The sequence below is a fragment of the Musa acuminata genome, chromosome BXJ2-1 (assembly GCF_036884655.1).
Source record: "Musa acuminata AAA Group cultivar baxijiao chromosome BXJ2-1, Cavendish_Baxijiao_AAA, whole genome shotgun sequence".
NCBI lineage: Eukaryota > Viridiplantae > Streptophyta > Magnoliopsida > Zingiberales > Musaceae > Musa > Musa acuminata.
The window spans coordinates 6,379,862-6,506,391 of NC_088338.1; the positions used below are offsets into that span (position 1 = coordinate 6,379,862).

The 126,530-nt window shown below is 38.1% G+C and overlaps 11 protein-coding genes, 1 long non-coding RNA gene and 1 pseudogene across 51 annotated transcripts; 7 read left to right on the forward strand and 6 right to left on the reverse strand.

Moving 5' to 3' along the window:
• Positions 1 to 727: 727 nt before the first annotated feature.
• Positions 728 to 4,832, reverse strand: LOC103994153 (uncharacterized). Of its 3 annotated transcripts, XR_010481642.1 has the most exons (5): positions 4,521 to 4,832; positions 4,170 to 4,445; positions 3,934 to 4,093; positions 1,174 to 1,787; positions 958 to 1,097 (listed from the first exon to the last, which is right to left on the reverse strand). XR_010481642.1 is itself a non-coding variant. In XM_009414475.3 (4 exons), exons 1-4 carry the CDS (start codon positions 4,752 to 4,754, stop codon positions 919 to 921), a joined length of 849 nt encoding a protein of 282 aa, XP_009412750.1. In that variant the 5' UTR covers positions 4,755 to 4,828; the 3' UTR covers positions 728 to 918. The 3 variants fall into 3 exon arrangements, 2 of the variants coding, with proteins under 2 accessions (XP_009412750.1, XP_018681929.1); XM_009414475.3 differs by lacking the exon at positions 1,174 to 1,787 and having other exon boundaries at positions 728 to 1,097; positions 4,521 to 4,828; XM_018826384.2 differs by lacking the exons at positions 958 to 1,097; positions 1,174 to 1,787 and adding an exon at positions 1,794 to 2,885 and having other exon boundaries at positions 4,521 to 4,831.
• Positions 4,833 to 4,972: 140 nt separating this feature from the next.
• Positions 4,973 to 9,552, forward strand: LOC103994142 (uncharacterized). Of its 8 annotated transcripts, XR_010481645.1 has the most exons (6): positions 4,973 to 5,350; positions 5,602 to 6,228; positions 6,934 to 7,591; positions 7,863 to 8,322; positions 8,442 to 8,494; positions 9,046 to 9,552. It is a non-coding gene; the product is annotated as an uncharacterized LOC103994142 (long non-coding RNA). The 8 variants fall into 8 exon arrangements; XR_010481646.1 differs by having other exon boundaries at positions 5,533 to 7,591; XR_010481643.1 differs by having other exon boundaries at positions 5,542 to 7,591.
• On the reverse strand, positions 5,393 to 10,856 carry LOC135598648 (oligopeptide transporter 7-like). Its single transcript, XM_065092763.1, has 7 exons — positions 10,615 to 10,856; positions 10,020 to 10,537; positions 9,837 to 9,934; positions 7,876 to 8,445; positions 7,393 to 7,648; positions 7,125 to 7,307; positions 5,393 to 6,167 (listed from the first exon to the last, which is right to left on the reverse strand). Exons 1-7 carry the CDS (start codon positions 10,652 to 10,654, stop codon positions 5,553 to 5,555), a joined length of 2,280 nt encoding a protein of 759 aa, XP_064948835.1. The 5' UTR covers positions 10,655 to 10,856; the 3' UTR covers positions 5,393 to 5,552.
• An 898-nt stretch (positions 10,857 to 11,754) lies between these two features.
• LOC135584325 (pentatricopeptide repeat-containing protein At5g08510-like) lies at positions 11,755 to 18,896 on the forward strand. 6 transcript variants are annotated; one of them, XM_065092768.1, is made up of 5 exons: positions 11,755 to 12,743; positions 13,493 to 14,646; positions 14,891 to 15,215; positions 15,306 to 15,331; positions 18,366 to 18,896. In XM_065092768.1, the coding sequence occupies exons 1-2, from the start codon at positions 11,817 to 11,819 to the stop codon at positions 14,087 to 14,089; spliced, it is 1,524 nt and encodes a 507-aa protein (XP_064948840.1). In that variant the 5' UTR covers positions 11,755 to 11,816; the 3' UTR covers positions 14,090 to 14,646; positions 14,891 to 15,215; positions 15,306 to 15,331; positions 18,366 to 18,896. The 6 variants fall into 6 exon arrangements, with proteins under 6 accessions (XP_064948840.1, XP_064948838.1, XP_064948837.1 ...); XM_065092766.1 differs by having other exon boundaries at positions 14,891 to 15,208; XM_065092765.1 differs by having other exon boundaries at positions 14,891 to 17,915.
• A 620-nt stretch (positions 18,897 to 19,516) lies between these two features.
• Positions 19,517 to 27,889, reverse strand: LOC135584336 (RNA-binding protein 1-like). Of its 7 annotated transcripts, none has more exons than XM_065092770.1 (8): positions 27,654 to 27,889; positions 25,655 to 25,776; positions 25,373 to 25,577; positions 25,236 to 25,297; positions 25,062 to 25,143; positions 24,880 to 24,939; positions 23,326 to 23,453; positions 22,894 to 23,211 (listed from the first exon to the last, which is right to left on the reverse strand). In XM_065092770.1, exons 1-7 carry the CDS (start codon positions 27,757 to 27,759, stop codon positions 23,347 to 23,349), a joined length of 744 nt encoding a protein of 247 aa, XP_064948842.1. In that variant the 5' UTR covers positions 27,760 to 27,889; the 3' UTR covers positions 22,894 to 23,211; positions 23,326 to 23,346. The 7 variants fall into 7 exon arrangements, with proteins under 7 accessions (XP_064948849.1, XP_064948848.1, XP_064948847.1 ...); XM_065092771.1 differs by having other exon boundaries at positions 22,894 to 23,207; positions 23,324 to 23,453; XM_065092777.1 differs by lacking the exons at positions 22,894 to 23,211; positions 23,326 to 23,453; positions 24,880 to 24,939 and adding exons at positions 19,517 to 19,846; positions 22,598 to 22,644.
• Positions 27,890 to 34,112: 6,223 nt separating this feature from the next.
• LOC135598044 (bifunctional UDP-glucose 4-epimerase and UDP-xylose 4-epimerase 1-like) lies at positions 34,113 to 37,865 on the forward strand. The gene is made up of 8 exons (XM_065091566.1): positions 34,113 to 34,337; positions 34,435 to 34,484; positions 35,108 to 35,243; positions 35,560 to 35,661; positions 35,801 to 36,028; positions 37,115 to 37,279; positions 37,358 to 37,449; positions 37,573 to 37,865. The coding sequence occupies exons 1-8, from the start codon at positions 34,134 to 34,136 to the stop codon at positions 37,658 to 37,660; spliced, it is 1,065 nt and encodes a 354-aa protein (XP_064947638.1). The 5' UTR covers positions 34,113 to 34,133; the 3' UTR covers positions 37,661 to 37,865.
• A 1,784-nt stretch (positions 37,866 to 39,649) lies between these two features.
• On the reverse strand, positions 39,650 to 44,463 carry LOC135584339 (homeobox-leucine zipper protein ROC5-like). 6 transcript variants are annotated; one of them, XM_065092781.1, is made up of 11 exons: positions 44,343 to 44,463; positions 44,132 to 44,248; positions 43,142 to 43,417; positions 42,846 to 43,045; positions 42,638 to 42,755; positions 41,883 to 42,551; positions 41,702 to 41,803; positions 41,407 to 41,610; positions 40,852 to 41,026; positions 40,388 to 40,758; positions 39,650 to 40,307 (listed from the first exon to the last, which is right to left on the reverse strand). In XM_065092781.1, exons 3-11 carry the CDS (start codon positions 43,361 to 43,363, stop codon positions 39,954 to 39,956), a joined length of 2,415 nt encoding a protein of 804 aa, XP_064948853.1. In that variant the 5' UTR covers positions 43,364 to 43,417; positions 44,132 to 44,248; positions 44,343 to 44,463; the 3' UTR covers positions 39,650 to 39,953. The 6 variants fall into 6 exon arrangements, with proteins under 6 accessions (XP_064948853.1, XP_064948854.1, XP_064948850.1 ...); XM_065092782.1 differs by lacking the exons at positions 44,132 to 44,248; positions 44,343 to 44,463 and adding an exon at positions 43,808 to 43,954; XM_065092778.1 differs by lacking the exons at positions 44,132 to 44,248; positions 44,343 to 44,463 and adding an exon at positions 43,505 to 43,926.
• Positions 44,464 to 49,424: 4,961 nt separating this feature from the next.
• LOC135597943 (uncharacterized) lies at positions 49,425 to 52,494 on the reverse strand (annotated as a pseudogene).
• Positions 52,481 to 59,938, reverse strand: LOC135598652 (uncharacterized). 15 transcript variants are annotated; one of them, XR_010481659.1, is made up of 7 exons: positions 59,746 to 59,938; positions 58,218 to 58,316; positions 57,303 to 57,394; positions 53,401 to 53,504; positions 52,964 to 53,009; positions 52,716 to 52,807; positions 52,481 to 52,640 (listed from the first exon to the last, which is right to left on the reverse strand). XR_010481659.1 is itself a non-coding variant. In XM_065092785.1 (5 exons), the coding sequence occupies exons 1-5, from the start codon at positions 59,876 to 59,878 to the stop codon at positions 52,616 to 52,618; spliced, it is 441 nt and encodes a 146-aa protein (XP_064948857.1). In that variant the 5' UTR covers positions 59,879 to 59,938; the 3' UTR covers positions 52,481 to 52,615. The 15 variants fall into 15 exon arrangements, 1 of the variants encoding a protein (XP_064948857.1); XR_010481660.1 differs by lacking the exon at positions 52,964 to 53,009; XR_010481658.1 differs by having other exon boundaries at positions 52,716 to 53,009.
• A 2,138-nt stretch (positions 59,939 to 62,076) lies between these two features.
• LOC135598651 (threonine--tRNA ligase, mitochondrial 1-like) lies at positions 62,077 to 83,265 on the forward strand. The gene is made up of 21 exons (XM_065092784.1): positions 62,077 to 62,421; positions 63,011 to 63,122; positions 65,620 to 65,745; positions 65,921 to 65,980; positions 67,522 to 67,611; positions 68,962 to 69,036; positions 69,294 to 69,422; positions 69,498 to 69,587; positions 72,751 to 72,839; positions 72,927 to 73,023; positions 73,135 to 73,221; positions 73,341 to 73,425; positions 74,867 to 74,961; positions 75,076 to 75,108; positions 76,268 to 76,354; positions 79,028 to 79,120; positions 80,544 to 80,636; positions 80,713 to 80,934; positions 81,541 to 81,612; positions 82,776 to 82,847; positions 82,980 to 83,265. Exons 1-21 carry the CDS (start codon positions 62,129 to 62,131, stop codon positions 83,073 to 83,075), a joined length of 2,196 nt encoding a protein of 731 aa, XP_064948856.1. The 5' UTR covers positions 62,077 to 62,128; the 3' UTR covers positions 83,076 to 83,265.
• Positions 83,266 to 83,800: 535 nt separating this feature from the next.
• Positions 83,801 to 111,179, forward strand: LOC135598653 (protein HAPLESS 2-like). Its single transcript, XM_065092787.1, has 18 exons — positions 83,801 to 84,096; positions 84,183 to 84,326; positions 87,128 to 87,216; positions 88,310 to 88,349; positions 90,018 to 90,075; positions 90,155 to 90,215; positions 93,009 to 93,087; positions 96,040 to 96,174; positions 98,983 to 99,177; positions 100,253 to 100,333; positions 100,439 to 100,539; positions 104,286 to 104,403; positions 104,646 to 104,678; positions 105,486 to 105,579; positions 105,711 to 105,799; positions 108,472 to 108,590; positions 110,371 to 110,471; positions 110,554 to 111,179. Exons 1-18 carry the CDS (start codon positions 83,893 to 83,895, stop codon positions 111,084 to 111,086), a joined length of 2,274 nt encoding a protein of 757 aa, XP_064948859.1. The 5' UTR covers positions 83,801 to 83,892; the 3' UTR covers positions 111,087 to 111,179.
• A 549-nt stretch (positions 111,180 to 111,728) lies between these two features.
• Positions 111,729 to 114,533, forward strand: LOC135598654 (protein DWARF AND LOW-TILLERING-like). The gene has a single exon (XM_065092788.1). The coding sequence runs from the start codon at positions 112,461 to 112,463 to the stop codon at positions 114,303 to 114,305; it is 1,845 nt and encodes a 614-aa protein (XP_064948860.1). The 5' UTR covers positions 111,729 to 112,460; the 3' UTR covers positions 114,306 to 114,533.
• Positions 114,534 to 119,240: 4,707 nt separating this feature from the next.
• LOC103995556 (BAG family molecular chaperone regulator 2) lies at positions 119,241 to 121,429 on the forward strand. Its single transcript, XM_065091451.1, has 5 exons — positions 119,241 to 119,254; positions 119,733 to 119,965; positions 120,049 to 120,305; positions 120,392 to 120,538; positions 120,609 to 121,429. The coding sequence occupies exons 1-5, from the start codon at positions 119,241 to 119,243 to the stop codon at positions 120,903 to 120,905; spliced, it is 948 nt and encodes a 315-aa protein (XP_064947523.1). The 3' UTR covers positions 120,906 to 121,429.
• The last annotated feature ends 5,101 nt before the right edge of the window (positions 121,430 to 126,530 follow it).

Genomic DNA, 126,530 nt, shown 5'->3' on the forward strand with positions numbered 1-126,530 from the left:
GGATTCTGCCATGGGAAGCTTACAAAGGGTCACTCCATAACCATCCGTCCCATCCTTCTTGTCATCTCACCACTCCTTTCTGATTTGACTTAATCCACTCCCATTTTATCCAGATTAACAGGATGATATATATGAGCCATCATACAATTTGTGGTACGCCATTGACACGATTCGTTGAAGCGAAGCATAGACCAAGACTGTAAACTTGGGTCCCTTCGGTGCAGACTTGCTTAGGATGCTCGAAAGCGTCCAATGAGTACGTCACTACATCGCTGGTTTTGTTGGTCCGCCATTGACGACAATGGTTGGCATGAGTCAGTGCTCCATCCATTATTGCGCTGCTCGCCAGAACGAAGGCAGAATATGTTTGTTTGCTTCTCGGTAGTGTGTAGCCTTTGGCACCCCAAACAACATGATGGAAGAGCGACGCGCTCCGCCATCCACCATCAGTTTTTGCTTTCCACACTTCCCAATCCGTTCATTGATCAGTCTCTCTTTTTCTTAGATCGCATTGCCTGCTTATGGTGATCAAAACCAGCCATGTCAATTCAAAGAGAACTCTCTGTCAATTGATTTAGGGCCGTATTATGATCCCTTTTTATGAAGAAAAGCTTTTGAGATGCTGACCTGAACAACACAACAACAAGATGGTCTGCAGTATCATTCTGCTGCTTTTGTGAAGATCTACACCAATCACTAATTAATTTGTGGTTGTGCCCAGCTGATCTTTGATCACACAAACAAAAAACTAATATTTTATGGCCGTGAATCATCTTATGCTTAGTCTGACAGGTACACAGCTAAAGGGATCATCAAGAGGACAAAAAACTATCATTTTATGCTTCGTCTGTCTGACAGATACACAGCTAAATGGATCGTCAAGAGTATGTCCTCAGAGCCGAGAGATGAAGAGTCGATTCAAGGCCAGTTGGTGAACTCAAACACCTTAAAGACTATGTCGATACCAGTCGGGATCTGTGATACAAACAGTAGGACGTTCAACGTGTTGAGCGCAATGTGCAGATTCCGTGCTGCATCGTTCCCCTTCTGCATTGCCGGCACAAGTGAAGCGGCTAATGCCCACAGCGCTGTTATGCCTGCAATTAACATAATCACAGTTGTCATGGAAATCCACGGATCACAAATACCATCACAAAATCCTAAAATTTGTACCTTGGATACCGACAGAGAAGTAGAGATGTCTCCAATCAGGACTAGCAACAAAGGCCCCTCAATGTGATGAGACATGGGAACAACTTGGAGTATCTAAGAATAGGCTACTTTTGCATGATGGTCCATATTACCCATCACTACTACTGTAACATCGGACTGTTTCTGACCACACGGTGAAATCCACAGAAGGAAGCACAAGTCTTTTGTTCATCATGGAATTCATGGATGACTTTTTGCATTAACCTTGTCATAGTTGAAGCAATCTCGACTCCTTTCGGGTATTCACCTCTCTTTTCATCTTTTACATTTACAATGTGAAACCAAACTTACACATATAAGCTAAGTCTTATCACCATCTTATTTATCATTTACCTTGTTCTTCAGAACCTTACACTGACAACAAATTCAGAGACCTCATTCTTCAGAGCCCTAAACTACAACCAAGTTGCTTATCTTCGTTATATCTGGATCAATATAAAGTTCCAATGTAAGAAAGCTCTAATTTTTTGAAAAATCCCAACTGTTTTAGTGCTTCCAGTAGCTGGCATGTGTCGAAATTCCAAAACAATGGATGACGGTTTCCATTTGTTAGTGATTTGAAGAGTTCCTTACAGCTGCATCTACAAGTGCTGGGTTAAGTTTAAGCTAGATATGATCACTTAGAATCAAAAGTGCTTAGCAAAAGCAAATTGATCAGCATTCACAACAATGATAGTTAATCAAAATTAAAGATAAAAATATATTTTCGTCTGTGATGAAACTGAATGCCTTTCATTTGCAACAGTCTCCTTGAAGAAAAAAAGATCGTCTCTGGTATCTATAAATATCCTATTCCACAAGCCCCATGAAAGTGCCTAAGACTACCGCCTCAAGTTCACCATGTGCTACTGACTAAAACAATGTTGAAATTTCGATTAAGATAAAAATCAGTGTGTTTCGTTCAGTTTCGTCAAGCTCTGCTAAATCGACAAATTCTGTTATGTGATGACTAGCGAGGAAATCAATAATCTTTTCTTTTAGCTCAAGGAGTTGGGGTGAACTTGGACAGTGAAACCATTTACTGCTGGAGCATATTTGACACACTCGATTAGGTCGATCATCTGCCATACTGCATCTATCCGGATCTCCCTAAGATACATGAAACCACTGGATAGGTGGTCTGGATATTGGGAGGAGTGTGCTGCACTTGTGCTCATGAACTATACAACAGAGTATCTGAACTCAAAGTAATCTAGGTCTTGCAACAGGATTGTCCTCCCAACAAGTCATTATCTTTGACATTTTTGTTACTCTTAAAGAACTTTTCTTTTTACATTTAATGGCTACTTAAATGGTTATTTGGGATCCTATTTTTGACTCGTAGTGTCATAAGAATAAGACCGAAACTAGAGATAGATAAGTAAAAGAAATGTCAAGCAATTCCAAATCAAGTTTTGGAAATCTAAATAACTCTATAATATGGTTTCACAAGGTTATGAATTGAAGGATTTTCCAAAAAATTCAAACATATTTAAAGCATAAATAAAGGTTGTCTTTTTTTCCCTTGATACAATAGATGGCCAAATTATTGGAATAAAAAAGACCAAACTTCTCTGCTCCCCCATAGTGTAAACGAACAGCCATGGGTATGATCTCTAGATCTCACTCCTAGAAAACCAAGTCCATGCAGAATCCTTGTTTTCTTCACTTTGACCCTCTGACTTATTTCCTTCCTGAAGCATGATTGAAAAATCAATCTTTCTGTTAATTATCTATGGTAACTCAACATCAGAACAATAGCAACCCATCACTTTGTTCCTAATTTCCGAGTGTTTGTTCATTTGATGTCATACAAACTTCGAACTTGTGCAATCAGAAATTTTTTGCAACAATATTATATTAATATGGTTTTTTTTTTTTAGAAAACAACATTTAAATTGATCAACTTGAACTTCATGTACATCAATTTCTTGTTGAATTATAGGACCGTAAACTGTAAACTGGTCAGATGCAGGGTCTTGAACTTGCATATCAGATGCATTCAGATCGACATCTAAAGGATCCACAGGTGAATTTCGAAATCCGTGTAACATAGAATGCATGATACAGCTACAGATCGTGAACTTTTATGTTGATATTGTCATCTACAATTTGCAAGATTGGCTATTTCGAGAAAATACATATGATTCAGAATCGATCAACATCAAAACCAAATTCCCAAACAGTTGGAAGATTGTAGAACTCTGTCCTATGGCATGGAACTTGGTTTGATTTAATCGAAATTATCTGCAGACACCGATCAGTAGCGGTCCCATTCTAGTTCTGACATCTCCGATCAGTACAGAAAATTTCGGGCTGTTCAAACTAAGCTTTCACCAAATATCAACTGAAATGATCTCAATTAGTTCCAAATGACTTCGATTCTAGTTGGCTTCAGTCGGCAGTTGCTGATTCCAGTCCTCTCCCAGTTAAATGTCGGTCAACTCCAAAAAGAATCAGATAGTTAGAAACCTGATCTATAACTGGTTACGACAATGCAATCCTATTCAATTCAAACCTCAAACCTCATGAATCTCAATCATGTAAACCTCGGTCGAGAAGAAGAAACTAGTCACTTCCTGATACTTGAGCTTAAATTAATCACCAAGATCTGTTTACTAGACGAATTTTTTGGTGTGTTCTTAAAACATTCACTATAAAGAGAAGCTCCAAGGGAGGACAAAGTGTAAACCAGCAGATAGGGAAACAACAAAACGTAAGGAAGAAGGTGAGGGAACGCACCAGCGCCACCGAACAAGTGAGGGCCCGGGAAGAGCTGCCCTGTCCGAATCCACGTATTGAGGCATCCACCCACCGCCTCCAACACGCCGAACCCCAGCAGTATCGAGCCCGCATTGTAGTGCCGCTCCCTATATGAGCCCTTCAACAGCGCCTTCCTCTCCTAACAACGCAAACCATCCCAACGAGGATGACTAAAAATCCAATCTTCTGACTGAAAAAAGAAGACCGAGAAGTACCTCGGTTAGCTGCTGAATCTTTGCCTCCGCAGGAGTCGGAGATGCCGGAGGCGAAGCTTCGGCGTCAGATCCAGCGGCGATGGTCATGGGGGCAGCTGGGGCCGCCTGCTTGAGCTCATTGATCTCATTTTGGATGGTGCGGACCCGCCGCCACTGCCACCCCAAATACCCTGCCCATAGCGTGTAGAAGAACAGGCCGCCCATCACCACTGGGTGGACCAACGCAAAGGTCCGCCCTTCCAAGATTCCGAACTCCCCGTCCAGGGCAAGCGCGTCCTTCCAACCAGGAAAAGCCATCACTTCGACTGCGATCAAAGGATAAAGAAAGAGGCGCAAAAGCAGGGAGCTAACCTGAGGGTGGAAGAAGAGAGGAAGAGAGAAGGCGACGGCGGCGGCGGCGGGGAGGATGGAAGGGGCATCGGAGAGGAGTGGGAGGGCCGGAGAGGGCAGATGGGGGCGAGGGGCGGAGGGGAGGCGGGGCAGGCAGGGCGGCCGGGGATTAGGGAATGGCTTGAGACCAGAGGAACGGTTTCCATTACGCTTCGGAAGGAGGTTGACAAGGCCGAGGGTGGCGGTGGCAGCCATCACGATGAGGTGGAGGGCTTAGAGCTCGTCGGTAGTGATACGGGGGAGGGAGCAGGAGGTAATTGTGGAGATTTCTTGCTGCCCACGTGACATGATAAAGACAGACAACGTCGACTTTACGATAGACTCGATTTAGACGCACGCATTTCACGTGGACAACAAATAACTCTCTTTTCAAGAAAATCTCGTAATGCCACGTGTGAACCGCCCCCCCCAACCACCCCCAAAAAACAATAAATTAGTATGATCAAAGTAGCCTTGCACGCAATCTGATGTCCAGGTGGGCCTTCTTTGAACCAGACGTATGCACCCAAACGAGAAATATTCCGCCGGTTCGACCATGCCCTCCACATGTTTGATGGAATGCCGAGCTGGGATGGTCGTCCCGTGCTAGAGCTTCGCTGCTGTGAGGCACTCCTCCGTCGGCACGTCGCATGTCACACTGCCCGCAGCCCATACCGGAGGGTGCACGCGGAGTTGAAGTGCGATTCTCGTCAAACAGCATCACCTTCTGTTCTGCCAACCGGTATTCTGCCCATCTCCTCCTAACATTTTGTTAGTTTGGGGAAAAGAACTGTATTGGCTTCAGATTTGGGGTAAGTTGGAAGTATTTTTGTTGCTTAAACACACTTCAAATCTGAATAACAGCAGCCATTTCATAGATTCACATAAGTTGAGGGAGAAATCATGTTCACTAATTTGTATGCAATTTACATGTTTGATTAAATGCTTTTCTATCTCCACTGTTGCTTGAATGCATACTTTACTACAACACAAGGTTTTGCAGCTAAACAAACATCAAAATACTGGGCAACCTTCAATAACAACACCCTTGGCTGTCGGGCAGGAAGCCAGAGGACACCCATCCAAGTCATTTCCCGGCCAACTGAGATTGACGTTCTCCAGCCCCAAGCACAGGTACAGCAACACTCCCATGAATGCCAGCCCAGCGTCCAGAGCACCTGAGAGCACATAATTGTGCCGCTGCCACCAATCTCGCCTGTACCTGTAGACCACGTAGCCTGACAAGAAGCCGACAATGATCCATGTAATATAATTCACAGCCGTTGCCGGAGGCATGGATCCGGTGGCACCAATCAATACTGGCATGTTTATGAGACGGATCCATTCCTGGTTTGGAAAGGCCTTGTGTCCAAACCAGACGAGCACAGGTGCCAGTGCACCAGCCAGAAAGAACCAGTTGACGTTGGAGTAGGTGCCGAGGTCTCCAAATATCCGGCGTGGACCAATTAGACCCCATATGACAGAGGCATCGTAGAAGACATGGTCACCGGGGCAGGTCCATGGACTGTCTGAAGGCAGGAGCTCTTTGTTGCAGATGTCAGGAATTGTCTCCATAAGCCACCATGCAGTACCCAAATAAACCATTGCAGCAATTACAGTGCCTACAACCTATATTGATTTTCCAACACTCAGTAGTCTGTGGCAACCAAACAAAAGTTGGTTTCTACAGGTATGCCTCACTCAAAGATGTTTCAGATTTCCTAGCTGACATAATTTACTGTGCCACATAGTTTTATGTTGTCTTAGAGAGGATCTAACTTTGCTTTCACAAATATTGAGCCTTTCAAATGAACAAATATAGGTAGAGTTATTAAATTAAGCTGCATGGCTGGTGTCTTTTTCTTTTTTTTTCTGTTCCTAATTTGCAATGTAAATGTTGCTCATTTTCTTCATGTTCTTACTGTATCGGTCATATGTTGTATCTGCTTTATTAGAAGCTCATTTCCTGTGATCTTCAATTGGTGTAGGATTGTAGGAGTGGCAAGCTTATTTCCTGTTATGTAATATCTATGAGGCTATTTTCATTTGCAGAAACTGTGATTATGCATTGAGTACCATATTTTAGTTGGCTAAGAAGAAGATACAATTTTAATCAGCTTTAATGAGATGAATAGAGTATATATGCAGCCAGTACTGTAATGTTAAGAGTTTGCACTTGGACAAACTTGTGTTTCAAGGGAAAAGCTTGTCCTTTGACAAGTCCAAGAGTTAAGGTTTTCCTCTACACACACACACACACACAAAATCTTTCCTCGAGGTAGTTTTTTTAATGTAGAAATTTGTTAAGTTAGCTGCTTTTTAAATTTCTGCTAATTGGTTTTTGTTACGCTTTTGTTGTCAACTAACTATATGAGGAAACATCTTGATGCTATAGGGTTTAAGGTCACCTGAGATTGGTATGCAATTAAGAGATAAACCCTGGAAGATACATCAAGACTAGGAACACAAGGTTTTATACCTAGATCATCTTCTTAGTATTTTATTCAAGCAAACAAGGCCCAAGATGCTTATGTAACTGATGTCTAAGAAGGAATGGTTAAACCAAAGACTAAAGCATAGACAAACCTGAGCCATGAACATGGTTCTGGGTGGTATCTTCATATAGTGCCCCAATTTGAAGTCTTGCAAGAATGTCAATGCCTGTGTCATACTGATGTACCCATATACTTTAAAGCACATGTTTGCGACTGGGCGTCCAGGGTACAAGTACCCCATAATATACTCTGTAATAATGTTTAAGCCTGGTGTCTAGTTCATCAAACACAGGAAACTATCAGTCAGGCTAGTTAACCCAGAATTTGGGACATAATAAAGGAAATCAGCAAGCAAATACCTGGTTTGTGGTGGCTGTGATGATCCCAATGGGGAGTGTGAAGAAAATGGCGATGAAGCAGGCTAATAATACACCCCACCATGGAAGCTGGAGCTGATCGATGTAGTACTCGCATGCAAAGATGGTAAGAGCAATGTTGGCAATAAGGACAGCAATAAACCACCACTGGGGCACCTGGTCATATCTGCTCATGAGTTTGGTATGGATATCCATCTTCTTCTCTTTGAATGCTGACTTGCTCATTTGCCATATTTCACTGTGTGCATGGAGCAAAGTAGATTATATGTTTGTACAATGTCCTCACTTTCTCATAAGTCGTAAACTATTCCTTTGTTTTCTATACATCTTCATACTCTATCATTCTTGTTAGGTTTGGTCACAACATTTGGCTTTAAATATTTCATTTGCAGAAAATTGATATTAGAAAAGTTCTGCTTACTGGCTTGTGGGCAATTTTGGTGGTGCCACAGAGAGGACTCGTACCTTCCGTGAAAGAGAAGAACATGAGAAATGGTAGCCGTGAGAGACGCAAAGCCGATACCATAAGTCACTGCAAAGAATGTGCTCAAGTAGAGTGGACCATTCTTTTCATAGGCCATAATGTCAAGGTGGAAGTTGGAGTCGATGATGCTGGAGATGTTGTAACCCTGCCCAGTTGATGTGAAAAGTCCATCCGAGAAGATAGGGAAGGTCTTTGCCTTGTAGAGGTTGAGCCAATATGAAATTGGTGTGATGACATACATGATGAGCACAAAACCAGCTGCAACATTGGCAGTGGCAAACCAAGGGCTGGCAAGGGGGCTACCTATGTATGAGGAGATGGTGGACCAGTCCAAGCCAATGGCACCGATGCCAAGGCCATAGAGACCAGAACCCAGCTGCTGGGCAAGGATGGACTGGGGGAAGATCCAACAGACCCAAGAGAGGGAGGTGAGCATGGAGACAAGGTAGCCTGGGAAAACATAGTAGGCAAAGCTGCAAACAAATGCCACCATGAAGAACTGGTTCCGAGTCATGCCACCTTTGACCCTTTCTTCTTTTTCGTGCAGGGCCCTGCATGCAGATAGAAGGAAAGCAGTTGAAGTAGCTTGCAACCTTGTCAGTAAGTCTCAATTCTCAAACTCCTGCTCAAGACTCCTGCCTAGTAGTTGCATGAGCAAACCTATTTCTTTCGACAATGTTTCGTAAAAGATTCAGAAAATGAAAACAAATTCTACTACTTCTAGAAAACTTTTTTTTTTTTTTCATTCAGTGTTCTTCAGAAAATGAAAGCGAAATTCATCTTTTTTTCCTACACCCCAAACACTAGTAAAGAACTCTTTTCATTTCTACAATCCAAAAACTTATTATTTAATGGGAAATATTTTCCACTTTTATTCTTCATCATAGATGACTAAGTCATGGATTATCATAAAGAAATTGGCAAATATTTTTTTGATACTCTTAGATTTTATTCCTAATTGATCTCTGAATCATTTGCTATTGCTTCTACTTTTTGCCTTGATTAAACAAGATTTTGATAACCAGTCATCAGCAATATCATGTCATAGTTTGACTTTTTCAAGAGAGAGAGAGAAGAAGAAAAAAAACAAGGAAGCCAGTCAATATTCACTTAATCACATGGTTCTCTGTTTCCCTCGTGTGATTTCTCAGATTCTTCAAGGAAGCATGGGGTGTACTGCTACTTAATTGCCGTTGCCCAGAGTTATGGTTTGATCTTTCTGCTGCCGACACCACCATTTCCTTTCTTTCCAGATCTACTCACAGGTAATTTTTTCAGATCTGAGCCGTCATATACTCTCACTTTGATCTTACAGTTCAGGTGCACTAACAATTATATTACTGCTACACTCATATCGAAGTTGATTCCGTTTAGTAAACAAGGAAACCATGGTAAGATCAGTTTGTATGCCATGTGAATGATTATTATCATCAAGCCCAACAATTAAGCTTCAGATGTGAATCAAAAACACAACAGTTGACATCAGGTGGATGATTTCATGGAGTGTCCTTTTCTTATGATTGACAACAGAGAGAGCTTGAAAAGAATCTGTGTAAACACAATTTTTTCTACTTATTATTATTAGATGAGGCTAATATTCAACTTTAAATGTATAGCAGATGTCCCCACGATTGATGTGGTTTGCAAGCAAGAATCAATATCTGTGCATCCCTATCAATATCAATAATGGTCATGTTAACTTGTACTCCTGCATAAAAATATCCCTGTTAACAGATCTCACGCAACACAACATGCTGAATGTGTGACTTGCTTTCAGATATTAGACATATATTAAGAGTTGGACCTCTCATCAATGCCAACGAATGTTTGACAATAATAATAAATAGCTTGCCAAGCAAAAAAGCAAAAAAGTATATTTATTAATATTTAGATAAAAATAATAATTTGGTTGTTAAGTTGACGTGATTGATGTCATCTTTACCTGAACAAGGAGACCTGCACCAAGTTATAGGGCCACCACATGGCCGCCGGCTCCACCAGATACCGCCGGAATATCCCCGCCCATCCGAAGCCCAACACCTGATCCATGTGAGGCGACGTCTCAGCCAAAACGAATCATGCAGTAGTACTGCTACCCGAGCAATGGAGCAAAGAGAATATATGCCTGCGTGGTGATGACGACGAGGAAAGAGACGAAGAAGGTGATGTGCTTCTGGTAGAATATCTTGACGGCGGTGACGACGTGGATGGCGTAGACGCTGCCGGCGCCGGAGTTGGCGAAGATGGTGATGAGGACGTGCTCCTTCATGTTGAAGGGCCCCGGGTTGAGCGTGAACTCCCACCGGCTTCCTTTGAAGAAGACGCGGTCGGTGATGGTGGAGGCCATGAGGTGGCCCAGCGGCACCACCGCGATCTGCGCCGAGATGGAGGTGATGGACAGCGGCTCCTTCCGGTACCAGAAGAACTGGTTCAGGAAGGAGAGCAGCACGCAGGACGCCGTTCCCAGGACCCACATCCGGAACGTCAGCACCGGCGTCGTGGGGTCATCTTCCACAGGCACAGTCAGCGCCACCTGCTCGATCGGCGAGTTCTCCTCCTCCTCCTCCTCCTCCTCCTCCTCTCCCTCTTCTTGCCACGGTGGAGATTTCGCCGATGACTCAGAGGTGGAGAGCTCGTGGGTGACTGCATCATGAGGTAGAATGAGGAGGGGATTCGACGAGAGAAGGCACGAGAGGTGTAGGGGGAAACGATAAGCTTACGTAGTGAAACTGAGATCTCTTCTTCTCGAGTGCTGTCCATTTCGGTCAGCTGCGTTCTTCTTCCTCCTCCTCCTTTGTAGATTCTATCTGGAGAAGAACAAATGGAAGCTATATGCTTGAAGGAAGAGGAATCAGCATCTTCCCATTTCTGCTAGATCTACTTTTTCGTATCGGATGAGTTCTGCAGGGTGTGCAGGAAGGAAGAGGGTTTGACCAACCAGCACACTGCAGGCGCATCTACCGTCCTATTCTACTCTATTTACCTTTTGCTCGATACACTTAATGAATGCATGCCTTAATAATTCCAATCATGCTTTCACAATTTACCTACTCAGTTGATGAATGATTGATCATGAAAATATATGATATAGATAGCAACGTTGCTGGTAGCATGCAATCTGGAATGCATGTGTTCCACATGTTCACCAACGTGCAGTTGGGTCCACCTTTGCTTGTCCTTCTATAGAAGGAAGTCAATGCATATAATTTTATTGAATTTAGTTCCTTCTTGTGAAAATTCTTGCCTCGAATTTCTAATTATACGAAAGTAATTCTAATGGAAAAGAAAGAATTCTTTAAGTTGAGTTATATAATTATAAAGCTTTGATCTGTATATCGCTCTTCCAAATAATTATAAATATATTAATTATTAATATTTTTATATTAATGATTTATTGTGAATTAGAATGTAACATGTATTTGAATCCGATGCTTATACTTCAAAACAATTTATATTAAGATCTTTATAGTTCTAAAAATAAAATAAATAATTTTATTTGTCTTAACATCGTTAGTTGTATCGACGAAAAACATAATACATGATATTACGGGATCGATATGAAAGTGATATGTAAAAAAATAATTTTAATATTTCTTTCGTTTTTAGTACGTATGATATTGAAATTACTTTCTTGCTGATAAAAGTCGTCGAAAATAAAATGAATATTAAAATTATTTTTTTACTTAATATTTTTGGATCGATCTAATATATAATGTCACATATTATATAGACGGTGTTAGAATAAATAAAATTATTTATTTTATTTTTTAACCTATAAAAATTTAAATATAAAAATCACGATGCTAATATGATCCAAATATAAAAGGTGATAACGTAGTTAATCCTCCAACCACTGCATCAGTAGCCAACGCTTCCCAAGAGCAAGCGAGCAAGAGGCCATCTCGGGGGAGCCCGGCGTGGGATGAACCAGATCAAACAGATCCATGCTTTCACCCTCCGCAATGGCCTCGACGACATCCAAGCCCTCGTCCTGAAGCTGCTCCAAGTTCCCAACCTCCCCTACGCCCACGCCCTCCTCCTCTCCCATCCCCACCCCCCGCCCACTTTCCTCTACAACAAGCTCTTCCAGGCCTACGCCCGCGGCGCCGGGAGCGCGTTCGAGCCCTGCGCTGCACTCTTCGCCCGCATGCGTCGGCCCCCCAACCCGCACTCCTTCGTCTTCCTCTTCTCCGCCTGCACCGCCTTCGCTCGCCCCGCCCACGGCCGCGCCCTCCACGCCCGCTTTCTCCTCTCCGGCCTCCCTTTCGACGCCTTCGTCGCCACCTCCCTCCTCGACTTCTATGCCAAGTCCGGCCTCCTCGACTCCGCCCGCCGCCTGTTCGATGAGTTGCCCTTCCGGGACGTCGCAATGTGGAACTCCTTGATCGGCGGGTACACCAGGTGGGGCGAGCTGGACCAGGCCAGGGAGTTGTTCGAGATGATGCCCTTTAGAAACGTAATCTCTTGGACGTCCATGGTCTCCGGGTATGCCCAGAATGGGCGCTATGAGGAGGCCGTCCGTGCGTTCTCGAGGATGTGGGAGGAAGCCGAGGTGAAGCCTAACGAGGTCACGCTCGCGAGCGTGCTGCCGGCATGCGCCCACCTTGGGGCGATAGGGCTGGGAGAGAAAATAGAGAACTATGCACGTGAGAAGGGATTGATAGGGAATGTGTTCGTGTGCAATGCTTTACTGGAGATGTATGGAAAGTGCGGGAACATTCATCGTGCAAGGAAGGTATTCGATGAAATGGGTGTTAGAAGAAATTTGTGCTCTTGGAATTCGATGATAGTGGCATTGGCAGTGCATGGGATGTGGTGTCAAGGCCTTGAGCTTTTCCATGAAATGAGGGTATGCCACTTCTACATTGCCTTATTCTAAAAGATACTCCATGTCTTTTTCAACTTGAAGCAGAAGAAAGTAAGATTGTGTGGTTCAGTGACATTTGAATTGGTTGTATTCTTTCCTTTGTTGTTAATTAGATTTCTTTGTCTTTAGATGCGTAACGGATAGAGATATGTTACAAGTGATTACTAGTCTTTAATGAAGAATCAAATATCATTTAACTTGCCTTCCGTTTGTTATAATATGTGCATTCAATGACTTGTTTCACAAGGACATGCAGCCAATTTATATTGCTTTCCCTTTTTTTTTTTAATGTGTTGTTTAGCTTAGCTAGTAAGACTTTGACAATATATTGCTTTCCTTTCTTCACCACTTGCCCTTTGCAATATATATATGTATGTATATATGTATATATATACATATATATGTATATATATGTATGTATGTGTGTGTGTATATATATATATATATAGGGTAATATTTGGGATTAAATCTCAAGTGTCATAAATGCTAATGATATTAAGATGGCAAGAATCTCACGTTATTGGAAAGAGTTTTATTAGTAACTTGTCAAACGTAGCCATTATATGTTAGAGCAATAAAATAACCTTCTTTTCTTGCTTTTCTAAAATTCATGAAAGAAAGTTCTTGGATGAATACTTTGTTGTATACTTAGTGTACTTGTTGCAGGTGTTATTGCGGTTTTATTTGGACCTCTGTTCAATGATCATTAACATGTTTATCATTGATGTTAGGAAAAAGGAATCTTGCCCAATGATATTACACTTGTAGGTGTTCTCTTGGCTTGCACTCATGGAGGACTGGTGGATGAGGGGCAGTATATCTTCAATTCCATGGAAAAGGACTTTTTCATCACCCCTAAACTGGAACATTATGGTTGCATGGTTGATCTATTAGGGCGTGCTGGACTAACAAAAGAAGCCTACAGTCTGATAACAAGTATGCCAATGGAGCCAGATTCAGTGATATGGGGTGCTCTGCTTGGTGCTTGCAGTTTTCATGGTGACGTCCAATTGGCAGAAGTTGCTGCCGAGTTCCTATTTAAACTTGAGCCATGGAACCCAGGAAACCTTGTGATTCTTTCCAATATATATGCTTCATCAGGGAGATGGAATTCTGTTGCTAAAATTTGGAAAATGATGAAAGGAAAACTACACAGAAAGTCAGCTGGATATAGCATAATTGAGTTAGATGGGTATATGCATAAGTTCCTCGTGGAGGATAAATCCCATCCACAATTTGAAGAGATATATGTCCTTCTGGACGAGATTACAATGAGGATGAGACACCTTAGTTACAAACCTAATCTGAATCTCCAGATCGAATGCTAAGGGGATTTGGATATTCATAAGGTTGTGTTCCATTCAAGGACATAAATGAACAGAATCCTCCAAAACCGTAAATGTGTTCCATTATCAAATTTTAGAGCACAAGAAGCTGAATAGAAGGCTATGGTCATGGAGGTCTTGTTGTTTAGTGTTTGACTTAATGGGTTGAAGAAAATAATAGAAGCACCCCAAATGACTGCAAAGCAACTATTGATAAGCATTTTCAATCATTTTATTGAACCTCCTGAATATAAAAAGCAACAACGGTGTTCTGAATCTCAGATCAACGGTTGAAACTTTTGACAACTCTGCGGGATCTCGAGTTATCAACTTTTTATAGAAGGCATGACAGGATCATCCAGTTGGATATAAACTCATGTTTGCTCAAGAAATTGATTTGGTACCAGTCTTAATCAAAGAGGGATGGAAACCTTTTGACGTGTAGCTATATGATATTAGCATTTATCCAAGAAAAGAAAAATTATTCTACTAATGGAGTAGTATAGAGGTTGAAATCAGGAAAAAGTTGTCATGAATAGTACACGAGACTCTCTATTAAGGTAAGTTGAATGATTACTTTTTCATGTCATTTAAACATTTTTTATTGCAATAATGATTGTACTACATGCTTTAAAATTTTAAACTTTCAAAAGAATTACAATTATCAGACAAGTGTTTATGGGGTGGTGTGTCCTTTATGAGAAGAAAGTACTTCACTGTATTAGCCAATTCAAATCGCCATATTTCTATCAGTATTACGTAACACCAAGTTGTTCTTGGTCAATTTCTTTATCTTATTGCCAGATATAGATGAAAAAGTCAGCGAGTTCGACCAAAGCTAATTAGACTGGCCAACTTCAACATATTTAACAAGAGCAGGAAACCAACTGCTACCAGAGAAACCAATCATCCAAGGGGGAGGAACAGAAGAGAGTCGTGGAAGAAGGTTAGGCATAAAAGATCCAATGATAGCACTGAAGCAGAGAAGACATCACTACTATAGTGTTCACCATCTGCTGTTATTGTTATGACCTCCTTGTCACCATCACAGTCACATTCATCAACTGCCATTGCTGTCATAACTTTGCTATCACATTAGCAGAGGAGAGGTTAAGGGGAAAGGTATGAGGTAACAGCTCCTTCTTGAGGAAATATGATAGCAACAACATATAAGAATTAAACTAAAATGAGGAGAGGAACTGACTCCTTACATTTGCAGGCAAAGGTGACAACATGACAGGGAAGGTATATGCCATGATATCCAGAATTAATTCTGAATCTTGTGGTTATTTTACTTGTTTTTTGCATTACCCAACTCCAGCTGCATGATAATTAGAGATGCATCTTTTCCACATTTTATAACTAATAGGATGTTGGATGATATTTTGCTTGAATTGAATATGCACTAAAATGCTACTTGCAGATTACAAAAGGCTAAAGAAAATGATACATATCACCACTGACAAAAGTCTTAGAGAAATAGTTTCAGGTCCTCGTATGAGCTATGCAAACCTCATCTTTATCTATACCTTTATGCCAACCAATAACAAACTATCCTTGTATAGGCATATAAAATACTATGTTTAATATGATGTAGGATAAGAACTGTCAAGAGGCTTTGTCGAAAATTTGAGATATCAGTCGACTTCAATCAGCATTAGAAAAACTCTACGGATGCTGAAATTCATGGTTGTGAGTTTTTTTAATTGTTTGATATTTTGTTTTAGAGACTTATAAGTGGTTAGAAAATGATTTTGGATTATGGTGGTAGCTTTGAATACTGTTTTGAAAACCAACATACAAAGATGAGAGGGTAGATAGATGATCGCAACAAAGAAAGAGAGAGGAGAAAAATACTTGAACTAACCCAAGTTTGTAGGAATCACATATAGGATTTGGCTTCATGCCAATCATGCCTCACAGGCTCTTGGGAGAGCACTTCTTGATTTTGTTGCACCATTTTACCTTGTGACTCATCTGTAGTAAGTTTTGGTTCGGGTCAATTTATCTAATGTGCTCGTCTCCAATTTGTAGTTCAATACTTTTAGATACTGAAACCCTTGTTTTGTTGCTTTTCGTGATGTCCTCTTCTACAATTACAGCCCTGACATTTACATAGAAACATTTGCACTTGTTTTCAATTCTTTCTGGTCTCTGACTTCATTTGCTTTTAGCTTTATCTTGACTTCATATTTCCTCAGTAGACATCAAATCAAAAATCTTCTACATGATGGCTCCTTGAACTCTTCCCAATCTACGGTTGATGATTCTGCCTGATATAATATTTGTCTATGCACGTCTATTAACCATTATTCTGCTCTCTCTGAGCCCCCAAGCTCGCATGTACATCCTAGAGTAATCAAAAGTCCAAAATAATCTTCAAGATAGCTTCTCCACAATTAATTCAAGTATGTCATGGTCATTTGTGTAAGAACTTTTACAGAAGTAGTACTCATCAATGTTTAAATTGTGATATGGTCTTGTAATTGCCATGTTCATCAACATTAACATTTTCCCTAGAGTTTATTTGATTAAAAAGAATAGGAATAATAGTGAGTAATGGTGCCATTGGTCCAATTAATATTTTGATTAATATTATTCGTGTACAATTAATGTTTTTAACATTGTAGGTCCCTCTATTGTTAGTTTTGCGTACATGCGATCAAGATACAATTTATCACTGATGACTAGGAAATTGTTAAAATAAAAGTTATTAATCTGGCTACTTCTGCCATGTTAATTTGCAGTCCCCGATAAAACAAAACTGATCCTGCTCGTGCATACAAAATCTGAACTTGGATTTCATGTCGGGTTGATGATGATGTGGCATCATCGTGGTGCTTATGTGTTATACATGTTGACCACTTGACATCACATGGCACATCAAAATATTAAAATGAAACTTGGTGGGCTACTATATCCCATGTGGATTGCCATGATAGCACCAAGAATATCAAGAAATTCAAGTATACACTTGTGTCTGCATGTAATATTTCTGAAGGAGAAAGTGGCCAAATAATCATAAAGATGGAGGGACCAAATATAAAAGTCAAAGATAGATTGAACAAAATTTTGATACAAGCTCTAAATTGACTATTGATATATAAAAAGGGGATTGATAATGTCATTAGTCCAAAACATTACCTTCATTAAGGTAATTCTGGAACATCGTTAGAACATCATCTTGGTTCATGGTTTATTTAATTTTGATTTTTTTTGGATAGTTGTAATGGTGAAAGCAAGGAAGTTAATGTGGCAGTAAATGTCGAAACAGGAGCGTGAATTACCTAATTTCTACATGGTGACCTTGTTCTATAAATTATCGTTTTACAAGTTTGTTTCCAAGATAATGTTGAAGGCTCTGACAAATGAAAATGACAAATAGAATTTCTGTATTTGTGTTAAAAAAAAAAATTTGCTCATCGGCCACTTGTTTACTCGAGAATTGGAAGTGCTCAAGCAATATAGGAAAACAGGCTTTTGATGTATTTACTTTCTTTGTAATTTTCATTTTAGATATCGTAATTGGCTAAAATAGTGTGAAGTTTTTTGACCTGTATGATTTTTTTACCTCACGTGTCAATTATCATGAATGTACTTGCAAAGGGTTATCAATTTATTGGAACTTCACTATTTTAGATGGTATATCTAGATAAAGATACGCTAGATGTGGAAGCCATGATCATGTGTTGCATGGGTTTTTAAAGCCATGACCAAACTTTCAAAGATTTCCAAAATCTGGCACAGGATTCCCATCAAATCCTTGTTAAGAGAAGTCATGCCCGCATGCTCTTAAGCAGTGCCTTGCTTCTCTCTCCAATACATGAAGGTTGTAAATTATCCTTTGTCTTCAATATTTATTCAAACTAATTACCTTATTTTGCCAATTTTATGAGTACCTTTTCTTAAGTTCCATTATGAGCAGTCATTTTTCGGTGTGGAGTTTTAGTCGATAGTATGCAATTAACTTTGATAGTATGAAGGTGTGTTGTAGTTTTAGGGGAAAAAATGTATTTTGTTTTTTTTATGTTTCTAAATGTGTTGAACTGTTGTTACTGAAATTAGGGATATTTTAGCTGATTAGATGGTCTTACCCATAAGTGCCATGAGTTTTAAGCAATCGGAGACTCCTCTTTAGACAAGTACACGAGCATTTGCACATCATCTATCAGACACGACTTCTCCGTTAATATAACCTTTGCTCGTCATGGTTAATAGTCTGTTAATAATTCTTTTACTTTGGTTTTTACCATCTAAAATGGAAGTTTCTCTCTTGCAGTCAAAGAATTGTCGCAGTCTCAGTGCAGATCGCCTCTAGCTTCCACAAGTTGACCAGTCACAAGAATGATGGTGAATCATGAAATCGGAGTCCTTCCATGCTCGATCGATCGAACGCGATGCGGAATTCTGGGTTTAATCGATCTCGCTTGCTTTCATTTGTGGATGTCGATAAGTTTTGCGGCAGCATGCTTCCAAAGTACCTTGGCACAAAAGACGGCAAAAGAGGCTCCGGATGACCAAAGAAGCAGTGAGGGGAATCATTCGACATGGTTTTTATGGACCGACTGACATATGTGGATTATGGATGGATGGTCCCGAGGTGATCCTTTATACGAATATTTATTTTGCCCTTGGTATGTAATAGAACATAAATCTAAATTATTGTGTTACCAGAATATTGAACCATCATTAAGTTCCAAGATTAACTACGCTTACTTCAACAACCAGGACATGTTAGGATGAGTTGCGATCAGGACACCCTTTTTTTGAATTCTTTTTCAAGCTAAAATCCAGTGTTTGTTATTTATTATCTTTGTTTCCTTTTTTTTCCATTTCTCTATTAAAAGAAATTTTCAGCTTCCTTTTTATTTAGCAAAAATGTTATTCATATTTCAATTATATGAACTCGACAGTGGAAACAACTGGTGCTCGATGATTTAGTTGTAATTTACTTCGATAAAATTTTATTACTTTAAAGTTCCATGTAAATTTTATAAGTCGATACATGAGAATATTTGGAGTGTTTCTAAATCTCTTTTCCAGACTGAAAAAAAAAAAATCAATCATTCTCCAGAAAGAAAGACATGAAGAACATATATTTTCTTCTTTATTATTATAGATTAACTAATTAGCCTTGATATGATTATATTTTCTTCTTTATTATTATTTTTCCATATATTTGAGGCCTGATATGATTATTATGTTTCTACTTTATTATTATTTTTCTTATATTTGAGGCCTATAAAAAAAATTATCATAACATGAGAATCAACGACTTCTTTTTCCACATCTTTTGGGAGTCCAGAATGAATCTAGTAAAAAAAAATTGTTCGTTATTTGTACAAGTAGATATAACCACAGCCATAGGTTCTTGATTTGGTCATCCTTGAGAAACCCTAATTTCTTGACGATGAATAATATATGAAGAGAGAAAAGAAGATATACATGTACACATTTATATACATCTATTGTTTTATTTTTATTGAAGCTCACATCATTCACATTCCAAACTAGTTGCAAAAAACAAGATAGCCATAGTGTTCTAATCATTGAAGGTTAGCCACATGTATAAATTAAAATATCCCCCATTAAAATGTACTATCAAGAAGTGGAACCATACTCACAGCTCAAATGTAGGATCGTGGCTCCTGCTGCGAAAAACCGAGCAATGGCAAGAAACTAGAGTAGTGCAAGGCCTCGGCAAACATCAACCAATTACTTGCCCGGTCGCATACTACGATTTGTGGGGACATAGCCTAACTGCAAAATTCTAGCGTAAACAGGCATAAACATTAGAGAACAACAAACAACACCACATATAAACTTGCAGCCATCGAAGGATATCTATCTGTTGCCAAGGCACAAAAAAGTCAATCCTGAAACACAATTTGTAGAAGTTGATCCTGCAGTTCAACTTGCCTCAATGGAAAAAGAAAAGAAAAACAAACGGCACATCTTAAAAGTGATCAACATTAACAGGATAATAAAAGCTGATGAAAATTGTTACGACAAGGATAGATAGCTTCAGAAGCAACACCAATGCCATTAAAAACACAAGCAAATACATTCCATCTAGATGAGAAGTCATTCTTTCAAACAAACAAAAGCAACAATCGCTGGATGCACCACGTTTATCACTGTCCGTGCCATCTAGTTATACAGCAAACATTAGACAACTGTTTGCTCACAACATTAGACCACAGTTCTAAATACATCGCAAAGATCACCAAAACTAATTCCACATCTACAATCACTAGGCTTCTCAAAAGGAAGCATCACTAGCATTCTGAAAAGATTCATAGGATCACATCCTCAATTTGGTAGTTATTTAGCTAATTTGGTAAATAACAAAGCTTCATCGAGTGAACTACATATCAAATGCCTCCTCATGTTTCATTCGCAGGCTGTACTTGTCGATGTAACCACTGGTATTCTGTAAAATCACCAACTTCTATATAACTCCTCTTTCGGCACACCCCCGATTACATTTATAGACATGTGCTGGAACTTGGAACAGCAGTCTAAGTGCACATATTCAAGCAACAAAACAGTTTAGGCAATGCAGGAAAAACAAACTATTCCATGGTTAGCTTAACAAGAGACTCATTTCCTGGCCAACTTGATAGCTACCTGTGATCAACCTATCTTGCAAGACTAAGTGCCAGCAGAAACAGATGTTTTATGTTTGTCCATCTCCGACAGTGTAAGTTGGGTTCTGCTCTCTAACCAAACTACCTTGTCGGTAAGTTATCGTTGTGCACCATTTAACCACAACATACGAGGTTGATGAGACAAGAAATTGTCTAGATCATACAACTGTATTTAGGAAAATAAGTTTGTCTCATGAGTGATTTAAGGCAAAAGCATGAGAAAATATAGCAGCTCAACGAAAGCATTTTATGGACAAGAAGATGGACCATGTCACAGGAATAACTGACATAAAAGGACCCAAACCTGTATCCTTATAAAACCATATAAAGCAATCACATGCACCACCAACGTGTGTTCCAACACTTCTAACCTCGATGATTAGGTTCTATTCAAGGTTCCCTGCTAGCTCAATTCATAACCTCATGTCAGGCACCCATTTCTAACCCCAATGATTGATATTGGCAATTTCTTGATCTACCTGCAAATTGGTTAAGATTACTCCCACATTGATCAGAATGTTGGAAAATCAAAAGCCTCAACGAACCAAGACGACTCTTTTCATCAAGGTGCCTTCCACAAAGAATTTAACACCTCATGCACCACTAGGCCTGACTTGGTAATGGACCTCATCAGATGGTGGTTCATGCAAGTTCGAGATGCATTTGGCTCCCCAAATGGGAGCTCCATTGAGATGACATTTGGTCTCACTTTTGGTTAGAATTGGAGAACCAAGACCTCAAAAAAGAAAATGTATCCACTAATCTCCTCCTCTTGAGACACTTTCTTGAGATCCACATCCAATGACAAAACCCTATTAAGGCTGACCCAAAGTGGACAATATCTCACAAGCCACTAAGACCAAATTAGTGATGTCCAGATGATGGACCTCATCAAGCCATAATCAACTAAAATCAATCAAAACTCAACCAACACTAACTAATTTTGGCCAACTCTAGGCGCCATACATCAAAAGAAGATACGGGTGGAAAGAAAAGAAATCAAAGTGGAAGAAAGGCAAAACAGAACCATACTACTATCATAGTGAGACAAACAGATGTTGCTTCAACTCGGTAAACTATTTGTTACACTACAATATTCATGATCCATTGCAGATAAAAGAGAAAGTGCACTGGGAGAGGAATCAGTACAAAAAAGCAACCCAATAGCATCTTATGAAAAGTGTTATGTCATAACAAAGAAGGGAAATTTCACAAGTTTCACTTATAATTTCATGAACTTCTTCTTCGAAGAAAGTTTTCTTTGTTTAACTTTATATTATCTAGATAACTTTATATTATCTAGCACTTTGGACCTCTTAAAAAAAAAAAGATGTGTCATTTCTGTACAGTTAGTTTTGTTCTTGTCCCTTTGCAGTATCTGATACTTCACCTGCATGGAAATTCATTGCTGTGGATAAACATTTTCTTTCTTAGTGATTTTATAATAAATATATAATAACTATTTTCTAATGATTCTCTTTTACTTTTAAGTACATTTTAATTTCATATATTCTTAAAAGGTTGTGCATTAGATGTATAAGAATTTTTCATCATTAAATGTAATATTATTTTTCATGATATCGTGCTAATTCTATATTTTTATACTTCAATTTTAAATTATTTTTTCATTTAAGTTTAATCTCATTGATCCAATCTGATCAATCTTACAAATTATGGTTTGTATTGATCCTAGCTAATTTTTGATAGGGTTTATGTTGATACTTCGCCTATCAAAAGGAATCAGTTTATGGAATATGTCCTCTTTGGGATATGAGATAGAAGGTAACTAAATATGGTTTGTGCAAACACTGGAATTAAGCACTGAATCCTCAACAAGGGAGAACAAAAGCAAGGATCTTACATCCAGTTCCAGGGTTTACACATCAAGTCTCAAACCGCATTGGGTACCTGAGAAGACCATGCATTTCATATCACCATAAAACACTAATATCCATAATTCAAAAGAATTATTACTCTTGAAAGATTCACACAAACCCACACAGATGTATATACATGCATAATTCATGAAAAAACTGTAAACTTAGTGATCCGTCCAGATGCTACCACGAAAATCTAAACGGAATCAGAAATGAAGTTACCACTGTGCCACACATCCGGAACAATATTTCCCAACATATGCGTATGTCACTGATTAGATGATAAAATTGAAGATGAACTCCAATCATATATCAGATGAAAAAGTTTACATGACCATATAATAACCCGTCAAGTCGCCAATATCAAGTATCAAGCAGAAGGTTGGCGTTCGAAGTACCCTAAAAGTAATCGTAATTTAGTCCATGGCCTGTAATCGCCTTTTAACACAAACAAGCAAGCTTAGGCGGGCAGTGAAATTGGAACACGGCTTTATAACTATGCCAGTTACGACTATTATAATAATTATTTTAACGAACTGGACACTGAAGATGGATTATCTAAGCGTCTCGTCACAGAAGCCTCCTGTATTGACAGAACCTACAAGAAAACGACCGGAAAATAATAATTGAGTTCAGGTTTAGATCGCAACAAAACAACGCTTTTCTTGAGCACATCTTGCGGATATAGTAAAACTTAGATTTCGCATGTCACCTGGAAAAGGAAATCCCATTATCAATGTTGCCTACCACGAGGCCCACCAAATGACCTCGGACCAGGAAAGCGAGCGAACTGCAGCCTCAAGTTGGCTGATTTTCGATCATTTTCGTCAAATCTATAACCTGCAAAATCGAGCCGTGACTACTTTACGCTGTGGACGGGGCTATACGTTAACGGAAGATAAACGGATTGCCGTAGAATGGAAAATTACAGGGTAACACTAGAAAGAATGTGATTGCAGGTGCATAACCAATGAAGACAAAACATAGGCACTAATGCATCGTAAGTTCTTCAACATCTGCCGACCCTCAAGGCTGTTTCTTCACTAACAATCAGTTGGACAATATCTTACAAACTACTTTTGAAAGCCTCTTCCAGTTTTACCCAAAATCTGAAACTATCATATTTCCTTCTGTTTGTCGAAAGATATGAGAGGCAAGTGCTGTCAGCCTCAGTTCAAAATGAACAACCAATTAATGACAGTTTCATAGTTTCAACTCCAATGTATTAGCTTAAAACATACTCTGACATACTGAACCTGACGACGCATGTTACAAGCTAGTAGAAAAGGATGGTCCATTGCACAAGGCAGCCACATTGTCACCTAAATGACAGAGGAGAAACCTTTTAACTTAAAGCATACTCTAACAAGCTCGACATGACAGTGCATTAAGCACTTTTATTAACTAGTAGAAAAGGATGGTTGAACAAGGCAGCCAACATTGTCACCTAAATGATAGAGGAGCAACCTTACCATGATGTCAACCCTCACTGACTGAACCTTTAGCTTTGGTTATTAGAAAATCAAACATGTCAGAAAACAAAGTAATGAGAAGTTTAATTCTATCATGCAATGAAGGCTCCTCTCTGTCCCAAGAAAAATAAAAAGGCAAAACTGAGAGACGATGAGTAGAAACAAGTGTAATAAAATCAACCCATCTAAATGAAAGAATTTCTAGTGGTCATCGAGCCTACACCAAAAATTGCATTAATCACCCAGCATCAACAAAGGTGTTTGCTTGCAATTGCAAGGTGTAACTAACAATTCAAAATAATGATCACTATAATGATCTGGACACTCACAATTGTGAAATATATATAATTTATGGTCAAAAAAGATGATAATAGCTTTAATCTACTCCAGAAAAGGAATGACAGCTGTTATTCAATTCCAGTATCTGTTGACCACATTCCCTGATCTTTGTGTGATAGAGGGAAATGAGTCGGCAATCTAGCATATATAACAGTCATGTCAAGTTACTAACTGCACACACAGGTTAAAATGTCATCTTCTTTACAGCCACATCAGATCAAAAGTTCCTCACAGATAAGTTGATAAATAAAAGAACAATTAGCTTCGGGCACCACAAGCAGTCAGGATGTTTTGTGCCAATCCTACATATTTAAGGCCATTGTGTTGCACTTACTGCAACTGAAACACCAAAAGATCAATAGATATGAGAACATTTTCTCCTCCTTGTGCAATCTAGAAAATACTTAAACCATAAAGTAGACAGGTCAATGAAATACTAGACAGAATTGACCAACCAAACAGGAAAGGGGGGCCTTGAAGCAACAGTGTACTGAAAAACAGTACCTCATGCAACACTGCAGAAGACCATAGCAGTAATACAATATAATAAACTGGGAAGAGTAAGAAAGACAAGAAATCAAGCATGGTTGTAATCGAACCAAGCAAGTTATCAAAGTATTAAGCATGTATTTGTCACCTTGCAGAGCTTCCAGTGCAATTGCAGCTTGTGCTGCAGTAGTGAAATCAACAAAGCACAAGATAATTGGATCGCCTCTGGGCTGCAATAACATTGAACAAAAAGAATTGAGGCTTCTCATGCTTGATGTGAATAACAAAGACTCAACTCCCCAATGAGAAGTTAGAGACATACCTGTCTGGATTCCTTGTTCACAAGTCTCACCTCTTCAAACCCTACAAAAGGACGGAAAATGTCTGCAAAGGGAAGTGAAGGAGTAGCACAAACCTGAAACATGATAGCATACAAGACAGAATTAGCCAAAAGGATACGAGAGACTTCCCGGCGTGTACAGTCAGCAGGGAGGCCTTCCACAAATAGTGTATTTGAGGCATCTGGAGGAAGGAGAGGTTCAGGCCTTCTGCCACCCTGACCATCCAAGGCCCCAATGGTCATCATTCGTCGGTCATCAACAGGTTGACTACTAATTCCTCCACCCACAGGCCTAACAGGCTGTCCTGCAGGATAAGAAGAAATCTGGAGGAAAATTTCAAGTTAGCCTCCAATAAAATGGTAACACATGAATAAAAAAAGATCACATCCATTAAAATTACCCCATCGCGTAAGTAGCGATCATATGAAGCCCCAAGTGATTCAGTATCTCTGATTGCATGATTCACAGTTCTTTCATCCTCAAGCACGTAATAACCAAGCATGTCCGAACCACTAGGTACATCTTTAAGTCAAATAAAATCAGTCCATAAGAACATTAAATATCAATTATAATAGTAATAGCTCTATAACACTCAAGGTGCAAATTGCACTAGTAGAACAAATGTCAAGTACAACTCTTTACGTTAGGTAAGATTACATGATATTCATTCTTGTTCATTATGATTGCAAATTTGTAAAGAACAAAAATGATGCCTACATGTTAAAAGTTCATCTGGTGGAGCAAAAGAACCATGCTTAAGTGACACTGTTTTTTCATTGCCTTTTAGCTGCCAGAATTTGGGGTCTGTTGAGCACAATCTAGGGGTTAAGCTTGAACTGCCAATTTCTGATAAAAAGGGGGCCTAGATGGGTGACCCATTTAGAAGCCCTTATGCTTCTGCTTCTATAGTTAAAGCTATTATTCTTACATGCCTTTGGCTAATTTGGAAAGATAGAACAAATAGAATCTTCAATGGAGCTAACCATACTCCTAATATTATTGTGCATAAAGCTTTTACTTATACTCGAATGAAGCTCCATATACCCCAACTCTGAAGGCACCCATGAGCTAAGCCAACTCTCTGTTAGTTGGGAAAAACCATGGCTGGTTTAAGCTTTAACTGTTATGGTTCTTGAGATCACCACTAGGATGGAGGTCTAGGATTCACAATTAACAATGATGAAGATAACTGCATAGTTTCTGGATGTAGGTACTTCGTTGAATGGGGGCACTCTTTACTGTGAGGCTGCCGTTGTATACTATGGACTTAAGCATGCTCTACAGGAAGGAATTCAACTTATTATGGTGGAATCAGATTCTAAATTTTGGTGGACATTTTGAACAGAAAAATATACCCGTCCATGGTCTATTCTAAATGTAACCAAAATTTGTCTGTTTGCTTCAAAATTTTGTAGCATTGTCTATAAAGATGTTTATAGGAAAGGTAACAGAACTGCAAATTGGGTAGCTTGCCAAAACCAACAAGCTTGATGCCTGTTGGTGAGTGTCATAGCCATCAGTGCGTACTTAGTCTGCTGATTAAATCTGATCTTTTGGGGACTATATGAACTCATTTTTGTAATACATAGTGTTTCTTCTCCTGGAAAAAAGTGACATTTTATTTATTTATTTTTTTGGTGTCATGAAATTAACATCAGTGCTTAATGTGCATAATTCCAAACAACTTTACTTAGAAAACAGATCTGTAGACAGAAATCTCTATGGTATATACCAAAAAATCAAAGAAGATCCTGCACAATAAAAAATGAACCAATGGACAGCCCAGTAATGAATTTGCTGGATTCCCTTTTCTGGAAAATTTTGTTTCAGCGCAAAGTGATTAGATTTAGTTTGTCACCTCGGTAGTCGGAAATTTGAATAACCAATACCAGAAAGAACCTAAGCAAGTAGGAAATCAAGCAATTTGCGTTCGACTACAACGGGCAAATTGTGCAGTGAAAAATTGCATTCGTCTCCTTATGCTGACCAACAGGAAGCAATTCAACCTCGTACCAAACCCTAACCACAAAATTACTTCGGTACAGGTGTACGTGCTAACTTGTTAATTTTCCAAAATGCTCCCTGAGCCATAAGAAACAACGCAAGATAGTAACTAAATATGGCATCTGCTCACAGCAACACATTTCTACAAATCAAGAAATCTCAAACCCTAGTTTCAATGACCACGGCGACCTCACGAATCATAGCCGAGGATGACCCTAACACAGCACACCAGGATTGATCTACTTCGATGTGCCTAAATTACCAACAGACGAGTCCTAATGAGGGCAAGCAAACGGAACCCTAACCGATCGCATACGTAGCATAGGTAAAACATCAAAAGAAGACAAATCGAAAGAAAAGATAAGAAAAGAGGAGCGCCAGGAGAAGAGACTCACCGTGGTAGTCCAGACGCGGCCGCTTAAGGGTGGCGGCTGGGGGAGCCATGGCCGCTGCGACCGCCTGCTGGCGCGCGTCGCCGTACCTCCAGTATGCGTCGGCCATCGTCGCGGAGGCGGCGGATGAGAGGAGGCGACAAGCCTAGGGTTCGCCCAAGGGAGGCAGAAAGGCGGTAGCTCGGACTGAGACGACGGAGGCGTGCGCTCCAAGAACACCACGGATTCTCGTTATTTACTGTGAGCCCCACTTATATAGGAGTAGGGTTTGACCGCATACAATATTGCGTGGTGCGGGCCGCATAGCTTTTAAGATGGCGAACCCTCGCCCACCGCGAGCTCGCACCCCCATCCTAGAAGAGGATGCCTGCCAGAGCCGACGGGGAGTGCTTATGACATGTTCGATCCCAAACCCTACACTTGAGCCCACCATCTTTCACCCCGACCTAATAAGCGGATGCCCGCCTTTAACCGGAGCTGATGGGGAGTGCACATCAGGTGTTCGACCCCAAACACGGCGTTCCAGCCCACCATCTTGCACCCCGACTGTCCTCCTTCATCCGCAGATGATGGGGCATGCAGATCACCTGTTCGACCCCAAACCCCAGCGATTTCAGTTCCCCTCTTGTAATGGCAAATTCTTATCATATGTTTAAGATCTTTGCCAATCAAACTACTTGTTTGTCACATTCAAAAAAATGATGGGTTGAATCTCAAAATCTAATTATAATATTGTTAATGTGTTTTTCAACTAAATTTATATTATTATGCACAAACCATTAGTGTAGCGATTTTTTTAATTTTTTTTTAAATTTTAATTCACAATCATGATTTTTTATGACAATAATAATAAGATTCTTAGATTAGATCTTGTCTTTGCTACTTTGACGAAATGTATATACATATGTATTATGGTAAATTTTGGTTGTCAATCCGATACGATGAAATTGATCCAATCTAAATCTAATTAAAAAAAAAAACATAGGGATGTGATTCGAGAGTCATGACTCAATCCAGTAATTTTTTTTCTCAAAATCAAAAAAAGGTATGCATCTTTTTTCTCATACTGTTCCTTATAAAACAAAACTATTCTTATCCTACATAGATGCGTTATATGTATGAGAAGTTGTTGCCTCATTGATTGAGTCGAGTATTTCGGAAGCTTTTTGTCCTAGATGGATGCATCACACGTGAAGGAATGTCTTGATCATATTAATCGCATTAGGCGTTTTGAGACTCATATTTTGAACAAATATAATACAGATAGTAAAAATTCTTTTGTCTAATTAGTTGCACATCAAGTGTTCAGATACTTATGTCTTAGATGGATACATCATGCATGATGAGATGTTTTGTACAATTATGATAGCTTTAATGTTTATGTTCTAGTCATATGTAATATGCATGCGAGATATCAAATAATTATGCTAGGGAGATTCATTGCATAGTTAAAGGTGAATCAAACGTTCAAAGCTAGGGACGTTTTCGGCTTCAAAACTTCGTCGGTTGAGAAGGAGAAAGACGAGAGCCAAAGATGGCTCGTCCCAAGTAGATGGTTCGTAAGTCCATATGGGAGGGAAGGCTCCTAAGAAGCCTCGTCGCTATCACCCTAGGACTTGGAAGTATCAAAAGAGCACACAACTTCTCTTGCAATGCGGCTCGCATTGCAAGAGGCTGGGGGTTGTTTGAGGACGTACATTTGTGTGATATCCATGCCGATAGACGTTGGGTCAGCTCAGAGAATCTATGGGGAAATTGCTTGAGATGGCTGCTATCTTTGGTAGCTTAGGATCCTCTATTGCTACAGTAACATGTCTATCTATTTATTTATGGGATTAAAGTCCATTTTAGCCCCTATGATATTAGTCATAGATTACTTAAGTCCTTATGATTTACTTAACCCATACATTTTAAAAAACGTGACATATAGATCCCTCCTGTCAAGTCTGAGTTAATAGTTATTAGAGTCTACTTACGTGACATATTGACTCATAATAAACTATTAATATAATAACAAGTATAATTTAAGTTTAAAAAAATGTTAAGATATATTTTAGTACATATGATTTTGGTCATGGACCACTTAAGCCCTTATGATTTATTCATGTCTAAAATAACTCATATATTTTAAAAAACATAGTATATAAGCTCATCTCATCAAGTCTGAATTAACAGACATTAGAATATGCTTATATAATATGCTCGCTTATAATAAACCATTAATACAATGACGTATGTAATTTAAGTTTTAAAAAAATTTGAGACATCCATCAATGGCGGGAGGAGATATCATCGGGGAAGTTGTTAGTATAGGTGCCTTATAAGACAATCACGTGAGTGATGGCACCTACGATATGCTGCAACAATCTCTTTGCTTATTATTACTGATATTTTATCACATATTATATGAATGTATATTGTAATGTCCTTGGATCTTTGCAATGGGAATCGGATTGTGATAAGATCACGATATTGAAATTGATTCACCTTTAAACACATACATTAAATCATCTCAGTCATAGGTTACTCGAGAAGGATATCGAGATAATCGGATAGACCAATGCACTGTATACTCATCCATATAATGAAGGCGACTAGTCTCATAATCGCTCGTGTGAAGATACTAAAGGTATAGTGCAGGTGCTCATTGGAGAATGAGTTCACTAATTGATCCACTTACAGAATAATGGATGGTTAATGATACTTAATGTCAGACAGTGATTCCGTAGTCCTAGTTGTATGTCTGACCCTTAAACTTGAGACACCAAAGATGTCTTGTATGAGTACTCCATTCTTTGATGTCGGACTTTCAGGTTTGAAAGTTCTAGATCTGCTATAACCGGTTCTCGGGAATGACAGCCAACCTTACGAAGGTAATTGAGTATCAACAGAAGATCATCACTCTCGGTATCATAAGAGGCATATATCATGTATGCTCACTTAAACAAAATCTCATACTAGGGTCATTCGGATTGAGAGAGAAAGAGTTCTCCGGGAGAATCCGATTAGAGCGAGACTCGGACAAGATTATGTATAAGCTTGACATTACCATGCCCAATATATAATCTCTAGGATATTAGATGGATAAGGGACTATAGATACATAGTAACCGAGGACAAACATGTTTGATCGATTAGATCCTGTGTATCGTTTGGGGACTATAGCATAATAGCCTAGTACGTCCATAGTCGATAAGTTGAGTAAATTATTATAGAGATAATAATTCACTGTGTTATAAGAAGTTCTGAGTTAGAATGAGTTCTGACAGGATCGACTCACAACCAACTCGATATTGGGCCTAAAGGGTCACACACATATAACAAATGGTAAAACGAGTAGAGGTGCAGATCTGAGATATCCGTGGAGCCCCTAGTTTGCATCCTATAGATAAGATCCAATAAGATTATGTAATTGGATAGAGATCCAATATCCAATAAGAATATGATTCATTAATGGGTTAAACTATATGCACCTTTATAAATAGGAGAAACCTCACAATTCATAGGCTAGAACTTCTAGGGGTCACCCCTCCTATTCTCCTCAACCCTCTCTCCTCCTCCTTGGCTTCGGAAGCCTTGTAGTGTGCATAGAGAGAGATATCCCATAGCGATTTGAGGTGCATCATCACTGCGCCTATCGTGTAGATCATCTCTAGAGAGAAGTATGCGAGTTCTCCTTCATCCTCTCCATTAGATATGGAAATTTCAAGGATATACAATCTCCCTAAATAATACTTCTCACATGATATGTGCGATTTTCGATTTTATGATTTTCTTGCGCACCAATCGTCGCACAACAACAAATTATTTAACTTTGGAAAATCTAGTTTTGTTTTTGTTTTTGTTTTCCGTTCCACATGAGATGTCGATCCGTGATTTTTAAGCAGAAGCGACCACCAGCAATAGCACCAAGCCGCTACTGCCTAGCAAGGCATCGTTCGCACGCAGCTTCTGTAGTGCTGACGATGAGCTTATGAGCTTTTAGTCTTGCCTCAAGTGGATGTGCGCCGATCAATCCGACGCTATGTACGTAGTGGTCTCGTAGTCTCTCTTCCTCCTCCTAGGCATCTTCATCCCCATCGCCTCCCATTTTCATCCTCTCTTACTCCCTCATCCACCACACCTACGACGTGGTGGTGGTTTAGTTTTCCCTCACTTCTGCCTCCAGCCTCTTTTACCTTTACCTCTCTGTCTTCATTTGTCATTACGGCCTCCATCGCTTCCTCTTCCTCAACAATATAGATCTTAATCATTTTTAAAATTTTAATTATATTTATTATTATATTTATAATTTATTGTGAGTCCACGTATACAAAGTCTAACGTCTGTTAACTCAGACTTGACGGGAGGGACTTATACACTATATTTTTGAAAATGTATAGATTATTTTAGGCATAAGTAAATCATAAAGGCTTAAGTGGTCAATGACAAAAACTACATGAGTTAAAATGGACCTTAATTATTTTTTAAATTTAAATTACATGTGTCATTATACTAATGATTCATTGTGAGTTAGCATGTCACATAGACTCTAATATTTGTTACATTAATCTTGACGGAAAGAATTTATATGTTATATTTTTTAAAATATAATAATTATTTTAGACATGAGTTAATCATAATAGTTTAAATGATCGATGATCATGATCATAAAACTTTATTCTAATATAACGACGAGTCTTTAAAAAATAAAAAAAAAAAGATTTTAGAAGGATACATAAGATATATTAGACTGTTTGCTCAGTCAAGATGATTTAACTGATTTGATTGAGTAGATTATGTGGTGAGTGTGGTGGATTAGAATTTTTACCCATGGAAGTGGACGATCGCATCATGTGTCGACCCAATTCCATTTTCGGCTTCAGTTCATAAATCTTGGGAATCGGATGATTTTGGAATCGATGATTCTGACTTCGATCTCGATTCCATTTTTTAATTTTTTTAAATTATATTTATAATACCAAAACTGAAATTACCCGAGCTTGGTTACGATTGGGTTTGGAACTATCGAATCGGTACGATTTCAGTTCGAATCAAACTGTGATCAAGGCTAATCATATGTATAGAGATATTTTCCTTAGTTTTGACATGTATATTTTGGACTTAAGGCATTGTACATGTGAGATGCTTTGTGCAATTATACCATCATGCTTTCTAATGCTTATGTCATAAAAGGATGTATTATGCACGAGAAGGTGCTTTATATAATTTAATATTATCAAGCACTTAATACTTATATTTTGAGTAAATCTATTATGTGCGAGAATATATGTTTAATATTATCAAGCACTTAATACTTTTATCTTGTATGAGAGATGTTGTCTGTTAAAATGTAAATTAGACACTTTGATGCTTATGAATTGAATGGATAATGTATAAACCCTGTTCGCTTAGTCGATAAATCTAACTCAAATAGAGTATGGATCAAACTTTTTCTAATCTAATAAAATAAAATAGATATATTTTTCATCAAAAATAAATTAAATAATTCGGGTTGATCGTCTTTCCCTTACTCTCGAGGATTCAAATTTAATTTATATTTTTTTTTTCTGATGCTACTAGTATTATTTTGCGACTATCATCAAATGTAAAACTTGATCACTTTAATAAGCGAATATTTCTTTTTAGATATAGTCAGTCAGTATTCAGTTGATCGAACTATGCTTACCATATCTCAATTTCCCAAAATGAGTCATTATATCAATATATTACTATTCCCTCGAAACAATCGACGTGTCAACTTTGACAACATTGAATCTAAAGATTATCTGTATCAAATCTCTAAAACTTCAGCACGTGACAGCTTCATGTGGTTCCAATTTCGTCATTATAATGACTCTACTGCTACTACTACTTATCATCTGCCATAAATGTGCTATGCGATAATCCATCTAATAAGTTAACTATTAATTAATATCAAATATTCTCTGTGTGCAGATCCCAACCCACCGAGCGCACAAGTGAGGGCCCACGTAAATATAACCGCCATACGGTGCCGTACCCGCATCCCATTCCGAATGACGACGATCCCCTCCAAGTCACATGTCACGACCAAAGCGATTTGAATGGACGAGATGCGAGCGCAGTGGCAGTCGACGGTTATGATGGACGCTTTGGAGGTTGCCGGTTCCTGTAGGAACTGGAAAAGATCCCCCTTGTCGTCACTTCACAGCTGGACGGAACCGCGCGAGAATGGTATGAACACAGAACAACATTATCTACTCCAATTGTGCTACCCGTATCTCGTACCGTTCTTGGATTGGATAGACATACATGGAACCCGCTATAGTGTCCGGACAATGGTTCACGAGTAGGAAATGAGTTTTGAAATGGAGTTAAACTTCCCCGCTCCACCTAGCAACTGATTCTGTCCGTTACTCCGCGAGTGCAATCATGTTTATCCTCTCTCACAGATGCCCATAAATCCCTCGGCCTTTCCCTCCCTCGATACGTGTGTCGCTCCTCCTCCTCGATCCCCTCTCCCATGGAGCAGAGTCAGCAGCGGCAAAGGAGCGTCCTCGTGACGGGAGGCGCTGGCTTCATCGGGACGCACACCGTGCTCCAGCTCCTCAAGGAGGGTTTCCTCGTCACGATCATCGACAACCTCGACAACTCTGTGCCTGATGCCGTCGACCGCGTCCGCCTCCTCGCGGGCCCCAAGCTCTCCCAGAACCTCCGCTTCTTCATCGTAATCTATCTTTTTCTGATTCCCCCGTATTGTTCCTGCTCCTCTCTATCCGCTGCTCGTGTTCTAATTTCGGTATAAACCCTGGTTTTGCGAACAGGGAGATCTGAGGAACAACGAAGACCTGGAGAAAGTTTTCTCCGACACCAAGTGGGGATCTTCTACTCTCTGCAGATTTGAAGCCCTACTTTCTTTATGCTGTTGTCTTTTACTATTATTACTGTACATGTTTCTTTCTTGATGATTCACGAATGGGGCTTCCAAGTGATTCCTGTTTCATTTACCGATGCGGAGTTTAGATGCAATCTATCTACAAGTACGTTGGTTTGTTGTGATGTAGTGGAAGGCAAGTAACAATCATGGTGAAGATAGATTTTGGGAAAGAAAAAGATGTGCACACAGATGCATGCATATACGAGGATAAGTTTGTAATCTGAACATCAAAATTAAGGCAGTTCATGTATCCGTAAGATACGAGGGATGTCAGAGGATTTGTGGCCTTGTCATCCCACATCTCCTCATATTACGAGGGACACCTCACAAGTGATTAGCAAATTTTCTTAAAGTTAGGCTTTTGAATTGATATACATGTAGAAGAAACTTGGTATGCTTGCATCTGCAATTCATGTTTTGGTGTATTTTCCATTTGAGCATTCTTACGTTTACTGTTATTACCAAGGTGCTGCTTGGTTATTTTGCATCACCATTTTAGCAGCTACTGGTTGCTTGCAAATCTCTTTTTGTTCTTGGCATAAATTATGACTGTTTCACAGATACGATGCGGTGATCCATTTTGCTGGGTTAAAGGCTGTTGGTGAGAGTGTGGCAAAGCCTAGCCTTTATTACAACAACAATTTGATCGGCACAATAAATTTGTATGAGCACATGGCGAAGTATGGTTGTAAAAAGGTTTGGTTCATCAACTTATTGGTGTTTTGGTTTCTTAGGCCGTTCTTCTTTTGCTTCGACTTGATTCCATCTTAATTTACCACCTCACTTCCAAGTGATATGCTTTATCATGTCATGTATGTGATAGAAAAACTTGTGAAAACTCGTGGCTTGGTTCTTGTATTCAAATTTTAAATTTCATTTTTTGGTTTTTAGGTATTAAGATTTGGCTTGTATAAATAAGTTTTGTGCTCTGTACTTTTACTAATTCAACTCTGTTCATATGTTGCATCCTTGATTTTTCATTGATGTAAGCTAAACTATTTTGTGCGACTAGGTGGTATTTTCATCGTCAGCTACTGTCTATGGTCAACCCGAAAAAATACCATGCGTTGAGGATTTTGAACCGAGAGCAATGAATCCATATGGTAGGACTAAGGTAAGTGGCAATTGTTTGGGAGCAGTACAATCTCATAACTAGTGTTCTAACAGTTCAATGTCCGAGACTTATGAATGTTAATTATTTGCTCCTGTCGATGGTTAAGCTTCTGACTTAGCATTACTATTTTGTGTCATAGCTTTTTCTTGAAGAGATAGCTCGTGATATTGAAAAGGCTGACCCAGAGTGGAGAATCATACTGTTGAGATATTTCAACCCTGTTGGTGCTCATGAGAGTGGCCAAATTGGTGAAGATCCCATTGGTATACCAAATAATCTAATGCCTTACATCCAGCAAGTTGCTGTAGGAAGGTTGCCTGAACTAAATGTATATGGTTACGATTATCCAACGAAAGACGGCAGTGCAGTAAGTGCATCTGTTTCTGGCATTATATTACATTACGGTTTTCAACTTATGTTCAGAGTAAAACAATACCCTCACTACCACTCAGCTTTGTTTTGTGTAGCATTTCTGGCAATGGCTATTATAATTATTACCAAAGATCATGTGTCTCGATGACAATGGCAACAATATCCGTATTATAGTTGCACACACATGTAGTTTATCAATCACAATTATTTTGACAGATCTGTGACATCTTATTTGAATAATTGTTATATGCACAATAGAAGAAGTCTTCTGTGAAATGGAAATAAATATCTGATGATCCCTACAAATCTGTCTTTCTTAAAACATCTAGTAAAGGTCATTGATGACTGCCAGTATCCTGATTTAGATAAGCGATACTTATATGACAGTTTGCATGCTGGCTTTTTCAAAAGCTTGTAGTGCAAAATTACTCAATGCCCCATGAGTTGTTTTTGGTATTTTTTTCTGAATGAGGTATTACTTTTAAAGACTAATATCTGTCAGTCAACAGGTCTTTCAAATATTATTATTTTATCGTTTTCTTAGTTAGGTTCATGAATATTAACACTAGCTATGATCAGACATGCTCTTTCCCCATGCAACACTAGTTGCAATATACAGAATTCTATTTCGAGAATTAATCTGGTTATTTATGCCTTACTTTACACTTATAGAAGTTCTTTTTAAGAAAACTAGAACTAGGCATGTTACATATTGAATTGAGACATCAACTTATCATCTTCCAACAGGTCTATGTGGTATGATCTGATATGTATGCTCCTAGTTTATGAATTTTTGGTAACTGCATACTTTTATTGTCATTGAATTCATCACTGTATATAATTTGCAATCATTTAACCTTTTTTGGGGCAAGAACTATTATTATCCATCGGCCATCAAATTCATTTCCCTAATGTAGCTATCATTTGTCTTTTTTGTGTCCTCTCCTCTATGCATTATTCAGCACTTGGTTTTCGAACGTTTGGTTAATATTTTTGTTGTTTCGGTTCATTGTTTGATATTGATACAAGGAGTTCTCTGAGAAACTTGAATTGATAGTTCTGTGAATGTTCTCCGTGACAGATTCGTGATTACATTCACGTCATGGATTTAGCTGACGGTCATATAGCGGCTCTTCAGAAGCTTTTTGCCACAGAGGATGTTGGCTGTGTTGCTTACAACCTGGGAACCGGATATGGCACATCTGTTCTTGAAATGGTTGCAGCATTTGAAAAGGCATCCGGAAAGGTTTGTTCTGGCATATTTTCCTGTGAATAATCAAGTAACACAACTGACCCTTCTGTTTACCATCTTCATAATTTTCAGAAAATACCTGTAAAGTTATGCCCTCGGAGATCAGGTGATGCGACTGCTGTCTTCGCATCGACAGAGCGAGCGAAAAAAGAACTAGGTTGGAGGTATGTGTGAATGATATCGCATTCAGGAGTTCTTGCGTGTTGCCTACCTACACTTCTGTCCTTACGGCGGAATGTATATTGTTCATGTTCCTACACAACTCATTGTGCAAGTGTTGCTTGCAGTGCCAAGTATGGCGTAGAAGAAATGTGCAGAGATCAATGGAAATGGGCGAGCAATAATCCTTATGGTTATCGACCACCCCAATCTTGAATTCTGAGACATCTGAAACTGTTAATTAGTAACTGTCAAGCTTTGGTGCGCTTATTTTTGTCTTTAGAGCCATTTGAGATGTTTAGTGCTAATAATTCAGGTGTTATCAGCTAATAAAAATGTGCACCGATAATGTAAAATGTTCTCCATTGTTAACGCAACTCATTCTCAGTTATACAATATGGACGAATCATTACTTCCGATTTGTTATTATTTGAGGTCCTTATTGCCTGTCTAAATTGCTATTATTTGGTTCATCACCTTGCACCGAGCGAACCCACCATCCGTTCGTCCACCCAAAAGCTTCGTTCGCGGTGATGGCACCTTCCCCATCGCCTCCGGCCGCGGAGAAGGCCGGCCAGACGACGGCGCGGTCGCTTCCTACGCCCTTCCAGATTAAAACGTACCAGGTGGTGGACGACGTGATCTCGTCCGACGATAGGGGTTTCGGTAGATCGTGCCGGATCGATGGGAGCTGGCCAATGATTACTTTGCGGCGCAGAGCTGATGCTTCAGGAAGCCGCGGCGATAGAGGAGGATGAAGAGATGGTGTCGGCGGAGGTGGCGGCGACCGCGCGACGCTCAAAAGAACACACTCAATTAAATGGGTTGGGCCAAACTTAGTTACTCCCAACCAAATCGACACCCAAAGACGTCATCGTTCGCAAGACACTGCAGTTCAAATTGCGATGTGTTTGTCTCGTTTCCATCGTACTATGTATATGTCAAGGCAAGTCGATCTAATCCGATTCTACATTTTAGTGTTTGTCCATCATAGAAGAAGACCAGCGACGTACAAGTCCTTCCAAATATATACATATAGTCAATCAAAAACACCCTCTTCTTTAATGAGAGTTGGCTTCTTGTTCGATCGCAGGAGTGGGAACGACAAAACTGCTGCTTTGATCCAATCCAAACAGAGGAGTCGAAGCGTTGAGGATGATGATTTCCGCTGTCAAAAAGTATGATCCAACCGTGATGGTCTTTCCCACGTCAGGTACGTACTTCTTGCATGGCTTTTGATGCATGGCATGTGAGAGGTGGGTGGGAAGCAGTCTCACGTGAAATCGCCACAGCAACGGTCACATGCCTCTCGTGCATGGAAAGCTCCTTTACGAAGATCCTTAGTAGTACAGACAGCATCATCGGAGGGTGCGATGATGAGTTTTGGGAATGACAAAGATCAACTCAGTCGGTGATGCGGCATTCGAGCTATCTATCATAGCTTTTGATTTGGGTGGAGGAGTTATGATCGTGCCGTGAAAGGTTGAGCGATCAGCACTGTTTCGATGCGTCGGGGGATCAAGAATGTGGCCTGCTTATATGACATGGATATGAACAGTGACGATAATTATTGCATTTTGAGTTGCCGGTGATGCGACAATTGAAGCGACCCTCATTGATTTTACTTTACCATAATGGCGCCGTGGATTGCTTTCTTCTTTTTTTACCTCCAAGCGTTGATGTTTGATTGGATGTCAAATTCTTTGTAATGCCAGTAAAGAAGCACAGCTATTCCCTTAATGTTGGTTTCAGAAATGCATTGAGATACGCAACAATCCATTCCATCGATTAAAGTTGGAGTGGTCCATGAGAAGCAAAGGTAGGGACGTGATCCATTAAAGTGTAGGCGAACTCTTCTCACAGACACTCCACGGCTGGATGTCTTATCCGTGCCATGGCAGCTGACCTCCCCACAGTGATCCAGGATAGAAGGCAACAAAGAACTCCTCGCCCGAGCAGACTACCATCGTGAACAGCATTAAATTGGAGCAGGGCTGCAGACCGCGGCATTAATGCGCTCCGCTGGCTGCCAGCATCCACCTCTCTCTCTCTCTCTCTCTCTCTGTGTGCGTGGCATGGCCAAGCTAGATGGGCCATCGTCTCCAGCGGAGCAACACGCAGCAGAGAGCAAGATAGCGCAGGGATCGAGCATGGAAATGTAAGGCCACAAAAACAAGCAATACTGAGCTGCTGATGGGCAAGCAATTTACGTGAGTCGCTCGATGACGACGACAACATATATACCAAAGCACTACTGAATAACATAGTACGTATGTCACCACAATGTATGCGGAGGCGGCTGTCGATCACTGGACACAGATTTGGAGACGGAGTCAATGCCCGAACCACCACCGTTGCTCGGTGTTAAAAGACAAACCTGCTGGGTGTGATTACTTCATCTTCTATCACATAGCAAAGGATGTGCCACACGCACGCGCGGTTCGTTCTTGACTCGGCCTCTGTTTATTTCTCCGTCTCTTTACGGGTTGTACACGGGGGTGGGGGGGATTCAGTCGTCGCAGTGGAGTGCAGCCTTGATCTTCTGGACGGTGCAGGAGATGAGGCCGTTGACGGTCTCCACCGACTCCATCGTCAGCTTTGCCGTCGGCTGGCTGTTCACCAGGATCTGGAACCCCACGGTCAGCAGCGAGCCGAGGCTGCCGCTGGTCTGGTGCGGCTCGACGGAACGGTCGGGGAGGATGGCGAAGCCGGAGGGGAGGAGGGCGACGTAGGCGGAGTCGCCGCCGCTCATGACGAGGTGCATGGCTGGGATGTCCACCGGCGCGTACACCACCATGGCGCCGGACGCGTCGGTGCAGGTCTCCTGCAGTATCAGCATGCTGGTTTGGTTGGAGCTCGCGGCCTGCGCGTCAGCAGTATCAGCATGGCGTGAAGGTTGAGGAGGGTTAAGGGTGGGGAGGAAGAGGGAAGGGGGTATCGTACGCTGGCGCGGAGGAGGGAGACGGCGTTGCCTGCGTCCTGGCCTTTGGCGATGTGCGCCATCTCGTACATCGGCGCGCCGTTGGAGAGGATGTCCCACTTGCTGCGGAAGCTGGCTTCGCGAAGGAAGTCGAAGAGCCGTTTGGGGGACTCGGGGATCCACACCGACGTCGCCGCGCTCAGCACCACGCCCGCCGGCTCCCCCGGCTCGTTCACGCTCATCCTCGTCATCACCCGCACCTCGTCCCCCACGTTCTCCGTCGCCAGCTTGCTCCACTCCTGCGCGGACGACGTGCACACCCCGGCGCAGAAGGCGTTGGTCATCCGCTGCGCCAGCTTCAGCATGCTCCTCCTCCCGCTCGCCGTGATCGTCTCTATCCAGTTCGAATCCAACAAACCGTCCGTGAGGATGAATGAATGAATCCAATTACGTATCAGAGATGGAGCGCGCGCGGCCGATTCATTACCAGTCTCGTCGCGGGCGGTGATGGCGGAGGACATGAGGATGGCGAGACCCTCGCACTGGCGCTGGAGGGTGGCTACCCAGCGTCCGGCACCGAACGCCAGACCGGAGCGGAGCAGCGGGCGATACAGCTGATGCACTTGGCCCTCCTCGTACTCCGCGTGTTCCACCCAAGTCACCTACACACCACAACCGTTCCAAAACAATGAGAGCTCCGCCTCCATGCCGCCCTGCTTAATCATGCACATCATGTACCTTCCTCAGTCCATCATGTTAATTCGTCGGGGGGTGGGGGAATGCCATCTTAAGATATCTATTGCTTTCATAATTCTCATTTATTATTCGTGCAGGACCTCGACTTCACGCATTCAAACTTCGAAAAGTACGTAACTTGGCATCTAAGATGGATATGATATGGACTGGGAGAAGCGAAATAGCAAGAACAGTGCCAAAAATCTCGCTCACGAACAAGTCCAGAGGGACATGCAGCATCCAAACTAATACTATACAGAAGGAATACACACTAAATTATAAGCGAGAGAGAGAGAGAGAGGGTTACCTTGGAGTAACCACTGGGCATGTCTTGCACCACACAGCCAGAAGGCAGCCTCCTGCAGCTCGCAGAAGAGAGGCTTGCTCTGATGCTGTCCACGGAGACGTCAACCACAGCCCAAACGCCTTCAGCATGCTGCTTGCAGAACCTGAGGAAGTACACTTCCCGGACTGCAACCAACGGGGAGAGAACCTGCAACTCCGCGTGCATCTGAACCATGAGCAAAACCTTGAGATCAGAAACCAATGGCTCTTTGTATCAGAATCCATCAAACTAGTAAGGGTTAGGCTTTTCGGCTCACAAGCTGAAGAGCGCCGTCTCTGGTTCCACCCACGCCACCGGAAATTACTTCCATCGTCGTGGCTTTTGCGATGATACATGGGAACATGTCAGCCCAGCGACGCTGCGAGAAAGATCAAAGGTTTCAGGTTGCAGTGGCACGAAGCATCCATTTACTTGGATGAGAAGAAGGTCATGCTTACGGCGTCCATGAGGGTCTCGACAAGGGCGAGGCTGTTGATGATCACCACCCCTTTCTGCCTTGAGGCCTCGGAAGCGTACCCCACAGGCGGCATCCCCGTCCCCGAGATCCGGCGAAAGGTGCGGAGGTACTGCTCATGGTTCAGTGTTTCAGTGCCGCCATCCGAGCTCGGAACCCAAAGCGGCTCCTCCATCTGCGCCATGTTCACGAGCTCCTCCATCGCAACCAGTGCTAGCTCCAAATGCATGCTCCTCTCGCTCCCCAGCAGTGCGTCCATGTTCTTACCCAGTGGGTTGTCGATCCCCGGCAGGAAATCGGGCACCGCGGAGATGGTAGGAGCCACCGAGCCGAACCCAAGGAAGCCGTTGTTCCCGACTCCGAGCTCCAAGACCGAGCTCCGCATGGACGGAGAGATGGGTTCCGACAAGGAAGAGATGGACTTGCCAAGGAACTTGCCGGCGAGAGCACAAACCCGGTCGAGCTCTTCTTTGAGACGGGCGTTCTCGATTCTAAGCTGCTGTTCTTCCATGGAGATGTCGGCCAGCATCGCCGGGCCGCCGCAGCTGTTGCAAACCGGGTTCCTCGCCGCTTCCCGGATCGCCATGTTCTCCGCCCTCAGCTTATCGTTCTCTTGCCGGAGGATCGAATTCTCGTGGCGCTCGATTTGCGTCTACAACTCATCAAAACAGCGAACTCAAAACGAGAGCAGAATCCGACGATCCAAACGAAAATTCCGTGGCATCAGAGGGTTGCTACCTTCATTTGGGTGCGTCTGTTCTGGAACCAGAACTTGACCTGTCGGGTCTCCAAGTTAAGCCTCTTGCTGAGCTCCAGCCTTTGCTTCTCGTCCGGGTGAGGACACTCCTTGAACAAGCTACATCACGTAAAGTGCAACCAAATTGAGGCGACAAGGAGAAAGACAAAGCAACAGAAGATCACGGAAGGATTCAGGGATCGGACTTACGCTTCGAGTTCCTGGATCTGTAGCGGGGTATGTCGATGGTATCGCTTCTTCTTGCGAGGATTCACCTGATCGGTGTCGTCTCCGGATATCGCTTCCAAGTTGTCGCTCTCCGATCGGCTATCGTTCTCGTCCTCCTTGTTCCTTTTGGCCGAATCCACGTCACTGCCACCGCCGACGGCCGCCATCCGGCTCGTATCGCTCTGTCCATCCACGGATGTTCCGACGACGCAAAGAAAGGGAAGTCAGGAACGAAAGCCGACGAGAAGCAACATGATACAGGGATCGGTCTTCTTTACCAGGCCAAGGGAGAGGCCAGGAGACACGAAAGAGGGTTTAGGGAGCCTCTGGGAGATGAATTCCGGCGGAGATAACTCTCCGGTAGTCATGGCAGCCTTGCCGTAGGGTAGAGCGCCCGATCTGCCGTCTGATAAGCCCCCAAAGCTCATCAAAGATCCTTCCTTTTTCTCGCTGCTTGTGTCCCTCCAGAGTCGATCCTCCTTGCTTGGCTGTGCTCTCATAATCTTCACTCTGAGATCAGATCTTTCGCCTTCTCCTCCCAGAATCAAAATTTTCTGGGTATTTCAATCAATTTCAATGATGCAGCAATATCGAGTATGGTAAAAGAAGGAGAAAAGACACATATAATGAATATACTGTACGAAATAAAGGAAAGCAGCGGAAATGGAGAGATCAGAGAAGGCAAAACGGCACTGGCTTTACGGCAAAAGAATGCCGCCTCCCTCTTTCCCGATAAAGGGTCGAAAGAAAGAGAAGGAAACTAAGCCTTTCTTTCTCTTCCCCTTCTTCCCCGCTGCTCCTACGATCACCCTAACAACCCTGACTCACTCCAATAATTCCAATCCCAACCTCAAAATCCCATTTTTAACGTAAAAAAGGGCGAAAATTTGGATCTTTGGCTCTCCCCCTGCATCGTCCTTAGAGACAGAAGAAGGACACAATACCACGGAAGCAAACCCGGTAAGGGCTTCAGAAATGTCAGCAGCGGAGACGACGACCCCAATGTAAAAACCGGAAATGTGGACTCTACGGCACCTCACAAACACAATACCAACTACAGCAATTCATTCATTTGACCCCCACAACTCTCTCTCTCTCTCTCTCTCTCTCTCTCTTTCTATCTATCTATCTATCTCATCATCGTAAAAGATCAAAAGAAAAGGAAGTCCAAAACCGACACCAGGATTAAAACAGAAGAGAAGCGCCTGTACGCACTAAAACCGAGAGAGAGAGAGAGAGAGAGAGAGAGAGAGAGAGAGAGGACGTACTGCAACGAAGGTGATAAAAAAGGAGTTTGACTTTGTTGGGGACGACAGCAGAGCCCGCAGTCAAAAGTGAGTCCCCCGATTCTGTCTCAACCTTCAACGCCGAACAATTAATTTTACCTAGAAAGAACAGCAGTAAAAGAGAAACGATAGATAGATTACAGATCTTTGAATCCAAGTTATCTCTCTCTCTCTCTCTTATAAATAGTATTACGTCGGCGTCCTTCTCAGGGGAAGAAAAGGATCGCAGCGGGGAGCCCGGATAGCGACTGATGGCGACTTCACCAAGATCGAGAACGCCAGAGTGAGAAGGCTGAGGGGGAGAAACGGAGGGGACGAACCGGGGGGGGGGGGGGGGGGGGGGGGGGGGGGGGGGGGGGGGGGGGGTCTATAAAGTCACTGTGGGAGAGCCGAAATGACGGTATCACCCCTCGCTCCGGTCACGGGATCACGCCAACGGCATCCCTCTGATCGAGATCCAACGGCTGTGACGGGCGGGTTCGGACCGGGTTTCGGACGACGAGGAGGGCCGAGTTAATTGCGGGTTCGGAAACGGCTCCGACGCGGTGGTGAGAGTTGTGACGCTGCGCGGTGCGCGTGTCCGCTGGCGGAGCAAACCGCCTGTGAGAGTTAATGAACTCACCGCGCGTTGGTGTGCATGCACATTTCGTCGAACGATTCGTCTGCATCTATCTCAGCTTCTGTCCGCCATACCGCGAGCGCTGGACGTGCACTGCACCTGAAGCAGGCGCTGCTTCCTGCTGGCTCATCGCCTGCGTTGCAGTGCAGTGCTGCCATTTCAGGCGTTTCCTTGCCGTGCGTTTGCTGTCTCACTCGCCATTGGCGCCCGTAATCCGTCGTCAATTCCAGAATCAACATCTGTGCCGTAGTCTTCGTTGTGTTGGATAAGTAAGAATGTGGGTGAAAAGATTTTGCTTGTTGGATGTCATTGATGAATGATTGCTTTATTTTTGTCGCTAGCATCACTGATCGATGTGATCGCATGCGCATGATTCCTCTGCAATCGACTACATTATTATGGATGTGGTGGAAATCAAGAATAAATAAGTAAATTCCTCAGAAAAACACCTCTTTTTGTATTTTTTTTCTATTGATTTCTCCCTTCACAGAAACACCATTTTGTCTATAGTTTGAGGGGGGATTTTAATATTATTGAAAAAAATGAAATTAATTACTTAATTTTACTGACAAATTGAGCTTAAATTACTAGTGGAGTTTATTATATATAAATAAATAAATAAATTCCTTAGAAACATTGTTTTGTTTGTAGTTTGAGGGGGATTTTAATATTACAAATAGTTAATTTTATGGACAAATTGAGAATAAATTACTTGTGGTGTTTATTAGAAAAAAAAACTCAATTAAGGGAATCATAATTAAGAAGTAGTTGATAATGTTTCTGATGCCCTATTAACATAAGATTTCAGGTTTTATTGGGTGAAGAGTTGTATTACTGATGAATTAATTAATGCCCATCTGGTTGTTATTATTATTGAAGATGAATTAATATTTTCCTACCTAAATGTATTTATTTATTTTTATTTTTATCATATTGAATAGTTAGTTCTAATTTCAATGTCATATCTTGCTTACTTCAATGAAGCATCCCAGCAATCACAATCTTTAATTGCATCTCTATTTCTCATGCTTAATTGCATTAATACAAGTATAAAAATCATGATGAAAAAGGACATGATAACTGTTTTTTGCACATCTATTGAAACCTAATAATTATGAGAATGGACAGTACCTAACCATCATCATAATTTAACTTGTATGGTAAATCTTACTCTTATTTGCCTTTAGGTAACCTTTTTAATGCAAATACATTTTGATGTCCAGCTTCATCATTTTGGATTCATGCATCTACATTAATGATTGTTAAATAGAGCATTCCAATACTAGGGGAACCTAATCTCCCAAATAGTTAAGTATCCTTAATACCTACCAACAAAAAATTATTGAATCTAATAATGAATCCTAGAGAATCTTGCTCTAATGCATGTTGTCTTTAGCACATAATTAATTAATCATTTTGTTTGGAACAATGTATATGCATTATAAATGTGCTTGCCATTTTAGGAGCACTGAAATATATCACAGAATGGTATTATTTATGTACACAAGCAAACAAAAAAAAATGTTCCCATCACTGAATGGATCATGTGAATATAAATACTACTTGGAACATTGTCTTTATCTTTGTAGTATGTGTCTACAAGATAAGATGAGATTGACACATGAGGAAGAATCAAGGATATAATTGATTTGTTCTTTTCTCCTAAGAACAACTCAGTAGTTTCTCTACAAGGAAACTTTACAACCACTTGCAACATATATATGTAAATCAACAAGTTGTATTGTCTCGACTATTTCGGGTAAGATATATAGATCATTTATCTGTATAAAACAATATCCGTAGTTAAATTAGAATATCTTAAACCTTTATTTATAAACTTTTAAATTCTTTTTCGGTTCGTATTCATCTCTTATAGTATCATTAATATTCTTTATCTTATCTCTTTGCACATGTCTATATCATCTTAAATAATTATTCCTCATTTTATCCTTCATAGGTTATATTTAATTATTCATGAATAAAAAATATATGATATATAATTAAATTTGCATGTCAAACCTAATCCACCTTGCATATAATGGAAGGATGTTATAAACTAAGTTAAGCTTTAAGATTATTGAGCATCCAATCGAGAATGTTCGTAAATCTATAGCTCTCTCTTTGAGTCAAACACATCGTCACGACGATATAGGGCATCTCGATACGGACACATTTATTCTTCTCATTAGGATCATGTTTTTAGTACATGGTAAGGAATTGGTGTTGGTCACTTCCACCTTGTAGCCATTGCATGCGTTGGAGATCATATCTTTGATTGATTTTGACTTAAATGACATGGAAGTCATCACAAGTCATGGATAAACCCTAGAGAAATGTTCATGCGGATGAAGAGTGGTTGGCCCCATGAAAGCAAGGATTGATGGGAATGGAAGTTGAATTGCTCCGATACATCACCCTTCTCAAGAAGCGTGAAACAAAAGCCTCGGATATCCCACCGAGTAAACCAAGAATTGTATTTGGAGGTGTGAAAGTCCACCGTTTCACAACAGATCTAAAAAGAAGTGTACTGACAAAACAGGTTTCTTTGATTAGGCCACATTTGATCGAGACGGCAAATTAAGATCTTATTAGTGAATTTTAGTTGGACCGATATTCGAAAATTTGATTGTAACATCCCATAATGATGAAAAAAAAAGAAGAATTAATGGAGAAATTAGTTTATATGATCAAACATTACACTTCACTAATTTCTTGGAATGACTTTCTCATATGAATTTTTATGAAATAAACCTCAGCATTAGTCGTCTCAATCAAAATACTTATAGTGGTATCGAAGAAGATCACTCTCCTTCTTCTGCTCTTTCTTTAGGGTTTATTCGTAGCTATTGATTCATTTGCTAATAATGTTATAATTTTTTAGGATTATTTATTAATCGCCGAATTGCTGTATTTATTTTTCTTCTCTCTTATGCTTGATTAAAAATATTTATATAATATATATTCTTTATTTAGGTTTGCAATATATGGATGGAGTCATTTCCTAATAGTACAAACTTTTAGAGCTATCGATCACTAAGATACATAACGAGTGTGAATTGGTAGAGTGTGAATGGTGTCTCCATTCCATTCAACTCGAGCTTCACTCGGTGGCATTGAATCGGCCAACGCATGCATGCCATGCCGGAGGGTATTGAATCGGTGGCATTGATAGGGAAACATAACGAAGCCAACAGCCTTCTTCCACAGTCGGTAAAGACATGAAAAGGACGTCGCAGCGACAGCAGAGAGAAGAGAGGCAGCGAAGTCAAAGAGGCGAGCGTGGGCCTCGGGAGAGCCACATGTTCGTCGGACTCCGTCGACCAAGGAAGGGGATGAGAAGCGATGTGCACGTCGTGGCGGATGATGACGCCCCCAACCCTCCCCCCCCCCCCCCCCCCGCCCGGTGAAATGGATTCTACCTGGAGTCCAGCGATCGCTTCCTTCCTTCACTTGCTTCACTTTCCCCACCCTCCCTCATTGCTTACTTCCCCATCAAGGAACATTCATTCTTGTCGCCGTCGGAAGGTCCATGACAAGAAGAGGGAGGGGGGACATGTCGCCCCACGCGTCGCTGAGGCCGTGACGTGTGGGCAGCTGCTGAGTCTGAACGCGGGAAGATAATTGATGCGGGGAGCGGCTGAGTCGCTCCTCGACTCGCCTCCTCTTCATCGATGCTTTGGGACGAGTTGTGGCCATGCTCTTGTCCTGTTATGACTCCAAGACGGAGGAGGAAGACGGAATGCAGGGAGGCTTAAAGGTTGCTCTTGTCCTGTTAGCAAAAAGGCATTACCTCACCCCAGCCGAGTCTCGTATCTTCTTGTCATAAAAGTCGTCATTTCATCGACTTACCAATGATCAAAGGTGAATCGATGAAACGTCGAGGGCTTAAAATCGATCTCATCTAATAAATTTAAGCATATAAATTGGTTAGATCGCAATGGATCCACTCTCCTTTTCATGGTTCATCATCGTTTAGCCATATATACCATTAATGCCATGACAGTCGTAGCTACTTGTCCTCTTGCAAGGCGTTGTCATCCTCCTCTTCAATGTCATCATCGAGTGCTGTTTCCATCAACATGATCAACCCATCATCAACACCAGCAGCGCCATGTTAAACTTTCTACTTCTCATATCCTACAGCCACAAAAAGCTTTCCCCTTCTCCATATCCTCCACCACCACCACCACATAAAGCACCGCAACCCACATTGATGACACCTTTAACCGTTCCATCTGACTTTTTCTTACGTGACCATCCTTTGCAGGTGTACCAAATATAGTTAATATATATCCCCAAACTCCTTACTCTTTAACTATATTCAAGAATATATATATATATATATATATATATATATATATATATATATATATATATATATATATATATCAGAACTTTCTTGTGACAACAAGTACAATCTCTCAATTTTTTTTCATCTAAAGTACAATCTCTCAACCTTGTGATCACAACCGCGGCAAGAAGTCAACAGATGGATGAACAAAATATGTTACGAGCCATCATTCGGCTGCCATGTTAGATCTGACATAAACAAGCATCAACCATCCAGTTTGGTCTCATCAAAATAAGAGTTTGGTCTGCACCAAAGAAAAACATAGATTTCGGTAAGAAAATGAGACAACAAAAGAATCCTGCTCACGAGTTTAACCAACTCCTGATGTTTACTCTTGGGACATATCAGTGAAATGTACTTTGATTTTTTTAACATACTGGACTCATTCACATATTTTCCAATAACCAAGATGCAATCTTAGAAAGATTACAGAGATGAACCATGAAAACAATTTAATTTGATAAACTATTAAACAAAAAACCTTCCTTGCGGAAGTTCTGGTCCATAGATGACAAGCAGAGAAACTACTAATTTAGTTGAACCATGATCACGATCTCGGAACCATTCAGTCAAGAGAACACCAAGAACAACTGTCTACCCTGAACACTGTATGCCAATTCTTCAGCATTTCACAGTTCTTGTATGCCAGAACAGATCAACGGTGCCATATGTATTTGACCAATTTCTTTTTCCATGTGTGTATATATAGTACCACCTGTTTCAAGCAGTAAATCATGTGCATATTGCTAGCAAGGAGGCATCATCAACCTGTGGAAAGCCGCCTGGATGCCTCCAACTGTCCAGCTAGTTGGATGGCAGTTGAATTGACCAACTTTATCTCCTCCCCCATTGATGGCCACTGCCGAGACCACATCACCCTCTACCACCTTGCTTTCCCATTGCATAAAACCCTGATCTACTTGGCTTTAATCCTAGGGACTGAATTCCCCTCATTTTTCCCTCTTCAGGATGCTCAACTTTCTGTCTCTTTGAGCTTTTGGAGACGAAAGAGATTTGCCGTGAACCACCAGGTCCAAATTTCACACCATTCAAAGTACCAACTGCTAGTTTTTCTCAAGAGCAGCAACCCTCTCTCCAAGAGGAAGGGCATCCTCCTTGGCCAGAGAGAGGCTCCTTAAAAATGCTTCGGCTTGGCATTCATCCTTCTCCTCATATAACCTAAAAGAAATCATTACGTTAGAATCTAGATAAAACATATTTGGTATCTTCCATATTTTGTGCAAACTATTGTCTCAGTGGACCTCTAAACTGCCGTCTCAGCAGGAAATAGTGTTGGAATTTTATGTAGGTACAATGTCAAAAATCCCTTCACAAGGTTAGACATTTTAAACTATCCCTTAACATGGCCCCAGCTAAAACTGACTCAGCTACAAACATGTGTAAATAGCTAAAATACTCCTGCATATCATACTGCACCGGTGTACAGTATCTGCATGTTATGAGTGGAAAGGTACATGGGCAGCACAGTGCACTTAAATGCAAGCATCCATATGCAGACAATATGTCCAACCAGCACTATGTTAATTATCACTGATTTGAACCATCCTACATTGACCTCGGAAAGAGAACAGTACCGTACAATGGCCCTCTCATCAGAAAGAAGAGATCACTTTAGATGGTTTTAACAAAAAATCTCTTGTTATAATTTAGTGACTGCCCCATGCAAAAAAAAAAAAAATCTAAATTTTATATATGGATACAGTAAGAATTCTCTCTAAGTGTAAAGAAAAAAAGAATTGCATGAAATAGCTTAGGTGGGTACAAGGAAAAAAAGGAGCACATAGCTAGGTTATCGATTAATTCAATATATGCTGCGTGATTACTTCATATAAAAACATAGAACAGCTCTGTGAACAAGGCTCCACCCATGCAGGTTTTGGAAAGCATTATTGCAAGAAAAAAGGATGTTTTAGTGACTCAAGCACCGATCACCTAAATAGATTGATTAGCCAAAAACCAAATAGCAACTTTAATGATGCTTAAGTATGATACCTCACTCATCTTACTAATCAATGGAATGTAAGTGCAGTTTGATCATGTTCTTTATTTGTTTGTAAATTGTGAGAAAAAAAAATGGCATAGTTTAGTGATGAAACTAAGACTATAACAGTTCCAACTTTGTTTAAATATTCAATTGTGCCACAAAACTGTCAAAGAATGGCGCACATTGAAGTACCCAATACCATTATGTCATATAAGTAAAAATGACGTTATAACCATAAAGAATCCCAGGGGTTCACCTCATGCCCTTCTACTTCTTAACTATATTCTCATCCGTGTCAAGCTCATCTTCGGATTCCTGTGAAGCTATTAAAGCGCATCAGAATCACTGGTCCCCTGCTCTTCCCAATCCTCCTTTACAGGCTCAAAGTGTTCCTCAATCAGGGAGGGTTGCTTCTTAGAAGATTGGGGATGAAGTGAAAGAAACTCCTGTGACAGTTCGTCCACTTCAAAAGTCCTGAAAATTATAGGCCAATCGTGCAAAAATTAGAAGACACTACTATAAGACATGCAAAGAACAAGCATAAAAAATGGATCGCAAAACTAAAAAGAACCATTTTTAGAAAGCTAAAGAAACTTAATTTTTGCATGTTCAGTATACTGGCAATTGAAAACCATAAGAGCACATAAACATAACCAATGATAAACAATATTCTAGGAGCTAAATATTTCAGTTGCATTAAAAGTTAACAGATTATTATTCATACATGTTGGTTCATGTATTTATAGAGATGTTAAAATTGACCTTTTCTATGTTCAGGATAGTAGTTACATTGTTGTAAACATAACTTTTACCACTTCATTCTTCTTTTATAGGAAGATAATGATGTCGAATATGAACTTTCAGGTCACAATGCCATCCTCTTTATCATTTCATACAAGTACGAACCCTTAATCAGGAGGTATAATAAGCCATGATTAAATATAGTGGAACAGGCTAAGAATTTGATTCAATGACAAAATACTAGTAGGTGGAAGAAACAAAGATCAACCCATGAACCTAACAATTAACAGCCACCTCAACTCAATTAAGAAGCAAATCCAGTGAACTTAAATACATAATTTATGAGGTAGAAAAGGTATTCAGATTGTGTGAGCCAATTGGTAGTCAGAAGACTCAGAACAGTTTTGTTCCACTCATTAAACTATTTCTTGGTTTAAATGCTTAAGAAACATTATGGACTACTATGTTTCTGCTAAGGATATTATAAATCTTTGAATATCCATCACTACTGATGAAAGTATTAGATGCAAATTGTGTTCTAGATCTTCTAGGAAAAGAAATGCTTACGGTGTTTGTCAAAATGCATTCTGCATATACCTTATTCTTGAACATTACTGCAAAATGTGCATCTCTATGGATCTCACTAGTTAATACTCTGTTTTTATTTGATTTCTTTTTTTGCAACTGTGTCATCCATATTCTCCATTTCACTTTCTTCTGCAATATGCAAGCGAGCTGCAAGGAGCCTATTTACTTTAGGCAACCTTTTCTGTATCTGCAATACCGAACAGGAATCTTTTACTAAGTGGACATATAGCAGCAGAAAAGCAAACCAAAGAAGAGAAAGTACCGTAATATGTGAGGCTTGCTTAGCCTCCATCTTCTCTTTCTTCTGTTTCTCCCTGTATTCATCATATGCAAAAGGATCCCCAAAGCCTTTGCCTGCATGATCAAAATTACAGTGAAAAGAAGGCATCAGCAGGAATGAAATTAGTGGCTACTGATTTTATAAGATTTTTCTGAAAGAAAAAGTCCAAGAAGTTGACATATTCTTTTCAATTCTTTTCTCTTAAAAGAAAAAGTCAGATGCATCATTACCTTTTTATACGGACGATGATCAATAAAGAAACCATGCATGTAGGCCCTAAAGAGATTGGTGCCAATCAAATTGGTAAGTTTCAGACATTCAAACTTTTCTGTAGTTAAAAATTTGAAATCATCATAATTGGTCGTTTGTGACCCTAACTCCATTTCTTCCTCTAAGAAAGTAGATATGACAATGGGCTTCAGCACATAAAGGCGCCAAAAGAATTTGAATTTTTAGAAAATAAGCCACGATTGGTAAGCTATAACATCGTCATGTCAGGTTTTCTAGGTACAAGTATGAAGTACCACTTCGAGGCAGGGCCAAGAGCAAGTACAAAGTAGGCTGGTATCTGGCTGCTGACTAAAGCCAGCAACATCAAGCCACTCTCATTGAAAACACATATCATTGATTGCTCCAGAGTTTGGTTCTATGCTGGTCGTATTCTCACCCTGTTAAAAAATGGTTAAGCCAAGCATGTCAGAGTATGCTGGGCGGCGGCGGCGGCCATGTTTGTTCATCATATCCTTATTATCCAAAAAAGTCGGCTGCTGTCTGTTTTCCATGGTATAACAAGAGCTTATTAAAGCTTGGCAAAAATATGAAAACCAAGTCAGTAATAAGTCGGACGTGCAATAATTCAACATAATGCAGCTTCTTGTGTGTTATCATATTTCATAAAATCCAAAGCTACCTCACGTTAAAACCTCAAAGGATGAATATATGCATGTGCCAATCTTAAAATTGTGCAAACCTAGGACACCTTGTATAACAGTAATTTTGATGAGTTTCATATGAAACTTGCATGAAAAAAATTAATATAAAAATAATTCATTCATACATATTTTAGTTTTACATCAAGAACTTGATGCAGGATCATTCTATTGTATTTCTCATTCAAAATTTTGGGGTATTTTGCAAATTTCATAAATTGAAACATGACAACATCCACTGTAATCCTATATTAGCTATCAAGATTGGAATAAATTCTTCAACAATTGCTGCACCTATACACCATCAGTTCTTAATATTGAGTAATTCCTGACTCCATATCATTTAGTGAGTTAAGCCAATAACAACCTGCTTAAACCCCCTTAACCCAGAACTACACGAAGTCTTAAGATTATTATAGTTAAATCTCTCTCTACACATAAACATGTACTTATATATATTATATGTGAACATACATGAATGAGTATATATCTATATAATATATGTACGTCAGATCTTCAACATTCTTTATGCAGTTTAACATAAGATCAACAAGAAAGAAGTCACCTACAATATAATGCTTCACAAATATAGAAAGAAAACAAAAACTTGTAAAGAGAGGTCCAGTAAATCATCAATTCAGCTTCATTAACCAATTCATCTTCATTAACAAGTATGTGGTTAGTATAAATGAGATTAAATATCCTATTCAAAATCATATATCCATCTTATCCATCATCAGTAGATCAACATTAAATACAAAACATAGTAATTCCAAAGATAACCACAAAATTTCCCTCAAGTATGTCAACAGTCAAGACCATTAGATTCAATGACAATTTAATAGTTAATTAGGAATTAAATAATTTGAGAAAATATTCGAAGTTAAATAGGACCAGAAAGTAAATGCCATAATAACCATAATATGATTTTTTTTTCTGACGGAATAAAGAGGGAGAGAAAAGGGGGAGGGGGTCCGCCCTATAGTAACCCAAGTAGATGCCAATATATGAATAAACAATCAAGTAACAAATGATAAATGTGGGTTCAGGTTCCAGCTAAAGAATAAATCTGCTAGATCCTTAATAAAAGACACATGACAGCACAGAAAAAAATACATAAATGGTTTATATCTTGCTATAAGGGCATTTTATTATTTGTAAACAATTATTGGTTGAACATATAGCATACATTTGAAACCACAAAATTCTTCAAATTATCTTATTTTGTAGCCGTTGATCAAAGTAATAATAATAAATAAGAAGCCACCTAAAAGAAAAGCTCTGATACATCAGTGTGGCCCATAACGAATTCCCATAGGCACCAGGAGCTAGGAAATGCCAGCTCAAGAGAGTAAGCCTAACCACCTAAATAATAATGCAGCTGCTAGCTACAGTTGGTCCAGATTACTGCAAGGAAGATGATTGACATATCGTGATTTAACCTCCTTCCAAAGGAAGCACAAAGATTTTATCTCCTTCCAATATTAAAAAATTAACAAGTCACCAAAACATAAGCTTCATGAGGTTTACTTTAGAATATATTTTGTAATATTATTATCATACTCAATTGTTCTCCTTCCTAGGTTTTAACATGTTTGTCAGTTTTAGGTGGAATATAAAAGCAACCCTCTATATGTTTTCCCAACTTTTCTGCCAGAACATAAATAAGATACCATTATACAGACGAATATTAAATCTAAAACTTTAATCCAAACATGAGATATCATTACATATGCAAGATGATTACAAACACCAAATCACAATGTGTGTAGCCATCTATAGAGCACTCAATTAACAGAATAAAAATTCAAACATCTACCAATCAAACAAATCTAATGTTCATCAACATCATCCATGTTCTCATCTGCTCCATCACTTGTTTTATATCCATCATCTATTCTTTCGTTTCATCAAAATCAACTTCCTCCACTTCAACGTCTACTACCCTTGAACTTGATGCTTTTGCACTTGTCTTTAGTCTCGCTCGTTGTCTAAAGTATGACACTAGTGACGTTACTACGATACCCATGTCAAATTGTCATGTTGGAACCCATATCCCCAACCATCTCTCACGGCAGCTAGGGATGCTGGATGCAAGGAAAGGAGGAGGGGGAGACAGGAAGGGCGAATAGAGGACAGTGGCAACGGAGAATCCACAAAGAGAAGGGTGAAAGAAGAGGGAAGAAAAGAGAGGACCTACCAGTGAGCAAAGATGATAGAGGAGGCCACCAATGGATGAATCCCTTGACCATAAATCCTAAGGCACAAGCCGTAGATCTTGAATACTTATTGCCTTGGGTCAGATCCTACTGCCAATAGCAGTAATTGGCAGACAAACACAAGGGTCATAAAGAATACTTGATAAAATAAATAAAACATATACCAGCAACATCATAGTACAAAATAGTTACCATCCAATATGGCAAAGAGACAAAAGTAAAGAAAATCAATTTTTATCAGTCTGTTGACAAACCATGGAATCCTTAAGCTATGGTGATTTCCATATTTTGCATGAAGACACACGGATCGATCGACACATGAAAAAGCTATTTTCTGTTCAAAATTTCCTATTACTTCATGCAGAAATATTTAACAATAAAGATGAAAACAACAAAATATATCATATGGAACCAATCTAATAGCTGCATGCATAGAATAGGAACTACGACCAAGTAGTCGAATCCATCTTATGAAACCAACCAACAGACACCGAGAAAAGCATTATAAGAAGAGCTACAAACAACAGAAATCATCCAAATGTAACAAATTGGTAGCAGTCTAGCTGGTAACAGAATTTTATATATATATATATATATATATATATATATATATATATAGAGAGAGAGAGAGAGAGAGAGAGAGAGAGAGAGAGAGAGAGAGAGAGAGACCAACTGACAAATCTCTTAATATTTTATTTTAGTCCATTTGTTGTATGTTTCGGCCTTACAAAAGATATCTGTCATTTCAAACTCACAATTCAAATGGTTGACTTAGCCTATGATGAATTCTAATTTTGAACCTTAGTTGCATCACTTGGTCAGAGAAACCAAACTTACAACATATTGAACTAAGACTTTAAAAAACTATCTACTTGTTAACAACTTCAATCGATTCCAAAGCCTTCTAAATTTGAGATTTTTATAAAGGACTTCAAAATTTGGCACAGCCATCAATCGACTGACTGCCCATGTGACAGCCATTATTCAAACTCAACCTGAACTTGGAAACAACTGAGAGACAAGGTACCATAAAATATTTTCAATTATTTAAACCTTGGAACATACTCGAGTAAAAATTTATTCTGCCTACATATGATTTAGCAACAATTAACCCAAAACTCCAAAACCAACCCAAATAATGGTCTGGAAGTCATTCTAACACAGTTGCAGTACATTGGCTCTCTGCTGGTGCAGTATGATATGTATCTTGGCTCTGACATAAAGATCAATTTAGTAAAGAAGCTAACTGACCATGCAATTAAATATAAACAATTGAAGAATCACCAAATGAAGAAGGTAAACATTTAGAAGATTAACCCCAAACAAATGCAAAATATGACCTCTCTGTTACATAGTAAAACTATACATGCCTAGAAAACCTGAGTTGCAGAGAACACATAGAAGTAAAGCGAGTAAAATACCTGAAAATTAATAATTTCTGAAACAAGGTGCCTTACAAACTTCAATGACAATTCTCTCAGCTCAAACATTTTAACTTGAGGAGAATAAATACCTAACATCAGAATTTACTGCACATAATAAGCATATAGAGATCCAAACAGTGAATAAGACAAGTGTGCTACGGACCTTTATATATGTTAAATCAAGTGACATTATACAATGATGTAAAGGATGTGACAAGAATGACCTCAGACATGGATTGGGTCTAATGATCATGGACAACAAGAAAGGCTGAAATGGCATTAGTCATAGTGATGCTTGTAACTCGGCAAAACAAAGGCTTTCCAATCAAACGGTAAAACTCAAGTAAAAGAAACAAACTATTCAATTCTTCTTTGATTTTATTCACCTTATTCAACTGACAAGGATAGGTTAAAGAACAACAATCCATATTGTCTCAACTCCCAGCTAATTTTTTTTCGTAAGATATGACAAAAAAAGTTACAATGGTCTGTTAGCTGATGCAACCCCAATCCTGGCTTATGGCTTGCAATAAAAAAAATCAACATTAATATGGATAAATAAGGCCACCAATATGTTGGGTCAGATCAACTGGAAGGTAAATCGGTATATCCAAACATTGAAGCATCTCTAATAGGCTTCATTTCTCAATCATGAACTTCAAAGTCACCTTCATAAATAATTAAATATTAGCATAACATGTTTTAAAATAGTCAGAAACACATAATGTAGAGGAAGGAGCAAGAACAAAAATAGATAACATGTTTAGACAATTCATCATGGGCATGTATGCATGTATTCAAATATGAGTGCAAAAGCACACACGCATAACAAACGCAAAACAAACAGAAATCTAAGAGAAAATATATTTATACCTAAAAGTTATCAACATGTGTTAATTTAGCTACTCATACCTGATGCAATGACATAGTCACCATCAGGAGTCACCTTTAATTTGGTAGTTGCAGTCTCAAATCTCAAATCTTGAATTAAGTCCACCCTCTGCGGGTAGTCTAATTGTTGATTTATGAAAAATCTTAATCAAATAAGCTCAGCAAATTTGTCAGACAAATATGGAAAACACGATATGACGCTTGTATAAAATAAGAATAAAGAACACATCTTTAATAATAAATCTTAAATTTGTCCAACAATGTCTTTGATGTTTATGCAATTACTAGGAATTTGTTAAATAAAAGAAAAGAAGATTTGCCTTGAGTTGAAATATAAAATGTCACATAGTAAGGTAATGAGCTGAAAATCCAACCTTGACTTGGTCAAGAAAGAAAGAGTCTTTTTACTTATTATTTGATTTCCCAAAACAGTAAAAGAGTATCAATGTCGCGATAAGTGATAAATACGTTAAGGAGCAAAACAAAGAAAAAGGTAACATCGAAACACCTAAAATGTAATATTAAGCTATAGAAGTCAACACAGTTTGAACACATATAACATGAATGGCAAATTTATATATACATCTCAGAAGTGGATGCTGGAGGGAGCAACAAGTCATATGTCAAAAGACGAGCTTATCATGTAGTTCTATGACATAGCAATTAATCAATGACAGAAAATATGGTAGAGATCGATGAAGCAATTTTCACTATTCTCTCAAAATTTGTAACTAAATTTGGATTAATCTATTGTGTCCGAAGAACACAGTAGGACTCATGTTTAGAGAATTTGATAAACATAGCATGGAGCAATTGCTCAAAGTTATTCTGAGAATATAATTAATTTCATATGCTCTTCTTCACTATATATCAAAATTCACAAAAGGAGTATTTATCAGGGGATAAAAGGAAAATCTAACTCAGATGTAATCAAGGCCATTTAATTCACCAAATCAGTACAATTGGAACCATCGCTAGCATCTTCCTTCAAACGTATTGATCCTTGCCTTAAGGGGAAACAATAGCTGTCTCTCGCAATGCATATCTCATCCATGATTTATATGTTTCATTGCTACTGACACTAGTGGCTCTATCCCTTTGTTCTCCGATTTACCCTCTGCTTCCCTCACCATCTCTTTTCCATTCTCTTGGCACCACTAATTGACACCGTGGCAGTTCCTGAGGCTAAACCCAAGGCCAACTCCCCTCGTACAACAACGAGGAGTACCTCAACACCAACACAGAGAAGTGCATCAACATAGCAGAAGACAATGTACCTCAAATTAACCCATCGAGTGTTTTCGTTTACCATTGTTCCAAGATCTCCTATTTCTAAATCATACAGTAAATCTTAATACAACGGGCCACAAGTTTAGAACAAGTCGAATTGTTTCCACTAAGAAATATAGAGGTGTTTTTGATCGGAAATTCTCTTAAGAACGCCAGCGGCAAACATACTTTCAATAGTTAAACTGCAAAGTCGGAAGCCTTCTACCAAGAAGAAGGCGAACGTAATATCAAAACGAGCGAAGGATGTAAGAGAAGAAACCTTTGTCTTTGCGAAGGGCTCTAAGCTTCGTGGGAGGAAGCCAAGTGGACACGAAGCGCTGGCCCGAGAGGGAGAAGAGGTTCACGCCATCGATGGAGGTGGAGCCGATGTTCCCTCCTCCTTTAGCCGCCATCACCGCACGAGAACCATAGGGTTTCTCTTTTCCGGAGGAGGCCCCGTACACTTATAAGTATCCAACCGCACCGGACGCGGCCGTCGAACCGAAATATGGAACCAGATACAAGTATCGAATCGGACTGGACCGTCGAACCAAAACATCGAACCGGATATAAGTATCGGACCGGATCGAACGGGGCCGTCGGATTCAATTAAAAGACCAAATAATGCAAACTTATTATTGTGTAATCGATAAATAATTTTGACTTCCAAAATCAATAAGTACTTTTTTATCTCATGCTTTTCTCGTCTGATAGATAGAAGAAAGAGTTGAGAATGTCGACCACTGTCAAAAAATTTTGACTGAGCCCAAATAATGAAATTTATACAGTGATCTCATTTTATCATTCTTCTTAAATAAACTTCTAAAAAAGTTATTTAATGAATTGTATAAAAATGTATATATTGTATAAAATTTCTATATTACCTAATTAATAATTCTCCTGAAATATTGCTTATTATATTAGAGTATGCAGAAAAAAGCAAATAGGTTGATTTGTGATGAAAATAATAATTATGCTAATAATCTAAAATAAAATTATTAAATCAAATAATTTATTAAAAAATTGGTAGACACTAGAAAAAAAAATATATATATATATATGGTGTTTCCCTTATAGCCATATATTTTTTATCATTGGTCATGATATATTTCCTTTTGATGATTTATCTAAATAAAAGCTACATGCTTTTATCTTTTCGAGTTTATTATAACGTTTAGATGATTCGACCTATCTCTTTTATTGTCTCTCGTTAGTCTCGTCTATTTTTCTCTTCTATTATCATTTTTATTGTCCTAGTTGTGACATTATTCCCCTTCCCTTACCTATTGATCGCATATTCAAAATTTACATTTTTTTTCAAACATAATACTAAAAAAAATGAGTGTAATGATAAATACTTTTTTTCACCATATACTTTAAAGATCTATAGAGATGACAATATCCAAATATTAAATATATAATTAATATTTTTATTGTTAATATACGAATATTTATATTAAAAAAATTATCATAATTTAAATAAAATTCTAAGTATGAGTTTAACGATGTCCACTTATGAGTGGAAGAGTATAAATATTGTTAGGTTTATATTATACATCTTCAACAAAGGGGCAAGACTCATGATAGTTAGATATTTATGTGAATTCAATGATATTTATATTTAAAATCAACATATATATTTTTTTTCAAAGCACAAGTGGTGAAGATGAAATTCAATCCAATGATTTTACAATAATCTATTAAAGACTTTACCATTTAAGTTAGCCAACACATTTGTTAGTATATTTTCAAGTGTGAAAATGAGTATAATAACATTCATTATTAGTGTAATTATATTAATATTATTTGTTTAAACTTCAAACTTAATAAACAAAAAAAGTGATATTTAAACAGTAAACATATGGTTTTAAATTTTTTAATGTGATAATAAGGACATTTATATTCAGATTTAACATATATGTAGCAAGATTCTAAAATAGAGAATAGTTGTGCCACTTATGAGTACAACTATATTTTACATCAAACTTTCACAACAGAGAGACAACAAACTCATAATAGTAAATATATACTTTTCATCTTTTTATACTAATTTATTGATATTAGTATTCAATTTTAATTTATTATTAGCAAGCTATAAAAATGGGTGTACCCATTGTTAATGTATATGCAATGACATAAATGTTATCCAATCTAGACAGTTTTTATTGGTTTTATGAAATGTCATGATATTCATATTTTAATTTTTAATTTATTTTTAATATGATATTATAATAAAAATGTGAAGATATTCATGTATGAGTATAATGAAGAAGAGGGGTTAGAGTTTTTTGTTTTACAAAATTAAACATATTTGGGTGACCCAAGTAATTTTAAAAAAAAGGGATGCTTCATAAAAAAAAACCCATAAAGTGATTTTTTTGAATAAATCATTCATATATTTTTATTAAAATATATGATCAACAAATAAAATAAACATGAAAATTATTTACACTGAGAATTTCGCTTTTTTTTTACATTTATTGGAAGGAAAAAACATATTTGTTAGCAAATAACTAAAAGAAAATTCTTCATTCCCCTGTGATCGTGACCGTTCGTTTCACCGATTCGGTGTAATCTCAACCGTCAGTCTCTTCCTACCTTGGAACGCGTCGCTGCTCTTTAAGGGGAAACAGCCGCCGTCTCGCCCGTCGGCCGAGATTTACATGCTCCTTTGCCGCTGTCGCCGGTGGTTATCTGCCTTCGCTCCTCGATCTTCCGTCTGCCGCCGTCGCCGCCTCTCCTCCATCTTTCCGTCGCCGCCGGTTGCCGACATGGGAAAGAGCGTCGCCCGTGGCGGTTCTTCCGAAGCTAAACCCAAGGAGAAACCCTCCCCAGTCTCATCCCACAAAGACGAGGCCTACCTTGACGCCGTCATCCAGAAGCGCGTCCACCTTTTCGAGTCCATCCAAGCCCAGCAGAAGGCGGAGCGCCTCGATCTCGACGGGGAATCCATTAGGTACGTGTTCTTTCCCTTCAGTTTAAGGTTCTTAATATTTTCTAATTCTAAGGAATACTGGGCATTCTTGACACGATCAACTAGAAGTCTAGAACTGTATTAATTGTTTCAACACGGTTTTCAAGTAAGTTATCGATGAGGACTGCTCAAGGGTTTAAGAAAGTAATCCAGGATTCAAGAAGGTCAACGGAAACCAATGTATTTATGCTTTATAGTTTCTATATTGTAAAAAAGCATTTGTGACGAGTTTCCATTGGAAGCCTTACCGGTAATTGCACTTTCTTGTTGTTACAGGGATCGTTTAACTTTTTTCATAGGAACTAAATCTAATATACTAAAAGAAGATGTCTCAAGGACACCTTTTTGATAAATAAAACTACTGAACACATTTTATATTTTTGATGGTATGAAAGTCGCTCATGATGACATGTCAATGTTTTCAGATTCTGAAGCTTCTTATACTAAAATTCGGGGTTTTGCCTCTTATGCTTAACACAGTGATCATGAATTGGTTCTCCTTTGCATGTAAATTTGTTCAAACTTGTAATTTCTAATACATTGCTTTGCTTTGCTATTTGTTGCTTTCTAGAATAACATTGCCTGATGGCACAATCAAAGAAGGGAAGAGGTGGCTAACGTCACCCATGGATATTGCTAAGGAGATTTCGAGTGGGTTGGCAGCAAGTGCATTAATAGCTCAAGTAAATTTTCATTTTTATCCTCACGATCATCTTTTACAGTAATGCCTTTCTCATTACTTTCTTTTTCAATTTTAACCTTTTTTAATGCCCAAAGCACTCTACGGAAAGCTAAAGACAAAATACAAGTTGATTATGACACCTTGCAGTGACCTACTAACATGATCATCTTATTTCAATTTTTATTCTCTTCTTTTTGCATCAACCTACCAGCAGGATAATCTTATCTCATTATTTATTCTCTGATTTTTTAAGGTTGTGGTGATAAATGTGATATTGTTTTTAGTTCTTTCCAATACCTCATTTGGATCAATACTTTATAGCAAGGATCACTGTTTCAGATATTGAACTCATGACGGTGACTGGTATGTACCAGTTGATATCAGTGCACTAAAACACAAGAGGAATAAGAAGAAGGAGAAGAGGAAGGGGCGGTGGAGGAAAAGGAGGAGGAAGAAAGACGAAGGAAGAACACAAGGTGCTGGGGGAAGAGGAGGAAGTGGAAGGAGGAGAAAGGTAGAATAGAAAACAATAAAGAAGAGGAGGATGAGGAGGCAGAGGAGGAGGAAGAGAAAGAGGAGGAAGCGTACTCGGTGGTGGCGCACGATGGGGGGAAGCGGTAGGATGTGAAACACACAGAAGGCTCGTGTATGGGTGAGGATGGCTCGTAAACGTGAGCCATAAAAGTTTTAATTAATTTTGTTTAACGGGTCAGAGCAGATCGTCCGAACGAAGGTGGTCTGTGTACTCGTTCATGTTCACGCTTGGGGCCTGGGTCGATACATACTGTATCTGATTTATTATATCTTCTGTCAACGTCACTTTATTTGTTTGATCATGCATCTAGTCTGGCAGGGGACATCAAGGCCTTTTGCTGAGGATTTAAATGAGACTCATGGTTCGTTATTTTATCTTGGCCACTTTTGGTCATGCTTCTTTAACCACTCCATCTGATACTTCAATTTATTACTTGCATAGCAAATTTACTACTAGCAGTGTGTTCTTTGTTTAAAGTTAATTTCTTAAATTACCGAACTAAAACATTGAGCAAGGTTTTGTTGCTAAGGAGCTTTAGACACTTTAATAAATGGGTGCCTAGGGCCTGCCTGTGGCAACTATGAGTACTAGGAATAAGTATTCTATTTGTTATCTGGAAGCTGATGTCTTAGTCATTCAACCATGCAAATCAGAGTTATATTAACATCTCTAAATGAACAAAAATCTGTTATCGTGCAATTGATGGGTGGATGACAACCTTTTACATTAAGGAAGAATGATTTCACAGAGCAGTAGAGCACAACTCTAGGCTTTACTATCAGTATCTTGGTTAATCTGCTTATTTAGTCCTTTTCCACTAGGCATTATGTTGTCTGTCCTTTCTCTGTCATGATCAGTAACATTATTTTTCCCTTAAAAAGAGTATAGGTGAGCCTATTGACTCTCCTTTCTTGTGGATAGAACTCATTCATGTTAGATTGGGATTAATTTATTCTAAGATTTTTATTGATGAATAACACAGATTCTAACCGGGGATAAAGCAACAGTCCCCTGTCTTGCCATTTGGCCATGTATTTGTGTGCAACTTTGAATATGAATTTATAGGTTTCCAGATCTGCACTAATTAGCATATGCTGTTTAGCCTTATGTTGTTTCCACTGTTCAGTGATGGCATCTTTGTTTGAGCTTCTTATGCTGATATCAAATGATCATTTTTACAATTGCTTTTTTTTTTTTTTCATCTAAGCTATTGTAGCTGCCTGTTTCCTCTTCCACAGTGTAAGAACATAAATTATGTTGCATGATTATGATAATCATTTCCTCCATCTACATATCTTTACAGGCCTAATGTACATTAGAGAGGAAACCACCAGGAGCAGGCATCCTTTTTATAATTTTTTTGTATTCTTGAAAATATTCTCTTTTATGTAATGACTTAATTTTACACTCTAGGCTAACGATTCCCTAGAGAACCATTTATACATGATCTTTAATCTTTTTTTTGCTTTCATCGGTTGAAAGGTAAATGGAACACTCTGAGCAGGCATCCTTTTTACAATTTTTTTGTATTTTTTAAATATTCTCCTTTATGTAATGACTTAATTTTGCACTCTAGGCTAATGATTCCCTAGTGAACCATTTATAATGCTTCAACATGATCTTTAATCTTTTTTTTTGTTTTCATTGGTTGAAAGGTAAATGGAACTCTCTGAGCAAGCATCCTTTTTATAATTTATTTGTATTTTTTTAAATATTCTCCTTATGTAATGACTTAATTTTACACTCTAGGCTAATATGATCTTTAATTTTTTTTGCATTGGTTGAAAGGTAAATGGATCTCTTTGAGCAGGCATCCTTTTTATATATTTTTTGTATTTTTTAAATATTCTCCTTTATGTAATGACTTAATTTTACACTCTAGGCTAGTGATTCCCTCATGAACCATTTACAATGCTTCAACATGATCTTTAATCCTTTTTTTTCTGTTTTCATTGGTTGAAAGGTAAATGGAATTCTCTGGGATATGACGAGACCTCTTGAGGGTGACTCAAACCTTAAGTTGTTTAAGTTTGATGATGCTGAAGGGCGTGACACCTTCTGGCATTCTAGTGCTCACATCCTTGGACAGGTGCTATCATGCTCAGATCTCATTTCTTTGCTTCATATTTAAAAATTAAAAATCAATAAATTCATATGATGTACAATTATGCCTGTGCTATCTTCATAGCTCTTTATATCTGTTACAATAACCTTGGGCCTCTTCTTCATTAACAAAAATTTGGTTGTTGTTTTTGTAATTTCAGTCCCTTGAGATGGAGTATGGGTGCAAGCTATGCATTGGGCCATGTACTACACGAGGGGAGGTGCTTACATGATTGTTTGGTCTACTTTTCTGGTCTTTGCATCTCTTTTGTGATGCTAATGACTGCTTTGCAATTCTAGTTTTTGTGGCTTTACCTTTTCTTATTGGTTAATAAGGATATGTAATACTGATTAGTAATGAGGTAACTTAATCTTTTCCAATCATATGGGCATGTGCAGCAGTAGGTAAAGATCTTGCTGGTGCATTAAGTTAGATTGAGGACGCAACAACATGTTGCTACATGATTGTAAATTCTTGGATACAGAACTATCACATATAGGGTACCACTATTGAGCTTGAACAAGTAATATGCATTGATGACAATTGACAACTTGAAGGTGATATTATTCATGGGAAAAACATACCTTTGTTTGTGTTGTCAATATAAGACCATACCAGAGACATTATATGATTTATGCAATTTAAAGATTCGTATATTCCTTAACATGTATGCAACTTATCTGTATGATTAGTTCTAGATGTTGCCATGGAAAAAAATATATATAGTTTTTTGGTGTTAGTAAGTGCTTCATATGAGTTGAATATGCAAAATACATGCAGTACAGGAATTTTCTAGATGTGTAGAATGATCTATGGGTTTAGAGAAGTACAAGTCAAAATTATGTTAACTTTGATTTCTCTATATTTATTCTGAACCTTTACTGTTGCCTTCTTTTTGTTGTTGCATTTCTGCTGCTGCTGCTTTTGCATTTTGTTTTTGTATTGTTATAATAGCTTTCTTTCTTTTTCTTACATGGTGTCAATATCATCTTCATGTTTATGTATTTTACAATGAACACAATTCTCTAACATGTCTGCTAATAACCCCAGCAATATTTTTTTGTTGCATCTCATAGTTTGATGTTATTTCCTAAATCATATTTTAATAGTTGTCGTTCAAAGTTTTCTTGCTTCGTTGATGTGTGCGCCTTGCCTGGTGTTTTGTTCCCATGCTCCAATAGCATCTAATGCTTTCATGCATCTTGAGAGTTGAGCTTCTGATAACTTTCATTCTTCCCATAAGCTCTGGCTGCTGAATTGCTTATTAATCAAGGCAAAACAAACTGAAACCAACAGTTTATGAAAAGGAATCCAACCTACTCTTAGGGTAAGTGATCAGCTTCCACTATATACACTAAATAAGATTCATCAAGTCAATTTGTCCCACTCAATCGAACAACTGAAGTTAAAATAATTTGGAGTATCTTGAACTTTAATCAACAAGTTCTTTTTCCTTGTGCTTTAGATATTAGCTCATAACTCTTATGCAAAATACATGTCTGATGGAATTTGAAATATCTTTAATTTAAATGCTTGTTAAACATCCTGTCCAGTGGTCCATTTGATGGCATTTTATAGAGTAAGGATGCTGCAGTCAGTGACTCAGTTGTAGTTAAGAAAGCATATGCTGCATTTAATCTCTTCTACATGTTGTATAGGTGTTTTAGTGTATTCATAGAAACACACTACATTTTATTGTTATTTAAGCTTGATGTTGCAAATTTTATCTTGGTGATGAGTTGTATATTTATTTCATTGTAGGGTTTCTACTATGATGCATTCTATGATGAGTTGACATTGAACGAGGAACATTTTAACCAAATTCAGTCTCGGGCAAGCAAAGCTGTTGGAGTATGATATTTTTTTCCTTTTTATACTTTTTAATTATTTTCACCCTGTGTTGTCTGATGTTTGAAATATAAAATTTGTAGTGTAGATATTTTATATTTTGATTGATGGATTTTGTTTGTATAAAAATATTTTTTGTTTTTAAGATAGGGAGAAATTCAAAAATTTATGTGATGATGTTGAGGCTCAAGAAATGCTTGAGGCATGTTCATCTAGCTCACTAATCATATTTTTCACTACTTAGGGATGGATCATGTCAGAACAAAAGATGCAATATTTGATTGCTGGCAAGAACTTATTTTAGTATTCCTATTGTTGAAGTTTCTAAGACCGGGCTTCCCCTCAGAAGTTCCTTTTCTCTGTACCTATATTACATTGTTACCTGGTCCATGTGAAGCTTCCTTATGGAAAAGCATGTGGGCTTCCAGGCTGGTCTTTATGGGCTATATGTTGATAATGTTGTAATGGTAAGCAAGGTTCATAATACCGTACCGTACTGGTATTTCGATCTGGGCTCGGTACCGGTACGGTACGGTATACCGAGCGATACATTCAGGTGTGCCGAGTACAGTGCACTGCTACAGCACTACAGTGCTCTCGGACCGGTAACAGGCGGTCCGTGTATCGGCAACCTGTCGGACTGGTACGTACCGCCCGTACCGGGCGGTACAGTTCGGTACTGCAGACCCATTGGTAAGCATATCCATGGTTGAGAGTTAGCAAGGAATACAAGAAAGTGGAGGTTTAAGTAATCTAGAAGCTCAAAGATATTGTTATATGTCTTTATACATAGATAGATACAAGTATTCAATGTACATTCAATTATGTGTGTATATACATGTAAATTGTAAATTATTGTGTGTACACCTTCACTCTTTGCTCCTTAGAAGAGTATCTATTATATATTCTCATTACTTTCATGTAACTATATGATGAAAAGATGTTTGGTTCAATATGACTGTGTCTTGGAGGAGGTTAACAAAAAAAAATTATAACCTTTATTTCTCAATTCTTTTGGGACGATCCATCTTAGCCATTCGTCAATACATCCCATAGTTAAAAGTTGAGAGAATAATATAACTTCTAGCTGTTTCCATTGCATGCAGGCATGCCTATTTGCATCTCTGTTTGTACATGCAAACATCAGCCAGGGCTAACATGCCTTCTCTCTGAGAGAAAGTGGATGATTGTCGATCTTTTAAGAATTCATTCAGTTTGCTTTCCAGTGCAAAATTTTTCTTTACTTTGCAACTTCTGCAACTTTTCTGGGTTGCCCCTCCTATGTATGCCACATATGGTATATAATACATACAGTACAATTCTGATCATGTTTCCTTTAAATTTCTGATTCAGGAAAAACAACCATTTGAGCGAATTGAGGTGTCCAGGGAACAAGCACTTGAAATGTTTGCTGAAAACAAATTCAAGGTAACTGATACTTTCTAGTGGTTTCTTTGGGATGAGGTAGATGCTTTACAAGAAGTTCTGTGTTTTTTAGCATTAAAATTGAAGCGTTAAAATATTGTACTATTTTTTTCTTAAAGGTCAAACATATTAGGTATTAAACTACTACTTATTTATTGTATAAAATAGTTTTCTCTTGCATAAATCTTTTATCTGCTAATATAGCCATTCTCTTTCTTTGCAAGTTACCAATGCATATTGAGTTTACTAACTACATGCAGGTCGAAATCATCAATGAATTGCCCGAGGACAAGACAATTACTGTTTACAGATGTGGTCCTCTAGTTGATCTTTGTCGTGGGCCACATATTCCCAATACATCTTTTGTTAAAGCAATTGCTTGTCTAAAGGTATCCTTCATGCTTTAGAATTTGTTGTTGGATTTATAATGTGATAATATGAGATAATATAAGATTCAAATATAGGCTTCATCTTCATATTGGAGAGGGAAATCTGAACGCGAGAGCCTCCAAAGAGTTTATGGTATATCTTTTCCAGATTCCAAACGTCTCAAGGTGTGGCTCTCATTCAACTTTAAATGTTGGTATTATCAACTGGATGTCACTTTTCTATCTTGTACTACTGTTTTTCTGTTTCATTTTACACTGGATAACAGGTTATTGAATTCGCTTTATGAACTTATATTTGAATTGTTTACATCTCGGTAGAATATTGGTTTTGGCAAGTGGTCAAACAACTCAAACCAATATTGATTTGTTATACCTGGTTGCATACTGATCTGTAATGTCTGGTTATCACCAGAAGGAATAATAAAAATAGTCAAATACCAAGTGGTTCCAACCTATATGGCCCAATACTGGGGTTTGGTTAGATCAGTAATTATTGATCTGTATGTACTGGTTCGATTGATATTTGAAACCTCAATCAGTATGTTATCATTTTCAAAGTCATTCAACTCTGAAAGTCTCCATGTTCATTCGAAAGAGTCTTTTTTTAACTCATTGGAACTATGCTTAGTTTTGAACTTCACATCTATCCAATTTTGAATGAAGTGTCTCCATGTGGTCACTACAATTGCTAGCCATTGTGGTGGTTGTTGGTGTTGCTTTCATGAACTTTGATGAAATACTTGACTGTGGCAAATTATTAGTATATGTTTAAAATTGGATGTCTTGCTAGAGAGTTACACAAAAATTCGTCATAAGATTGATTGAAGAAACACTTTTGTACTGTGAGTCAAAGCTTGGATTCATGACTTCCCATTTCTCCTGGCCTAGAGTGTCAGTATTAGGCTTCATCATGGAGCAACTTCTTTTTTTCCCTTCCTAAGGTGGATCAGATGAGTTTTGACCAAGGACTGCTGTACCACCTGAAATGGTACAAGCGGTATGTAATGGTCCGAGCATAGGCCGATATGCGGACCGCTCCTTTTTCAGGTGGTCCAATTAAACTAAGAAAAATTATAAAAGTGGTGGGGCCCTATCCAACTTAGCATTAAAAAGGAACGTTTGCAAGCCCTCTTCTCGTGTACGATGCTGATGCCGTTGCTGCTGCTGCCACTGCCTCTGCCTCACCGTTGCCGTTGCCACTCCTGCTGCTCTGCTGCCGCTTCGTTGCTGCCCCATCGACACTGCCGCTGCCGCCCCCTTCTCCTCTTCTTTCTTCTTCTTCCTTTTTTTTCTTCCTCCTCCACCACTTCCTCTTCTTCCTTCCTCCTCCTTCTTCCTCTGTTCCTCCATTGCTCTCTCCTCTTTTTCCTCTTTTTCTTCCTCACCGAAACGCTGGTATATACCAGCGTACCATGTGTCGGTACATTGGTACTAACTGGTATATATCGGTTCGATAGATCGAGACCGGTCCAGTACCCGAAACAGTGAACCTTGGTTTTGACTGTGCTGCCAAAAACTTGGTTGTGAATCAATTTGTACGTGGTAATCCAGTTGGCCTCTTTCTACTTGTTCCTATTATTTCATCCGCATCTCACCCTATACTGGGGTTACCAGATGTAGTGGCCACTATCTGTGCCCTCTTAGCAACCTCCCTGCCCAAATCATTTACCCACAAGTAGTTTCCATCTCTAATGATCCTTTTAGTTCAGTATTAGTTTCTATATTCATAGTCCTGTGCCTAACCTGTCCACATTTGGTCTCCTTATCAAAGGCCGTCCATACTTCATCAGTCTCTATAGGTGGTCAACTGAAAAGTGGCAGGTGACAAGTGAAATTATTTTGTGAAGCCCTCTTTGTGTCTTCTCTTACTAATTATCATACATTAGTGTTAAGGGCCTTTTTTTCTTTTAATTCAGAAATTTGCTTAACATAGGTTCATTTGCCTTTTCTTTTGGTGTTCTTTAAAATTAGAAAAGTGCTGTTCTTTTTTTGAGTTTTTGAACTTTTGGTGTTATCTTAAGTTCTTAACTCCAACTTGAATTTCAAATGCTAGCCACTTAATGTGTTGAACAAGCTCGTTTTCCATTTTTGGTCCTGGAATTTTCTGAAGTACAAAATTTATGTTTTTAATTCTTAAGATAATGAAAAATTTTAAATTAATCAAAAAAGAGAAAAACCCACCAATATAATTTTATCCCATTTGGCAGAAGAAGAATTATGTCTAACTGATATTTAAACTAGTTAACTCATCTCTTATAGTTTAAATGGCCCATGATTATTTGGATCAGTTCTGTTATTATTTTACTAGCAGATTCCTATTTTTTGAATTAGTTGGAACTTATAGTAACCCCAATTTTCTTCTGCACAAGGTGAATCTTCTCTTCTGCTCTTTGGGTCTGTCATCATATTTGATGTAGTTCTTCATTTCCTCTAAGACATTTTTTCTGAATTTAGTATTTATTGATGTTCTTGAGTGGAGCTTAAAGTCACTTGAGAAACGTTTGGCTTTCATTTTAGTTGGATTATTATTGTCAAATATTGGGCTAAGACTTAGTACATTGAAACTCCCTAGATCCCATGTTGGCAGAAGCCTTTTTCACTGTATCATTGTACCATGCTTTTATAATTATTTTCAAACGTTAGTAATTTGAGTGACTTTATCACTCCTTCGTCTGAGTCAATACTTTACTTCTCCAGTAATTTTATAGTCCTGGTTCTACAGTTTGAATTTTGGAAATCAACAATCTGATTGAAGTTTGTCAAAAGATGCTTTCAAGGTTGTAGTGTCACTGGAAAGGCATTCCATTTGGGGTGATATGCATTACAAGAAATGCAAGGTCAGTGGTGATTTGTTCTTTTAACAACAAAAAGAGGACCACCACCATAAATGTTTTTCACAGTTTTTCACCTGTAGTTCTTGATGCCTAGACTTAATTTATTGCATAATTTCAGTTGTCTCTAACTGGTTTGTCAATTTTGTTTTATCCAAGTTTTTATTTAAGCATAGTTTAACTTGGCGGTGAATTAATTGTGTGATAATTGCTTCATGCTTGATAGTAGAGTCATCATCTGATGATTGCCATTAATTTGTCTGGTTCAGCATTTCTACACTATGGTTTGAAGTTTGAACAATCAGTTACATGTGCGTTAACACTGAAGATACTTTAATTTCTGTTCTGTGTCCTTTCAATATGTTGCTATTGCTTTCCCTGTGTGGAGAGGATTCAGAATTCTGAAAATGCTGTTTCTATAATCTTTTTGTCTTTTGTTAACCTTCGTCCTTTTATTATGTTTGCTAGTGCTTATTATTTGACATTTTTGTTTGTAGGAATATTTGACCCAGCTAGAGGAAGCAAAGAAACGTGATCACAGGATATTGGGACAGAATCAAGAGCTTTTCTTTTTCCACCCACTTAGGTTATTTCTGACATAGTGCCTCATACTTCTGTTTTGACAACTGCCTGCTGGTGGAATAAAAACTGATTTTTTTCGCTTAATATTCAGCCCTGGAAGCTGCTTCTTTCTTCCACATGGAACTAGAATTTACAACAAGTTAATTGAGTTCTTGCGAGTACAATACAGGGATAGAGGATATCAGGAGGTTACTTTCTTTCTAAAGTTCATTTGTGTATTCATTTGCAGCATAGATGTCCATTCCCAGACTTTAGATGTCTCTTTTTTTTTTGTCCATTTAACTTGTTCTGATCTTCAGGTTCTGTCACCAAATATCTACAATATGCAACTATGGGAAACCTCAGGACATGCTGCAAATTATAAGGACAACATGTTTGTTTTTGAGGTGATTTTGCATTGGTGTTTTAATGAACATTGTATGCAGAAAAGTTACTAGTTGCTTTGTCAGCTTTGTCTTTGTACTTCCACATGTTATTTTTGTTATGGTAACCGTCTTGAGTGCAGATAGAAAAGCAAGAATTTGGATTGAAGCCAATGAATTGTCCTGGTCACTGCTTAATGTTTGAGCACAGAGTTCGTTCGTATAGAGGTGAGCTAATTTCTAGTTAATAACAAGGAACCAAATACGGGTTGGTACATATCAACCGGTATTTTCTAGTCCGACCAAGAACTGGCATCGGACCATATAGCCAGTACCAATTGGTGTTGTTATTTCATTGTTTTATTTCAATACTAGGCGATATGGGTTCGTATATCATCCATATCTGTACATTATCTATCCCAACTGGTTACTGATACTTGTATCATACTGAGTTTCTAATCCTTGGTTGATACTTAATATCATAATACTATTTTGTTTAAGCAAATGCTACTGTAAGTCTAAATATTTTGATCATTGCTATACCAGTGCTGAGCCGTATGTGGCATTGAGTAGAATGTGCTTGATTCGGGTCACACGCTTGGCACTAATAGACACTCCAAATCAATTTTTTTTGGAGGGGGGGAGTTCAAGATTTTTTGCATTTGTGTGTTCTTTTGCACCTAAGAGCAATGGTTAAACCTAGTTTGATATCAGCAAATTGTTGATGGCTATATGCCATACTTAAGTACTTGCCAGTTTTTTAACTATTCGTGCACAATGGGTAACTCTAACTGATAAACAAGTGGCTGTGATGTTAACATCTTGTTGGTGCTAGTAGGCCATTTAGGTAACAGCCTCACTATCAAAGTTGTTGAAATTTTGAGAAATGATTATGCTTCATATTTGGTGCATACTTCAAAATAATTGTGGATATGTTAGGATACTTTAACAAAGCATGGACTGTATTATACGCTATGAAAGAGAGGGGAAGAAGAAAAAACAAATGAAAGATAAGGAGGAAACTAGACATAGTGTCCTTTATGCTTTGATGGCCTATGGCTGTTTCCTGCTTGTCCCAAATTCAGTGTCAGCACGTCTCTTTCTTCTTCTCTTTCCTTCCACTTGTTTGCAATAATTTGATAATGTTAGTGTGAGTAGTGAGATGGAATGTGCTATAAATATAGTTGGTCAGTCCATTGATTCTTTAAAAAAACTGGCTTCCCTTCTTCATTAAACAGCCTGATTAAAGAGGTCATCTGGTTTATTGCCAAGCTACTTATCCATCCGCTTGGATATAAAACTTGTGAGCAGATGATTATGGCCCTAGACAAGGTGTTGAAAGTGACTGTGCCACATAAGGTGCCCATCTAAAATTGATTTCGTCGAACATGTTTTGTCGAAATATGATTAAGAGCACAAATCAAATAAATTTTGTTACCCAAACTCTATAGGGTATGGCTAAAATAAAAACCAGTGTTATGTTAATCAATGATTAAGTAGCTAGGGTTTGCCATATCTCAGTTGAGACTTGGAACTACTGGTTTCAAAAGCCGATTTGGTCATGGTTCAGACATATTGTGTGGTAATTTCATGGCAAAATTGGATGGAAATCCTTTGCCTTGACTGCTCAATGTGCAACATCTCTGACAGCGTTAAATTGTTCTTGCAGAATTGCCTCTTCGGTTGGCTGATTTTGGTGTTCTGCACAGAAATGAGCTTAGCGGTGCACTTACTGGTTTAACACGTGTGAGAAGGTTTCAACAAGTAATCACAATCATCATCACAAATTGGATTCAACATTTGACATTGCATTACTATTTATGGGATTTTGTTAGTTCTGGATTTTTTTTAAAATAAGATACACTTATTATTTTACAGGATGATGCTCACATATTTTGCAGGGAGAACCAGGTATATCTATACTGATTTTATGTTTCAAAATTTTGAATGATTAATTGTTTTTATGTCCATTGCATCCACTCTGTAATAGAAAAGCTTGACAAAGTTATAGTTTTTCTAAAATCCTTACCTTAAACACATCATCATGGAGAATGATTAGAAAAGTAGCCAGTGTTTTTTTAATGAAAAAAAGCCAATGATATTTTCAGTTTGCATCATCTTATTTTTTATCCATCAGTTATATTTAAGTGATGGGACACTATGACTTGTTTGTCCTAGTTTTCTTGAAGCTTAGCGTGTTTAAATGTTTCTTTATAAGAACGAGAAACTACAAAGCTGAATTTTTGAAGTGGCAAATAAATATGCCAAGTCCTTTTCTCGAAGATGTTTTAGACATCACGAAGGTTAGGATTATTTCATTGCCATTGCTTTTAGTTGTCCTCTTGTTATCTGGGTTTTTAGTATTAAATAGGTCTGAATCTTGTTATTGCTTTTTGTCCCTCTTGTCCACCAATTTAATTGCTGATTCTGTTCTTGAGGTTGCAGTGGGTCCACATGAATTAGTGTATGATGTCAATAGGACTGTTGTTCACCCGATACACCGATTTCAATGGACAGTATCGTGTATAAGAGATTTTAAATGGTTTTGTACAACACTAGTGCTAGTTATTTGTGCCAGCAGAAGTGCCTTTAGTTTTTGCAATTTTGATGAATAGCATGCACAAGTTTGACATGACAAACTTGGAATGAATTTATGGTTTTAACATTGATAATACAGTATATTTGTGGAGGCTATTTCCAATTTTCCAATCAGTCTGGATTATGATGATAAAAGCTTTGTTGGTACTTTTTCCTGTGTTAATTTTTAACTAATATGCTTATATTTATGTTCTAATAGTTTTTTTATTAAATTTTATGCACTGTCAGAAGACCCAGAACTACTTTGTACACTTAGTATATTCAATTTCACATGCATCTTTAGTGTTTTCTTGTCATGGCTAAAGTTAAAAGTATAATACATTTGAGATACAATGGTGGAAACTAGATTACCATTTTTATTTTGTTTTATTCTTGCCTTTTCTCTATTTTTGTACATGAATAAGAGAATGTTGACACTTCTTTTAGCCAAAATGGTCTCTCATCTTGATACATCTTGTTTCTTTGACTACAGATTAAAGAGGAGGTCAAGAACGTTTTGGATTTCATTAGTTATACCTATGGTATATTTGGATTTACATTTGAGCTGGAGTTGTCAACGGTATGGTACTTTGCCTTAGCTTCTGCATTGTCCATTTATCTTTGAAATTAACTGAGGCGATGGATTTATTGGTTGAAGTTTTGTTTTCCTCTGTGTTTGTTGGCGGTTTGACTGAACCTGGGTTCTCATGTCATATTGAAATTGTTGACCTGGTAGTAATCCATTTATGGTTCTTTTGTGATTTATTAAACACTCTGGCTTTCATAGTGTTTATTGTTCCTTCTGAAGACTGGTGGGAAAAACTACTTAAGAGATTCATGCTTTCTTGCAGAAAATGATGTTTTTAAGAGGAGAACCTGGAAAGGATAATACTGAATAAATTTGTGAAGTAGATTGATGGATGTATGTTTAATTCTCTTATTGGATGTTAGAGCGATCTTTTCAGGGACAAATTCACTACCTAAATCGTTGCAAAATATTATCCAAGCTATTGTACGTAAAAATAAAACTAATAGCCTAACATATCTGAAAATTTTCAATACAAGAAACCTTTTACAAAAAGAACATTACATTTGTGCCAAACCAAAGCTGAGATAACCATGCTAGGAAAAGCAATATTTATGTATTTATTGGGTTATGCTGGGTGGCTGGAAGTCTTTATTAGTCACTATCTGAACTTTTGATCTATTTTATATGCAACATGGCGGTATATAACAACAAATAAAGGTCTATTAAACATCTGAAAGAAACATTGAGGGAGAGAAAGGTGATTTGGAAGAAGAATTGAAGATAGAAGCTGGAAGAAAGAGCTAAAGGGGAAGAAGAAGATCTGACAAGTCATTTCATTTATGTGTCACAAGCAGTTGACCTTTGTTTATCTTAAACAAATCACAACCTTTTACTTAAGAAAAAAAAAGCTTGCAGCTATTTTGGTATTTCTCAGCATTAAGTCACTTCTATCAGTCCTCACCGTGAAGCCATTCACTATGTTGAGCTTCCATTAGCTCAATCCTATACCATATGAAACTGACAGAAATAATATGGAATCTGAAAAAAACTTGACTGTTCCTCTACTGGTTAAAGAGTGTCTTTCTTCTTATTTGAATCCAGGTAGAATTCTTTATTAGAGAAAACCCTTTAGGTAAACAATCTGATAATCCCAAGAAAAATCTTGCTCAAGAAAATCTAATTGCAACATTTTTTACCATGGATAGTAAATCTGCCATGAACATAACAAAACTAATGAAAATAGATAAATATAGCTTAAACATGTTATAACTTATGCTCAACCTTTTCTGTCCCAGATCCTATTTGGACTTCTTTGTAAGATTTTAGCTGTATCAGTTATTATTTTTATGTTGCTCACTTTTATATTCCTATGAAGTTGTACCTGATATAGTTAATTGTTATTACGACAGCATCTACCTTTTCTTTCTTCCATAATATTGATGAAATAAGATTGTAAGATGATATGCATCATTGTGTCAAAATAAGAGAACATTTATTGAATTTGTAAATGTCTGAGATTTTAAATGTGCTGCATTTCTTCTCTTTCACCTGATATTTGTTTAATTATGCCCATGTTTGAGCATTGCTTAAAATAAAAATGTGAAGATTCATTTGATGTTTGGTTATCACATGTTGTATATTATATAGTAACTCTTGTCTTGATGTTTTGATGATGACTTGATGGATATACAATTTTGGTATGGGTTGTATTGTCTCTACCATCAAATCATATTTAAAATTGTAAAATTGAAATATTAATATACTGTTATCTATCTAGCTTCATTAGCTGAAGGTGTAATGATTTATAATAATATATTAATCAAATAATCATTTGGTTTTAAAACATGTGAATTGAAGCATCAGTGATTGCAAGTAAGTCAAAGTATTTCATTAATTGAGTAGTGAATTAATTACTTTCTATTTATACTTCACTAATTGAAGTAATAATGATTGTATTAGTTAATTGCCTTGATTTAATTATTTATTAATCATAGTCTTAAATTCTTAAGGATTATAACTTGTGTTATTTGGTTTCTGTGCATGAAGTCTTCTTGTATTTTTTGAAGGTCTGACACTTGTGTATTTGTATCTTGTATCATCATTTTTCATAGGATACCACTTTATAGAGCCTTTAATATGTATTTGTATTGTTGAGCTTTCTTATTTCCAGTTATAAAAGGAATTTGTTGTAGTCAAAACTCAAAAGCCTCGAAATTAAAAGTTTTTAATGTGGTTCTGAACTGGTATATCATGTGCTGACCCATCTTGAACCATAGTGGATTATGTTATTAGACATAGTATGCATTATTAGCCATCACAAGGCAGGAAACATGCACTCAGCTGCTTGTAGTTTGTGCTTTGCATCACCTGTTTTGTGTCTCTAACATGTTGAAATTTGATATGCTGCTGTGTCCTGGCATGTCAATCCTCTCCTTGAAGCTGGTAAAAGCCTAGATCTTAACTAGTTCGACAGTTTTGATGATATTTGATTACTTCAGTTGCAGCCTAAATGTACATGATCATTTGTCTTGTAACTAAAGATCAAAATGTTCAGATCATGATTTTCTCTGATAACTTTGAGTCATTTGGTTGGTTATTTTGGATATGTTTTTATGTTGATTTGTGCCACTTGTAGCTCTGTTGGCATGGTCATTGTGGTCGATGTTTTTAGTTCTTTTACTGGTTTACCTTTTCCCACTTTTATTATGTTCTTGGAAAATGCAGCGTCCTGAAAAGTACTTGGGAGACATAGAAACATGGGATAAAGCTGAGGCTGCTCTCTCAGAAGCTTTAAATGAATTTGGGAGGCCATGGCAGGTACGTAAGTTTGAAGGTCATGCTGATATCGAAACTGAAATTAATATTTTGAAATCCTTAACACTCTAAAGCTGATTGACAACCTGCTCCAAATAATTATTGTGTACACGATTAAGGCATTGGAATGTGCTACTTGCTATGCTTTATATTTTGGGATAAAGATTGTCATTCTTGACTCACATGCTACAATCATTATGTATTTTTGATGCATTTATGGATTCAAATACTGGAACATACTAATAATTCTGACTGGTGTGTATTGGCATGGATTAAAATTAAGGTGTCTCTAGCTATGGATGGTCCATACTGCTGCATATGTGAACTAGATCATAGATTGCTTGGTACAAGGTGAAATGTTCTGAACCAGCAATTTGTTAATTATTGACTCAGACCAGTTCAATTTTAAGCGATATTTGACTGGTTCAGTGAAAAGTTAGACCGGTTCCGATGGTGATCTTGTACAGGTCCCAGCTGTGAGATTTGAAATCTGGGGGGGGTGGTGGGGGTGGGTGTAGGGTAGGGAGGAGGGGAAGGTAGCTTTTTAAAGGAGTGATGGAATATGTTATTGGCTTCTAAAGTTTTTGTGGATGTCTGTTTGCTGTTTTGCACCCATGATTAAAATTTTATGATACAATTATTAATTCAGCACGATGTATTTGATGGACTCACTCATTGATAACTAGCTTGTCATGTTTTCATTAGGTTCAATCTTATTTTTTATTTCAATAGTGTAGCATATAGGAGTCAATTTCGATTCAGCATGATGTATTTGATGGACTTGTTAATTGCCCTTAAACCCTATTTGTCTGGTCCTCAAAGTTCTGTTTTCAAGGGTTCTTCTCTAAGGAAATGGATTAGTAGTTTCAGATATCTGCTTTGTTCCTATAATGTTATATTTTTTTTACTTATGCCAAAAATATGTTATCATCTTCATATTGGTTCAGCAGGTCCTGATGTTTTGATTGGAATCCAAGACTCATTGTTTAAATGCATCACTGGTTTAAGCATTTTTGTAGTATATGAAGATTAATTACTTCCTATATATAAATTTAACAAAAAATCAGTTATTACACAAGCAGCTCTTGCAAATGCCTATTAAGTATTTTGTTAGACTTAATTATGTTCTTTAATATTGTAAGCAGAGCACGCGGCACGCCTGTCTTCTCAGTTGTATGTTCGTGCCCTATGATTTTGAAACTATTTTCCTTCATGTTGTTTCTGTAATGCGCTTGTTTTTTTCTTATTCAGTAGTTGTGCACATTATATACATGATTAACTTTAAGAAATAGAAATCCATAACAAACTTTGAAAAAAGATTTGAAAGAATTATTGAAACCTAATACTACTTTGTGCCATTCTCCTAAGGCAGATGTTAACTTTTAAAGGAAATCTGTTTTATTTAGCGTGCAAACTTTTTCTACAGATCAACGAAGGAGATGGTGCATTCTATGGTCCAAAGATCGATATTGGTGTTTTTGATGCATTAAACAGAAAATTTCAATGTGCAACTCTACAGGTTATGCATTGGAAAATGTACATAATGTTTTACCACAAAGAATCCCTTTTCCTAACTTGTGGATATGTTGCTGCAGTTGGACTTTCAACTTCCTCTTCGCTTCAAATTGTCTTACTCAGCAGAAGATGAAGCTAAACTTGAAAGACCTGTGATGATTCACAGGGCTATCTTAGGCTCTGTTGAACGAATGTTTGCCATTCTTTTGGAACACTATAAAGGAAAGTGGCCCTTCTGGCTTAGCCCTCGTCAAGCCATTGTCTGTCCTGTATCAGAAAAATCTCAAAGTTATGCCCAACAAGTAAGAAGCTTCCAAATAAGTGCTTGTTTATTCTTGTATTTTTCAGCAAAAGAACACTATAAGAAGTTTCATTTTCTTCCCAACTTAACCTTTTAGCAGTTGATTAGTTTTGCTTATGGTATGCTATTTCTTGTTTTGCTCTAACTTGCTAATGGACATTAGTTCTTTGACTTGTTTTTCAACTGAGTATGCCACATCCTGTAAATTTGCAACTTGTTCCTGGGGAAATTAGATTTGGGTGCTTGTTTATCATGCTAAACAACAATCTTCCTGAAATAAACATGAGTTATATGACATCCAGATCTCTTTTGTTACACTATAAACATATAGAATTACAAAGATCAAAGAGGCTGCCGACCATCTTCCCATTCCAGATCTCTTTTGCACCATGTCATTCACAAGGCTCTATACATGGGCACACTTCATGGACAATTGGGCATACATCTCTATAGTTTGATTTTGCTGATACAATACTTATCAGTCAGTGCTCACTGGCATAATTTGGCAGAAAAATCTTTGCCATGAATAATCCTAATTTCCTATACATTTATCTGTGTGCCGTGTAATGGTTTTTTATGATTATCCACTTCTTTTATGTTACTTCAGGTACATGATAAGATACACCAAGCTGGTTATTATGTTGATGCTGACCTAACAGACAGAAAGATACAGAAAAAGGTACATTCTTGTTCCTTGATGTTGGATGACTGATTCTTAGTACGTTCTACATGCATGTTGTTCTATCAAGACTATCATGATAGGCAAATTTTTAGGATGTTCTCAGATGTCTAGAAATTCAGTAATTATGAGCATGTATATGCTGTAGAAGCTTTTAGTTGTAATGATCAATAACATTATTTTTCTGATTATTGATGTGCGATTTTGATATTTGAGCTATTTGTGCAAAGTTTGTGTTACAAGAACATCTGATGCGGTGAGTTAGTGCCCTTGTAGTGTTGGGCTATCACCGACAGACTAGGCAAGGAAAGGTTCTTATTATGGCTTTAAAGAATATGCAGTTTACTTTAGTATGGCTATTATGCAACTTGAAATATTAAAACAGATTTAACTCATCTGTATGAATGATATATGCAATATCCACATTATGATGTGTTGCTTGATAGTTCGTTGGTCCCTAATCGGCATTCAGTGCTTAAAGTTTTTATTTACTTAATAGATGTATGTTTGATAATTATTGAATCCTTGTTCATTTTTCTTTTTGATAACCTTTGATTTGTGATTGTAAGGAGTCACTTTTATCTTTCATGCCTGATCAATATGATATCTTTGTATTTAAATTTGTTCAAATTTGGTAGGCATTGCATGCCTCGATCATTCTTTAGGAGAGTCACTTTTATCTTTGATGCCTAATCTGTATGATATCTTTGTGTTTAAATCTGTTCAAATTTGGTAGCATTGCATGCGTCGATCATTCTTTTCTTTAAATGAAACTTGAATTGTATAAATGTGTGCAGAATCTGTTATAAACTAGCTGTCTTATAGTCCTTGAGATGTAGAACTGGATTGCAGCTGAATAAATATCAACAAATACCCTTCACACAAAGTTGGAAAAGAAATCTTCGTGATATAAATGTCTCACATGATCTTTTTTGAGATAGTTTTAAGTACGAGTCGCTTTGTATTTGTTTGTCTTACGTGTACATCATCTTTGTTCATGTTTAAATTTGTTCATCTTTTTGTGGCAGTACATTTGGGAGGAAACGATTTTTGGAAGGGAAAAAAATTGATGCCTTATTGTCTATATTTATGTTTCTCTATATTTCGATCAAGAAACCTTGATTTTTCAGGAAAAAAACATTTGATTTATTTGTTTATCACAGGTACGTGAGGCTCAATTGGCACAATACAACTACATATTAGTGGTGGGCGAGGAAGAAGCCAAGACCGGACAGGTTCAACCTTTCATCTTCCATTTGGATAATATCACGAGATACACTAAATTACTTAGTATAAAGAAACCGATCAACGAAAGCTTGTCTAGTAGACTAATTGACATGCTTCTTCCCGTCGCTACCTTGATGCAGGTAAGCGTCCGCGTCAGAGACGGATCGGATCATTCTGTAATGAGTCTGGAGGCTCTCCTCGAACATTTCAAGGAGGAAGTTGCAGCCTTCCATTAAACGGTTCAAAAATTGCCAAAGTCTTTTTCATACTTATTTTATTGTGGATTTATCTCAATGCTACTGGGCTTTGGGTGTTAACTTTTTTGGGTTAAATATTTCAACAGTGAAATTGTATTTTGTGACCATTCGCATATGTACCATTAGTTCCTAGTTTGAAGTTGACGGCTGCTATTTATAGGTTGTCTTATTTTGTATTTCCATACCATTGTCTTTGTACTATGAACCACTACTCTGGCCAGATGAATTGACGGTGGATTTGCTTCATGTTTAAGAATCATATAGCGTAATCAGTCTCATGTCTAAAGATAAATATAAACATAGGCTAATGGATTCCACTTTCTTCGATAATGGTTTCTTGATGAGTTGGTTCGGAGATGAGATTAGCCACAAAACCGTGTTCTAAAGAAAACAAGAATAGTCAATTTTTATATTTGACGTGGGGGGAGTGAAATGGGTAGGCTTTGAAGATTATCAAGTGTCGATCGTGACTGTCTGATGCCATTAAATAAAATAATAGGAAATTTGGCATGTTGATATCAGACCACCCTACTCTTTGATCAGATTGGTAAACGTGTCGATCGGATGGTCGGCATTTAAAAGTCATCATGTTTGCTTAACTTGATGGCCTATTTGCGTTATAACCGGTGATGAGGATGGTAATTAAGCAAGTTGGAGAAGAGGCGCCACAGTGAGTGCAATGATGTCGGGCCCACTCTCCGTCCCGCTTTTTAAACCGGGAAGGGGCGCGGGCAGGCGGTTGTTACCCACGACGAATCCTCTCTCTCTCTCTCTCTCTCTCTCTCTCTCCCGATTGATGAAGCGGCAGCGACGATGGTCCCCGGCGATTCCTCTGCTCTTCCGCCTCTGCCTCGCCGTCCTCGCGCCACTTCCTCTTGCTACTGTGGCCGTGGAGATCCTTTCTAAATCCAAGCTCGAGAGGTGCATCAAGGCGTCCGGCTCCGATAGTGTCGACTGCGAGAAGAAGATCGTCCTCAATATGGCCGTCCCCAGCGGATCCGTAAACGCCCCTTTCCATTTTTCGCGCCCGTTAAGTTCAGTTAAACTGTGTGCAAAGTGTGATTTGGGTTGTCTTGCGTATTCCAGAGCGGAGGGGAGGCTTCAATCGTTGCAGAATTGGTGGAGGTGGAGGAGAATGACACACAACACATGCAGACCATTAGGTCGCCACCGATTATCACGATCAAGAAGTCGGCTGCATATGCAGTTTATGAATTAATATACATCAGGGTATGGACTGTAGACGCTGTCACTTACTGTGGATATTCAGTAGCGTTACGGACTTTATTTCTCTACTTATGATGTAAGGTTCTTGGTGGAGCCTATGCTTTTTACTTGGTTTGCATCAGTTGCCTGTTCTAACAAATCTATTCTACAGCTTATCTTTTCTCTTGGATAGCCAATGGGCATGACTATGGATAACAAGTTCCTAATGCTTAGAAAAATTGGATATGCTCATCCATTTGATTGACTTAAAATTGACTAAGTTTAGAATGATGGCAATATACTTTACTCGGTGCATTTTTAATTTAACAAAACCCATTCAATCCATGAAAACATTGTTTTTTATTTCGTTTTATTTTGAATTAAATTAAGATACATCAAATTGGAACATTGACTGTAGTCGAATATCAAAATGTTGAAACATACATCCTACAAGTGTTAGTTGTATAGCAAACTCTTTTGGTATCTTCTTTAGATCTTCAAAATGAATTTACAAGTTGTTGGTAGGTAGATAGGTTACAAATGAAAAGCTTGATCGATATCAATTGGTATTGTATTGAAATTAGGAATTTGGCTTATGGTTCTGATTTTGGGTCAGTCATGGAATTGATTCAGTTTGGGAAAGGTTTTTAGTAAGTTTGTAGTTGACCTAAGTGTCATACGTGCAATAATTAGTATATGCTGAGACTTGTTCTTTAAGTATTATAATTGGTTTAGGATTTCTCTCGCTGGCTCTAAACAACTGAAAACCACAGATCTGAATTTGCATGTATTATGATTTATTAGTAAAATTTTATTCTCATTGTGGATTCCATGTTAACCTAGTGTTCTCTAAGACCAAGCTTTTTCTTTTCCATATTGATATTAGAGGAGCTTTCAGGAATTATGACTTAGGATTTGTCTAATGTGAGCAGCTGCACCCTTTATTTTTGAAGTAATTCGAATCTTTACCTTGATTGCTACGTTGATTTGTTACATGTTTTGATATATTTCCTTTTTGTTGTGTAGCTTAAATCTTTAATTTGATTGATACACTAATTTGTTACTTGTTTTGATATATTTCTACTTAGTTGTGCTATTCATTTATAATTTGTTGTTTAAACGCATGGACATGGTTCTGTAACTAACTGACAGAGTCTACATGATGGGTGACATGGGATTGCAGCTTTTAGAAGAACAAACATGTTTCTTATGTGAACATAAAATATTATTTGAAATTGTTGCCTTCATGAAGGATAACAATAAGGAGGAAAAATAAAGAAAATAATACTGAACAATTTTCCTTGCTTTCTGCTTGTACATGCCAGAAGGAATGCTATTACAATGATCATGAAGCAAGAGAAAAGATAATTGAGAGATGGAGAAATGAGAGAAGAGATTGTGGTAAAAGAATACTACAGATAACTAAGCTAAATGGCCCTGAAAATCAGGTATTGTTAGTCAAGTTCATGATGCCTGTTTTCTCCACAAAAACTGATATTTTTAGCAAGGATTAAATCACGACTGAATGAATACCTGTTTCTATAATCTACCAAACCAGTATGGTATCAATATACAGGGAGGTCTACTGATTTGTACCACCTAGTATCCCCCAAAGTAAAGGACCACTGTTTGAATACATGATTTCTAGAACTATTCTATATGATCTTTCGTCTACACATCCGAGGGCCTAATTAGATGATGCTTTTCTATTTAAATCATAAGGAGTTTAGATCGATAATATCAAATGCTGGTTAGGACACTATGTTCCCATCATCGACCTATATTTCTATGTAGAATGTTCCATTCAGAATTCATTGAATAATGGAGGAAAAAATCCCCTGCTCTTCTTCTCCTCCTCTTGTTCTACCTTTTTTTCCAATCTCCTAGCAACAATTAGCCAGCATATGGATGCCTCTTTTGTGTTATTGCTAGCATCGTAGGGGCTGTTATTGTCTTCTACTTCCAAAACTAGGAAGAAGATGCAGGTTTTGGTAGCGTGATGCATTCACAAAAAAGAAGCCTCAGGCATGAAAATATTTGTCCTCTAAAAGAAAAAAAAGATTGGTCTAGGGTTTTTCTGGACACGTGGGAACAGAGTGATCCATGACATAGATTTACCCTTGCTAAAAAATTGAGGGTTTTCGGCAGTCCATACCAGTCTTATTGCCAGATATTTTAGACAGTGACACTGTTTTGTCTCGACTTCATTTAAGAACTCTAATTAAATGGCTGCATTAATTTGCTTCCCCTGCAACAAACCTCGCCCTTGATATCAAATTTTTTATTTATTTTGGTTCATATCTAATCCAAATATGAAAGATAAAAATAAAATTATAATAACCAATTTTGGAGCTTCCTGTGGATTCAAATTTTCTGGAACTTATATGATAATAACCAAGTTGGGAGAGGTCTGATGTCGTATAATTCAAGTACATGCAAGAACAAGAGGATTAGATCCCATCTATTTTCTCTTAATTTATGGTAGGCCCTTTCTGCGCAATGCACCATGTGAACATTGGACCTAAAATGTTCCAGAGAATGATGTTATGATATCTGGTGAGTGTTCTTGTATACATACTACAGATTGAAATTTTGTCATTCTCAGCCAAAAATTCATATTGACTACAGATTCTAATTTTGTCATTCTCAGCCAAAAATTTATATTGCAATAGGAGTGTTCTTGGATACATACTAGTAGATTGAAATGTTTACTCTAAAGTCAAGTTATTGCAAATGATTCTAACGTGGGATATCATGCTAAAGTTGATAAAATTCAACTGGCTTCCATGTAAACCTGAGGGCTGTTTTTTTTTTCCCTCTTCTAGGATGTTCCTTATAAACCAGAAGAATTCTATGTCAAAACACGTAAATGCAAACCAGATGCTAGTGCAAAAGTCGTTAAATTTTGTGAAAGGTGAGCAGTCAAATTCTTTATTTAATGGTATACTGTATGCCTTGTTGATCATGTAGGTGCATAATTATTTTTATCTTTTTTGAAATATTTTATGCACTAATTGAGCAAGACCAATAATCTAATATTTTATCACATTAATTTTGTTCATCCTTTTTGGTTGGATATTGTCTTTATCACATTGGAAAAAAAATTGCTTCATGATTTTTTGCTTTTATGATATAGTTTTTTTAAATCTGTATTTGTTGTTATTATGATATAAGCTTTTGCCATCAATATGGGATAATTACAGCTGTGCTTGGTGTTTAAACAAAATTTTATTATCAGTTATGAACTAGTGCAGTAGTGCCAACTGTATAAGATTGGTGCCATATTTAGGTTTGTTGAACATGCCTAAAAACCAACTCCTTTGAAATTGCAGTTTACATTGTCCCATAGTTTGTTTCATGTGATTGCTTATGTGGATATGGCCATGTGACTTTGTTGCACAAGATCTATGCAGCCTCCGCATGGACTCACACTCTATTAACTTCAAATCTAAATTTCCTTTTTTTTGTGCAAGTTTGGCTCTAATTAAGTTAAAATTTTAAGTTGTCCTATATTTTATTTGTAACATAGCACAGTGCTGCAGGATGAATAATACCCATGAACAATAATGTTTTTTAACAAATTCCAATGGTATACAACTTTTTGTTGAACTAAAACACAAAAATAAGTAAAATGAGAACCAGTATAGCATAACAATTGACTTATTCTGAGTATGGAACTTATTTTGAGTGTAATTTTAGCACCATTGTAAGTTTATCATTTGTGCATTGGATGACTAGTCTTTGAGTCACTGTAACTGCCTCTCTGCTTGCAAGAATGGTAAGTCTGCATGTATTGATCTCCTTCAACGTTGGTAAGAACCTCCTGCACTAGGCTGCTCTTTCTTTGACAGCCAGCACAGTATCATTTTGCAGATCCCTAATGATTCTTACTCCTTGCTACTAACAACTCTCTGAACTTAGGATATTTAGTAAGTTACCTCAATTGGTATTCTTTTTTCTTTTGGGTACTATAGATTGGTAATTATTATATTTACTATATTTGCTAGGTTGCGGGATCAAAATGGTCATATTATCGAGCATACTCAGGTCAGGCATCATTCTCTCATCTCTTAACTATTTGTTGATAAAATATTATTTCACTTTAGTGCAAGCTTAATCATAGAAAATTGACATTGCCCATTAGATAGATAAACTAACAAAGGAAATCATTCATCTATTAGGTAGGCAATGAACAAAAGAAATGGGCCACTTTCGTAGCAGCATTTTCAAACAACTTTATATTAACAGATGAAATGAACCATTGATTGTTTAATTAATTGCTTCAAAAGTTGATGGATAGTGTGTTCACATAATGGTGGTTTTAATATAGACTGGATTTTCATTACAATCAATATATGTGAAATCCCACATCGAGAGATGGTTTTGTTTTGATTGTCATGAGCACCTGATACACCTACGTTGTGATAACCCCATCACATTGAGAGAAAATATGGTTTTATATTTGGATTTATGACTAATTAATTGTTTACTAGTAGTTTGGGCAATTAGCTATTTGGTCGAGTCATAGTAGATGTGGTACCAAAATGTACCTAGGTTATGAATATGTGGATTGATTAATCTTGAAGGAAATGGCTATCCATTGTTAGTGCAATGGGTATGCCATAATGTGGAGTTGCCATAGCTGCATCAAGATTTTGAAGTCTTGAATGATAAGATGCATTGATGCACTATGAACTATGCCATGACAAAGGCATCAGGCCTAGTAGTGTGGGAGCTTGTGATAAGCCATTCCACAGTGACTGGGAGATGATGTTGTCTTAACACTAGATGGGTCTATTAGTAACTTGTACTCAAGTATTTTGAGCTATGTGGTAGATGCCAACTTTAGTATATTGTCTGTTTTTGGCTTGTAAGTCTTTGGGTTAGATTGTGAAGACATAACACGTCTAATAATTGTTGTGATATGCAACAGAAGCAACATAAGATGTTCTCTTAGTTGATAGCGATTCTATCCTTGTCGCTGTGAGTAAGAAATAATGTGGTACCATTGAGAGTAACTATTTTGCTTTGGCATGTGATATACAGGCATTGAAGGCCCTGTGGTAGCTTATAATCCTTATTTCTTAATATATGGTAACTTGTAATCCTTTTTTGTAATACGTCCACCTCTTCGAGGTTTAGGGGCACTTGTGCTAGGAATGCAAATTAATAAGTGGATATTCTGTTGCCAAAGAGATGCAACTGCTTGAAGGTATACTATCAAGTCATTTAGACATCTTGGTTGCCAAGTCATTTAAAGATGTCCTAAAGTAAGAAAGCTTTTGCTACAGTGGTCAAGTGCTTAACGCTTTTCTTATATAATACATTTATGATCATGATCTTCTAAGGTCCTACATGACTGATTTCATCTTCATTAGGAAATTGTCTTTCTTGCTTTTGAATTTTCTTCCCCTGTGATTGAAGTTTGAACTAGTTCATAATTTGAATTAGCCACCATCATTGTTTGCCATGTTCATCTATGCATAGTGACATGTGCCTCATGTTTTGTCTGGATTTTTAAATTTACATATGGAATTCAATCTATATGTTGCCCCGATAGATTCTTGTTCATTTCAAGGGATCTTGTAGATTATAAGAATATAATCATTTCCCTTGAAGTTTACACACAATTTGTGCCTAATTTCTATCTATCATATTGATTAATACAATAGTGCAAAGAACTATGTTTTATGAATTTGTTCTCTTTTGTGATAGCCAATTTGTTGTCCATGTGGACCGCAACATCGTGTTCCATCCTCTTGTGGGAACTTCTGTAAGTATTTTAATGTGTGGCACTTCTCCATTTAGTTTATGTTGGTTGCTATTGACAATGCTTTGACATATTTGAACAGTTGATAAGTTGATGAAAGGGAAGGCCAATACTGCTCACTGTCTCCGGTTCCTAGGTGATTGGTATGCCTACTGTAGCTTTTTTTTTTAAGACCTTGATACACCCTTAATATCTTTAGATTATATCTAGCATGTTTTGGATATTAAAATTATCATAGATTAACTTTAAAGCAAGGTTCGCCTTACTAGCTTGAAGTTTGAACCGACCGACAGTATGGTACATACCAAGGTATGCAATTTCGAATAGTACCGCCCGATACGAGCGGTACGTATCGGTCCGATGGCATACCGGTACGCGGACCGCCCAATACCAGACGGAACGTGCTATAGTGCTACATTGCTACAGTAAAAGGAAGAAATATTTAAAACCGCTCGGTAACAGTGATACAGTGCTCCAACAGTCAAATTGACTGTTAAAGCCCTTTCTCATAGTATTTAAACCCTTCTTCTCCCCTATTTCACTCCATTACATTCTCATACTCTCTTAAATTATCTCAAACTTTTTTTTTCTCATATTTGTGCTCTCCTAAACTCTACAAAACAACGATTTGTAAATTGAATCGAGACTAATTTGGGAAGATTAAGATGAAGAACTTTATAATCAGCAGGTATGTTTACATAAGGACAATCCATAATGGACTGAAATACGAACCTTGCACAAGATATTCTTCAAAAGAAAAAGATATGTGATACTATTCTTACCTAATTTACATTGATTTTGCTAAACTTATGCTATTACTATATTTATTTCTAACTTAAAAACCCTATCCTAACCTTTTTTTTTATTTTAGGTATTTTCGGAGGGTTTTACACCTAAATTAGGTGTATCGCTCGGTACGCCCTCGCGTACCGCTCGGTACACGGTACCGTACGGATATATACATATAAAAATAAACGAGGCGACATCGTGTCACCTTGACGACGTCGCCCTGCGTGGGAGAAGGAAAGGGCGACGTCGTTGAGGCGATGCGACGTCGCCTTTTATAATATATATATATATATATATATATACCGAGCAGTATACCGAACGGTATACCGCTCGGTATGCAATTTCATACCGTACCGAGCGAACGTCGAAACTCCGGTACGGTACGAAATTGCATACCTTGCATGATTCTACCAAAAGAAAAATGACAGGACTCCATGGGCGATGGATTGAGATTCTCGATCCTATATATCTGTATCAATTTAATATATTTGTCAAACCCAATCTTAAAATTGATTCCACGACATATATTGAAGCACCATATGCCATTGGTGCATCAATATAGTGATGGTCATAGTTTGATCGTTGTGAATCACACATGTCCGAGGTGGTTCTTGAGGCAAGTATGATTGTGGCATATATTAGTGCGGAGCATAGAGAATATCGAAAATTTTACTTCTACCACTGATCTGCTGCCTCATATCATAAGATCGATCGTCGTACTACTGTTCGTAGAAGAATGACCAACTATCATGTTGAGGTCTATGATCTGAATCTTCAGTGGCATATGTAAAATACTGCTCCTCGGTCTATGCACCACTCTCAAATTTGCATATGAGACTATCGAGTCCTCGACATCGTTGCTATTGTTGGTTGAGGCATCATTGTCTATGTCGCTGCCATATCTTTGGATCGAGTGAGTCGCTGAGTGCGATTGAGATGCTATTTATATACTTTTGATTGGAGAGTTCTTCCTCTAACTTAAGTGTTAATCCTCCTTAATTAGCCTCCCAAATTTGATCCAATCCACAAACTGTATCTTTGTGAAGTTTTAGGAGAGTGTAAATGTGAGTGAGAGAAAGGAGTGAGAAAGAGATTGAAAGAGTATAAGAGTCTAAGAGAGTGAAAAGGATCGACTATTGGAAAGGGTCAAACTTGAGTCGTTTGTTGATAATAGTTGAAATCCGGCTATTACCAAGCAATATAAACTCATATCAGGTAATACAAAACCTTTTAGTATATACCGCCTAGTACAGGATGGTCTATATATCGATCCTCTATCAGATCAATATGTACGACCCATACTGAACAATATACCATTGTATGAGCGATGACAAACAGCCATCCTCAGACATCGAAACAGGGTGATTTACAAAGGCGGTGTCGGGTCGAGTTCCATCATCCGACGGTGTTGCTACGACAGGGGTGCGACGGGACCAGAAGCGGAGGAGTTGAGGTCGGAGGGAGGCATCTTCTTCTTCCACAAGGGCTTCTTCAAGCAGCAGGTAGGAAGCGGTCCCAGAGGTCGCGATGGCATGGAAGGTGGTCGAGACGGTGGATACGTGGCACGCCTCCCGGGGCGATGTAAGGGAAATGGCGTAAGCAATGCAGAGCTCCGGAAGCCTCTCCATTCTTGACTCTTCCTTCTCCATATCGAGCTCAATTTGTTGCATGTTCTCCTCTCTCTCTCCCTCTCTCTTTCTATGAAAAGGGCAAAGAAAAGGAAGCAAGTTTTTGTGTTGGAGCATTGTTATCGGGTGGTACAGTTCGGTTTTAAAAACCCTGCTTTAAAGTACTATTGTAACTTCTAGTTTTAAAAGGAAAAATATTAGAACTGTCATGGATTCACCTGAAAGTACTGTAATAACTTGTCGTAGTGGTAAAAAGAAAAAAAATCTTGTCCTAGTGATGTATAATACCAAGTTTCCATGGCTTTGGTGAAAGATATAACACCACAGACCTAGCTGTCAAATAAACAAATTATCAGGAGTCAGGACAATTGCTTCATACATACTGCTTATGATTCATTTGACATAAAATAGGAAACTTGAAGGTCGACTTATAAATGGATAACCTATCATTGAGGTTTTGATTTACCCCATTTTGCAATGTTCAATGTCTAACTCCAAGTAAAACAATTTACCTGCAAGGTTTCATATTTTTGGCATTGGGAAGAGATCGCTCGGCTTTAGTATTCTTATTGAAGTTAAGAAAGGTTCTTCACTTTCGGTGGGTTCCTCAGGAGCACCTTCTACTGGTTTGGTGATTAAGGCTTACATTATTTTGGCACATTCCTTACACAGTTGTATTTCATTCTTTGGTGCTCTTTTACATTTCTGTGCATGTAATTCAATATGATGCTGTTAGGTGTTATTGTTCACTGAAATATCTGTTGGTAATTTTTGTACTTTTCAACAAATATGATCATATTTAGTTCTACAATTGTCATCGAGATTAAAGTTATTAAAACATAACATATGAAAATTTCATCAATAAGTGCTAAATGAAGAACCATTCCTTGAGGAGATTGTAAATAAGACTGATACATTGAAAAGTGAAACTTAAAGGCATTATTCAGAATTTTAGCATTATGGACTGAAAATTGGATATTATATAGCATAATTTGGCTATTAAATGTTATGCGAAGGACTGCAACTCCTAGACCTGATAATTTTGGCTGTTTAATAAATCTGATCAGGTGTAATCTTTATTTGGGTAATGCAAAGATTTCTGTGTGCTGGGGCTTGACCCAATTTCGCAAACCCTGCTAGTTTATCATAAATAGTTCTTAGCAATCTTAATAGTTTGTCCAAGCAAAAAATTTTAGGTAGTGATTAGTACGGCATATTTTATTATTCCCTAATAACTGACCCGAATTGAATGTTGTTCTTAAATATGTTTTGAACAGTTTGTGAATTTAAATTTATTTATTGGAAGAGTTGTAATGTTTGAACTAGTAAGAGGTGTTGAAATATCTCAATGAGAGGCAAATAATAATTTGCAGATGTGTTTGTTAAATCTTAGAAATATCATTAGTCTAGTCTATGAGCTTTGTGCAGGTCATTATTAAACCATTACCAATGCACATGTTTGCAATCAAACAATGCAAACATGAACATTTTCAGGTAACAAATTAATGTATATTGGAACAATGGAAATAAGTCCAAGGGGTGTGAGGGGTGTTGCTATTGTTTTTTTGTGATTGGGAAATAAATTTTGCCAAAGAGAGCAGCTTTTTTTTTACGTGGGTTGTTCTTAAAGTTAATTTAGGATGTCTTAGTTAAGTGTGGTCACCCATTTGAAACAATCAACCACATTTATAAAAAAGGTGACTTTTTGAGGTTGCCTACATGGACTTTTCCCAGTGTTGATTTCGTTTTAAGGTAGTATACTATCCTTTGTTAAGTTAAGAGAAATTGAATCTCTTTTCTTGTTTTCAATAAAGATTTCTTAGTTCTCCTTGCACTTAATTGTTCACAAATGAAAACATTTCTCATTTAATTGTTTCTAGAAACTCCACACATACTCAACATTCTCATCTTTATTATTGAACTTTTTATACATGTTATTTCTTAATTGTCCAGTATTTTGATCTGTATTGTATCGCTAACTTTACAATGTCTTGTAAAATTTTCTTTTGACCTAAGAGGCAAATGCCAATTATATGGAACTCTCAATGTGATTTTAACTTTAATTACCCTGCTTGTATTATGTGAACAAATATCTTTATCAATCTCACCTTGTTGAATAATAGATGAAATATACCTATTCGTGTTCATCCATTCAACTATGCCGTTGGTTCTCTTGGCATGCTTAAACTGTATTTCATGATTTATCTTAGACCTACTTAGGCTAAAAACCTTACTTTTTAATGTTTGTGTATCTCAAGTTTAGAGTTAACCATAAATAATCAAAACAATATCTGAGCAAATAACATACAACATAAAGATCTTATATATGACTAGTAATTTCATGCATTACTAATAGGAAAAATAATGAAATCTGGTCCTTGGTGAATTTTATGGTTATGGGAAACTTGTTAGACACATTCTTACATGATCTTTAAAGCTGGCTCTTGTTTACTGATTTTTAATTCATTAGCAATGAAATTAACCAATAGGTATCACTTATCTTTGCTTAAAATAGAACAATGAATCTAACATGTTCCCTGAAATATTTCTGGATTCCATTGCTTGAATTAATAAATGAATTAAGCATTGCTATTTGGGGGCATTAGGTTGTGTCAATACATTTCTGAATGCATTGACTCGGTGATGTGCTAGTTGCTAGCTACGCTCAAGTACCAGGCAACAGACCAAGCATTGGCTTAGCTATATAGCTATAGATATCGACTGGTACATACTGGTTAGACTACGTCACCGATACAGGTCTGAAACAGCATTCCTTGGTTGGTAGCACCAGCATGGGTTGACATGGCATATGTTAATACCCTTTTGACAGGACTTGTTTCCATTTGTGTTGGCATGTGCCGATTGGCTTTGTGATCTTTGAAGGGTACAGACCCATCTAGGAAACACTAATTTCCTCAAGTGTGCTGAAAAAAAATTATATGTACTAGGAGACCATTTTCCTGATCTCAAACATCAATGCTTGTATGGGATGACCATATTTTTCATCTCTAACACTTTGCTTACACCATTAATTAGCACATATGTGGAACACAAAATGACTTGTCAATCCAAAAACAAATGATATTTTTATGAGCCGTCAAAGTTATCCTGCATGTCTGGTTGGATAAGATATATTAATTTTCCTCCCTCTCAAAATTGATATCACATAAAGCTGATTGTTTTTAACTTTTTATTAAATTTATAGTCTAAAAGTTTTAATACAGAATTATCAACAATAGGGAATTTGATGATTTTTCTCATTTTTAATTACTTCAAAATAGGATTTCATAATATTTTTAGTTGTCTTGGAAAATTTTAATACTTTAAGTTGTCTTGGAAAATTGACTCTCTATCTTATGCATTCTTCTTATGATTGTCAAAATTTGATGGGGTGAATGGTTTATACATGTGCATGGTCCATATGGAATTGTCTGATTTAATGCTATAGTGTTGAGTTCTGAATAAACATGTGTAATCTTTACTGCTTTAAGGAATTAAGTGTAGTATTAGCTACAAGTTGAGGTTAAATTGTATATTGGTGTTTTTGCAGGAAGTGATTGTTGGTCCTGAAAATAGAACTGTACTATCTAATGACAAGTTTTTGAGAGTAAATCTAATTGGTGATTTTGTTGGATATACAAGTCTCCCATCTTTTGAGGACTTTTATCTTGTGATACCAAGATCGGTATGTGATATATGTCATGAATTATGTTCACTGTATGGTTATTGATATCTTGTACATCAGGTTTAGTTTCGGAGAAAAGAAGTGACTACAATTTTTACTTAAGCACCTGTTTGCACTTGAATCTTTCTCATCCTTTTTCTTATTCCATCTGACTTGACTTCTTTATTCACCAGTTTATGCCTCCATTCTCATCATCATCATTTTAAATTGTGCCAATTCATGTGGGTTGAATATTTAGTTCAATAATAGATGAGAGGGAATAATATGTGCCATTGCACTTTGAAGTAAACATGGTATCACAAAAACCCTTGCTGTCCCCGTGGTATGCTTACTACATATGATCAGAATGTGGAGTGGCAAACCATACTAGATAAGAAGTTCATGCAATTTACTATTGTTTAATCTCTTGAAATATTCTGTTTAAGGAAAGAAGTACTGATGTGTAGCAAGCAAACCAAGGATTTTAATTTTGAATGATACCGCCCGTACCGGGTGGTACGTACCGGTCCACCAGCAGATCGGTATGTGGATCGCCCGCTACCGGACGGTACCATCGATTGGGATTGTTTCCACCCTGTTACCGCCCGAAATCGGTCGGTAACAGTCGATTTCGACCATTGTCGCTCGCTACTGGGCGGTATTAGCTGAGGGAGAAGGAAGAAGAGGGAGAAGAAAAGGGAGAACCTGGAGATCCGACGTCGCTCTCCATCGACGATCCTGATCGGTTGTCGCCCTCCCTTGCCAGACGTCACAGATGAGATGTCGCCTCCTCCTTGTCTGAGGCGATGAGGCCTCGGCGTCGTCGGCTACTTCTCCTCATCCGTGCTGGGAGAAGAAGCCGCCGAGGCTTCATGGGGAGAAGAAACGAGGCGTCGTCGCCTCGATGATGTCACCCTTTTTTTTAAACTTTATTATTATTATTATTATTATTATTATTATTATATATATATATATGTATGCCATAGCATACCAAGCGGTATGCTCATATCGTACCATATGCCGGTACGGTACGAAATTATGAACCTTGAAGCAAACTACTTGATTGATATCCGTTTATAACTAGACTGGGTTGAGGAGATGTTGTACCCATCAGTGATTGCAAAAGGCGCTCGGGCGCTCGCCTAGGCGCTCGGGCGAGGCGAGGCGAGGCGAGGCCCGAGCGCCTCGCTAATGTCCCAGGCGGCGCGCTTCAAACAGGCGCCGCCTGGGCGCTCGCCCGAGCCCAAGCGCTGGGCGCTTCGGGCGAGCGCTTGGGTAAACCAAGGCTGGTTTGGTTGTTAGTTGGTTCAATCGAACCAACTAAACCGATATAACCCCAACCCTAACCCAACACTAACCTGCTGCCGCTGCCGCTCTCGATCCCGATCGCGATCTCGTCGCTCGCTGCCGCTGTCGCTGCTCGCGCCTCCCGCGAGCCTTCCCGCTGCTCGCGCCTCCTGCGAGCCCTCTCGCTGCTCGTGCCTCCTGTGAGCCCTCCCGCTGCTCGCGCCTCCCGCGAGCCCTCTTGCTGCTCGCGTCTCCTGCGAGCCCTCCCGCGAGCCTTCCCGCTGCTCGCGCCTCCCTCGAGCCCTCCCGCTGCTCACGCCTCCCGCGAGCCCTCCCGCTGCTCGCGCCTCCCGCGAGCCCTCTCGCCTCCTGCGAGCCCTCCTGCGAGCCTTCCCGCTGCTCGCGCCTCTCTCGAGGCCTCCCGCTGCTCGCGCCTTCCTCTCCCTTTCCCTTTCCCGCTGCCGCTGCCGCCGCTCGCCGCTGCTGCTGCTGCTGTCGTTGCCGCCGCTTGCTGCTGCTGCTGCCGCCGCTCGCCGTCGTTGCTGCCGCCGCTACTGCCGCCGCTCGCCGCTGCTGCCGCCACCACTCGTCACTGCTTCCTCGTTTCTCCGTCAGCAGGTTTATACTGTTAATGTGATTATATTTATTAATTATATTATATATTTTTATATTTTTATTTAAAATTTTAAATAATTATATTTATTAATTATATTTTATATTTTTATATTTTAGCACCTCGCTTCGCTCGGGCGAGCGCCTAGCGCCTCGGGCGTTTTTGGACCTTGGCGCCTTTTGGCGCCTAGCGCTTTTTAAATCACTGGTACCCATCTTTGTTTAAATATTATTATGGGACCAATTCATAAATTAACTGGTCCAATTAAATGACTCCAATGAATCAACCTCCACCTGTAGTGGCTCAAACTGATCCCGACTTTTTTCTTGGTTAGACTTAGGGTTCCAAAGATGCAATGCAAGGAAAGAGGAGGCACCTATGAAGTGAGTGGGGTATCTTTGTAGCTTTGGTGGACTTTGTCATCATTGGGTGAATTCATTTTATGGGGTTATATTTTTGCCAGCTGGCATAGATACAGTTTGTGGAAGGAGATTTGTGATATCATGCATATATCTATGAGAGCTCAGACAAATGAAGAGTGCATTAGTTAATCAATGTGAAACTATATGGCAAGAAGTATGGAAACAGGATTTAGTAGGCATGCCAGGGATTACTAACCTAAAGCTCTTCTGTGCTCTTCAAATATGCTTTACATCTAAGTTCCAGAGCTTTTACTTGTCCAACTTGGATGACGATACTTATTCTAAATTGTTGTATATTATCATAATAGAAATGAGTCTGGAAATTGTTTCTGATTATCACAGTTATATTTAAATTGTTGTAAACTATGATAATATAAATGATCATGGAAATTGTTTCTTTACCATCACAATTAAAATAATATGTATCTGTAACTGACATTATACTTTGATATCTTATTCTGGAATGTTTACCTTATTTGCTTGCTATAAGTTGTCTCATATTGCTAGGGTCCTCCTGGTCAACCAGAAAATCTTGGACAGAACTTCTCAAGGTGGATGCTGTTGGAGAGAGTGAGGTTCTCATTAGATGGCCTGGAATGCAATAAAATTGGTGTTAGTTATGAAGCTTACAGGAACCAGCCTACCTTTTGCTCTTCCCCATATTGGAGTTGCTTGCATAATCAACTGTGGCATTTTTGGGAAGTAAGTGATGTTGAATTATATGCATTTTTGGGAAGTAAGTGATGTTGAATACAACGCTTGGTCACTAATTTCTAGAAATTGGGATAATTACTTGCTCATGATGCTTTAAGTATATGTTTAGTTTATTGTTAAAGAACTATATCTTTTGGGCATCCTTTTGTGGTAGTCATTCAAGTTATTTCCCACATTTGGATGTCACAGTGGGAAAATCCTCTCTTTCTCGTTCTTTCCTTCCTTTTCTTCTCTCATTACTGTTTTTTTCTTTTTTTCTTTTTTCTCCATGCTAATTGGCTATTTCTACCTGTCCAATCTTTAGCCCAATCTTTCTCGTATGTAATCAACAGACCTTAAGTTTCCGCTATCCTGTCATCTGCATATTGCATCACAAAGCTTTTTGTTCTTGCTTTATAGCATCTCAACCAGGAAACTGATAGTCCTAACTACCAATAAGGCAATAACAACAGCTTTTACTTCTTGCTTTAGAGCATTGAGTGCCTGTCAAACCATGCTGAGATCCTGCCGCCTTTTCAGCCTTTTATCATCTCTTTTTGTCACTATTGGTTTCCTGGTTTACAATACAATTTTCCTCTTAAATTCTACCACCTTTCTTTGTTTTTTGAACCATCCGACAAACACCAAATGGCCACCATATTCAAATGACTGTAGCCAATGCATGCAACACATGCTCAACCGTCTTTTAATCCTATCTAGTTCTAGTCAGTAACATTAATTGGTATTTGGAGCTTTAGTTCAACCATTATTCCACCTTATTGAACCATCTAAGCAAGCTTCCAACTATGTGATGAGTATTTGTGGGTCTAGAAATGCTTCATAGTAAGCTCGAGAGCAATGACAATGTTCAATTATTTTAGCTATATTCTCCTGCATGATTTTGGTGTCAAAATCCTTTCAGATAATTGCACTTACTTTGCATATAAACTCTTCATCTTTATCTATTACGGACTTAACCATGCCAAGCGATATGGATACTGTTATTATCTTGCATTGATCTGATGGATAATGTTTATATCTGGATTCATGAAACTTAAGATTAAAGGTTATCTTATTATAACAGGCGGACCAAAACAGGATAGGAAGAAACCAACCACCTCAGTATATGGTTGAACGGAGGTTTGAAAGGATAAATCAACATCCAGTTATGATTATTTTTCTAGTTGATTTGTACTTTTTTTTAGATACTATTCTTTTCCTAACTAATCACTTACTATTCTCTTGACATTCTATAATCTACTTCGTGCAGAATGCTGGGACACATACATTCTCAGTTGGCATAACTGAGGTTCTCAACACTAATTTATTGATAGAACTGAGTGCTGATGATATCGAATATGTTTATCAAAGGTACCTGCTGGCTATTGATGCTCTTATTTGTTCAGTGTGTTCTTGAACTATAAATATCTGTAAAAACTGCATGCATAATTTTATTCTACTTAATGATGCTTATGGTCTCTGATGCCATTACATGATATAGAACAATTTAAATCAATCATTCTTTGTAATTAATGATTCAATAGAGTTATGCTGTGTATGACTTTTGATTTATTAAAATACTCATCATAGTAGAAACATTCATGCGTTGGGTTGAGAAAGCTAGAAGCTGACAATGAGCTGGTAAAATTTGCATGTTGTGAATCAGATGGTTCCAATTGATGGTAATTATTGATAAATCACTTGTGGCTCAGGACTTCAAGTCTAGAAATAACCTTATCAGTCAGTCTTTGTATGAGAGATATGTTGGTCCAAATTAGGTTTTTAGGAGGGAAATGCTCATGGACACTCCTGTTCCCACACCCCGTTTTGGAAACAGCTTTGTGTTCTGGTCTACCCTCCAGGTGAAGAAGATAAAAGACAAAGAAGAGATGGTCAGAACACTGAAAGATAGAAAAAGGACATGATGACCTTAGGACTATATGGTGCATAAGGAGAACTAGATGTCAAAACTCTGTATCCATCCAGCTAAATACTTTATGATATAAAAATGTTTATTGCACCTTGTTTCATATAGATGTATTACTAAATTTATTAGATTACAGTTTTAAGGATACATCCCTACATGTTTCTATTGAGTGCATGGAAGATATTATGATATAAGGATATATCCCTGCATGTTTCTAGCACTGGAAAAAATGAAGTGCATGGAAGAAATGTCAAAAAATGTATGTATCGAGCTAATTACTTTATGATATAAAAATGTTTATTGTACCTTGTTTCATATGTACATGGAAGATATTACCCTTTTACTCAAAGGATCAAAATAGAATTAAGTAGTAAATGAAAATGAAAATTCTTCTCGAGTAAAAAGGAACAAAAGTTTACCCTTCTAAATTTCTAATTTCATTGAGAAGGCCAATATGAAGTGGGATCACTAGGAAAGTGGAGAATGGTGTGGATCCTGGAAGCTACAGATCAAATAAGTAATGGAACTTGTCATCATAGATTGAAGCGAACACCTAATATCAAGCTAAAAGAAGAATAGCTTTTTGTACTCTTTAGCATTACTAACTTGGTTGAGGTTAATCTGTTCTCTCCTTCAAAATGATTCAGCAAACAGCAATGAAAAGCTCATCACAGTTGATGAATAGCTTGTAATTAAGTTGTCTTGCTCCTTGATCTCACCTTGCATTATATAAGTCGAGAGTAGGTTAGAGATGTATTTTTGTTTAAGCACTTTAACAATTTAGTGGAGAAAAAGGATGCAGCTTGTAGGCAATTGATGTTCTGTAAGGTTACTAATATATAGAACAACCTATGAAATTTTTTGGGCATAGTACTTCCAAATGGACGTAATTGTTGATTCCAAGCCACGTAAGGAGTTATGACCTTAGTGGTTTCTGGCAAGGACTAATTGATTGATATTGGTCTTCTGATGGATCATTGCATTATCGATAAACCCCATACCTTGTGTTGAGGCTGAGCATGGAATTATGCTAGATCCTCATGAATCTGGGCCGAATTGTAGCTGATCTAGCTTGCATTGAAGTAGATCAATGTGTAGTACATGTGATGTTGAAGCTTAATTGAACAAAATTGAAGCTTTGAAACTAAAAATTGTCTTTATTTAATCCAAAACTCATTGTTAAACATAGAAACTAATTGATTTATTTGATATGGGAGAAATACCAAGTTGGTTCTCAAGAAATTCACACAGCAGTAGGAGAGTAAGCTCCAGATACTTTAGAAATTCTAAGCAGAATGGGAGTTATATGAAGGAGAACCATAGAAAAAAATCAAGAGAGAAAACAAGGCTGCTCGAGGATAAGAAAGGGGTCTCTTGAGATATATGAAGAGTAGGACAAGTTGGGTCAGCCTATCACCTGGTATTTATCAGCTAGTTACCAGGCTGACTACCTGAAACAAGTTTACCAGGTGGTATGCCTGGTACCTAATTGAATTGGGTGAATGTTCTTGGTCCGCATATTAGGCAGCCGTCAGACTAGTAAATGCTGGTCCATACTGGCATATATGAGCAAAATCTAAATAGATGGTTCTTGGAACCTAGAATGCTCCTACATGTTTGGCAAAGGGCAATTTAGATCCTCCAGAGATTGGGAAGTAGATGGAAGTTCCTGTTGTAAGATCCTTGGTGTTTTGGACCAAATTGGCATGTTCATGGATTCCGAGGGCATACATAAGTCCAAAATCCAGCTTGGTCAGGCCGTGTTGTCTAATCATCTCAGTGGCCTTATATTTGTCATATCCACAGATACCAAAGCTAGTACCTTCTGCTTTTAAAGGCATAGCAATCTAAAATTTTCAAGAACTTAAGCAATAACAGTATATTATATTCTCATATATAGAATGATCATCCATATTCTTAAGGATGTGATAGTTTGTGACCTCCAAAGTGCACAATCAAAACATAGTTTATTTTTAGTTTTATATATATATATATATATATATATATATATATATATATATATATATATATATATATATATATATATATATATATATATATATATATATATATATATATATATATATATATATATATATATATATATATATATATATATATATGTTTACAACTTTACTGTATCATGCTAACTTTTACTTTATTTGTATCATGGTAGCATGCAGATAATACAATAAAAAATTGTGTATAGTATTTAGTTGTCTTCTGAGTTATGAAAAATGGCATCGTTGCACCCTACATGGACCTCTATTGGGTTAGCCTTGTGCACTGAGCCATCTTATGCATATATCAAGTCATTCTTAGCACTTAATGTACCGATAATTGGAACTCTAAAACCTGAGATAACATATAGACACTGGTATAATTAAATAATTAACCTATAAATGTTTCTGTTATATGTTTTCTCCTATGACCTGTGTTTTGTTCTTATCATGTATAGTAGGTTTGACACTGCTAAGATGTTCAACAGTTAATGTCCTATGAACAGAAACAAGTTAACTTAAAGTTGTCAAGCACTGTTACAACAGAGTTACTTGGCTGTATCCATGAGTCTAGTAGAAGCTGAAAAATACTACTATTGGTTGACCAAAAGATTTTTGTTCTCTGCAATAATGGTGTGGTTATAGATCCTGTTGAACACTTTATATGTGCTATATAAAGTTCAGCTAGCAACATGTTATATGAAAGGATGGGTTTGTTTTGGGGACTCAACCTTGTTTTTGTATGGATATATCATGTAGAAGTAGTTTAAGTTCATCATATTGATATAGCATGATGAAGAAAATTGTGAAGAAATCTTGAGTAGTTGCCAACAATTTCATGCATGTTTTCTTTGATGGGGCAAGCTCTCAACATTTTGTTACTTCTAAGTTCTAATGCATGTATTCTACAGAGAATAAAGTTTTAGCATTTGGCATAAATTACTTATCACTAATATTTTTAGTGATACATTTGCTTGCCTTGAGACTGTAAACATATTAACTAGCATTATGGGTTATGTAATTCCTTTAATATAATTAGGATTTAGTAATCCTAATTTTGTTGATTATGTTATTTGTCTTTGTCCATATCTAGAGTAGTTACACTACTTCATGTCAAATTTCTATGTTTGGTGTATGGTTTTGAAAAAAGTACATCATTTATAATTAATAGCATTATTGTTTTCTTTCAGGAGCCCTGGAAAGATTTTAAGCATAAAAATCCCCACTTTTGAAGCCCTATCACAATTTGGCACAGCGACAATAACAACTAAGAACATTGGTGAACTAGAAGCATCTTATAGTTTAACAGTATGTTTGTTGAGTCTCAACCCCTTGGCATTGATTGCTAGATAACAATACTTATTTCTTAAGAAAAAAAATCTCTCTTAGAGTAATTTGACCCTAGAGACTTCTGATTTATTGTATAATAAATAAATTTGACTTTGAAATTCCATAAATTTGAATGTGTTGAGGACAATTAAAAGAGTGCCTATAGGATTACTTTAAGTTTGACCTCTACTTCTAAATTTTGACTATTTATTATCTTGCAGTTTCACTGTCTAAGTGGTGTAAGTCACATGGCGGTAAGTTTATTTTGCTCATTCCTTCATGTTTACAAATTACATTGTCATACTTGTGCTACTCTTGCATATTTGTTGCTAAAAAAACTTTAAAACATCTTTCCTAAAGAAGTGAAAAGCTTTGCATTAGACTTATGTAAAACACCAAATACTTTGGAAAATACATATGTTATCAAACTGAAATTTGAACTGTATGATATCGTATCTTTTGAAAAATTTAGAGAATCTTTCATTTACTTTTTATGTTAGATAAATTTGCATGTGAGTTAAAATTTTTAATCATTCTAACCTACTATATTCTTCAAAAAGGATTGATTCTTTGCAAGCTTTTTCTGTTTATAGAGCATGAATGCCATATTGGAGTTGCTTCGTTGCAACCTGAGTGATCAGATTTGGAGTCAGAAAGACAATCTTTCAATATTTCTTTTTTTCCTACCTATAGTTCTCGTTAGCTAGTTTTTCACTATTGCCTAACTATATCAACGAGCCATAATGTTCAATCTATTTGGGGTTGGTTATGTGTATTTTCTTTCCACTACTGACTTCTATATAAATTAAGAGTAGCCAAATTTCTTTTTATTCACACCACTAATTCTATTTTAAACTGCCTCTTTCAACATGGTCATTTATTTGTCTACTTTGAACATGTCTATACAAGTGTTAAATTATTTTTCTTTTGTCTTTTTCTAATTGTCTTCTTCCTTTCCTCTTATCTGACATTTTATCTTCCTTTTAAATTGTTTTCTCTTTATCGTTTAAATATTTATCTTTTCCAAATGGTTTGGATATTGATCTGTCCAATGAATGCAGGAACAATTTTTTATAATGAAACCAGATGAAGAGGTTACTCGATCATTTTACGTATATCCAACCACAGATCAAGCTGCAAGATATCAATGTGCAGGTGTGTTGTAAGTGTCCCATTTGTAAGGGACCAACATTTTTACATTTGTTTCATTTATTGTCTTTAAACTGTTTTTTTTCTTTTATCATTATTTTTAGTATTTTTTAAAGAAAATTTCTTCTCATGTGCAGCTATACTTAAGGGTTCTGATTTTAGTGTACTTGATCAAGCAGAATGCCAGTTTACTACCACAGCTACTGTTCTCGAAAATGGATCACAGGTCTTCTTAGTCATTGAAGTTGATTTTTTTTTGACATATTTATCACTGAAGATATCGATTTTTGAGTTTCTGATAATCAGCTGTGAAGTTGGTTTTGTGGATCATCAGTCTCTACTTGTGTCATGAGATTTATTTTTTTCTTTTGGAAAAATAAGCTAATTATATGTGTAATTAGATTTTAAAATCTTAGTGTGAAATTATGATCTTTAGACAGATGAAAATAGATTTTAGGAGGCTGATTTGATGACCACAAAATATCATATTATTTTCTCCCAGAAACATATAATCCGAAGGAATGTTGATCACAGTTATTAATGGCATACATCAATTATGTTTCTTTAAGAAGTATTGCATTTATCACATGCATATGTTTGTGTTGTTCGTTTAAGTTATTGAACTTGAGAAGTTCAATTTGCTTGCATGTAAGACCTTGGAAAGAAACAAAATCGTAGGTATCTTAGCTTCATATATAAATAGGATATCCCTAGAGAATGCATCCATAACCTGTTTATTAGACTTGTAGCATAATGAAACCTACCCATGTTTATCAGGAAAATTCAACTGAAAAATTTTGGGACCAAAATAGTTAACTAGGACTTGAATATGTCTGATTGGTTTGAGATAGCCAGGAAGCCCAATATCTATCACCATAAAGAGAGGATAGCAGTTCAGTTTCACCAATTCTTTGTGCACTTGGAAGCTAAACAAAAGTTTCAATCATGTTGTACTATTAGAGTCGATTAACTGTACGTGCAAGAGCATCATCCACTCTGAACATCCTTAAACAAATCTATTATAGAGCAAATCAAAGTAATTTGGGAAATTACACCTCATATCTCATAAACTACAAATCTATAATACCAAGGATTCAGATCTTGGCTCAATCACAGTGCTGGCCAACTAATTATAAATAAGACTGCCGTGCCTTTGGAAAAAAAAATTTTAGGAAAAAGGAAAAGGGAAAAGAAGTTTTCAATAAAAAAAACACTTGTTGAAAGAAAAAAAGACAGCTTATCCTAAGAGCTTATGAATTGGCATATCCTACTGTTATTTGACCTATCCTTTGATGAGATTCATTAATGAGTAATATATGTTGCAGAAAACTACAAAAAGTGTCATCCTTTTTGTTATTTTTTTAAGTTCTAAGCTGGAAAAAGGTATGGACTGTGACAGATTATGCCTGCTTCAGTGCTATGCTGCCTTATTGTCATGGTAGGTTGTGCTAGGCCACCATTACACTCTTGTTCATATATATCATAGGTAGTCAATAACTTTGTTACTTATATTATAATGAAGTACTGACCACTTGACTGTGCATAATAATGCACAATCACTGTGATGTCTGCTTGGAGACATCCAACCTTTTCAATACCTGTCTTATGTTGAATTTTCAGATATCTACCCCACGCTCTTTTCCTTTCCCCTTATCTCGTACTTCATCTCTCTTCTTTCACTTTCCGATTTGCAATGTGCAATTGACAGCATTTTTTGGATGCTATAATTAGTTTGATCTGATTCTATTTTGCATTCAATATATTTCTTTCACGCCAATGCCAGAATCTATACCTCAATTCTTTCTCACATGAATGTGATAAGGATTTAAAAATTGTCATCTTCGAGATAGGAACATCCAGTTTCAAATCCGTTTTAGCCATCAAACAATATGAAACTTCAAATTTGTTTGTATAATCTATTTAACATGATTCCTCGTATCTCTTTTGTAGTTGTGCTAAATTAATCCAATTACTTTAAGAAGGTAACAATTTTGTGTTGACTATATATTACATAGGAACTAACTATTAGTCAATTATTTAACAAGACGATCTTCCTACATGCTTTATTGGCCTTGATGGTATCTTAAATAAAGTGAATTTGTATAGAAAGTTCATATATGACACACCATATTGCTGTTTGTCTGGTTAGTTGCATACTTGGTACTTACCGCGTAATGTACTGTGTTATTCTGTGTTCTGATACTAGTGCTTAACCAAAATTTGTGCTGAAAAAGCTGCTGGCATGCTCCATGATGCATGTTAGTTTGGTACCAACGTGGCAGGTACTGTGATATATACTAATAAGTCAAAATTAAATTGAGAAGGTGATTGGAAACAGAACGTTGGTTACTTTTTTATAGAATATGATGGCTAAAACATGATATAAACTGTACATTATTTACTAAATACCACCTAAAAGTATTTACTTTTGTATAGAATATGATGTAAACTGTAGAGTTAGTTTTTGAATGTGATTTTTGAGCAACTTTTGGTATGTGATTTAGTGTTTTTATTTGTTAGTGACTTCTTGATATCAAATATGGCAGCACCTTCTAGTTTCAGTACGGTTCAACATGATTTATTTTTTCTTGTATTTGTTGGTAACTACTCAAGTGATTTCGAATATGAATGTTCTATCTAGATCTTGATTGTAGTAGAAGAACATATTTTATTTACAAATATTGTATTCCAAACTGGATCTATAGCCTAAAATTTTTATCCTGGTTGCCTCAGTCTTCTATCGGTGATGGTAGCATATCTATCCAGCTAATTTTAATTTCTCTGAAGATGTTTATCATATTTTTTGCTGATAGCATGTTATTTTATTTATCTTTATCATATACCAAATCTTCATTATTCAACAACCTTCTTTCAGTTCATTTGTTAAGAATGTTGCAGATAGTTCCTGCTGATGAATTGAAAATGAATGAGATAAATAGTTTCTTTGAAGCTATTAAAGGGGCCTGGAGTATGATGTGGAGTGGTTTGGTCGACTTTTTTACTGGGAGAACATGTAGGTGTGTAACTGTCCAATCAAATTATTTTAGAATCACAGTCGCTTTAGTCCGTAATTAAAGACCCATCTTAAGCATAATATATGAATCATATACTGCATTACTTCCAATATTTGGTTTTACTCCATATAGTTGATGAGACAATCAGTGTTTGCAGCAACACATGCAAGATATTGTGCCTTGTTCAAAGTTCAGTCTTAATTGGTAAATACGCTAGGTTAGTATTAGAGAATCATCTTTTATTATGTGCACAAGGAAATCATGAACTCATTATGGCTAAGAACTCAGCACCCTAGATGTGACCTTGGTAAAATCTCATACTTGCCACCTTGACATTAGAAAGGGCTCCTTCCCCTTGTTCGCACTTCATACTGTGTAACTCTAGTTTTTGTTGCTTATGGCGACCCATCTATGCTTAAGAGCCAATAAGTTTTATCTAGTTAGCTAAGTAAGTTGTCAGCTAGCTTAGCTAGTAAATGCCTGTAATAGCAAGCCCTTGGTATCAAATCCTGTCTTCATTGTCTACCCTTCGCAAAAAAAAAAAAAGACTCATCTATTCTTATAAATCCAGATCCCACCATTCCAACTTATTCATGCTAATCTTTCCTTTGCCCTCTAAAACTTTGGTGCTTATAGGACCTCTTTGAACTTGTCATATTTTTACCCTTGATATTATTAGACAAAAAATAGGTATTGTGATTTTGATGAGTTGGCAGCAGCTTGAGGTAAGAAAATGATGTAATAGGCAGAAAAGCAATAAGAAATTGGTTGGGGCCAACTAGTTGACCGTGTCTACTAATTACTTGTCATGGAAACAATAGTCATAGAAGAAAGGGTATCAAAGGAGCAGAAGCGAGGGTGGGTAAAGTAGGTGCGTTGACTTTGATAAGTTGGTAGAATCAAGGATTTTGCATTGAATTTGCTGTAGCAGGAGATCTTGGGTAATTAATTAGGTAAAATGGTGCTGATGGAGCAAACATATGATCTTATATCTTCATGTTTCACAGCAAAGAAATCTCTTGCTAGTTAGACATTGTTGGTGGCACAGGCTGAGAAAATGACTGCAAATGGTTCTCAGTCACTATGATAAAAAATGGTTCACCTGTGATAATTTTCATTGAACATAGTAGACGCCTGCTAGACCACAAGAGGTGAATAATTGAATTACTCAGGCTGCCCACCAAATTTTATTTGTAAAAGCATAGATAATTATGCTTTATCAAAGCCTCGGGAATCTTTGTTTTTTTCCTTTTACCTTTGATAAATCACTTGTGTCTATATCTTTTGTAAGAAGGTATCATGTCTTTTATGTTTATGTCATGCTTTATCATGTCTTTTACCTTTGATGAGTCTTTTGTAGCATACCTCAAAGCACAGTAGTTGTAGTGTAGTATCTGTTTATCCCTGATATCCTCTTATCCTATCATCAGAAAGTGCTTATTTACTTCATCTAGAGGCACATACAAGCTGTGATTCATCTACTGCACGGTACAGTATAGAAATAAGTTTGTCCATAATCATCACATGTCTGCATTTATCTACTTGTTAAACACGAGTGCAACCATAAAAATGATGTCAATCAAGGTCAGTCATTTTCCTATTGCAGGCATATAAAAGCAAGCAATATCAGTTAACATCTTTGTGTATGACAAATTTATAATCTCTTGCAGATTAATGAATGAAGCCAGATAATTTCGTTGGTAGTACATGATTAGTAGCATGCTTCTCTGTATCTTATCCTAATAGTGCCAATTATGACTTCAAAATCTTTCATTTGGCGCAGAAGTAAATGTCAAAGTTTCTTCGATTTCAGTTGCCACGTACAATATGTCTGTGTGAGTTGGATAGTGATGTTTGGACTACTGCTTGCATCTCTCCCGACAGGTACGTTTCCTTTGTAATGACTGGTCAGTTTCTAAACACAATTCTGAGCATGTTTCGAAATTAACATATCTTAGAGTTGCAGGTACTGTGCTCCTCTGGCTACTTCATCAAAAAGGATTTTTTGATCCAATCTATGATTGGTGGGATGATCGACTTAAAGGCACAAAGAAAAGGAATAGAATCAATTCAAAGCATGCAAAAAACGTTAAGAAGCCTGGCCTTAGACATCAGAAAGAAAATGGCCGGGATGTGCACCACAAGCACAAGCCAATTCCTTCACATGATGGAAAGAAGCCAAAAAGCAGTCACAGTCATCGTGTACCCCACAAACATATCCATCTTGGCTTGGCAGAAAATGATCGCTCTCTCCTTAAACATGACACTCATCCCCATCTTCATAAAGTGAGGCACAAGCACAAACATAGCGAAAGTTACCTTGCTCAAACCCACAAGTCCAACAAAAACCGGCCGATATCCACGGAGATGGGAGATATGAAGCGCAAGATAACCAGATGCAGTGATGAGAAAGATTCGAGGCACAAACATGTCTATCGTCAGCTGCATGGAGCAAACTCGCATGCGAAGCACGATAAGGATCTTTGGAACTATATGTAACCGGTTTCTTTCTTGTATTAGGTATTCACAATGCCAACTCCTTTCTTTTGGTGAAGAAGCTATTGAAATCAAAATGTCTAAGCCATGAATACGGAGACACCGTATAACCTGTTTTTTGTTTGCTAGGAAAGCAAGCACACGTTCTATCTCCTGATCTATACTCGCTCGCTCCCTCAAGGAAAACATGTCTTCGTACAAATACAGAACCCTAGTTTAGACTTCCCGTCAGCTGAACTTTCTCAACCATGGCACACCGTAACAACCCAACCCGACGCTGGAAATCCCACGCGTCAGACTTCCATATCATCTCAGAATGCTCGACGAGTTACGGCCCCTGCAGCTGATCCTTCACGGATCGCACGTCCACGGGCTGATCACATGCGACCCATGCCGGCCTAAGAAGCTTCCTCCCGGGGTGCGGTCACCCGCTTCGATTCGATCCGTGCACCGCCCCTGATTCCCCAACGGTCACATTGACTAAAAAAGCGTTACTGCCCCCCAAACGGTCGAATCGATCCCAGCCCACCCCCGTCCGATGGAGATCCGACGGCCAAAGATCCGCAACTGGACCGTCACGGGAATCATCCCCCTTCGCTACGGTTCAGCGTTTTTCCCATGGCCTAATGGCGTCCGTAGCAGCAACCATCGCCCGGCACGCAGCAACAGCAGCAGCAGCGAGAGGGGATGGAATGACGGAAGGAGCAGCGAAGGAGCACACCAAATCCCTCTAATCCCCTCTCTTCTTAAATCTTCCCCCTTGTTCTTCGTACACGAACCCCGACAGATGTCTTTCCACAGCTAATCCTTCTTTCCCCCTGTTGTTTTTCTCGTCTGATCATGGAGGCGGCGAAGATACCTCGTGGCCGGTCAGAGGTTTCTCCGACAACCAGGGAGCCCGCACGAGCTTCGCTGTGGAATTCCCATGGCTTCGTGCTTACCTCCCCTCGGTAATGTCTTCGAATCAAGATCGATCTTTTTTTGTTTTTCTTTTCTTCTAACAATTCTTTGATTCTTTCACACAACCTTTTCTTCTTGAAACAAAAACTAAAGCAAGCAAGAAAGAAAGAACTCAAATTCTTTACCGTCTCATACATTGTTTTCCTTAAATTCTTTAAGCCAATATTACCTCTCCTCTCTTCTTGAATTTGAATTGCAACACCTGAAAGAAACACATAGGCAGCTCCTCGAAGACAGATAGGAAAAGGCTTCTTTTGTGTTGAGTTATTCGCATTTCTTTTCTTCTTCTAATAAAGATAGGAAGAAGAAGAATAATAGATATACTCACTGATTGCAAGGAGGAAAGAATTATTTGCGTTTTTAATCTTCTTTTTTTGTTGTTGTAATAAGAAAGAAAAATTGGAAGAGGAGTAGAGGATGTTGGCTGGGTGCCCATTGACGCTGCCATCGCCGGGGATTGACGCTTCTGTGCAGTTGCAACCTTACCATTTCCAGCTGCAGGAGAAGAAGCACTGCCCTCCGCAGAAGACGATGGGCACCCAGCGGCTTGACCTGCCCTGCGGCTTCTCGTCCCGGAAGGACCCCCTGCGGGCCGCCCTCTCCGGCGAGACGCCCTCGGCGGAGGCCCCCGGGACTAGCTGCTCCTTTAGGCAACACCCAGTAACACACTCTTCGTCGTCGTCCTTAGTGGCCCAGGCTGCTGCCCCTTGGGGAAGAACGGTGGAGGCCATTGACGGCCGCAACGGCGGGCCGTGGGAGCAGAGGAGGAGCTCGAAGCGACTGCACGACAGGATCTCGTGCGGTGACTACCGCGCAAAGAGGACGAGGATAGTCGACGTCGAAGCCGATGCATGGCCGTCTCCGTCCACCGAAGAGCCTCCGCTGGTGGAGGCGGAGGAGGAGAGGGTCTTTCTTGTGCCCAATGCAGCAAGCTTTCCACTTCCGGCGTTCTCCGGCCATGACAGGTCGCGGTCGGAGTCGAGTTCCTCGTCCGGCGCATTCATATGTTCTGGCAATACGGCGACATCGGATGGGCCTCGTCTTCCTCCTGCCTCTGGTTTTGCTGGTTTTGGAGGTGAAGGAGACGGTATCCAGACGGAGCAGCAGGGTCTTGAGCTCGTGAGCTTGCTCACCTCCTGCACGGAGTCCATGAGCTCGTCAAACTACGAAGCCATGAGCTTCTTCTTAGCTCGACTCGGAGAGATGGCCACCCCATTCGGGACCCCTCTTCACCGGGTGGTCGCCTACTTCACCGAGGCCTTAGCACTTCGAGCCGCAAAGCTCTTGCCGCACATCTTCTCTGTCGCTCCACCAAAGACCATCACCGACCCGACCGACGACGACGACGATGCCATCGCACTGCTTCTCCTCGATTGCGTCAGCCCCATTCCCAAATTTCTTCACTTCACCCTGAACGAGAGATTGCTGAAGGCATTCGAAGGAAAAGACAGAGTGCACATCATAGATTTCGACGTCAAGCAAGGACTTCAGTGGCCGGCTCTGTTCCAGAGCTTAGCTTCCAGGCCGAACCCTCCCGGCCATGTGCGGATCACCGGCATCGGGGAGTGCGGACCGCATCTCCAGCAGGCAGGAGTTCGGCTCGCAGGGATCGCAGAATCCCTCGACCTTCCCTTCGAGTTCCATCCGGTGGTGGACAGGTTGGAAGACATCAGGCTTTGGATGCTTCACGTGAAGAGGGAAGAGTGCGTGGCGGTGAACTGTGCTCTAACGATGCACAAGACGCTCTACGACGAGAGCGGGAAGGCGTTGACGGACCTGCTGGGTCTGATAAGGAGCACGCGCCCGGAGATCGTCGTCATGGCAGAGCAAGAAGCGAAGCACAACGAGCCTAACTGGGAGACGAGGCTCGCCGGATCGCTCAACTACTACGCTTCCGTCTTTGATTCCATGGAACATGCTCTGCCTGTGGACAGCCAGGCCAGGATCAAGATCGAAGAAGCCTTTGCTAAAGAGATCAGGAACATAGTCGCGCGTGAAGGAAGTGAGAGGACGGAGAGACACGAGAGCTTCGATAGGTGGAGGAAGCTGATGCAGGATGGTGGGTTTCGATGCCTGGGCATCGGAGAGGGAGAGCAGAGCCGCATGATACCAAGGATGTACTCCTGTGAGAACTACAGCATCCATGAGCAAGGAGAAGGTGATGGCCTCACCCTCAAGTGGCTGCACCAGCCTCTGTACACAGTCTCTGCATGGGCTCCTGCGGATGTCACGGACGGCCCCTCCACCTCTCAGCCAAACTAGGTGACTTCTGCACCAGCTTCTCTCTCTCTCTCTCTCTCTCTCTCTCTCTCTCTCTCTTCGGCAGCTTTCTCTTGCTCTCCAAAACCATGCAAGGTTTGGTCTTTTCCATCTACAACATACAACATACAAAATTCTTTTGGTCATTCTTTTATTTTTCTCTTGTTACAGAAGTCCAAAATGATTGTAACTTAGTTCTTCAGCAGAAAATTGTTGTCTAATAAATTTTTATTCTTTGATTACTTCCTTCAGTGATATTTATGCATGAATACTATATAATTTGTTTCAGACTTAAGCCAAACTCTTTTTAAGTTTATTCTGCTAAGTCAGCACATATATGCAATGTTTGAAGCTAAATCACACTTACAGTTGGAGAAACAATTGTTGTATCAAAATCCAATAGCTTAATTCTCAATCAAACCAGAGAGAATAATACAATACATGTATCTCTCTCGTCATGCATTCCAACCTCTCCTCTCCATTACAAAGTCTCTCTCTGGTTGTGAAGGAACTTTCTACTCCTAAATCCCATAGCATAAATTTGGGCCTTTCTACTCCTAAATCAAATGCATTTATCAGATGACAAATTCCATTTCTTTAACCCAACATGTAATTTAGTTAATTAATTCATCAGAATATATATATATATATATATACACACACACACACCACCTCTTCAACGTGCGTTGTGACACGCGCAAAGCATGTGCAGATGTTTCCAACGCAATTAACGTCGTGGAACAAAAAATGCATTCACCCGTTGATCTACTTGGCTTCGATCCACCCAACTGCACACCAATTTTAGTCGCCGCCACGTCACCTCGGACCACTGTCGTTTTAAACGCGTGTGATTCTGTTCTCGACGCGCTCGTTGGAGGCAGTCGTAACCGTGGGTTCCACACGCCCTAAAAAGGTTCCACGTCACCATTTTCTGTACCCATTCGTGTACCCAACATAATACCGACATGCAGCACGTAATTAACGGTACCTCTCGACTCGTACCCGTCGGCGGGTATGTTGCAAGAGTGACAGATCCACCGGTGACTAAGGCGACGGAAGCGGCAACGAACGACTCGACTCTCGTACGGCCGAGATCGGGTTCCGTGAGTGGGTCCCACACGCAACGAGGATTCACGCCGATCTCCGCGCGTCGGTAAGTGCACCAATGTCCCTTCCAAGTTCAAAAAATTACATCACCCTTTATCAAGGGTATAAATGCAAGAATGTACTTTACAATTCGTGCGCAACCTGCACGGACGGACCTGATTGCATATGACTCGGCTCCTTGTCGGGTAATTCAAGTAATTTCGTATTTCCAAGGACCAAATGTTAAAATTTGCCCCCTTCTCTCTTAGGACAAAACCCCCCCCTTCTTCTGCCGCTCTTTCGCGTTCGATTGCTCGATCCCATGGCAGCAGCGGCGGCGATCGATATCTTCATCCCCATCCTCCGCTTCCTCCTCTGCTTCGTGGTCACGATTCCCGCTATCCTCTCGTGGCGGGTGGTCCCCGTGGCGGTCCCGCGTCACCTCTACGCTGCCTTCTCGGAGGCGGACCGTGGGCACGGCCTACGCCGCCGTGCTCCTCATCCACCGCTACGCCGGCGTCATCACCTTCTTCACTGGCTTCGATTATCTCATCGGATGGTAAGACATCGCACCGATCGATGCTCGATTCGAAATTTTGGATGATTGGGAAGATTAGGGCGTTTAGGTCTCACAATAGGTCGATTGTTTTATGTGGTCATTATTTGTTACATGCCACCGCAGATAGGTTTATGCAGCTTTAGTGACACTGTGTGAGTGTCGTACTAAAGCATTGTGTAGCGTCAATAAATTCCTAATTTGTTGTCAGCATTAAGAGTAAATCTTTAAATGCAGCTATATCTTTCTACTTTGGTGTCAAAAATCCATTTGCTATGCTGGGCTTACCAAGTCGCTGATTTCTTATGCTAATACGATTCTTGCATTACTTAATTATTTTTATACACGGGAATTGGATAATAGTCTCCAAAATTCACAGATATAAAAAAAAAATGATTAGTTCGTCACTTTGCAGGGCCCGTATATGAATTAAAGGATTATGTTCAGCATGTTATTTTCCTTCACATCCATTTTTGTAGGCTAGATGTTCTTGGGTTAACAATTTTTGAACTTCATGCAGATTCGTGCTCCTTCCATTAATAGACCATTGCCATCACCTCTTCGTTCAAGCTGTAATCGGTACCACATTTCCCACTTTCTTGGTTCGATGAGCTGATATTCTAGGAATGTGGTTTCTGGCAAAGGCTGATGTTTAATCGACACATGTCTGGATTTACTGCCCGTAGGAAGTACTACTTTATCTGGTCAATCTCAGAAGCTTCTATTATCATATCTGGTTTGGGTTTTAGTGGCTGGTCAGATTCCTCTCCTCTAAACCCACTATGGGACCGTGCAAAAAATGTTGATATTGTTTGTAGAGTTTGCTTCTAGTGCAGTTTAACAGCCTCTTGTATGGAACATACAAGGCAGCACTTGGCTACGACACTGTAAGGATTTTTTTGAACTTTCCTTTTAGATGGATTTGTTTTTGTATCATGTGGCTACTAGTTAGATTCAGGTCCAGGAAGCTAGACATTTGCCTCTATACAGGCACATGTCTATGTTGGTCTGGTTCTGGTCTTTTTTTTTTCTTTTTAGGGTGGTTGCTTTTATAAATCATGCTGTATTTGGCTGCCCTGGCGTGAGAGCCTTTTTGAGTGTAGGTTGACATGAAATGTGCATATGGACCCATTTAGCCTTCTCTTAATGCATGCATGTATTTGTTTATGTAAATGCTTTGCCGATGTGAATGTCTAAATGCAATGTAGTAGAGATAGGAGAGTTTGGCATTTGCCATTACAACCACTTCTCATCTTTTGAAGTACTGAAGCAGGTGAATTCTTAAGCACATGTGCAACAACTTGAATGCATCTATCAACTCAATTACATTGAAAAAATTCAATGTAATAGAAACTCAATTATTTGGCTGAATTTTTACTTGAATTTTCTTTAATTAGGTGGTCATGTTGAGTACTAGTTTAGTTGTAATCTAATATATGGATGCCAATTTTTTACTATTACATAATGCTTGAAATGATAAATTTTAACTGATATTACTGATACTTATTTTGCCACACTCTTCTTCTAGTTTCACAAGTTTGTACTGATTAATCTGCCGGGAAAGTAAGATGGTTTGTGAGGCAGACCATGTAATCCGAGAGGCCATGTCGTTCCAGATGTAGATGAAAAACTCGTTGAGAAAGGGAAGAAACCTGGATTCTTTCAGTTGCCGGCTTCGCAGACCGACAGCGCTGTTTGGCATGTAAGTTATAAATGAGCCTTTGTTGGTACTAGTATGAATGTTGTAATGAGGTGTTTCATCTGGCAATTATACCAGGTTTTGGAATGCAAGTTTTATCCTTGATTTCTAGGTAAGGTTGCAAGCAAGTATTATCCTAATAAGGATTTTTAGTGTTTCCTCCATGGTTTACAAGGTGCATTTTTGGGGCCAACTTCTAATAATTTTAAGATATTTGTCTATGATATCTTGAACTTTACTTGTATATTGCAACATAACCTATAAATCCATCAAAGCCCAGGTAGGCAGTTATTGTGGTATCTTTCTGCATATAGATCCATGAGTTTTTGTTTTTAGTTCAATAAAGAGCTACTTTTTTTATGTCAGTATAAAAAGTACATAGGACTGCAGATGATCTAATTAAGCTTTTCGTTTTCTTTTTCTGGGAGAAACTTAAAAATTAACTTTATCAATCTAATCTGGAGGACTACTGTGGCAGAAAAGGTTTATGGCTTATGCACATAATTCCTCTCAGTACTAATAATTTCTCTTTATGCCTGCACCCTGGCTATATTATATTCTTTGCTCAATCAGCATTGATGATTGCAGGTTCACGAGATAATTCTCCATCAAAAGAGCCAACTGCTTGCTATTTTCTTTTCCTCGTTTCTGTTGAACAGTAATATATAGATGGCACCAAGCTGTCAACCCGAAGAGTAGGTTTTATGGATAGTTATTGAATGGCTTCTCAATTTTTGTGCACAGGAGTATTTTTAAAGTAATCTATTATGATTTATTGATTCATTTCTTCGGACTTGATGGGTTAATTAGTTTATCAATTTCGTTTGATATAAATTATTGGTCAAAATATTTAAACTGAAGTTGTCATATTCTTATAAATTAATTTTAGTCTTCAATACTATAATTTTTCTTAGTAAGAGTTTGTTATTCTTGTGCTCACCATAGCTCTAGATAGAATCATAACATAGTGTATGTGAGGCTCAGGTTTTCTAACTTCTGTTTTTTCTTTTTCATGATGTTTAAATACTAGGTTGGTTTTGATAGCGACGCAAGCTTGATAAATTAATTGATCCATTAATTTCATTTAACCTAATTTACTGATTAAAATATTTAGTGAAGTTAATAATAATATATTTATTAGATCATTATAAGTTAATTTTAATATTATTTATTTCGATATGGAACTAATATGTATAAGTTATGGTAAAATAGACACCACAGATCTTGATATGTGCGGAATAGTTTTCTTAATTTTGGGGCAGAGTTTTATGTGTGGAATAGGTTTCTTAAACTCGTAGCAGAGTCTTGATTTGATGCTTTCCTTGTTTTGAAGGTTCTGGGCCTGTAAGAGACCCTCGCAGCTTACCAGAGCGTCTATTTTGTCGGCACCATTCTTCCCATCTCAATTATCCTGCTCCGGTTACATCATCAAACCCGCAAGAGTTTTCTCCTTCGACTGTACTGGGAGAAGAGGTGAAAGAATCTGACTGTCGCTGTTCCCGCAGCTGTTATTTCACATCATGTACGCGATAAATAGTAGTCGCACTAATCGTGCCTGCGTGGCCAACTATTTCTCGATGGCCTACGACATCGCTCGATGGGCCCCGCCTGGTATGTGACATGACGCCGTGGGTTCCGCCGTCGCCTCCGCAATCGCGTCGACGGCGATCGACGGCTCTCCGAACCGCCACGTGGCCCGTACGAGCTCAAGGACCGTCGGTGGCTGTGGGACCCCTTAACCTCGTCTCGCCCGACAGGCTATATATATATATATATATATGATACTGGCCGATATGAGTCAGGCGACCGATACTTACCATGTACAACTGACCCAGACTAATTTCCCTGCCGGAGACAACGTGCGGGTCCCCCCAGGTTGGTCGCTTCTGTTCCAGTCACGTGACGAGTAAATACGCGGGGGCACAGAGCCAACGGTGTCAGGACACAATCGTCACGTCATAATTGCCGCATCCGGATAGTTCCTGTAGCGTTTCCACCAAGTAACGAATATACGAAGAAGGAAAAATGGAAGAAGATATAAGGAGTAAGCGTTCCTCTTTCGCGATGGCGACAGAAAGTAGTCACGTAGCGGTCAAAGGGCGGCCGTCGGAGGCCTCCGAGGCTGCAACTGCAGCAGCAGCAGCAGCGCGGCGGCGGAGTTCGGCCCCATGAAGGAGTGGGAGGTCAGGCCGGGCGGGTTGCTCGTTCAGAAGCGCGCCCCTGAGGCCGACCCCTCGGCCGCTCCGGTCCCCACCGTCTGCGTCAAGGTCAAGCACGGCGCCGGGAACCACGAGATCCGCATCAGCTCCCAGGCCACCTTCGGTGAGAACTCCCAACCGATCTCCCGGCCTTCTTTTGTTTGTTCCACCCAAAGGTGCTCGATGAATTGCTTGTACGACTCGCAGGGGAGCTGAAGAAGGCGCTGTCGGCCAGAACGGGATTGCACCCGTTGGACATGAAGCTGGTGTATAGAGACAAGGCGAGGGAGTCGAATGAGTTCCTCGACACCGCCGGCGTGAAGGACAAGTCCAAGGTCGTGTTAGTGGAAGACCCCGTGGCGCAGGCCAAGCGCCTACTCGAGATGCGCAAGTCCGACATGATGGAGAAGGCCGCCAGGTCCGTATCCACCGTCACCCTCGAAGTCGATCGGCTCGCCTCCAAGGTAAATATCTCCCGGTCAACACCATTGACCTCCCTTCCCATGCCTGATCTCAAGAGTAATCTCTGAGCGACCATTGATCGAATCAGGCGTCGGCGTTGGAGGCGATCGTCAACAGAGGCGGGAGGGTGGCGGAGAATGATGTCACCGATCTCATCGACTCTTTAATGAATGAGCTGATCAAGTTGGACGCCGTTGTCGCCGACGGGGACGCGAAGCTGCAGAGGAGAATGCAGGTGAAATCAACTCCTCCCGAGCTCAAATGCCTCTTCAATTGCTTGCTGATTGATTCTTTGCCAAGAACAGATGAAGAGAGTGCAGAAGTACGTCGAAACATTGGATGCGATCAAGATCAAGAACTCGTCGCCGAGAGCAAACGGCCAATCAAGCAAGCAGCAACATCATCGGATTCAGCCTCAGCATCAAGAACAAATGCATCAAAAGACGGACTTGCAGCAAACACATCCGCGATTCCAACAGCAGCCGGTGGTGGTGACAAAGAATTGGGAAACATTCGAATCCCTTTTCGCGCAATCCACCTCAGCCACCACCACAGCAGCCTCGTCCGCTCCTCATGCAAGCTTCGACTGGGAGCTATTCTGAGCATCCGATGCATTGCCATCGGCAAAATCTTGCATTCTGTTGTTCCCAATTCTGGTCAGATCCTCTCGAACAACACTTCCTTCTGCTCTACTACTATTCATCGTGTGCATATCTCCTGCTTAGAGGGGGATCAATTCAGATTCACGTGGAATAAATGGACTCGCAAGGCCTAAATGAGTCCATTACCAGTGGCTCGGGCTGCTTAAGCGTTCTTGACTAACCAGCGATTCTTTGATGATTCCAACCAAATGCAGGTGATGCATACTTCCATTTTTCTCCATTGAAATGCTCACCTAATAACTTAAAGCCATTAAATTGCAAGAGGAGGTCGCTGGACTCCAATGGAAACTTGGCGAGCCCACATTTGGTAGATTGTCCACAAGATTACGCTCATCCGTACTGCCGCAGTAATGTCAGCGCCATGTCCGGTGACATCAATGAATGAGCTGCCACCGTAAACATGCAGAAGCTATACTGCTTTCATCACGACTCGGTAATCAGCCCCGACGCACGAATATCGTCGCATGAGTTCTGTAAAATCAAGCCGGTAATTGGGCCTCATTTTTGGCCCAATTGAGCGCACTATACCCAAAAAAATATGGTCTTCCAGAGGAGGAAAGTCAACTCTTACGAAGGTGCCGTGTTCTACGCATTAAGTTTCAGATGCATGGTCAAACAGCACATTAGAGATTCCTGCTCGCTTGTCTTGGTCGAGCCATCGAACAGGACAGCAAGCATTTCCATTGGTCGCCGTCTTGGGATCCACGAGACCCAACCGATGGGAAGTCGTAGTTCGCTGATCTGTGGCTCGTTTTACGCGTTGGATATCAAATTAATTGAACTGTTTGGGATATCTCCGGCGGACATTCCACGTGGTGGGCATACGGAAGGTCCAAAATCATGTAGGCCATTGATATATTATATTATATGCCGTACTACTTCTAATTATTATTATTATTACTCATTAGCTCTATATTTGATTAATCGAACGTGACAAAGCATATCCACTTAGATCAAAAGTATTTGGACAAGACAGAGTAAGAGAGAGAGAGAGAGAGAAGAAGAAGTAGATGACAAGGCGATGCATGTGAGATTGCAGTTGACCGTTCTCTGTCTTGTTTGTTTAACTCTAACTAGCGTGATCCATAAACATGGTGGAAGATTTGGATGTCTTTGTACAAAGAAACATAGCTTTATGGTTGTTTTATATGATCATGCGTTTTTGGTGGGACTTGACCTGACATGCTTTTTCCAAAATAATAATTATTATTATTGTATTTGAATTCTAAAACTAAAAAAAATTGAATCATGAGTTGGAACTCTGAATTCGAAACTTTAGACTCGAGCTTTCGATATCATTATTCAAAATGACATGTATAACATTTAGTTATGGATTTGAGCTTCGAAACCTATCATTTTAAGCAATTGGAATGTCTCAACAAAAATAAATTATAAACTTTTACTTGGTAGAATTATGTGTCAGCATCTTCTGATTCCATTTAGTCATTGATCTTTTTGTTTGGCTACATTATGTTATGTAATTATTTTACCGACATATATATATATATATATATATATATATATATATATATATATATATATATATATATATATATATATATATATATATATATATATATATATATATATATATATATATATATATATTGAAGCTTGCTCGCTTTGTTCTCTTACGTTTGATAACGGCAAGAAACATTTGGCATGACGATCGCTTGGACAACATGAGAAACGAGAGAGAAAAAAGTGTAAGAAACACACATGACACATTTTGCATGATGATTACTTGGATAGCATGAGAAACTGAGGGAGAAAAAAAAAAAAGGTGTGAAGTTCGAGATCATATTAAGGCAATGTACTTTCGTGGATTCTCCGCATAAAATTTGTGTCTTTATTGAAAGGTGATGATGATATAATTGCGTAATACACTTCACTCGCTTGGCTTTTATGATTTTTATAATTCACACTCTGTGTTTTATTTTACTCAAAATAATTAACAAGATTTGTGTTTTTGTGGTGTGGATGAGAGTTCCTATCATTTTCTAACGTCATAATATTTTTAGAGTTTGGTATTTATCAAATCGAGTTATTATTTCAAAGATGTTTGATTCATGTAAAAATTTTGAATCGATTCGAAAAATTAAATATACCTTTCGATCGGCTCAAAACTCTCGAAAAAAATTTGATTTTTTAATCAAATATATTTGTTTATTCCTATTATTATTATTATCTTAATTTATTTTTATTTTATTCTTCGTAAGAATATATTTGTGTAATGTTAATTGAAAAAAAAATGTTTCAGATATTAGAATGTGATATCGTAAAAGCATGACTTCCAATTTGTCAAAATAAAATTTTCCAACTATATTAAATGAAAAAAAAACCTCACATTATGCGTTATAGTGGAGAACAACAAAATCAATGCCCCAAAAAGAAAATAAATTAAGTGAAACATATTTGATAGGTTACGCTATTTCATAATCTTGAAGACGAAATGGAAAACCCTTTGATGAGGCCCATAAAATTGGAGTTTATTCATCTAATTCTTATAGAATTCTTGTGTTGCTTGATGTTAGACGTGCACAAAACTTGTTCTTCCTATGTGGGGGGAAAAAGAAGAAGAAAAAAAAAAAGAGAATGTAAGTGAGGTTTAAAGTTAGATCGACAACGACAAGCAATTGCCGAGGTAGATGAAAGAACTTTTGCTCATGTTACACATGTGCCGTCTGCGTCCCACATCCCTCAATCGTTTATTTTATTTTATTGGACCACAGCAAATTAATTATTATATTTGTTTGAGTTTTTAGACTAATATATATATATATATATATATATATATATATATATATATATATATATATATATATATATATATATATATATATAACAAGAATCGATATTAATTTACTATGATTATTTATAATAATAATTTTTGAATAATTATTTATCGATCGTTCGCTCATGGTTTTACCTCTTTAGAGGGAGGGAACCATATAATGTACTTTGACTCTTATACGACGTTCGGTTTCTCTATTCGGAATAGATATATAATATTAATATTATTTGAAATATGATAATTAATAAAATTAGGAGTTTAACAAAAAATATTCTTAATGAATAAAAAGGTAGAGATATAAATGTGTGTGTGAGAGAGAGAGAGAGAGAGAGAGAGAGAGTTGATAGTAGTTCGAAAAAGTTAAAAAATATTTTTTACTAAAAAAAATCATGTTTTAAAATTGGTAAAAATAAGAAAAAACTTTAAAAAATATAAATAATCTAAAAAAGATATTTAAAATGGTTAATATAATTAGATGTAAAACTTATGATAATTTTTATAATAAATTATGTACTAAAGATGATGAAAAGATATGTATCAATTTGCTAAAGCTAATAAATAAAACTCTAAGGATTTAGATAATATGAGATATATTAAAAATGAAGATAAAAAATAGTTATTGATGATAAAGAGATTAAGAGAATATTAAAAAAAATATTTTTTATAAATTATTTAATAAATATTCCACATAGAATTTGGATTTAATGATAAATAATAATAGTATATTTAATAATCATATATTTATGTATAAAAATAGAATTAATGAAATAAAAGACGTATTAAAGAAGATAAAAAGGTTTGGACCTCATGATATCTCTATCACTGTTTGAAAAAGTTTAAGGAATAAGGGAGTAACATGGTTAACTAACTTCTTTAATAAAATCATATATTCAAAAGGATATTTATGAATGGAGAAAGAGTTTTTTAGTGTTAATTTATAAAAATAAGAATGTTGTATAAATTTATTCAAATTATAGAAGAATTAAAATATGAATTATTCTATGAAACTTTGAAAATGAGTTATTGAAAGTAGGATAAAATTTGAAACAAATATATCTGAAAAATAATTTAGTTTTATGCTTAGAATATTTTATTTATTTAAATAATTAATAAAAAGTATAGGGAGAAAATAAAGATTTACATATAATTTTTATTTTTTTAGAGAAAGTCAATGATAGGATTGCTAGATATTTATTGTGGTATATTTTAAAATAGATGTATTCATTAATTATATTGATATTATTAACGATATGTATAATAATGTAACTACTAGTGATATAACTATTGGGAGTGTGTTAATGGAGTTTCCTATTGGGATAGGATTGTACCGAGGATCTGTATTAAGTATCTGTATTTTCATATTGGATGAATTTACTAGATACTTGTATGATATATCTTCTTAAGTTGATGAGAGTTTATGTGGAATAGATTATAAACTTTTGCTATAAAGGCTAAACCTTAAAAATCAAATATTTTTATATTAAGTAAGATTAAAACTAAATATATAAATTTTAATATTAATGATTATAAAAAAATATAGAAGAGAATATAGTTAAATTGGATTAATAGAAATCGTAAAAAGTTAAGTATATTATTCAATAAGATGAAAAGGTATAACATTTATGAAGTAAAAATAAAATGATTAAAATGATAACTAGTAGAACTCTTACGTGAACATGGGATATATTTGAAATTAAAAATTAATTTTATAAGATAACTATGAGATGAATAGTGTTTTATAGATTTGTGTTGGATAATTAAAAAAAAATATATAAAAATTATGTTGCAAAATAAGAATATTAAGATAGATGTACAGAGTATAAAAAAAAGATTTTTTTAATATTGAGAAGGTTTTCGATAGTTAGAAAAGGTGAAATAATAATATTAATAGTACTACTAGAGATAAAAAAAATATTTAATTTTTTAATTAAAAAATTATAAATAAAAAGTTAAATACTATGAACTTAATTAAATATATAATTATTTACATGTCATTAATCTTAATGACGACAAAAGATAAATATAGTGGACCCCAAATAATTATGATTTACTGCCTTATTATTATTATTATTATTATTATTGTTTTTATTACATATTTTATATAATTTACAATTTCATTCCTATTTTAACAATGACAACCAAAATATATTATAAGATAAGACTAAACCCAACAATTAAATCAGTGATAAAAGAAAATAATTCTCTTTCTAACACTTCAAACAGATTGATGATTATGAACGATTAATTTTTCCTCTCATTACTTTTATTTTTTTCTTTTATATGCAAATCCTGACTTTATATCCCACATCTAAGACAGGCGAATCTGCAAGGTGAATTTAAATCCTGCAACATTATGATATTTATGATGGGACCAATGTTCTCAAACATGTCTCGATTAGTGCATCACGTGTTTCTATTCTTTATCCTATCCACCCTCCGTGAGAGGAAGTCGGCATAGAGATGGCAACGGATCACATTACCACCACTAGTACTGTCACCATCACATCATCAATTCTATCCCAATGATTTAATTCATTTTTCAACCCTCTTTGGTCATATTTTAAATAATTTTAGATAGAAATATATATATATATATATATAATTAAAATAACTATAGAGAGAATATTAAGCATTTAAAATCAGCTTCGAAGGCTTCTTAATTAATTTTGTATAAATTAAATAGGAAAATAGAGTCTCGAATCAGATCCAAATGCCAATTCAGGTGAAATTTACCAGCACTTTACCCATCTCCACCATTATCGGATCAAATT

Coding starts and splice junctions, on each gene's coding strand:
- LOC103994153 (XM_009414475.3), bottom strand. CDS start 4,754: ATGGCTGCCACCGCCACCCTCGGCCTTGTCAACCTCCTTCCGAAGCGT. Junction 4,446..4,520: donor CTCTCTTCTTCCACCCTCAG/GTTAGCTCCCTG, acceptor CCTGGTTGGAAG/GACGCGCTTGCCCTGGACGG. Junction 4,094..4,169: donor AGATTCAGCAGCTAACCGAG/GTACTTCTCGGT, acceptor TTGCGTTGTTAG/GAGAGGAAGGCGCTGTTGAA.
- LOC135584325 (XM_065092765.1), top strand. CDS start 11,817: ATGAACCAGATCAAACAGATCCATGCTTTCACCCTCCGCAATGGCCTC. Junction 12,744..13,492: donor AGCTTTTCCATGAAATGAGG/GTATGCCACTTC, acceptor CATTGATGTTAG/GAAAAAGGAATCTTGCCCAA.
- LOC135584339 (XM_065092781.1), bottom strand. CDS start 43,363: ATGAGAGCACAGCCAAGCAAGGAGGATCGACTCTGGAGGGACACAAGC. Junction 41,804..41,882: donor TCGAGACCCTCATGGACGCC/GTAAGCATGACC, acceptor TCTTTCTCGCAG/CGTCGCTGGGCTGACATGTT. Junction 40,759..40,851: donor CACCGCCCGCGACGAGACTG/GTAATGAATCGG, acceptor CGAACTGGATAG/AGACGATCACGGCGAGCGGG.
- LOC135598651 (XM_065092784.1), top strand. CDS start 62,129: ATGCTCCTTTGCCGCTGTCGCCGGTGGTTATCTGCCTTCGCTCCTCGA. Junction 73,222..73,340: donor ACAACATGTTTGTTTTTGAG/GTGATTTTGCAT, acceptor TCTTGAGTGCAG/ATAGAAAAGCAAGAATTTGG. Junction 82,848..82,979: donor AAGAAGCCAAGACCGGACAG/GTTCAACCTTTC, acceptor ACCTTGATGCAG/GTAAGCGTCCGCGTCAGAGA.
- LOC135598653 (XM_065092787.1), top strand. CDS start 83,893: ATGAAGCGGCAGCGACGATGGTCCCCGGCGATTCCTCTGCTCTTCCGC. Junction 90,076..90,154: donor ATCCTCTTGTGGGAACTTCT/GTAAGTATTTTA, acceptor ATATTTGAACAG/TTGATAAGTTGATGAAAGGG. Junction 96,175..98,982: donor ATCTTGTGATACCAAGATCG/GTATGTGATATA, acceptor TCATATTGCTAG/GGTCCTCCTGGTCAACCAGA.
- LOC103995556 (XM_065091451.1), top strand. Junction 119,966..120,048: donor CAGCTCCCAGGCCACCTTCG/GTGAGAACTCCC, acceptor TACGACTCGCAG/GGGAGCTGAAGAAGGCGCTG. Junction 120,306..120,391: donor TCGATCGGCTCGCCTCCAAG/GTAAATATCTCC, acceptor TGATCGAATCAG/GCGTCGGCGTTGGAGGCGAT.
- LOC135584336 (XM_065092770.1), bottom strand. CDS start 27,759: ATGGCCGACGCATACTGGAGGTACGGCGACGCGCGCCAGCAGGCGGTC. Junction 25,777..27,653: donor GCCGCGTCTGGACTACCACG/GTGAGTCTCTTC, acceptor TTTGACTTAAAG/ATGTACCTAGTGGTTCGGAC. Junction 25,578..25,654: donor ATCGCTACTTACGCGATGGG/GTAATTTTAATG, acceptor ATTTTCCTCCAG/ATTTCTTCTTATCCTGCAGG.
- LOC135598044 (XM_065091566.1), top strand. CDS start 34,134: ATGGAGCAGAGTCAGCAGCGGCAAAGGAGCGTCCTCGTGACGGGAGGC. Junction 34,338..34,434: donor AGAACCTCCGCTTCTTCATC/GTAATCTATCTT, acceptor TTTTGCGAACAG/GGAGATCTGAGGAACAACGA. Junction 34,485..35,107: donor AAAGTTTTCTCCGACACCAA/GTGGGGATCTTC, acceptor ACTGTTTCACAG/ATACGATGCGGTGATCCATT.
- LOC135598648 (XM_065092763.1), bottom strand. CDS start 10,654: ATGGACAGCACTCGAGAAGAAGAGATCTCAGTTTCACTAC. Junction 7,649..7,875: donor GTTCTTCTCTTTCACGGAAG/GTACGAGTCCTC, acceptor CCATGCACACAG/TGAAATATGGCAAATGAGCA. Junction 7,308..7,392: donor TCACAGCCACCACAAACCAG/GTATTTGCTTGC, acceptor TTGATGAACTAG/ACACCAGGCTTAAACATTAT.
- LOC135598654 (XM_065092788.1), top strand. CDS start 112,461: ATGTTGGCTGGGTGCCCATTGACGCTGCCATCGCCGGGGATTGACGCT.
- LOC135598652 (XM_065092785.1), bottom strand. CDS start 59,878: ATGGCGGCTAAAGGAGGAGGGAACATCGGCTCCACCTCCATCGATGGC. Junction 58,317..59,745: donor AGCCCTTCGCAAAGACAAAG/GTTTCTTCTCTT, acceptor ATCAACAATTAG/ACTACCCGCAGAGGGTGGAC. Junction 52,808..57,302: donor CAGAAATTATTAATTTTCAG/GTATTTTACTCG, acceptor TTGATCATGCAG/GCAAAGGCTTTGGGGATCCT.